The 144,179-nt window shown below is 27.6% G+C and overlaps 5 protein-coding genes across 5 annotated transcripts in view; 2 read left to right on the top strand and 3 right to left on the bottom strand.

Moving 5' to 3' along the window:
- The window catches only part of LOC136072060 (engulfment and cell motility protein 1-like), a 109,616-nt gene extending 104,260 nt beyond the window's left edge, over nucleotides 1–5,356 (bottom strand). Inside the window, exons 1-2 of the mRNA XM_065820159.1 lie at nucleotides 5,277–5,356; nucleotides 4,367–4,460 (exon numbers count right to left, since the gene is read on the bottom strand). Coding sequence (XP_065676231.1) covers nucleotides 4,367–4,444 — 78 coding nt within the window. The 5' untranslated portion in view covers nucleotides 4,445–4,460; nucleotides 5,277–5,356. The remainder of the gene's footprint in view (nucleotides 1–4,366; nucleotides 4,461–5,276) is intronic.
- Nucleotides 5,357–29,543: 24,187 nt separating this feature from the next.
- LOC136072020 (nuclear receptor coactivator 5-like) lies at nucleotides 29,544–48,549 on the top strand. The gene is made up of 6 exons (XM_065819902.1): nucleotides 29,544–29,957; nucleotides 39,634–39,883; nucleotides 40,002–40,235; nucleotides 44,337–44,536; nucleotides 44,714–45,001; nucleotides 48,164–48,549. Exons 1-6 carry the CDS (start codon nucleotides 29,654–29,656, stop codon nucleotides 48,391–48,393), a joined length of 1,506 nt encoding a protein of 501 aa, XP_065675974.1. The 5' UTR covers nucleotides 29,544–29,653; the 3' UTR covers nucleotides 48,394–48,549.
- A 15,727-nt stretch (nucleotides 48,550–64,276) lies between these two features.
- Nucleotides 64,277–67,299, bottom strand: LOC136091672 (uncharacterized). Its single transcript, XM_065819380.1, has 4 exons — nucleotides 66,580–67,299; nucleotides 65,843–66,538; nucleotides 65,637–65,774; nucleotides 64,277–64,501 (listed from the first exon to the last, which is right to left on the bottom strand). The coding sequence occupies exons 1-4, from the start codon at nucleotides 67,297–67,299 to the stop codon at nucleotides 64,337–64,339; spliced, it is 1,719 nt and encodes a 572-aa protein (XP_065675452.1). The 3' UTR covers nucleotides 64,277–64,336.
- A 10,966-nt stretch (nucleotides 67,300–78,265) lies between these two features.
- Nucleotides 78,266–112,613, bottom strand: LOC136092341 (RNA-binding protein 3-like). Its single transcript, XM_065820348.1, has 5 exons — nucleotides 112,478–112,613; nucleotides 111,631–111,751; nucleotides 95,281–95,399; nucleotides 79,405–79,930; nucleotides 78,266–78,628 (listed from the first exon to the last, which is right to left on the bottom strand). The coding sequence occupies exons 2-5, from the start codon at nucleotides 111,728–111,730 to the stop codon at nucleotides 78,612–78,614; spliced, it is 762 nt and encodes a 253-aa protein (XP_065676420.1). The 5' UTR covers nucleotides 111,731–111,751; nucleotides 112,478–112,613; the 3' UTR covers nucleotides 78,266–78,611.
- Nucleotides 112,614–125,642: 13,029 nt separating this feature from the next.
- Nucleotides 125,643–142,560, top strand: LOC136071999 (U3 small nucleolar RNA-associated protein 4 homolog). The gene is made up of 2 exons (XM_065819143.1): nucleotides 125,643–126,452; nucleotides 141,306–142,560. The coding sequence occupies exons 1-2, from the start codon at nucleotides 125,682–125,684 to the stop codon at nucleotides 142,503–142,505; spliced, it is 1,971 nt and encodes a 656-aa protein (XP_065675215.1). The 5' UTR covers nucleotides 125,643–125,681; the 3' UTR covers nucleotides 142,506–142,560.
- Nucleotides 142,561–144,179: the final 1,619 nt, after the last annotated feature.

The following is a 144,179-nucleotide window of genomic DNA, read 5'->3' as shown; positions in this document are numbered from 1 at the left end:
CCTAGCCGTTGCCTAAAAAGGCATATCTTACAAGGCAGCAGGTCATGAAGCAGATTGTACTGGGTTACATGTTACCAGTAGCAGGATAACCTGACCAGACAAAAGACAAAATTGCTTAGCAGCCACATATTTTATTAATCTTAACAAATATAAATGGAAAAAAATAAAACTGGAAAAAGTAATAAAATTATTGGATTCCTCCCATAATTATCACATTGAGTCATTTATACTACAAATGTAATGGTACTATGGATTTTTTATTTGGTTGATAGTGACACCTGAAATGCCTGGCAATGGTTCATTTTGCATAATTACTAGCTTAAGCAACTTTTCTAAAAGCATCAATGTTATAAACTAGACTAATATTAATGTGGCAGTCTGGTTAAAAATTATTTTATGCATTTATAAATTCTAACACATTCCCAATTACTAATTTTCAGTATTTTTATGCAGTTTCAGGGCTTTATTTTATATTTCATGAAACTACTACATAATTTATATAAAAAGGCGCCTAAAGCTTAAACCTTTTTGTGTATATAGTAATATAAAGATTTGGATTTAAAATCATTTTTCGAACCAACACTAATATATTCTGATAATTTTAAAACAAATTTAGCTTCTTTTTCTTGACCATCTTGGCGCAAAGTACAACTTAATGCAAACAGTAGTTCTTAAGATGAATATGATGCAACTAATGGCATCAATTTTCTTTTCTTTGTTTTACTACTTAAAGTATCAAAATTCACCTGGGACCTGCCTGATACTACAGTTGGATAAGACCAGAGTTTTCTTTATTAATGGAAACAGTTAGTAGAACTTTTTTATTATTAATTACAAATTGAACTGATATTGGTTCATTTTGTAACCATTGCTTGTTATTCTTTTCAAAACAAAACAAAATTTTAGAATTTCTGCATTTATACTTTTGTCAAAGATGCTTTATGAAATTAGACAGGTTATTATTTGATTAGTTAAGTTTATGCCATTTACAACTGTATCCAAAATATTAAGACTACCTAACTTCAAGTTTTCTTGTATTAATTATGAATAAATATCAATATTTTTCATGTCTTAACAGTATAAAAATTTCATTTACAAAATCTTATAAATAAGTGTTTTAAGATGTATTAATAATAAAACAAGTTTGTAACACTAATCTAGTCAAGCTGAGACCCAATTATTGCATAACCATTTAGAATAAAATTCATATAATGTTTTCGCCACATACATCAGTTAACTTGTAAAAATCATTATTAGAAACCAGGCGGACATCCACGGACTATAAACCAAACTTATATTGATAATATACATAATGAACTATGTATTTCAAGTCTCAAATTACTGGACCGCTTTAGGACTGTAAAAGTATTACTACATAAGTGAAATTTTAATTAAAAAAACTACTTCAAATACATCGTCATTTGAAATCATTTTATTTGTCATAACTTTTGTGCTAAATTGTGTTGTAATATCTTATTTGAAAGGTCATACTTGATTTTATTAAATTATGCAATAAAAAGAAAAGTTTTAAAATTAAAATCTATTCTATGCTTATTAGTAACACAAAAAATATTTTCAAATTAAAAAAAAATTGGAAAAATTTTTTTTTTAAAAAAAAACAAGCTTTTCATTCTACTGCTTAGAAGCATACGTCATGATAATTATACAAAAATATATACACTTTATAAAAACTAAATGTTTAAGCTATAAAATGGTATATAATAATGTAAATTTTAAAAAAATGTATTCTTTTTACTTTTGTTTACCACAAAAAAAATTAAACATATTTAAAATAATTTTGTTGTAAACTTATTTTGCATATTTTGCATTGAGAATTTTTCTTTTTTTCTTTTTTTTAAATCCTAGGATGGAAGGCTGAGAAGGAGGGGGGGGGGGGGTTTTAAATAAATCCCACTGTCCACCTTTTTATACCAATGACTATATTAGTCTTAAACTACTAAACAATACTATAAAGGTATTGATTGTTAAAATATTTTAAAAAACATTTCAATATCTTTGGTTTTAAAATTTATGATTTTTAAAATCGTAAAAAGATCTCAATTTTGAGAGCTTACTTTGAAATAAGATGTATTTATTGATTTGATATAATGAAAATAAATTGTTTCTCAAACTTAAACTAAAAAAAAATGTTTTTAAATTGAATTTTAATAATTATTAATTCATTTTATGTATTTAAAAAAAAACCTCCAGGAAGTTAGGGGGGTGGGAGCAGATTTGGTCAGAGCCCCCCTGGCCCTCTCTTAGCCCATGACTATAAATGTCCTAAACTAGTCAATAAGTAACACTATTTAATGTTTTGTTCAAATTAATGTTTTAAAATCAATTTGATTGCTTTTGTTACAAAATTTAAATTTTTCTAAAAAGACACAATTTTTAAACACAAATTTTGAACAAGTATTAGAGAGACAATTGATAAATCTAATTTTTTTCAGTAGACCTAAGATGAAATATTGATATACAATTAAACTTTTTACTCTGAACTTTGGGCCACAGTCTTCATTTTACCATCAAAATTCATGAATTTTGGAGTCCATAATTTTGAACAAAATTGGATAAACAAGGCATTTCCTGAGACAATCGAGCCTTGAGGGGGCTATTTTTGGATTCCTCCAGTAAAAATCTATTGAGGTATCAAATTTTAGAAAATTTCCCCAAGCCGTTATGAAGATACTATATGTCAAAGTTGAGTCAGCATTATTCAACTGACGATATCTCTTGAACCCATGTATATTTGTAACTAAAATTTTTGCAGTTATTATTTTTCTAATATGGACTGCAAGTGAGGTAAAATTGAACAAATTCTGAGATGTAAGGGTGTCAAAAATGTTTTTTTTCCGATGATTTCATATGGAATTTCCCAACTTAAATATATGAGATTCATTAAAAAGTTTAATAAAACAATTGTTTTCGTTGCTGTTTATAAAATTAATTGCACAAATTGTTTTAAAAACATTTACATTCATTGTAAAAAATACACTTTTTAACAATATGATATCTTTTGATAATTTAAATATGTAATTTAATGTATACAATCTTTAAAAGCAATTTCTCACTTTATTACCTTAGACCTTTGCATATTTTTAAAATATTTTCAAAAATCTTAAAAGCCGTTGTTAGGTTGTTGAATAAACTAAATAAACGCGTGGTTAGGAATAGAGTGTGATCACACGCCTTTCCTGTCCATGATATATATATATATATATATATATATATATATATATATATATATATATATATATATATATATATATATATATATATATATATATAAATGGTTGCATTTGGGAGTACAGAAGGTAAAAAATGATTCTTTTGCCAACAAATAGGTCACTTTTAATTACTTTTGACTTTCGCCCAATATTTCCGTGTTGTCAGAAAGTTAAAACCATTAATTTAATCACAAATCAATCGTTTTTTAAAAAAACCGCAAAAACGCAAATTTAATTGACCAGAATGTTTTTAAAAACGTTCTGAATGTTTTAAAAACATTCTGAATGTTTTTAATAATATAAACAACGTTTTTATTTTTATTTATTTTAATAAAATGTTTTTATTTTTTTACTGTAAATCATGCACGGAGTGTTGCTATATCGACTATCTTATAGCCTGACTCGCAAGGGTGTGCTGCTACATTGACTGACAAATAGTCTGACTCGCAATGGAGTGCTGCTACATCAACTGACAATTAGCCTGACTTGCAACAGAGTGCTGCTACATCGACTATCTTATAGCCTGACTCGTAAGGAGTGCTGCTACATCAACTGAGGGTTTGGTTGGGACAGGCAGTCCATCAATTAGAAAGAAAAAAAATTCCGGTCTTGCATTTTAATTTTTTTTTGTGTCAACAAAATACGGAAAAACTTTCTGACAACCAGTTAGGAGTTATATATATGTACATAAATTTTTATATAATTTTGCTACTTTTAAGATCCATTATGACATATTTTTGAAAAAACTTCTTTTTTCAAAATAATGGGGACCTCTTAAAAAGTAAAGTTAATTGAGCTGTCCCTAAAACACAATATTTAAGTTTGCAATTTTAAACTAATTTTTCTGACCACAAACCACATCAAATCAAAGGGTAGCCCAAACAAAGTTCAAAAATTATTTTTTTTATATACAATTTTGAAATGGTCTAATATACACACACAATTCTTAATATTATGTCATAAAAAGCATTAATTAATGACATTATGGAAACCTGTCCAAACCACACAAATATAAAACCATAGGTATTAAACTTTAAAATATATTATTATGAAAAAATACAAAAAAATAAATAATTAAAATAAGACTAACAACAATAACAAAATTGTGAGTACAAACCAATAAACTTATTACTTACAGGGTTTAAATGATACAAAATAGGAAAGTATCCTTCTTTCTTGATAGCGATTCTTTTAATATCTGCTGAAGGAGCCATTAAAAAAATTATTTACCTAAAAAACAAAAGCAAAATAATTATATAAAATAAAGTATGTTTGTTAAAATATTGTTAAAATATCCTTTTATTTATTATACTATTCTAATATTTTGGATATTTTGTTCTGAAGATTTACTTAAAAGTTTTACATTACATATATTCATTCAACTTTAAACAATCATTATAAACAATCTGGATTAAACTTTGCATTGCAAAATTTGAAATCAGTAAAATACATGAGAACTGTGCAGCCCTAAATAAACAGTAGCAGTTAACTATGAATGCGTATTTAGATAACATATCTGGCGTCAAACTGAAATAGCCTGCTGCCAGAGGCTTCAGTACATACATCTATTTTATAGCTTGCTGTCACAAAGAGTGCTGCTACATTGAGTGAGGTTTTGGATTAGGGCAGCAACATTTTCTTTCATCATTGTTTGTTTTTTGTTACTTTTTCTGAAAATTCAGTATGCTGTAAAGATAAGTAAAGCAAATTATTATCTATTTACACTATAGTGTTATACTTTAGTTAGTTTTATATCCTGATCATGGTGTTAAACAGATCCCATATTCGGACAGATAAGAATTGTTAGCTATGAAGGTGACATTAAGCATAGAAAAGGGAAAAGTCTAATTGAACTGTGACAGATCCCTCAAATAATTTATGTATAAGATGAAGAGGAGCTTGCAAACTTTGGATAATATTCTGTTGTATACATACTTATGTTGGCTTAACAATAGGTTAACAACAGAGAGGATATCAAGTTATAAAATACTATCTTAACTATTCATTATCATATTTACATAAGAAATAGGTATTTTAGACACCCACCTAAACTAGATACTTGTGGATTCATGGACATTAAGCATAAATGTTTAGTTCACGGTTCCAAATATTGTTATATTAAAAAAAGGCTGTTTTGGTTAAAACAATAAGTTTATTGAAACATACATAACAAAGATTGTAAAATTGGGCACAAATTTTGATGTCAGTAATAAATATTATATCCTGATTCCCTTAAATAGCATTGAAAAACCATTGTTATGCCACTCGATACACCTTTTCTCAATTATCTACTTTTGTTTTTTAAGACTAAATCTTGTTCTGATTCTCAATCATATAAAAAGATAGTTAAAAAAATCAAAGGAAAGTATTCTAAAACTTGATAATGATGTTCAAAAACCATAACGAAACCTAATTGTCATCCTTCTAACATTCTATAAAGAATAAATTCATATAAAACAAACTTTATAAAAAAAATGTATAAACAAATTTCCGGGTAGCTGATGATTATGGCTGATTAAATAAAAAAAATTTTAAGGTTTTGTTTTGAACCAGCTTATTACGATATATTTGTTTTCGTTCTATTTTTTTAATGGTGACTAAGAATCCGCAAAAGTGAATGCCCCGCAAAATTGAATGCCTCCGCAAAATTGAATGCTCTTTTCCGTTTCCGCGACCAAAATTCGAGTCGTAAAAAATTTCTGGTCTAATTTTTTTAAGTTGGACGCAGGGCCGGTGTAGGAGGTACGAAGTACTTAACCGGTACGGATCACTGTACAGTAATTCCTACCTAACGGTACCGATTACTTGACAAGTGACTCCTACCTAGGTGCCGGACACTGTACTTGGGTACCGAACACTTAACATTTTACTTTGCCGTGTAAATGTTTTATAAATATGTAAAAAACGTGGAAAATGATACTAGCATTAGCAAAAAAAAATTAAAATCAAACGTCTTAAATTTAGTATTTATCAAATTTTTTATTTTATGTAGTAATGTTTTTATATCAAATTACGATTATAATGTAGTATATTTTATAGCCGTTTTGAAATGATTTAATAGATATTTATATGACTTTAATAAAGTGTGTGTGTATGTGTATGAAGTGTGTGTGTGTATAAAGTGTGTGTATGTGTATATATTTATATATGTTGTGTTTGTATGTATATATGTGTGTATATAAAAGTGTATATGTGTGTATATAAAAGTGTGTGTGTATGTGTATGAAGTGTGTGTGTATAAAGTGTGTGTGTATGTGTATATATTTATATATGTTGTGTTTGTATGTATATATATATTTATATATATTTATACGTGTGTGTCTTTGTGTGTATGTGTTTGAGAGCCAATGAATTTATAAATGTAGGTTTATATAGTATTAGTTACTCTCCTGAGCGACCACTTCTATGTTCTTATTGTTATCGTTTTATTTTCATCTTTATAATTAACATTGTTATTCTTCTTATTGTTACTGTTGTTAGTTATTACTGTTAGTACTTATATACTTATTTTAAATGTTTGGCTACTATTATTATTTTTATAATTAACATTGTTATTTTTATTATTTTTACTTTTGTTAGCCATTGCTGTTAATTATTATTACAGTATTATTATTATTAATTACTTTTTTCTTTTTCTATTAATTTGCTGTTTGGTTTATATATTGTTTCAAATTTATGGTGAATATTTGTAGGTCGTCGCGTTTTTGTCAGTTACATAACTGTTTGTGACTGATCCTAACTTTATATTTTTTATAAAGTGAAATAAAATGATTGATTGATTGTAAGTATTTTATGAATATGCTATGAACACCTCTTTTATGTATTTTAGTATAAAATGGCAGAAAAAAATTCAACAGAGATTGGTGAGTCAAGATCATTTGAAAAAATAATTAAAGAACCAAACTTTTATGATATTGAGAATTATTTATCATCAGGAATTTTTCCTGAACATTTACAAGGAAGAGAAAACATAGGTATTAAAACAAACTTTAAAAAACAAAGTGACAGATTTGTAATTGTTAATGGTATGTTACATTACAAATATAAAAAAATCTTACAAGTTACTTCTGGTCCAGAAACCTTATGTGTTGTCAAAGATCAAATGTTGCGTGATCAGTACAAAAAAGCAGCACATGATGGATTAGGCACATCAACTGAATCGAAGGCTTTAGGTGGACATGTTGGGAGAGATAAAACAATATGGAAATTGATTGATTCCGGCTATTGGTGGCCTAATATGAATAAAGATATTCGAAACTATGTTGCCACTTGTGTATCTTGTCAAAAATCAAATTCAAAAATGAAAAAAGTTTCTCCAGAGTTGCATTCAATACCAGTTCCAACAAAAGTATGGCATCAAGTTGGTGTTGATCTCTGTAGTCTTCCTAAAAATCCAGAAGGTTATGTTGGTATTTGTGTAGTCGTTGATTACTTTTCAAAATGGGTTGAAGCAAAGCCTATTTATAATAAAAGTGCTGAAGAGGTATCCAGATTTCTTTATGAACTTATATGTCGTCATGGTTGTACATCAATTCAAATTAATGATCAAGGTCGAGAATTTTGTAATAAAGTTTCTGAAAATTTGTTTGATCTCACTGGAACCTGTCAACGTATTACTTCAGCTTACCATCCTCAAGCAAATGGTCTAGTTGAAAGAGCTAATAGAACTATACAGGGCTCTATGCTTAAAGTTCTAAATGGAGAGCAAGAAAAATGGCCTCTTTCATTAGATGGCATATTGTTTGCATTTCGAACAACTCGCCACAAGTCAACTGGAGTTACTCCCTTTCAAATTATGTATGCCAGGGAGCCAGTCTTACCCTTACATTGCATCAATAATGAGCAAAGCTTAATTCTTGATGTACCTGTTGATTTAGACAAAGAAGAAGGTATTTTTTTAAATAAATGAATAAAATTAATTTATTAAATTTTACTTATTTCATTTAGTTTTTATTTTAAGGTATTTTGGAACTGGTTGATTTGCATGAAAACTTGAAACAAATTAAAAATATCCAGTGTATAATTCATGAAGAAGTAGAAAAAAATATAAAGAAATCTCAATTGAGACAAAAGAAGGACTATGAAAAACGTCACAAAAACCAAATTCAATTCAATATAGGTGATGAAGTTTTTGTTTACAATCTTAGACGAGCTGATAGAAAGGGGGATAAAGGAAAATCTGTTTGGGATGGCCCGTATGAAGTTATAGAAATATTTATTGATAAAGGACTTTATCAGTTGAAACAAAAGAATGGGGAAATACTTCGTACCAATCACCATGGTTCAAATATGAAACTTTTCGAGAAAAGATCTGAGATTGAAACACCTAAAAAAAGATGCGATGAGGTGTCTGATATTAAATCTAAACCTTTAAAAATTGTTGAAGTTCTTGTTAGCAAATCAAACTCTTTTACACCCACCAATAGTAAATGGAGAACAAGAAAATGCTCTTTGTTGAAGATTGAAGATGAAATACCTTATAAGAAAGGCTTTGCTATACGAAAAAAAAAGTTACAATTGGGCAAACCGATCAAGGTTGATAAAATGGAAGGTGATGGAAATTGCTTATTTCGAGCCTTGAGTCAGGAAGTTTGTCTAAGCCAAGAATTTTATAAAATACTGCGTCAACTAGCAATCAATACTCTTTTGAAAGCAGAATATAGAAACGCTTTTGATGCTTATATATCAAAATCGGTTATAAAATACATCAGTGATTCAAAAATGGACACTGACCATATATGGGGCACTGATGTTGAAATATATGCATTAGCAACTGCCCTGGATACTCCAATTGCTGTGTATTGTAAGCCTCCTGAAGCTTTAGTATTTTCGTGGTATTTTTACAAACCTCTTCTTAAAGATGCCAATAATTTTAAACTGATGGAAATTAAAGAAAACGACCAAATAGTTTATCTTCAAAATACTGGTGTACATTATGATAGAGTTGTAACTGTTGGTTGATTTTTGTTTCCATTAAGTTATGTTTTTATTGACTATTTATTGACTATTGTTCTGTATATTTATATTTCTTATTGACTTTATTTTAAGATTGTTTTGACTATTCTTGTAAATCCAGGATATTAATCCTTTGACGTAGTGAAGAAATAAGACAACTTTATATATCGATAAAGGGCATCGCAAATTTTAAAAGATAATCTTAGGGGAGAAGTGGAACAGCCCAAAAATTATAATTCAGAGAGGCGCCTAATCACTTATCTAATGTGAACAATTAGATTTCCTCACTATTCATCAGAATTTGCTTTGTTTCCCTACGTGCGCTAGTAATCCTAATTTTGAAATGTATCTTAAAAAAGTGTTTATATAAGGGTGAGGTGGAAAAAAATATATATATTTATGCACCGCTGATTAAATGCATAATTCGATTGGTGAAATCTTTTTAACATTTTCATGTCGACTAGGCGATTTTATATCAAGTTATTTGAAGTGTTAAAATCTTGCTTTAAACTTATTTGTCCCACTTCTACTCCCACTTATCCCACTTCACCCTAAAAGCACGGTTTCACTAAAACTAAAAATGTATATACTTAGTTATAATTTCCTGGATTAAAAGGGGATTGAATCGATGCCCAAAAATAAGGTTTTATGTTAAAAACTGGTTTCGCTCAGTTCAAACTTCAAATAAAAAAGATATTGCAATTGCCCAAAACAAAAAACTCCTTTTGCAAATTAGAAATATTTTTTAGCCTAAATCGTGTTATAAAATAATAAAATCTAATTTTCAGTTTATGAGAAATAAATAATTTTATACAAAAAATATTGATATTTTCTTCAAACACGTTTTCTTTGCCGTTAGTACATGTTACCTAAGTTAAGTGTTTGGTGCCTGGCCGGTAGGAATTACTGTACAGTGATTTTCACCTAGGCAGTGAGTACTGTACAGTGTTTGTTACCTTTCGGTACGGCTAACTGTACAGTTTACGCTACCGTTAAGTCAATCCTGCCTACTACACCGGTTTAACCGCTTGGCGAACTAGGCGGCCGCCTAGGGCGGCAAGTTTTCTAGGGCGGCACTAAAACTAGCTGCATAAAAAATAAATATATATTAAAAGCATTGCCAAAATCTTTTTTAAGTCTTTTTTGAATTAAATTGATTTGAAAGAGTAAAACAAAATCGTCAAATAAAACAAAAGAATACATACTTTTGATACTTTTGTTTTATTTGACGTAATTTTTTAAAATACTTTTTATGCAGAATCAAATTTTGTAGAAATTAATACAGTGCAAAGTTTTCCTTACTCATTTAAAGAAAGTTTTAGCACGTTTAACTTTATTGTGAAAATTGTTTTTACTGGCGTGTTAATTTAGAAATAGTAAGAATTTAAATAAATAGCAATTACGAAGTAGTATAGTAACAAATTAACTGATTTATATTGTGTTTTTATACTAATAGAGTGTTATTATTTATATTTATGGAGCTTTAAAAGTTTTGAAATGTAACTTTAAAACATTTATAAAGAAGTTAAAATAATATTTTAATTTAAAGATATTAAAGATGCACGAGGTGATCATTTTCATCATATTTAGCAGTTTCCTTCGATATTTCAATCCACGATGGCAGAAAGAAAAAAATTGCCAGGTGCGCAATTTCGCAAACTACGGGCTGCGAACGAAGCGTTTGTAACAAAACAGGTTGTTTCGCTGTTAAAGTATCTATGTTCGCCGCAGAGAAATGAAAATGGCACAGACGAGTTAAACAATCAAATTGAAGCAGCCAAGGAAGTCGATGAGATGAAAGTATCAGAAGAGTTTGAGTTACATAATGTAATACACGAAACACACAAAGAATCTGAAGCGCATAAAATCGATAAATTCTCTGGTCTATATGCTAACTATTGTGATACAGCTACTTGAATCATATTTGATGATGAAATGCGCCAACTTTTGATCAAACATAGACCAAAACAAGTCGATCAGTTTGACTTTCCTAAGAACAGTATGCAAACAAAATTTTCAAAAAACTATTACAACCGCCGGCTTGTCAATTGAGATGAAGTTCGCAGACATTGGCTGCAGTATTCTGTAAGTAATGACTATGTGTATTGCTTCTGCTGCAAACTGTTAACCAATTGCACAACAGGTGCGTCATCTCTTTCTTCCAATGGTTTACATGATTGAAAAAACATGTCCGCAATTCTGTCAGGGAATGAGAAAAGCAGTGAACATCTAGCACATTTTCAGTCATGGAAAGAGTTCGAACTGCGACTGCGAAACAATAAAACAGTTGATGCCGAACACTTGCGTCTTGTTAAAAAAGAAAGACAGTATTGGCAGCAAATCTTGAAGCGGTGGATAGCTTTAGTTAGAGTTCTTGGTATACAAAATCTTGCTTTTCGTGGAACACATGAGAAACTGAATATTGCTGGTAATGGAAACTTTCTGAAATTTGTGGAATTTTTAGATTTATTTGACCCACTTATGGACCCACTTGGACCCACGTATAACTGAAACTATCATTAAGCAATTTATAGCAAACGCTATTTCTAGTTTTAAATAGGTAGAAAAATTCAAAGTTAACTTTAACTTTGCTATTCTTGACACGGCAATACAATTGGTTGAAGAAAAATTTACTCTTATGTAAACAATAAGTTTGTTGTTTGGTTTTGTCTGTGATGTTCACTGTTTACAGAGTGTAACTAACAAAGATGTTATGGAACATTGCTTGAATCTTGAGAAAGCTTTGCAATATGGAGACTCCAAAGATATCCATGCAGTTGATCTATGTAGTGAACTGAAATCAATTGCGACTGTATTTACTAATTTTTGTATAAAAAAATAATCTAACAGATTGTGTCCCCAACACTGTTATAGCTTTATAAATCCTCTTGACACTTCTAGTTCCGTGGCAAGCGGTGAGAAAAGATTCTCAAAACTCAAGCTGACAAAAACATATTTGAGAACGTCTATGCAGCAAGAAAGACTTGCTGGATTAGCTACTCTGTCAAGTGAACATGATATTGCTGGAAACATTGAACTGACGGAACTTGTTTCTACATTTGCAAAAACAAAATCACAAAAAGTGTAGTTTTGAAATTATTTATTAATACATTATAAAGTTACACGAATATACGTTTATTTATGATTATGCATTTATTCATCTGGATGTAAACACAAATGTGAAAGTAAGTTGAAGGAGGGTGGTGGAGGGGGTGGGGGCGCAGTATGTCAGATTCGCCCAGGGCGCCAAAAACTCTGGCGCCGGCCCTAGTTGGATGCAGTTAATTCTGAAAAAGTTATCCAAAGTTGGTTGCAGTTAATAATGATAATAAAAATTTCTTTCTTTATTTTTTATTTAAATATATTAATATTTAAATAAAAAATAAAGAAAGAAATTTTTATGTTTGGTTCAGTCTACACTTAAATATGCAGTTAAGTAACGAAGGTCCGTGGCCTAATTGGTTAAAAGGAATTGGTTAAAAACTGAATGTTTTAATGTGTTAATATGTTGAAATAGGAGTTATTTTTTGTTCATGCAAGAAAATATGTATTTTTACACATTTTTCGTATTATTTTAATCATAATAAATAAGTCTACATAAAGATGCTTGATAAACCAAATGTTACCTCTTCTATACACACAGTTTTACATTTGAAATTGATACTTACATTAATATCTTTCTTTTTAGCTAAAGATTTTGAAAGTTGATAAATATATCTTGAGATATCTTCTTTTTTTTTTGTAACAATTGACATTTTTGATTTTCAAAAAGTCTTAAAACCTAAAATAAGGAATTAACTTTAAAATCTCTAACTAAGTATGGACCTAACACACTAAGGACCATTTGCGAATTTTTTTATAAATGAAGTAAAAGATAAGTATGAGTTTATCTCTGATGTTTCTATGTGACTTTTTAACTAATTTTCAAAAAATTGGCAGCCATTTTTAAAAAATATTTTTTTATTTGATTAAAAAAAAAAAACTATTTTTAAGGCTTTATCTTGAATGTTAAAATGTAAATGTTATACAATTTTTTATTTATTTGTCACTAGACATTTAAAAAAATTTTTTTTTAATTTTATAGTTGATAAAATATATTTCATAAAAATAATATTTATTAGTTAAGTATAAATAGTATATATATAAAACAGTATGAAAAAATGTTTATATCTTAACTTGCAACATGTGACTGGTTACACATCAGTACTGTCCGTGTTTAACCAAGAAAGTAATCAGATCATTTTATGAAGTAAGTTTATATTTATTCTACATTATTGTGTTATTAGGGTAATTTAACACACTAAATATTACTTTTTATTTTATTTGGCTGAGGTAAACAGGCTTTGTGAGAAAAATGCTTGAAAGTTTTTGAAGTTCCAAGTTTTATCTTTTTATTATTAGATCTTCATAATTGTTTATATTAAATATTATTTTTACTTTTATATTTTTCTTTTGTTTTCTGTTTTATTTCGTATTCATGAATTTCAAAGTTAGGTTCATTAAATTTTAAAATTGTCTGGATTTTATTCTGCAATTTTTTTTGTATACTTGTATTGTAACTTCATTAAATATTTTTATGAAGGATAAATTTTTTACTTGGTCACATGTTATTAACTTATTATTAAGTTATTATTAAATTGATAAACATTTTGATTATCGAAGTTTATTATTAATTACAACAGTTTTCTTATTGAAAGACCTCCAGGAACGTAAAGACTGGTACTACTGTGAATAAAAAGTATAAACAACTACAAAAAATTGTTTTAAGAATTATAATTAGTATATTCAAACGACTATTTGAATATGTTACATTATATAAGTAAAGAACTGAAGCATTCACAAATTTTCTATTTTTACAGATTTAAATGTTTTATGTTAATATTTTTTCATACAAATGTTGGTGTATATCTTAAAAAACTGTGTTTCTCTCATTTATATTCATTAAAATCCATTTATATGTTGCATGTTCAAAAACAAAAACAATTTGCAGTTTGTTTTTCAAAGTTGATAAACATCTGATACAAGGTATCAGATATACTTTGTATGAGGTTATAGTAATCTGATACAAGGTATCAGATTATTAAAAACCTTGATGTTTGTGTTAAGGTTATCTAAGTAAAGCCATGATCCAAGCAGGGATGTGGAGTCCCAAAAGGACTCCGGATTTGTATGTCACAAAAAGATTACTTCAAGTATTGTGAATTTCAAAATAGGTATCACAGATGTAATGACTTGCAAGGCTGCTCAGTTTTATGGCTGTTTATAAAAAAATTTGTGCTGGCAAACATCAAAAAGAATGTTCAAGCAACAAATTTTTTGGTTTCAATTTATTTCTGAAAATCTATTTGCATTTTGCTTATATCTTGATTTCAGAAATTATATTTGTTCAAACTAATTAATATGTTTTTTTTAGATTTGGATTTTCTTTATATCATTTCAAGATATTTTCATATAACCTATAAAAAGATAAGATATTCAAAATATGAAAACATTTTATTTCTATTAGTTTTCATAAATATTGCCTGTTATAAAAACATCAATAAGTAAATTAAGGTGTAGATGTATATAGTAGTTCTATTGGTTTAAGGTTAAGTTATTATATTGGTTTAAGAATAAATTATTCTATTGGATTAAGATTAAGTTAAGGTTAGCTATTTAATCCACAACATATCTAAAGCTAGGCTGTTCAACAAGCTATGCAAATTACAGTGTGTGTAGATTTATGAAATAGAGTTTACAAATTGAATGAAAGTAGAACATGTATGATAAATTGATAGGACAGAAATTTTTTATTTTTGTTTTTAGGTATTGGCAGGCTGTATTTGATGACTTACTTTCCTGCTACGAAATCAAAAGAACCTTTAGCTATAAATCAATTTAAAATAACTTTCATAGCAGCATTTTTTAAGAAGAATTTTCCAATTATTTTATTTACTAATTAGATTACTTATATTTAATAATTTCTATAAATCATATTTAAAGATTGTTTAATTTTGGCGTTTTACAAAATTTTAAGTTTAAATAATTATTTTACATATACATTTATTTTACATTTTTAGTTTTTTAATAATTAATTCTTATTCAGAAATGCAATTATAATTGTAGTGTCCATCTTTTTATTATTTTTTCTGCAAATATCAAGTAGATATTATGTTATTGTGTTAAAGTATAATCTCAAGATATAGTTTAAAAAGAATTTTTTTAACTATATCTTGATTTCTTATAAATCAAATTTAAGTTTAGCGCAAAATGTCTTTACCGATAGAAACCACTCGCAAAAACTTTTGATATTGATTGGTCTATTAAAATTTAACTGTTATTTTCACATGGTTTCCACTTACTATGTGACTGAAAACACGCGCAAACTGGCAATCGGGAGATTTTTAAACAAAAATTAACCCCGTGCAAGCATCAAAAGGATCCCTAGATCCTTTCACGGGAAAATTTGACTTAATCTGACTAATTTTATTAGCAAAACAAATCGAAAGAATGAAAATTTGATTTAATTGAATTGGAATTTAGTTGTTTTTTATTGAAAATTCAAATAGTTTATTAAGTTTTTTTTTATTTAGGTGCCCCAAGAATACATAACGGTCTTGTATGCATTTAACTAGGAAGTTCGCGCCTCCTTCCTTACCGTGACGCAAATATATGTCCAGCGTTCGTTTCGAACCTGGATCTCCTGCTTCTAAAGCAAGCCCTCTAACCACTGTCCCACGGCCGTCCAGAACATTTTAAAGCAGATTTTCAGTGGACCTATATAAGCATTTTGTTCGGTCCACTGTTATTTTTCTCACCGGTTACTTAGTGGTTTATAACTGACAGCCACTAAAAGGGGCTAGCCAATGACTAGCCACTATATCACATGTTGGTAAGTTACTAGCTGGCCACTTTTAGCGAATGCTACTGATAGTCCACTAAGTAACCGACAAGCAAAACTCCAATAAACCATTCAAAATACTAATATAGGTCCACTACAATAATGTTTGCCGGAAGTTAGTGCGTTTTAAACTTCAAAATTTTTCAAAGAATTTGATATACCAGGTAAGCAAAATATTTTTTGTTCTTTAATTCTTTGGTCTTTTTTTTAACTGATTTGGAAAAAAGTTTCGTCATTAACATTATATTATGTCCTTTTTGAGGACACCGCAAAATAATATCAAAGAGTGAATGTAAAGGAGAAAATTTTTTGGGTTTGGTTTCTATGCAAGCTAAATTTGACCCAATTTTGCGAGAGGTTACACTTTTGCCTGCCCGCTCCACAAGCTCAGTCTTAAAACTTAAAATAAGTTCATTTTTGACATGTTAAAAGCAGTCGAAAGTCATTTAATCACAAAAATGGAGAATTGTCCGTTCTTTGCAAAAGATAGGCGAGTTGATCACGTTTTCATAAGTCAGGGTTAGGGTTACTCCATAGTCATATGTTTGATATATTTGAATTCTAAAAACTGCAACATAAAAATCATTCCTTGGATTTCTCGATGCAACAGATACAACTGTTGTAAGATTAACAGAACCGGTGAGTGATTGGTTGACTAAGCAAGAAGAAGAAGCAAGTCCAATGCTATCTGAAGAAGAAGCAAGTCTAATGCTTTGATGAAGCTAGAGTAATGAGCGGTTAAAAAGGTTGGATTAAAAAACTATTTAGAGATTTAATGACTACTGCCCCTGTATATGCATTGCTCATCTCATAACCTAAACATGGTTATTAATTAGTCCATAAGTTATATTCTGGAATATTGGAAAACAAAGAATCATATTTTAAAACTTAATGGATGAAGATATACCAAAAAAAATCTAAATTAGATTTCAGACTAATGGCATAAACTATTAGTTTTATAAAGCTATATATATATATATTATTATACACTTTGTTTGTTTTTTTTACCTATAATTTGGGAGATGAAGAGAATAAATAAATAAACATAAAGATCACATAGTTACATAAACATAAACAACTACATATTTACAAAAACTTTATAAACTTACATAAACATATTTACATAAACTTACATTACATAAACTAAACAAATAATTACGCAAACATAAACCTCAAGTTTTCTCCAAAAATTTACCTAGTAGTATTTATATTAATATTATTTATATTAATAATATCAATTTATGTTAATAATATTTATAGGCTGTAGTATCCTACTATTTTTACTTTCCAGAATATTCCTTTTACTTAAAGATAAGAACTTTTTTTGGATAGTGGTTATCAAGCTAAAAGAGTACAAAAGACATACGTCCAAAGCTGCGGAGTATGCAAAAAAATACAAAAAGCATGCAGTTACAAGAACATAAGTAACTTGAGTAATATTTGAGATTTAAGCTTATAAGTTTAAAATTCAAGCATAAATTAAAAAAACTTAAAATTAAAAGCTAAATGGTTGAGGTCCCCTAGTAAAAATAAAATAGCAGATATAGACCTGTTACAGTCATAAATAATAGTCTACGGGGTAAAAATGTTGAACTTTGATCACAATGAAAAAAGATTTTTTATTTATTCTTCTACTCGGTGTAGGTAAGCCAATTTACAAATTATTCGAATTCTTTTATTTGAAATTAGCTTGATTTTATCAGCGTATTATGCCCAAATAAGAGCTTTAGATGTTATAACTTCTTTTTTGTTTCAGGTTTTTTTTATATTTTTATATTAATTTTCAAAACCTTTTTACTACCCTTAATAACGAAATTAAAGAACACCATTTTGGGTTCTTTAGATCAATTTCGCATCGGCGTTACATGAACATGAACTTAGTTATAATCTTTTGAAAAAGTGCCAAAACCCACTATAGATCAGGGTTCTAATCGGTTCTTTCGTATATTAACTACATATAGTTGTCAAGATACAATATTTCTATTAATTTTCACAAAAACTTCTAGAATTCCGAACAAGAAAGAGTTTATAATTAAGAATAATTGCCAATAAACAATTAGAACAGATCATATTAATAAACTATGATGTTCATTTCACCTAAACTACGTATTTATTTATAATCTTATTCAAATTTTCACAAACAATTGTGATTTTAAGATGATTTTTTTTAAAAAAAAAAAGAGTCTTCCGTCTGGTTTTTTTTTCGCTATAAACATTAATAATTTGATACCGCAAAATTTATCATTTAAATTTTTTTCGTCTTTTTAAAATTCCCAGGCTTGATCATTTAACGGAAGTATGCCGTAGTCAACACAACATCATACAGACGCTATAATATTTTAAAATTGCCTTAACTACACCGAGGACCTGCTTTTTCTACAATATTAATGAATAAACTATTAAATTTTAAATAAAAAAATAGTTTCTGAGATATTCATGTTCTTGACTTGAATTTGAAGGGGACGATAGCACTTTTGGACTCAAAAGTTCATTAACACTGTTGGTGGCGTGTGGCTTTTTTAACAGAATTTTTACAACCATTTTTGGAATAAAATTATGAATATCCGATTATGAACAAGGTAATGCAGCTATTATTCTAAAATTAAAAATTACTATTAATAAAACCCTGACTACTTGGTTGGTCGTAGAGTTATTAGATGCCAATTAATTTGGTACTTTATTGAATTTTTTATTTTTTGTTTAAACTGGTAAATAGGCTGCCATTTTTTATAGAGGGTCGTTTGCCCCTTTGTCCGCGTGCCTTGGTAAAATCAGGGCCTTCAAGAGAGGGAGCAAAGGGGGCAAATTCACTTTTGGTTGTTTTTTTTTTCACAATGTAATGATTGAACCCATGAACCCATAACCCATTTTCGTTTTACCAGCTCTACTGGTATAGATCCAGAGCTTCAGAAGCGAATCAATTCTGAGACAGTTAAATAGAGGGCATTTCTTCGTGGATCTTTGGATGTACTCTTTTCTTAGCTTCTAGGAATTTAGCTTTTCTAGGTAATTTATTATAAGGCTCTCTCAATATCAATTTTAATTATTTATATAATTATCGTAATAATTTAATTATAATTATTATATACAATTATGTTTGCAGGTGAAACAATACAATATGATCTGAATTTGACTAGTGTGCTTGCAGTTGAATCAGCCATTGAGATCAAATTATTTTATACAGACTTTTTAGTGCAAATTGTGTCCGATGGAAGATCCTCACTGAAGTGATAGGAGTTTTACTGCATAGACTTTCTATGACGAGATGAAGCTCTCGTACCGACGCAGTCAAACTACTTGCCAAAAGAGAGAAATATTGTCAGCTTTTAAAATTGCCATGGAAAACTTGGATCTGACCAGTGATCAACTAAGCCAAGCAAGAGCCTTACAAAAATGGTTATCATCAAGCAAGCAGTATGGTTGACATTATTTTTTATTCATCTGGTTGAATAATGATGATCTTTCCATTCAAAATAAAGCTTGAGAACTCGCACAATTTTATCTGAGAGATGTGAACAAAGAGGATCTTATTAAACCACCAGTGCCGTCCTCCTTAAGAATTTAATTTTCAGGGTTTTTTGTTTAAGACATAAACAAAAATAACCGGATGGCTGGAAATATAATCCTTTTCATCAGTTGAATTGAAAAGTTCTCTGTTTCTAAGTTTTTAAAGCTTTTTTTCATTTCTTATTTGCGGTTTTCTTAGCTATCTTTGCACAAGCAAATTTTTCTTCAATTCTTCAATTTCTACTTTTTCAGGGGTATCAGTTAGGATACAAGAGCGCCCCCGTTTTCTACCTCGAGAAGATTGGAAACAAGGATTCGCTTTGGGATAGGGCATAATATCTTCAGGAGAAAAATTTTTCACAGATATTATATCCGATGTTTAAGTGGAGCGTTTCATGGAACCATACAACATTGGTTCCATAGATACTGATTTACTAGTAATAGGTGTTAACCACATTGGATCACAAACAGATTATTGAATCAAAGCTGGGTCTAGACAATCCGTGACAGCGCTGGTCATAAAATTGTCGTCAGAAAATACGCTTGGATTTATCGGCCATATTCCAGATGCTTTGAACCCACTAATGATGTTTGTAGGAGCCATGGCTTGACGGAACGCATCTCCGAGCAGTTCAGCAAGTTCAGAGTCGTTTAGTTTAACGCTTCTTCCAGGGAATTTGATCATGAAATTGGAAGCTGCTTGGGAGAAGTAAGTCTTCAGTGGACCAAAAACAGCGTGGTTCAAAGGCTGCCGCTTATGAAAAGTGTGCGGCAGATTTGTAAAAAAATTGATGCCGTTGTCTCTTGCATAATTTACAGCCTCCACTGAGCAGTGGCTCTCGTGGTTGTCCATAATAATTAAATGCTTTCTTTCTAAGCTCAGTTAAGCAAAAAGGACAAAGTTTATCAAAAAGTTTAGAAAACTAGAGCAGGTCATCCATCCATTGAGATATGTTGTTTCATTGCTGCCAGGAGTTACATGGCCTAGAAACCGATCCTGCCGGTTTTTTCTAGGAAATATCATAAAAAGAGGCATGTGACCAGCGGCAGAATTTATGCGAGCACACACAGTAATCAGTTCGCCTTGTTCTGCAGATGTAACTTTGCCTACCTGCATCAACCCTGTCACAGCAACTCTCGTACAGTATAAGGCTTGTGTACTGTAGTACGGCCAGTTTCGTCAATATTTCATTTACATTCGGGAAGAAACTTGTACCACGTATAAACATTTTATAATTTAGTAAAAAATTCACCAACTGTGTGACAATTGAAAGCTGTGTTTTGTGCCAAGCTTTTGGCTTCTGGTGTTCTCAATGCCAGTTAGGGTTTCTATCAAGAAACCTCTGTACCAGTCGCGGATAGCTTGCTTGGTTTTATCCCATGTGTGGGGATATGGTGTCTTGTTTGCTGCAGCATAAGAGTATGCTAATTTGCGCAGTTGTACCACAGTTAGATCGTAATACGTTGTAGACATTTCTTCCAAAAAGATACCAAGTTCTTTTTCCTGATAAGTTGAAAAAACTCGCCGTACCTTGAACCCTGGGAGAGGTGTTATGTTTTTTCTGCATAACCTCTTCAATGTCATGAAATTTATTCCAAACTGCTAAGAGTACGCTTTGAAGCTTCCACCATTTTTTACAGCTTTTTTAATTTTTTCTTCACCGGGTGGAACTCTCTTCATTGCTTTAAATTTAGCTGAGTACTTACGCTGAAATCTGAAAGAATAAATATAAATAAAATAAATACATTAAAAACGATTTTTTGAGAAACACTAAGTCACTTTGTGTTTTTAAAAACAAATCTTTACAGAAAATACAAAAGAAGACTTTAAATAACTAAACTTTCTTTAAAAATAATTTTTAACGTTTTTAAAAAGACATTTTAAAAACTTTTTGACTTTAAACAAATTTTTTCTAATTTCTTTGTTTTTAATTGTGAAGCTTGGTTTTTATCTTTTACCTTTGCTGTTTAAAATGCTACGAGTACATTTTTTTTAATACTTTAGATTAAAATATTTAATATTATACTTTTTTTGTTCCCAAGCTCCAATCGTCGCAATTTTTTTGCAAAGTATCCTTATTTGACATTAGTATATATATATATTAATGTTTTGGAGTTTGCTCCATGTCTGGAAGTTAGCTATCTCAAAGACAAAAAATGCTGGCGCTGCCCTGCGTAGATCCTACTAAGGCAACCAGAATCAGAATTTGAATGCAAAAAACAAAAATTTTTGTTTGGGGGGGACATAAGGCTATCCCCCCCCCCCCCACACACACACACACACTGTTTCTACGTGTGTGTATATATATATATATATATATATATATATATATATATATATATATATATATATATATATATATATATATATATATATATATATATATATGTATATATATATATATATATATATATATATATATATATATGTTATATTGTCTATAAATAAAGACATATTTAAAAACATCAACAGAATTAGTTTGTATATAAATTATGTTGATCTGCATTAAGGTACGTGAGACGTTTTACGCTTAACTTATAAAGTAGTTTTTAATATAAAACAACACGCTATTTTGGCGAAAATGGTGACTAAAATTGATTTAAAGTTAATTTAATTCAAAGTCAAAGATTGAAAAACGAAACGATGGAACGAACAACAATTTTGCTGTTGCAACAAGAAGACGTGCTGAGCTGAGGTCAATTGAAGATCAAACATAATCAGTTTGCTATAAGTGTAAACTTCCCAATCATTTTGCAAGAGATTGTCATCTACGAAAAAATTATAATCGAAACAAGTCAGGTCGAAGACGGGAGACAAGCGATATTTTGCGTTACTCGTGTTAATTGTCTTCAAATCACTTGGTTATTGTTTCTTGATGGGTATAAATGGAATTATAGCTTTTGGTGGAGTATAATATAAAAACTTTTGGTGGAGTATTAATATCTGCAACTTGCAATGTTTGTTTTATAAGAACAAACGAATCATGTTTACTTGGACTAAGAAGTAATATGCCAATAGATATCAGTACCATGAATATAATAGTTCGGGATTTCACAGCTTCGTTTGAGAAACAAAATTGAGAATCATTAATTGCGTGGAAACGGAATAATAATTCTCAACTTGAAACTCTAGTATAAGATTGTTGAATACACTGCTGGCGTAAAACACAATTACGAAAAAGAAATTGAAGGGAGTATTTGATCATTTGGAAATGTATGGGCTACATTGTAAGCCGTTGGTCCGCGTATCCGAAGGAATAAGAGTTGTTGGTTCGCAGGTCGGAATGAAAAATAAATAGTTGTGTTGGAGATGAAATAATGATTTTGGTGAAATTCCGAATTCACTAACAAGAAGTAACATCTTCTCTTTATGCGGAAAAATGACAGAAAATCTTCCAGTTTGTGGTTGGTTGCGTGTAGATTAGTCGTGTGTTAAAAGAACAACAAACGCTCTGACAAAAACATGAGATGAAAAAATAAAGTGCAATTACCTGGAAACAATGCTGAATGATAAAGTTAAAAAAACACGTAATGACAAACTACGCAACAATTTGGGTAGATATTAGATTGTCAAGATTGATCGACAATCACGCAATATAATCAAAGACGCTTGTTGGTTAAGAAAAGATGATACAACACATATAAACATGTGAAGAAAACATTGTACTTCGTTCGTAAAATTGACCTGTCAGTAAGCATGGAAGAAGTAAAACAAATGGTTGAGAAATAAATACCTTGTCAATCAATTGATCCAAGTCCAATAAAATGTGCAGCATACTGGAGGCAATTTATTGGTACAATAAACATCTAAGCTAGTATTTAAAATATCCACAAGCTTTTTTGCAAGCAGTACATTTTTTTTACATCAATTATACAAGATTGTTGCAAATTTCGTTTTGAACTCTTCTCTAATGGTATTTAATTCTTGCTTTAGGCTATTTATCGATCGTATTTGCACCATAACTAGTTCTTTGTCCATCCAAGCCCAAATAGGTTCGATTGAGTTCAATTCTGGTGATCGAGCTGGCCAGGACATTAAATTTTCTTTATTTTTTTTTTCATTTATGCTTTTATTTTACGAGCTGTGCAGGCAGGCGCCAAGTCTTGTTGAAATTGCCACCATTCGATTCGAACAATCAGCATGCCCACTGATGGAACCATGCAGTTCTCTAGCGTCTCTATATATGTATGCTGATTGATTCAACCTGTATAGATATTACACACTCCTACTTCGTTAAAATTTTCTGATTTAAATCTTTTTACGAGAACTTTGCTTTTTCTATTTATTACTTTAAAGTTACTTTCATTACTAAAAATAACTTGCTTTCACTTCTCCAAAGATAACCCAATTTTCTCCCTACACCACCTAAATCTTGTGAGCAGATCTCTGGCCGTCAACATAGATTTTCTAACATTTGCATAAACACCAATTTTTTTTTTTTTCAGTAAAATGTTATTAACTGTATTTGACAACTTAACATCGCATTGGCTTTAACTTGACGAAATATATAAGACTATTTTTGCGTTCAGTAGTTTTTTTAACCCTCCTGATCCTGCATGGTGTTGGATGACACCTGTTGTTTTAAATGCCCTCAGTGTATATCTGACACAATTCTCTGAAATTTTCAATTTTTTTTTCTATTTCTCTATTGCAGATCACAGAGCCATCCTTCATATCTATTATTTACCACTATGTTGCTTCGCTTACTGCTTTTTGACCTATTTCTATGTATATTTACTTTTAGGTTTTATCAAGTTATTAAAAAGGCTTTAAATGTGACTAAACTGGTCATCATATGTGTGTGTGTATATATATATATATATATATATATATATATATATATATATATATATATATATATATATATATATATATATATATATATATATATATATATATAGGCCCACCGCAATTTTTTATGATGCCTGGGGTCATAATTTAACCAGCGTTCCATATTTAGTTTATCCAGAAAAGTTTGATTACCAATCCAAACCGTAAAAGAATTGAACTTTGTTTTACTGAATTCACCTCCCCAAGGCCGAAGGGATCTATTTTACTTGGAGGCTGCTATTTTTTATTAAAAACTGAGCAAAATTAAATCAAGTTTTTTTTTTTTGAGAAACTGAACAAAAATTAAACTAAGATGCTCAATAGAGTCATCTTAAGCTTCATCTCATCATCTAAGGAAATATTTTTTGATTAAAGCAAAACACTGACAGTTTATTGCTTAAAGAGATTTGAACCAAATGGTTGTCATAATGATGAATTCAAACAAACGATGTAAACATACTAAATTCAATTTTCTAGAGATTTTACTTCATTTAATACTTTGAGAAAACTTTTATTAACTACACATCTTTTATCAACATCATAGTAGACAAATCGGTGAACTAAAGTGATTTGCTCAGTTAACGAGAATGGAGTAGTAAATGGCCATATGAGCTCTTAAATGATGTCACCGTGGACAATTCCTCCGCTCTTTTTGATAAATTCATTTCAAGAACTCTAACATAAATAATAGGCATTACTTATCTTAAATTTTCTTTCTTGTTAAGAAAAGATTGCTCTGCAAACACTTCTTCGAAATGTAAATAAAAGCCTTTGTTTTTGTTTTTTTGCCTTCAGAGCCAGAATATCTTTTTCTTGAAACTCAATATTTGTTGTTTTGTACGTAGTCAAGAAACTTTGATCAATCATTTTTATTTGATAATTATTATTAATAAAAAAAATAATAATTTTTATAAAAAAAAAGAGAAAAAAAAAAAGAGAATATTGTTGCACAAGTTTATAAAATTGTACATTTTATAATATTATATAATAATAGTCTTTACTTACTTTGTTTGATTAATTCAAAAAGAAAAATATAAGTATTGACTCGAATGTAACAAATTTATATAGTTATTATGATATTTAGCAAATCTAAAAAAAATCTTTAAACTCCAAGCATGAAATGTATTTTAACCACATTGAATACTATTTGAATATACACATTACATAAACAAAACAAACAAATAAAAAAATTAATGTAACATAAACAAATGACATTACGCGATGTTCTCAAATAGCTGACGCACCCTGTATATATATTTTTACTACCGTACATAAATATTCATACTTTTCGATATAAGATATCAAAGTTTTACTTACTATTAGGAAAAAACTGAAAACAAAATCTATCTGAATTATGTGTTTTCTTCCTTTTTATTAGGTTTACAAAAAAAAAATTAAAGGTCTAATTAGATTAGTTTATAATTTACTTGCCTTTTAATCACCCTTACCAGCAATAACCACCATACATATACATAGCTTTCTACTTATCGACTTATCCAATTTTTCAAAGTCAATTTTATGCCACTAACTAATAAGCTTTTTCCACATTTTATACATCATTAGGTATACATACATCATTAGGTATACATACATCATTAGGTATACATACATCATTAGGTATACATACATCATTAGGTATACATACATCATTAGGTATACATACATCATTAGGTATACATACATCATTAGGTATACATACATCATTAGGTATACATACATCATTAGGCATACATACATCATTAGGTATACATACATCATTAGGTATTAGTTTTTGACATACTTTTAATTCCTCTCATAAAGATCCGATAGAGTAGAGATCTTGTGATTGGGGAAACTAAGTTGTTCTATTCAATATTTGATCATTCTCGAACTCAGTCATATAATTTATACAATGTTCTGAAGAATATGTTTTACATATAAGCTTTAAGTCATTTTCTTCTAAAAATAACAATAGCTTCCCATTAACCCAATTTTCTAAAGGTTTTTTTTAAATTTTCATGAAATTTTCAAAATAAAATTTTCATGACTTTTTAAATGTCAAAGTAAACTACTTTTTTATTATTTCGTTTTTACAATGTCATCTGCAGCATTCCGATCACCCCCAATTCCGAACAGCCCCACATCTTAACACCACATCCACCATGTTTTACAGTCGATAATACCACTATTTTATCATATACTTAACAATTTTTTTTCAGACAAACAATCTTCTCTTGAAATCAAAGATTTTAAACTTCAATACGTCGGTCAACATTTACAGTCATTGATGGTCCATTTTTATAAAGTTTTGCTCACTTTAGCATTTTTAAAACTCTTATGATATTTATCAAAATATTTCAATCAAAATACTTTTATGTTTTTTAAATTATTTAATAGTTCAAAATAAACATTAAAATAGTTAAATAAAAAATAGCATTTTTAAAAAAAAGTTAAAGTCATTCGAATAATTATGAATGGTAGTGAATACAATATATTCATTTATTATATATATATATATATATATATATATATATATATATATATATATATATATATATATATATATATATATATATATATATATATATATATATATATATATATATATATATATATATATATATATATACACACATATGTGTGTGCATGTGTGTGTTTTAATGATCTATTTTTGGCATATAAACTACTGGCATTTAGTTAAAAGAAGGCTAATCGGGTAACCAAGTTACTTTACTATAATAACGTGATATAAGAAGCTAAACAAACAAAATCATTAATGCCTTACCAATCTATTTTAATAACGTAAAAACAAAATTCTGTCATTGTGCACTCCTTTTAATCCTGCGCCAGGATATAAAGTACCCAGTGACCTCCCCACTCCCATCCCATCGCGGCGGTTTTGTATATAGATAATGATCGCCAATAAGTGTTCCCTTTATCGTTTTGACGCTTTCTCGTGGCGCCCTTAAAAAAATAATAAAAAGCCTGCTTTCGTGTTAAAATTTTTAATTACGCATGCTCTATTCAGAAAAAGTGTAACTCGCTATCAAAATGGCCGTTTTTACCTGTTTAAACAAAAAAATATTCTACTAACTTGCATTTTACTCGAATATTTTAATAAATCTTATAGTCATTGTTTAACTCAAATTTATGTATAAATATGGTAAAATATATAATATTGTAGTATTGCTTAAAGATGTTTTTTATGTGTAATTTTAATAACTATCTGTGCGCAGGTCTGATTTATTTAAACCGATTCTTCAAAAATTAAAAAATAAACTAAATAGCTATATTGCAAATTACTTATTATGCTTGATAGCCGTGGAGTTTTTTTTTAAAGTTAGCCTAGGTTCCACCTAAATCCCTTAACCTTCGGCTCCAGGCTTTTTAGTCATAATTTTTGTCGTAATTGTATCGACGTGAGTCTAACAAGTATTTTTATTAAAATAGTAGTACCTTTTTTTCACCATCGCTTTGAAGATTGAATTTTATTTATAAAAAGATTTACACTTAAGATTATGTCATTGTTTATCATGATCTAAAGTTAAAGCAATTTTAATTTTTAAATATCATTAATGAACAGTTCCTTAAAAATTTTCATTTTCAAATTCAAAATAATACAATAACGGATATATATATATATATATATATATATATATATATATATATATATATATATATATATATATATATATATATATATATATATTAATATTTAACTCTAATATTATTAATTAAACATGAAATGATTTTTTGAGTTGCAGTATATTATATAGTATATAGAAGTTTTAATATTTATAGTAAAAAACATAGCTCTAATATATGTTACTTAACAATAAAATATAAGTAGCAGTAAATAGAAAACTTTCAGCTTGTTGCTCAATATTTGATCTCAAAATGTGTTTAAATTTTTCATTCTTTTTTCTAGTTTTATATTATAATTTAGTTCTATATTATATTTTAGACTCATATTACATTTATATGTTAATATGAATATAGTTATTTATATATTGTAACTCAAAAAATCATCTCATGTTTAATTAATATCAGAGTTTAATAATAAAATTTATATATATATATATATATATATATATATATATATATATATATATATATATATATATATATATATATATATATATATATATATATATATATATATATATATATATATATATTATTATATTATATACATGAAATTTCTGAACCTTAATGAAAAATTAATATCAATCAAATATATATTTTGTAAAAAGATATTTCAAGGATATTTACAAATGATAATGCTACAAATTTAATTAAAGTTAAAGTAAATATTTAAAGCAGATCTAATTATGTATAATTATTATCAATAATAATAATAATTAAAATTTTTTTTAAAAAATGTCAAAAAAAAACAAAAATACTTCAATAACAAATCTCAAATTAAACAAAAATACTAAAATAAAAAAAGCTGACACCAGACACAAATTTACCATACTTGGCAAACAAAAAAACATTAATTCAACTTCAGCACAACAGAAAGTACAACTAAACAAAGTAACAAACAATGCAAAAACAATCTTTTTTAACTTTTTTTTTCTTTACATTTAATACTTAACAGTTTATTTATTATTATTACTTTTTTATTTTCTTTTTTCAAAATGGCCAAACTTTTTAAAAATTTAGTAATTAACTTCAAAAAACTTATTTAGCCAGAGCCATTATTTTTCAAGTATACGCATATTAGTAACAGTATCAAAAGAACTTTTATACATTATATGTTTAAATTCTATTATGTTATAGTCTGTGACCTATGTGACCATCTTATATGTTATATATCCGTAATTGTTACACTATTATATTTATGTTACATTATGACCTTTTTATTACCCAAAATTGAATCCATTTAAATGTTTCATGTTTTTATCATATTTTATATACATAAATACAGCTTTTCATTATCATTTTTAAATATCCTTGAAATATCTTTTTACAAAATATATACTTGATTGATATTAATTTGTCATAAAGGTTTAACAGAAATTATATGTATATATAAAACATATATTTATTTTTATTTTATTGTTAAATTCTTAACACTGATTTTTTTAAAGTTTAATAGTAGAATAGTATCTTTTTATGAAACTTTATTACCTCTCTTTCTAATTCATAGTTTTGTCTTATTTCATTTAATAAGTTGTTTTTAAAATATTAGGCATAAAAATAGTCTTTAAAATTACAAGTAATATCCAATGTTTAAAATTTAAAAGTAATACTCAATAAACAATAAAAATGTCAGAATCAGATAGCAAGAATCGAGATCGATCACGCAGTCCTTTAAACAGAGGTGTTAGGAGTTTAGGTAGAGATACTAACAGCAATGACACCAATGCAGTACGCAGGCGTGTATTTGTTGGGAATCTTGCTGTTGATAAGGCTTCTAAAAGGGAAGTTGAAGAAGTATTTATAAAATTTGGTGCAATTGAAAGTATTTCTCTGCACAACAATTATGGTTTTATACAGTTTTGTGATGAAGCTGCTGCAGATGAAGCTGTTCTAAATATGCATGGGAAAGAAATGTTTGGAAAAAGAATTGGTAAGTTTTTATAAATTTTTTATTATTATATAAAAAGGCTAATTTAAATATTTTGTTAATTTTTTTTTTTCAGGAGATAGATAAGTTCTTTCTATACCAATATATCTATATATATATATATATTTATATATATATATTATAGATCAACTCAATAGTAATATAAAATAAAAGTAGTACAATTTTAGCAGACCATTTGCATAAAATATATTTAAGTATGCTATTGCCTGAGCTTACACACACAGGACGCGACAAATAGTTGAACGTGGGAGCATTTGTTATAAAAAAAGACAGAAAAACAAACGTCACGTTTCTTTACTTTTACTTAAGCAAATGTTGGCATTTAAAAATGTTAGAATATAATATATTCTATATTATAGTTCTATATTATAGCGCTGTTATGTTTATTATAGTTTCCATTTTTTATTTTAACAACACGTTTAAGAACACCAATAATATTTTTATTATTAAGTACTTAATATTATAAGTATAATAGTATCATATTAAGTATTTAATAATAGCTTAATATAATAACTTGTTAAATAATTAATATTAAATATATATAATAATATTACTTTTAAAGGTTTAAAAAAAAATATTTTAAAACAACTTGTTTTATTTTTAGTTCTCTTTTATTTAAATTTCTTCAAGTTTATACGTTTTTTTATAAATAAATAAATATAACAAACTTATTTGAGAAAAATTCACTATTTATTTTGTATTAAGGGATAACAGTTGTCATAAGGTTATTGCATGTTAGTTATCATTAATTTAATCGCACTTTGCAAATGCGTGAAAAATTGTTTTGAATTTAATAAAAAAAATAAAAATAAGCATCTATGATATATCTAATAACTTATTAACTAGAATAAAAGTTATTTGTAAATAAAACTCATTTATAATTTAATAAAAAATTATTGAAATCAAAAAAAATTAAAAACTGAAAGAATTAAAAATAAAACTGGCTTATTTGACATATACCTCTCAAATTTGATGTTTGTCAATAAATAAACATCAACATCAACATTTATAAAAAAACGAACATCAACATTTATAAAAAAAAACGATTTGTCACGCCCTGATATAGGTATATTTTATAAATGCCTTTGCAGTAATGACAGGCGATTGCCTGCGCCAGTCTCAACACACATGTAAGAAAATTTACAGTAGCGAAATAAAGTTTGTTCAAATATACAATTAATATTTTATTTAAACAGCAATGTTTAATGTTTTTTAGGTTCAGTTGTGTTTTACTTACATAAACAAAAATAGTAAAAAACATCTAGCGTATTTAAAATTAAATATTGCTTTAAAAAGTATTATGTAATTACACAATTAAAAAAAGCAAAAAAATGTTTATTCATTATTACGTTTTTGTAACCGTCTGGGTTAGGGTTAGAGTGAAAAAAAAAGTGAAAAATTGAAGACTTTTTTTAATGTTTGACATAATTATTTTTGAATAAACTCAAGTTCAAATGACCATTATAAAAATTTCCTTATAAAACATATTTTAAACAACTGTAAAAAAACAACAAAGACAAAGAACTAAAGAGCTTTAAATTTTATATTTTTAATTATAAACTTTAAAAAAAATTATACTTTCTAATAAACAATGTTTTTATAGTTGCATTTCTAGACTAATCAAAGTGAAAATAATAGAAACATGCATATTTAAAACTTAAGTCTTTTTAAATAAATAATAAAAGTTTGTTTGAATTTAAATTACGTGACACAAAAACAATTTTTAATGAATCCAACTCATTCACTCAAGTTTTAATTACAAAAGTCTTTACTTATAAATACTTGCTTTTTTACTTAATGATCCTCTTGTACTTTTTTAAATAGCTGATATGACTTTTTAATTGAAGACTGTCAATAAAAACACTATATATTGTATGGAAAGTTTTTAAATGTTCAAGTTTTTAAATACTTAAGTATTTCAAAACTTTTAGTTTTAAAATACTTATAAAAAAATTTTAAACTTTTTTACATAAATATATTATATTTCTGTTTATCAAATTTTATATTACAATTTTTATCATTAATTTTTTTTTATGTGTAAATTCTAAATAAATATAAATTGATTAAAAAAAGGACTAAATATGATATTTATGGTTTTATAATGTCGTCAGAAATAAGTAATTAAACTTATTTAAATCATTAGCTCAATAATTTTATATAAGGAACTTGCTTGGCTTGCCAATGTCTGTCAAATAGAATGTTCATTAAAAGAACTTTTATTGCAATATGTTATTTTAAAATTAATTTAAATAAGCAACAAAGGCATTTATAGGGCAGCGTGAGATTTGTTCACCACATGAGCGCAACAAGTAAATTTAAGCGGCAAATTTACACATAAATTCTAAAAATTTATGTAAATTTAATCATCTTTTTTATGTTTTAAGCAAATATAGTATAATTTTACGGTTTTTATCATTTCATTTTTAATTTTAATTGTTGTTCTTGTTTTCTGTTTACCAGCAAATTAAAATGGTCTTTAAATTTTTAGTTTTTTAAAAACTGTCAACTCTTTTTTATTATTAAGCTTAATATTTGTTATTTATTAAAAAATATTTATAATAATCTTGAATTATGATATAAAATTTCATTATAAATCATATTATTACTATTATTGCTATTCTGGAAAATATTTAAAAATTAATCACTTTCTTGAGATTTTTACATGATATTAAGTTTATAGTATTACTATTAATTAAATTTGACCTTACTTCCTTACATTTTACAATCACTTCCCATTGGAAAGTCAAAAAAAATTTAAACTATCTTTTTTTTTAATTTATTGTATTTAATAAGATTTCTTTCTTACGAATAGTTAATTATATCATAGTCAATAGAACTTATCCCTGGTCAAGAAATAAAATATTTTTTATGTTTCTATGTTATATGGTAATATTTTCTAATATTAATATGTTTCTATGTTATATGTTAATATTTTCTAATATTTTCTATATATATATATATATATATATATATATATATATATATATATATATATATATATATATATATATATATATATATATATATATATATATATATATATATATTTATATATATATATTTATATATATATATTTATATATATATATATTTATATATATATATATATATTTATATATATATTTATATATATATATTTATATATATATATATATTTATATATATATATAAATATATATATAAATATATATATAAACACGGTTTTGTCAAATCTAAATCGTGCATCACCAATCTTCTTGAAGTACTGGATATCATTACCGAAGCCTTAAGTGACAACTGTGCTGCATTGCTCATCTTGTTAGATTTTACCAAAGCTTTCGATCGTGTGTCACATTCTCTGCTTTATCACAAACTGGCTGGCTATGGTTTTGGCAAAAATATTCTTGCCTGGCTCAAGGACTTTCTTGAAAATAGGAAGCAGCGTGTCGTTCTGGGAAATTTCGCATCTGAATGGATGGATGTCCAGAGTGGTGTTCCTCAAGGATCGGTCATAGGACCTCTTCTATTTTTGCTTTTTATTAATGACATGCCAGAATTAGTCAAAAACAGTTGCAAACTATTTGCTGATGATAGCCAGTTGGTTGTCAAAATAAAAACAGTTACAGACTTGGGGTTTGTTCAAAAAGACATTGATATTTTATGTGATTGGTCAAGACTTTGGTGCATGGAATTTAGCATAAATAAATGCAAGGTTCTAAAGTTTCATGGTGGTTCCACAGACATTGATATCCCCTTTACAATGGTGAATAATAATGGCAGTCAAATTCCTCTTGAAGATGTATCCGTTGAGAGAACATTGGGCGTTTTAATAAACAATAAACTCAAATGGTTAGAACAAATTAGTCATGCCATTCTTAAAGCTAACTCTGTACTTGGCCTACTCAGAAGAACTTTTAAAAAATGGAATCCTAGTATGTTTGTGAAGCTCTATACAGCATATGTAAGACCGATATTGGAATACTGTGCACCAATTTGGTGCCCTTTTTCTTCTAAAAGACATTAAAAAATTAGAATTAGTCCAACGTAGAGCTACTAAACTTGTTCCACAATTGCGCAACTTGAAATACGAGAAACGATTAGCAAATCTGGGTCTCAGCACATTAGCTGAACGTAGAACAAGAGGAGATGTAATCCAATTTTTTAAAATTTATAAAAAACTAAATGTTGTTAACTGGCAACAGAAGACAAACCAAGCAAGTGCTCTATTATGTGATGGACCTGCAGGTCATCTTCGTGGTGCCAAGCATAAAATTGAACGAGAATTAACGAAAAACACTCAAAGACATAATTTCTTTATAAACCGAGTGGTGTCATCATGGAACACTTTGCCTGCTTCGGTAGTTGCTTCAAATTCAGTTAACGAGTTCAAAAACAATTACGACAAATGGAACCGTTCTCTCTCACGTCGGTCTACTATAGTCGGGTCACGTTAGTTACTCGACTCATAGAAGTCTAACTTCTATTGTAGAATTTTTACTATAATAATAATACTATAATAATATATATATATATATATATGTATATATATATATATATATATATATATATATATATATATATATATATAGACACACATGACTCGAATTATCGAATTAAGTGATCGTCAATCACGATATCTTAAAATGCTTCTGGTCTTTAAATTTTTAGTTTTTTAAAAACTGTCAACTCTTTTTTATTATTAAGCTTAATATTTGTTATTTATTAAAAAATATTTATAATAATCTTGAATTATGATATAAAATTTCATTATAAATCATATTATTACTATTATTGCTATTCCGGAAAATATTTAAAAATTAATCACTTTCTTGAGATTTTTACATGATATTAAGTTTATAGTATTACTATTAATTAAATTTGACCTTACTTCCTTACATTTTACAATCACTTCCCATTGGAAAGTCAAAAAAAATTTAAACTATCTTTTTTTTTAATTTATTGTATTTAATAAGATTTCTTTCTTACGAATAGTTAATTATATCATAGTCAATAGAACTTATCCCTGGTCAAGAAATAAAATATTTTGACAAAATAGTCTTATTGTTTAAAGATATAATCACATGATCAAAGTAAGTGCAAAAAAAAAATTCTGATTGAAGCATAGTCAATAGAAGTTATCTTTTAGCTAACAGAAGTTACCCCTTAGAAGTTATCCTGGGATAACTTCTATTGACTATGGTTTAACTAAGGTTTCACTATTTTATTCTAATAAATTATAGAAAGTGAGATCGCAGTTCATTTGGCGTCTGAAGTATATTTATTTTGAATTTGATTTAAAAAGAGAAGATGTTTTAAAAAAAAAGATTTTTATTTTCAAAATACCAGCCTTTGTTTATATCATAATTTTTTACATTAAAATAAGAACTCTTAAAAATTAAATAAATATTAAAATTTTATTTAATTATATAATTAAAATTTTTTTTTAACTCATCAGCGGTAATAAATATATTTATTTTTTAAAATGAACAATAAACCATTTTAGCTTTAAGTGCGCTAAGAGTTCAATTATAAATATAATAGATACTTATCTTTTCGTATCGTCTTAGAAAAGATAAGTATCTATTTTACTTATAATCAAGCCAGCTCATTTAACAAATAGTAATTCTTAATTTTACATTAAAACTTTTTTTATCTTTGAAAATTAATAAACTGGGATAGGTCATAATAAGCTCCGGGTGGTCGGAAATTGATAAAATAGATAAGAATTAAATAGATTTTTTTAATGACTTACCAATGGAAAGTGATTGGAAAGTGTTGGGAAGTAAGGTCAATTTAATTACTAGTAATATTATAATTTTATTACTGTGTAAAAACACAGTTTTTACACAGTAATAAAATTAAAGTGAAATTAGAAAGTGAATAATTTTCAAATACTTTCCACTTCCTGGAAAATTGGAAACTCATTTAAAAAAATTTTATGTTTCATAAATTGTATAATTGAAACAATTTATTTTTCATTATAAAAATATGGATTATTTAAAAAACTTCCACTTTCTTTGAAGGAAAGCGAAATCGAACACTCCCACATACAATACTGTGTAATATTAAGAAAACAACTGAAAATCACAACATTCAAAAAGAATTTAGCGGTGATCAAATATTTCAAATGAAAGAAATTGCTGAATAAGATATAAAATATTTTTATATCTTATTTAAATCTTATTCAATATTTTCTTGCAAATTAAATTGTCGTAACGCTTTAGCAAATATATATATATATAAAATTCAAGACAGGAGTTTAAAAATATATAAAAATTAGTTTTAACTTTTTAATTAGTAATTATTTTTTTTTTTCCTTTTATTACTATTAATATAATGATTATTTTATTACTTTTTTTCTGATTTATAATCCTTAAATTATCTGGTGTTTAAACAAACAGTAATTTGAAAGAGTTTTGAGTGTTATTGTTTTTGCAGTAATAAAATTTTCATTTTTTTTTTGCATTAAATTTTGCAATATGATAAATTGACTGTTTTATTAAAATAGTGTTTGTGATTTTTAATAAACTGAAAAGTTGATGACCAGAAATTTTTCAACAACAACAACAAGATATTTATTTTCCTTTTTAAATCATACAATAATATAATAATAATAAATATAATAATAATAAAAAAAATTGATAACTATTGATTGTAGTAAGTAAAAATATTTGCCTAATAAAAAAATAAAAATATACATATATATATATATATATATATATATATATATATATATATATATATATATATATATATATATATATATATATATATATATATATATATATAAATGATAATAATATAAAATAATATAATAATGAGTAAATTAATTATAATTATTTATTAATAATAACTAAATGATTGATAAGGATGGTGTCACAAAATTCTGATTAAAGGAGTGACACCAGTTTTTAAATAAAATATGAATAATAATAAGCATATACACATAGAACATACATAAACAAAGTAAACATTTAAAAGTCATACTTTGATGATAATAATAAAAAATAAACAAATAAGAAGTTAATGATAATAGTTGTAGTAATCATAATTAAAAAAATAAGATTATAATATATTCCAGATATATGTATGTATATATATACATATATATGTATATATATATATATGTATATATACATACATACATACATATATATATATATATATATATATATATATATATATATATATATATATATATATATATATATATATATATATATATATATATATATATACACAGTGGTGGCCAAAAGTATGGAAACTTTTCAAAAATGCTTTTTATTTATTTATAAAAAATGCAACGTAATACAACTTTTTAATAAAATAAAACATTTTTTTTTTATTAACATATACAAAAAAAAAATTAAATTTTTAAATTAGGCCTGGTCATAAGTATGGAAACTTATGACCATTTTAAATGTTCCCTTGCAAATAATAATCTACCCATCTTATTTTTCTTAGAAATTAACGGTTTTTTGACAGCCACTCTTCCAAATAAGCCTGCATCATTTAACCTTCTACGAACTGTCCTGTCAGATAATAAAACTCCATGCTGTTCCAAGATTTCTTCTTTTATATCCTTTGATGACTTTCTAGGATCTTTTGTAGAAGTATTTTTTATAACTTTATCCAATCTTTTTGTTGTTTTTCTTGGTCTTCCAGGTTTCATTTTCACTTCCACAGTTCCCTTTTCTTTGAATTTTTTAATAATTTTTGAAACTGTACCTTTTGGAACTTGAAAATTTCGAGAAATATCAATTGGTTTATTACCGTTTTCAAAACACTCAACTATTTTATTTTTAATATCACTAGAATAATATTTTCGCGGTGCCATACTGATTAATATAAAAGTAAACTATGATGAACTAACAAAGATGTCAATTCTAACACGTTTTAATTCTAAAAGATTTGTTTATGTTTAGTGACAAGTTTGAACAAGTTTCCATACTTTTGTCCAATCGAAATTAAGAAATATTAGTATGTAATAAAATGTCTTAGAAAAAACAAGTTCAAACTTGTAGTATATATAAAGTAGACTATTGCAAGTACACTCGGGTTGAATAATTTTGGTTTTATTTAATACAAATAAAAAAAAATGTAATTTTAAAAAAGTTTCCATACTTTTGGCCACCACTGTATATATATATATATATATATATATATATATATATATATATATATATATATATATATATATATATATATATATATATATATATATATATATATATATATATATATATATATATATATATATATATATATATATATATATATATATATACATTTTTGACCAATGCTGATGGATCGGAAAAGGCTGATGAATAAATTAATAAACTAATTATTAAAATTATTGAAAACTAAAAATTATTAAAACTACAAATCTCAAATCCGTCCTTGTATGGAATGGTTCATATCTGGGGTGGTTCTTCAAATGATGCCCTTTCTCTTTTAGATAAGGTGCAAAAATGCATTGTAAACATAGTTGGACCTGGTCTTGCAGCCAACCTCCAACCATTATCACATTGTAGTAATGTTGCTTTTCTTTCTCTTTTCTATAAATACTATAATGGCCACTGCTCTAAAGAACTAACGTCTCTTGTGCCATCTACTAAAATTCATTCTTCTGTTACTCCTCATTCAATTAAGTCTCATCCTTTTACTGTGACAGTTTCTAAGTGCTCCAAAAACTCTTATTCGTCTAGTTTTTTTCCTCGAACATCAGTTCTTTGGAATTCATCTTGTTTTCCTGATTCGTACTGTTTTCATTCTTTTAAGTTGTCTGTCAATGGTTATCTTGCTCTATAAACTTCATCTTTTCTCTTCCAGTAACTTCCAACTCTAATAGTGGTTGCTTTCAGCTTTGTTGGAAGTAAAGATGTTTGAAAAAAAAAAATTTTTTTTTTTTGAATTAAAAAGCTGTTTTTTAGCAAAAGTTTTTCCATTATCATTAATTTTTTAGATTGACCATAGAATGAGCATCAATTAGAAATGATTAACTAGTTTATGAGTAGTTGACAAAGATTTTTTTAAAGTATCAAAAAATTGTAAATAGTTTTTATTTTTTTATTTTAAGCCACTAAAAAAAACTGCAAAGTAGAATGAAATTGTAAATATATGTTTAAGGGGTGAATTGCGATTGATCAAAGTTGTTTAGCGATCTTGAAAGTATATTATTTGAAACAATTTCTATATATTTCTTATATTTCTTTTATATTTCTATATTTTTTTATATTTTTAATATTTTGATATTTCTCTTTTATATTTCTCAAAGTTTTTTATATTTCTATTTTTTATTTCTGGGTCAATGTTGTGTAATGAATGTTAAAGAAATAAATAGTCAAAGTATAAGTTTTAAAAAATGAGGAAATATATATATTTTTTCAAACAACATTTAAATTTTATTAATGAATTTTTTAACAATATTGTTTAATTTAAAGATATTAAGACTTCAACTGATTTTTAACATGGTTTCAAATTAAATTTATTCAATGTGGTACTTTAAAATATGCACTTGATGTAATTTGACTTTTAATAATGTAAATATGAATATTGAATAAAGTTGTGTTACATTTTTCCGTTACCCAATAAAATCTATTATACAACAAAATGATAAATGTTAGTTTATTTCACTTGTTATAATTATGTTAATTTTTATTTTATAATTTTTGTAAAGATGTAAATCTTGCTGGATTGCGTCGTAAAACTCAAGCAAAAGATAAGTTTGAAGGTCCTCTTAAAAAAGAAGAGGTCGTTCCACCTCATATGATGAATGCAGGAGCTGGTATACGTCCTACAAGACCTCGTAGACCACAATCAAGATCTCCTGTAAGAAAGTCGCCTAACAGAGATGATGGATATGGTCGATCTTTGTCACCTATGTCACGTTATGAAGAACTCTATAGAAGGGAAGATTCTTATTCAAGGTACAAATTTTGTTAAGATCTGTTAAAGATGATTTTTAACATTTTGCAAAAGTTTAAAAACTAAAATAAAATGTTAAAATAAAGTTTTATAAGAATTTAGTTTATTGAATTTATATAGACCAGAGCCTTTCCTAAGAGCGCCATTTGATCCTTACGAAAGACCTCATTATGGAGGGCGTGATTACCCTATACCTCAAGATAGAGATGTATATCGAAGAGATTACCCTCCACCTTATGAAAGAGATTATCTTTCTCGCGATGTTTCTTATAGAAGACCTGAGTTTCGACCTCCTCCACAAAGAGTGCGTCCTGCAATTGACTGTGAAGTCATTTCTTTATCTAAAGAAGAAAGGTAGTCTTTATATTTTTATTTACACCAATTTTTTAATGGTTAACTAGAGATAATAATGAATAAATAAGAATTTTATATAACTTGTTCTATTACTTGTTCTATTACTCACTATTCTATTACTGACTATTCTATTACTGACTGTCTATAGACTTTTTTCTCGACTGTAGACTATATGAAACAGTAAAATATTGCAGACTTGAAAAGGTAAATTTTAGGTGATTTTTTATAAATTGTCTGTGCCATGGTGAAACATAATGTTTTCTACATTTAAATAAATGTAAAAATAATAAATACATTATTGTAAAAAAAAACAGCTATTATCCTCACCAGATTGTATTTTGCCTTATATTCATAAATTTCTTCTATACTTATTGTAATTTCTTTTGAATTCCTATAAAATAGTTTTAAAAATGCTATAATATAATAATATAATACTATATGTATAACAACAGCAATTAAAGTAATAGATAAAGTTACAATACAGAGTGTCCTTACATTATTTATATTAACATGATTCTCCCACTAAATAATATAGCTATTCAAATCAACTATCATTCCTGATACCAGCACTTACAATCACTATCAGATCAGCATTGTTGATTAAGAAACTCACCAATACAAGCGCTGACAATAATTTTGAATAATGTTGCCGAGCTGAAATAAGCTTGTTATGAGATTTCATTGCATAACGACAATGTTTTGTGCGGTACCGGTTGTGAAATTTCCAATGTAAAATGGTTTCACAGTACTTCTTAAAGAAATAACTATTTCCTTTTTATTTGCAAACTAATTCATTACATTAAAACATTATTTTGCGTAAGTCTCCATGATAAATTTTAAATCTGTAAATACAGAGATAAAACTTTTTTTTATTTTTATTTTTTGTTTTAAGAAATAAGAAGTATTTTAAGTAATTTTTTTTTGCTTATGGAATCAAAACTTTTTGTTTTTAATTCAAAATCAATTTAAGTTTGGCACATTTATTTATGAACACAAGTTGTGTTTACAAATATCTTTTGGTAACTTATAGAATATATCTATAAACTGTTTACAATTTTTATTAAAAATAGTTCATTAAATATTTAAAAAAACAATAAAAAAACTAAATTGTAATAAAACAAACAAAAGATGTTATCTATAAAATAATTTTAGGAAGAAAAAATATGATAAAAGATAATCTTTTACAAAAAACAAATTTAGATTTCTTTTTAAAGTTTTTGTTGAAGTTATTGTTTAAAAGATTTTAACGTGATTTAAAATTAAATTTAGTTACATCACGGAGCTTTAAAATACACTAACAACACAATTTAACTTCAATTTAAACTTAATTTAATCATTACTTAAATTCATGTATATACTTATATATAAAATATAAGTAAGCAACATTGATAAAGTTCACCACTATTGTTATAGCTATAAAATGTTATGTTTGTTTAACAAAAATGACATTTCAAATAAACACAAAAAAAATAAATTTCTTTTTGTGTTTATTTGCTTTTATTTAATGTTAGACTTAATGTTAAAATTTATAACTTATGGAATTTTTAGTTAGAGTGCCCGTACTGGTCAAACAATATGGGATTACATCTGGGTACAGTACTGTGTATATTAATGTAACTCAGCTCAGCTTATATATTTATATAGTTAAAAGTTAAATTGCATCATTAGTGTCTTTTTAAGTATCGCATTATATTTAAATTTATTTTTAATCTGCATTAAAAATCATTAAAACAATGTTTTTATAATATTTAACTAAAACAAAAGTTGCAAATAAAATCTAAATTTGTATTTTGAAAAGGTTTTTTTTTTCTTAAAACAATCTTATACGTAACATAATAATTTTTTGTTTGCTTTATTACAATTTAGTTTTTCGTTATTTTATGCGAGGAGGTTAATTTCTTAACTGATGATTAATTTTATATCAACTATTTTAATGAACTATTTTTAATAAAGATTATAATTAATTTAAAAATAGGTTATTAATAAGCTGTTTATAATTATTATTTATTTATAAATAATTTTTTTATAAATAGGTTTTATCAGTTATTAATAAGCTACTTGTGATCGTAATTTATGTTTGTGAAATAAACTTATGTCATAAAACCTTTTTATTTCATTGAATTTATAGAATTGAATTGGCAATGAATTAAAAAAAGGATAAAAAAATAAATACCTTCATAATAAGTTATTTACATCACAATGAGTCTTTTTTTTTTAGATTTTTATAATTTTTATCTGCTAACATATTATTTGCAACGCTATATGTTCTCTCGACTTCCTTCTTTTGATATATGCATAAGAGAAACTAGTAGTTATGTTTCGGAACTCGTTTGTTTTATGTTTAAAAATCACCTTCCATAAACTTCGTATCGGATGAGACTCATACTCATTTGCAACAAAAAGTTTTAGTTTTTAATCATACTTGTACAGTATAAATGGTATTTTTCAAAGGTTTTTAGTCTTTTAATTTACTATACAGTGAATTGGATCAATAAAATTCATGCTTTTATAATTAAAGAATTAACAAGATTTATATGATTATTATTTTTATATAATCTATAATTATTTTTATATAATATTACTTCTTCTGAGACCTAATGTGACATACTTTTAAAGAATTTTTTTGTTGATAATATTAGGGACCTGTCTGATCTGTTTTAAAGTCTTAGGGTACCCCTAAAAATATTTTTTTTTCGAATATTTTTTAAGACTAGTATTGTTTTATTATAGAGCACATTTGAGAGGGGGGGGGGTAGTAAGAGGAGGTATTTTCAAAAAAAGTTTGTTTTTTGTGACACTCTAATAGTATTGTTATATTTATGTAAGTTTTTTTGGCTGTTCTAAGTTCTGGCCTGCAATTATGCTGGAGTTAATAAAAGGTTTATGGCTGGTCTTCTTGCAACTAAACCAAAGTCATAACACAACCTTAACCTGAACCTCTAACTAATAGTAATACTTTTGAACTTCAAATTAATAGTAATAACTCTGAACCTCAAACTAATAGTAATACCCCTTTCCATAGCAAGTTATGATAATCTTGCAGATGTTGTGTGGGACTCGCTATTACTAATATTCTTAAAAAATCCTTGTGATGTACTCACAGGTTTTCTACCATAATTTTTTACTATAGATTTGTCAAGTCTTGCATACATAAAGCATTTTACACTTACTTTGAATATACTTTTAATTGTTTTGCTATACTACTTTGAGAATAACCCTCTGAAAATAGTTAATTTATTTTACCTTTAAAAAAGTTATAATTATCACGCTTTCTACCTATAATATCATACCTATGGCAACCTAATGGTGTAAAATAAAAAAAATATCTTCAAAAAAAAACACTTTTAGTTTCATTTTTATTATTCAAAGCTGTTTTTATTTACATTTTAATGATATATTTTACTTGAGATGAGAAAGTTTAGCAAAATACATGATAGAGATAATAGCTATGACTAAGCATTTATTAGCAAAATGTATGATTAAAGGCTAAGCATTTATTAAACAAAGACTTGTAAATCTTTTTTTTAATAAAACTTTTCTTACATTAAAATATTTTAAATAAGTTTTTTTTTTTTTTTTTTTTAAATCAATTAAAGTGATAAAATATTACACAAAGAAAACCCAAAACAAGCTCTGCAATAAAGCATTCGTAAACATTTTGATTTCTCATAAAATATACTTCAGTTAAAATTAAAGCTTTTTTAAAAATTTTATTGCTATTGTTGTAATATTGATAAACAGGCTTTAAGAATTACCAATTCTATGGAAAGATGAATAGCCTTAAAAAAATTATCACTGATTTAACAATATGCTAAGAACATCTAATGAGTTAATTTCTATAAGATTCGATTTTTTTTTATTCAGGAAACTTAATTCTGAGAAATTAATACTTTTATAAGACTTGATATTAAATCCATTTGAAAAACTTCTTTTTCTTTTATTTTTTTTTTCAAATTTATTTTTAATTTGCTTTAAATCTATAAAATCTGTATGACCTTCTTCGTATCTATTTAAATTTAGTAAAAAACTATTGTAAATTGATTAATCTGTGAATACATAAAATAATGTCTATGGATTCATAGATTATTTTGTTTTTACTAGTCGATATGCTGAAGAAGTTGAAAGTCGTTTAAGAAGCATAGGACTTGTTTGTAACATTGGATATCCACCTCCTGATGTTACACCTGCTGATGCAGTTGATAGAGTTGCAAGACTTGGAACTCTTTATGCTGTAGTTGTTGCACCTCAAAATGCTATTCATCGTTCCTGTACTCTTAATATTTTACATGGAACTAGACAGGGTAAGAAGTTTCCAAACAATTATGTGTGATTGCAGTGTGGTTTTTTAGGCTGCTTTTTATTATCAAGGTTAAGATTTTTTATATATATGCGTTATTTTTAGTTTTTGGGAGGCTTTTTTAAAGAATTTTTACTTTTTTGTATCATCACTATTACACAGCTGGATTTTTTTTTGATAGAACACCGAAACATGCCTCTTGATGATTGTCTCTCATTAGTAGCACGAAATTTTGATATGTACTTAAGTTTTTTACGGGAGCCCTATCGAGGCCCTCCACCTCCAGCTTATGGGGCACGTGATGATCCTCGAGCTTATGCCCCTCATTCAGCTTATGATCCTCCTGCTTATGCCCCTCCTCCACATAATCATGTGGGTGTAGGAATTCCTACAAAAGAAATGAGTACTCAAGAGATAGAAGAAATGATAGAAAAACTAAGACGAGAGAAAGAGCAACGTGAATCTCAGGGTACGACCATTATGTTTTTTTTGTTTTGTTTTTTTCTTTAGTTAATTTAATAGCAACATTTGTTAAACATTTAGTTAATTTAATAGCAACATTTGTTAATGTTGTATTTCTTTTTTTCTTTTCAATAAAATATTCCAACAAAAGGCTATACTATAGGCAACAGCAATAGTTTTTAAAGTTTTAAGATTTCAATTAATTTTAGTTTTATGTTGATTTAACTTTATTAGAATACTAGCTAAAAAAAAAGTTTCATCATTTTATGAATAACTTTATTTTTTTTTCTCTCATTAAATGAAATTTAATAATTAATCTGAAATAAATCGAGGTCTAAGATGTTATTATCACGAGATCTAAGCTGTTATTATCACGAGGTCTAAGATGTTATTATCACGAGGTCTAAGATGTTATTATCACGAGGTCTAAGATGTTATTATCACGAGGTCTAAGATGTTATTATCACGAGGTCTAAGATGTTATTATCACGAGGTCTAACATGTTATTATCACGAGGTCTAAGATGTTATTATCACGAGGTCTAAGATGTTATTATCACGAGGTCTAAGATGTTATTATCACGAGGTCTAAGATGTTATTATCACGAGGTCTAAGATGTTATTATCGCGAGGTATCATGAGATGTTATTATTTTAGTTAAAAATAAAAGGATTGTATCTGTTTACTTTAAACATTAAAATATTCCATAAAAAATTATCTTTAACATTTAATAATAATAGTTATATAAAAGTTAATATTTTTTAAGCAATCATTAAAAAAAAATTTTTTAAGTGAATAATTTTTGTAAATAAGAATAAATCTATAACACTTACAGACAGCTATTAGTTTGTACTAAATGACAAGCAGCACCAATAGTTTTTAAACCATTTTCTATGAATTCAAATAAAACTTGCACATTTAGATGTTCTAATATATAAATAATTGGTTTTTGTGTTGTTATTTTTGTGTTCATATTGATTAAGTAAAAACAGGAGTTTCTTGTGAAAAATATTCTTTTCATCTTGGGAATTGTGTTGTCCTTTTTTTTAAAGGACAACACAATTCCAAGATAACACAATTCCAAGGATTTCAGATGCTGAGCATCTAGACAAAAACAGGTCTAGAGCATGCGATGATGTTTATTCAATCCACTTTTGCTAAGAAATCCAAACATTGGCTTTTTTGATTTTTCCAGACTCACACAAATGTAAGTGTGTCTGATGGCTATGACTCTGATCAGTGTTGACATACTAGGTGCAGATAATGCAGAATAATAGCTTTTTTGATTTTGATGATGTATTCTGGTTTTTAGAGGCCAAGATTTATCAGGGTGTTTATGCTTCCTTTGTTCATCATTTGCATTTCTCTCAGTTCCCACCAGCTGTTTCACTGCTGACTGTTTTTTCTTTCCAAATGCACTGATTAGATGACTATTCACCTACCTTGTATTTACACTTACACATACTCGTGTTTACACAACTAACAGTTGTAGGTATTGCAATTGACATGTATTCACTTACTTTGCATGTATTGCACATGTATTCTATCCTTGGTAAATAAATCAGGCCTCACAGTTAGGCCTAACTTTTTTTTTTTCTTTCTGCACAGGCTGCTTTTTTTTTGTTTTAGTCTCTTTCCCTCTGCCTCAGGTTTCCTTTATAAATTCAAATGATGTTAATGCTATTTGTTTTAGTCTCTTTCCCTCTGCCTCAGGTTTCCTTTGTAAATTCAAATGCTGTTAATGTTATTTATGTTTAGAACATAAGTATATAAGCAACCAACAATGTGTATATAATTAATAAACTACCAATAATATATATAATTTTCAGATATTTGTAAATTGCATCAACAACAAAAATATTCAAAAGTTGTATGTTAGATAATTCAAAAAGTTAAACAAAGCAATAAAAGCACTTCATGATCAGACAAAATTCTTTGGTTTTTATATGTAAAAAAAATAAATTCTTGTTAATAACAATAATAAATAGTGATTTGCAAATTCTAATTAATCCCTACAAATCTGTTTCAAGTAGATGATAGATTTCAGTATGCAAAATTTAAAAATGGAGTAAACCTAAAAAGTTTATTTTTATACTTATTTTTTCACTCCTCATTTGCAAATTTTTTTGCACTTTAAGTTTGCTCTTGTTTTTTTTTAACACATAAAATAACTTAAGTTTATTTAAAGCTAAAATTAAATTTCATTCAATTTTTTTTTGATATTTTAATTTTTGTTTAAAATGTTTTGAATATTATTTTTAATTTAAAATATTATTTACTCTATATTTAAATCTAATTTAAGATTCTTCGACTGTTTAATTTAAAAATAAGCTTCAATATTATCATTACATCAAGTTTTTGTTATATTTCTATCAAATAAACAAAACAAAATACAAAGTTAAATCAAGTAAGGAACTTGTTTAGTTTTGTACTCATATTGCAGCCTGTCAGTTACACTATATAATGGTAGCTTGCCTCTCCTATCCTTAACCCTTGCCTAGCCTTAACTTAATATTTTCCCATCAATGACAAATTGTGCTTAGTCTGAAATTATACTTAAATTTTTGTTTTTCAAAATTTATCTTTTAATGAGCACCATTTTAGATTGTTTTTTGTTTGTTTATGCGACACAATGGTCGCAAAAAGTGACCAACGGAGCCGTCCAGTTATGCCACTTGTCAGGGGCCTGAAATTATACTTAAATTTTTGTTTTTCAAAATTTATCTTTTAATGAGCACCATTTTAGATTGTTTTTTCCAAACAAAAAAAAAGAATAAAAAAAAATTTCAAAATCTCTGTATATATACCTCTTTTTCAAACGTAAACCCACTCAATGTATTTAATTGTAGGTTGAGATCTTTTAACATTTTTGGGATTTTTTAGCAAAAAACTTTTTAAAAATAAAAAAGGAATATTAAAGACCAAAGTTTAATTATTATATTTTAAACCAAAATTTTTATTGTTATTTTTGTCTTTAAAAATCCATGTTGTCTACCCGAACCCAGTCGAGGTACTTAATCTCTCATCTGAGGTTAGGTTTAGTTCTAACCATAACATAACATTTAAGGGTTTGGGTTTGAGCAGGCAATGTGTATATTTTTATACAAAAACAATGACAATAAAAAATTTTTTAAAGAAAATATTTTAATAAATATTTATACATATTTTAGCATCTAAAGACACGGAACCTCAACGAAGAGCTGAGTTAGATGGTCAGTTGCGAAATTCAAGACAAGATACAAATGGTAAACCTGGATATATCAATGATAACCAGGGATATGCAAACAGCCAAGGGTATGGTCATTCCTCTAATGAATATTCAAATTATCATCATGCAACTCAAGGAAATGCTGGAAATTATTACTCCCAACAATCATACAATCAATCTGGTTATCAATGAAATTTCTTCACGTAACTGGTTATATATTCTGAATTAAATGAGAACTTTTTATGGTTTCCAGTTTTAGGATATTAAAGAAAACAGCCATCTTTCATTTTCTAAGCTTTTTGTACAATAAAAATTGTTTATCTAAGAAATTATAACTTTAAAATAAAAGTTTTGAACTTAGAAAAAGTTTAGAAAAAAAATCTTTTTTGAGTTAAGTGGTCTTTTTTATTTTAAACAATTTTTGGTTTTTGAATTTTACGCGTTTTTAAAAAGTGCTTTTTTAATGCTTTTTACCAAAAGTTTATCATTTTAAAATTTTTCCATTTGATTTTTTAAGCATGTTAATGGGCATGCTTTTTTCTCTACTGTTTTTATCTATGCGCTTTTTCTGTTCTGTTTTTTGCGCTTTTTCTGTGTAATATGGATTATGATTAGGCAAGTTTCAATAAACAAAGTGACATGAAGCCGGGTTTTCTTTTTAATTTTTTATTTCTAGTAATTTATGAAAACATCAAGATTTGTTTTTATTTTTTATCAATTAAATTTCCATATTAATTATTTTGGTTTAAGTTTTTGATCAAGGATCGGAATAATCATGATGAATAATTTAATAGTATTAAGATATTTGAATATAGTTTTTGTTATGTCTAGATTTAGGAAAAACAAGATCAAGTTTTTGAATTTTACAGTGGATGTTGAAGGGAGTTAATTATCTCATCTGAAAAGATATGTTTGACACTGTGACACAAAGTTGCGAATGACACTGTGACACAAACTGTCACCAATGCTATTATTCTTCAAAGTAATTTTATTTTTACGAAATTTATTTTATTATTTTTAATAATTTTGAAACATTAACTGGGAATTTAGAGTTAATGATCATTTTTATTTTGTCATATAAATGTTATTTTATGTGTCTGTGTGTTCTTTATATCAAATGAATTTCAACTCAAAAGCAAATCAATTTAATAAAGCTGCAGGCAGCTCTAGGGAATTTTTTGGCAATTAGTAATTACTAAAAAATAGTTTTTTCTCATTGTATTGAGTTTTGGTTTATGAAATAAGTGATGGTAGCTCACATAAATACGACCATAGTACATAGTATTTGTAGCAAAGAGAAAGAGATGCAACCTTACAATGATAAGACATATGCTCAAGCTTAGCACCTAATTACAATGTGTTTTTGAACCTTCTATAAATTAGAGAGGGCCTTATTAAAAGAACCAGCCCAAATATGACAACAGTATTCCATGCAAAGACAAATAATTTGTAAAGTTATTGAAAAGTAGTAGTGAGGATCAAAATCTGTGTTGATTGTCATAGTGTAATTTGTTAGACTCAAGATAAGATATTAGAGATTTGTTAATTTTCAAAGATTTTGCTAATAGTAGTAAGAAAACTGATTGGGCAGTTAAAAAGAATCAGGGCGTTAATATTTTATTTAATAATTTTTAGAAACATAAAATTGTTTTAAATGGGTTTTTTAAATTGTGGATTAAAAACTTCAGCATAAATAATAGTTGTTTTTTTAATTCAGATTTACTCCCAACAAGACTGCAAATCCGAGTAAACAATTAAGTAAGACTAATGGTATTAGAGCAAACAGATAATGAGCATTTAAGTCACCAATAACAACATTATTGAGTAAAGGATAAAAGGAAAGGGCTCGGTCAATTTAGAGTCAATTTAGAGATTTTTTAATTTTCAAGAAAAATTGTTTAAGGTTGTTTTATCAGTTTCAAAAAAGTTCTTGAAAACTTTTTTTTTTTTTCATTTGTTATTCAATAGTGTATTTTCACATTTTCTGTATTGAATGTTCACTTAATTGACAACCAATTAATGATTGATTTACACCAAATTTAAGACCCAATTTTTTTTGACTGGGCCCTTTTCAGTTGTTGACAAGTTTTTTTAGCTTGGCATACTTTTTCTCTTGTCCGGGATGTTAAATGACCAGAACGCTTTTTATCAGAAAATGAATGACCAGTTTAGTAGTCTTTTAAGTTATCATAAATTGTATTCTGTATTTTGTACTATTCCTTTTCTTTTGAAATGATTTATGATTTCACTTCTTTTTTTTATGTTATGATTTTTCTTAACAGAAATTTTTTTTACTAAAAACCAATCTTCAAAAAACACGTTTTTGAAAGATTTGTTTTGTTTGGTGACTGGAGATCTATATCAAGTTTTGTTTGGTGACTAGAGAACTATCTGTCAAGTTTTGTTTGGTGACTAGGGAACTATTTTTCTAGTTTTATTTGGTGACTAGAGAACTATTTGTCCAGTTTTGACAAAAAGTCTTAGTTTTTGTCAAGACTCGAGTTGCATTGTAAATGTCGTTGGAGCCATATTTAGAATGCAACTACTTCTTTTACCCTTTTTTCAAGTCCTTTATCAATTGTTATTAGTGGTCATACTCCATTAAGATTTCAAGAGATAGAATGCTTTGATGACTTGCCAAAATGTCAAAATAACTAAAAACATCTAACCAAATTATGTGATAAAATGTATGGATAAAATATGCTTTTTTTTTGCAAATTTTGTTAAAATGGCAAAAGATGATAATATTATTATTGTATTTAGAAATGCTTTTGGAGCTGAAATAAATCCTGGTAAAAAATATGACCAATCTCAATTGAACAAAAACTAATTGTTAAGGTAATATAAAAATAAGTTATGTATATATATGTATTTTTATATGTGTGTGTGTTGTTAAGTATGTTTAAGTATTTTACAAAAAGAGTGCTCAATTTTCTTAAAGAACAGATTATTTAATTTGAGCTTATACTGTCAGTTTAATCCTAAAGTCACAATTAGACATTATTTTTAGTAAATTACATTAAAAAAAGTTTATATATTATTAAAGGTTATATATAGTTCTTAAAAGTTGTCTAAAAAGCACTGATCTGATTTATTTTCAATAGACCCAGATTAATCCATTTAGAAAAGTAATGTGGGTCTAAGTCACATTTTAATCTTTTTTTAATGAAGTACATCAACTCATATAAAAGTAAGGCTGGAGTCATTAAGTATGTATTGTATTTAAATTATTTGATCAAAATTTTAAACATAATAGTACTTCATTAGATGCTTTAAATGCAAAAGAACTTGACACATTTAAAACCCCAAATTAGAAATATAAAATATATAGTTTTATACATTTATTATCTCTGTTAGTTGTTTTCTAAAGAATTTACAGCTTTCTTGTGGTTCAATTTCCACAGTTTTTCTTACCATTTATCAAAATACATATAACAAATCACATTATACTCCTCCATATTGAATAAATGATGTTCTCCATATTGAATATATGATATTCAAATTTGAAAGTCGAAGTACTTATAAAAAGTCTTAGCATGATAAAATTTTGTTTCAGGAAGAATTTGAAGCGGAAAAAACTAACCAAACGTTTTATATATATTAGAGATTTATCATCTTACTTAAAAGATATGTTTATATAATAAAAATTCAATGTGTTATGCTTCAAAACTGCAACACTGCGTTATCTACTAAATTTATATGGAAAATATCATTTAATGATTAACATCTTTAATGATCATCTAAATAAATCCATAGCAACATGACTCTAATAAAATGAATCCAGAAGCAGTCAGATTTATTTTATTTTTAGACTTATTTATACTAATCTTTAATTATTTATACTAGTTTTTCAAACTTATTCATAGTAATTTTCATTTTATTTATTGCTGTATAAGTATTAGATTCTTAATGACACTACAATATAAATATCCTATTTTTGTTAGAGCCCGTTTTTTAAAGGTCTTTTTTTTTAAGGTTTTTGATAAAAATTTTTGTTTAATAAAGTTTGTGTAATTTTAAATCAAATGTTATACTAATGAATTTGTCTAGCTGATAATTAAAATTTAGAGAGCTGTTTAGGCTAAAACATACAGAATAAAAAAAGCTTCTGCCTAAAGCCTTTTCCTCTGAAAAACTGATTAATTTTGATTAAACCCACATTACTCCATAGACCAAGATTACCCAACCCTACATGATTCTGTTCATGCACAAGTTCGACGTTTTTCGACGTCTATTTATTTAATATTAAGTCCTTTGCTTTAATCTTTAATGGTGAACCAATTGCTGTACAAAGTGGAAATAATTCTTTGAACTTGGTTCACAAACACTTTTTTCTTCCCATGATGCTTCTGCTAAACCAGCTGATCCAAATATATCACCGAGATAACAAGATTTACCAACACACACTATCTTTTATTTATTTAATAGATAGATATCTAATTCAAATTTTAATTTGTTTCATTATTTCACATATTTTTTACTCATGTATTTAATCAAAAGTATATTTTCTACACTTAAAAATCAAAAGAGAAACTTGTATACGACTGCTCTCTTATGAACCCATTGTTTAAAAAACTCTACAAACAATAGAGTTTTCTTCAACTCTTTTCCTACACACAACCACTTTTCTGCTTGTTTATTCTTGACCATGAATAAGTTGTATTATTTATTTTAATCCTATAAAACCACAAGGCTTCAATTTCATCTTTCCAATATTAAATTCTTTTTATTAATTTTTCTGTTACATTTGTCCAGTTGTAAAAATTATTTAAAATAATAAATTATATAATACATAATATTCAAATAAGAAAATTATAGAGTAACAAGCTCTCTAGCCCAACAAGATTAAATGATTTTCTTAAGTTAAGCTCCAAGTAAGAGGAACAACACATATGATATTTATCATAATTATAAAAAAAAATTTTTATAATGGCCAGATGATGTGGTTGCATAATTTTTAAGTATATCTGAGAATTTGCAATAGTTGCACACTGACTGTTGTCATTATTCAGATATTGATATCAATATCCAAATAATGATATGGTGGTTGAAATTCTGAAGTCAAATTTTTACTTCATAATTTCAACCACCATAATGTCTGGAGTTTCAATAAATATTAATAATGACATTAGTAAATATAGTTAGAATAATAATGATAATTAGTCTTGCTTGTTAGAATGAGGGGTGAACCTTTGTATTTGAACCTCGTGTATAGAACCTTTAGGAATTAGCAATATAATGGTTAGTGAGGATATTTCCTCTAATTATAACATACGATTGGAATATTGTGAGAAAATACACTGTTTATCTACAGAGTGTTGACCAAAAATAATTAAAATTTTATAATATATAAAAATATAAACAAAATGTGAGTTCTGCAAAATAACAGTTATTTTACAGACATTTTAATCAACACTGACAGTTTGATATTTTTTGCAGCTCATATTGAAACGAAATACTGTATCAATCAAGAAATGCTTAAAGAAGTAGTTTTAATAATTTAAAAGCTTTCAATTTGCTAGACAACCGCGAGGACAGACGATACATGATTAAAAATTGTTTGATAAGTTGTCCAATAACAATGTAATTTTAATATTTATTTTATTTGAAATAAGCAAATGAAATTAGATAATTTCTCTTTTATATAATCGACAATTTAAAAGTAGTTTTGCAATATTCGCATTGATTCTTGTACGTGTTAAAGCTTATGGTTCCCACATGTAAACTCTGGCCAAAATCCGGAGGGTTTCCCAATAATGACCCAGTTGCAAATTTATATTTTCTTTCTAGAAGATTTGTTTTAAGATAAGTATTGTGTTTCTATGGTAATGAGGAAGTTTAATCAAAATATAAATTTAGTTTTAAATTTAGTTTTGCGTTGTCACGTGATATGGCGATATAAGAGCCGAATATGGGCGGCACACAACATAGCTACATAATTTGCTTGTTTTTTTTAATTATTACTCTAATATATTATACATTAATAATATATTGGATAAAACCAAATGATAATAAACTTCTTTTAGATGCTATAAAAACGGTTGTGCAACATCTAGCAGAAACAGGAGGCAGGATTACAGTCAAGCAGAAACAGGAGGCAGGGTTACGTTAAGTAAAAAATAATGAGCAAAATGCAACTAGCCGTATGCGTAACTTAGATGATATCTAAAAGGATGGTTGATTAGTGAAGCAGAAATCGCTGTTGAATGGTGTATAAATCCATTAGCGCTAGAAAGTGTACTAAATTTCGTAGTCTAACTATACAAATGGTTGTGACACTAAATGTTGCTCGTATATAAAATTGGCTTCAAAGCGTTCAGATCTATGTAAGTGAATACTGATTCTGCTGCTGACGATGATGGTGCTGATGATTATGAAAGAAGAAAATTTGTATTATAATAAATCAAGTTCATTTAACTAATAGTTTTTAATTTTTATATTTAGTTATAATTTAAAATGCTTTCATAAAGAGAATTTTATAACGATTGAAAACTTTTATTTTACTGCCTAAATCGATTATAAATTAATAAAGTCGATATTTTCACACGTAACATAACAATACGTTAATGCAATACCTTCGTTAATACTTAAACCTTTTTTTCTCTTGAAACCATTAAAAACTAATAACCAATTATATTCTGGAAAATTTTTATTATCTTTTTTTGAATAAACACTAAAAATCATTTTGATAGTTTTTGAAGTTTGATAAGTCAAGAATTGCAGGTATTTAAATTGAGAAATATTTAAGAATCTCCACAACCTAAAACTCATTTACATTGGAATTTTATAGATCTCACGACTGTACCACGGAAATTAACTTTAAAGCATCTTATATTATTTTATAATAGAAAGAAAAATTGATATTAACTAAACTTTGATTGCATGATTTTGATATCATAATTGCGTATGTCGCTTCTGAATAATCTAGGGCTGGACAAAGTGGGTTTTTTTTAAAAACCCAATGAAATAGAACTTTTGGGTTCTTTGTTTTTACAATTTAAGTTTTGAAAACTATTATTATGACATAGTCATTTTTTGCGAAAATTTTAATATCTTAAACAATTTCGTTATGGTACTCATTGAATTTTGTGGAAATCTCCATATTATAATTGTCATGCAGTCATTATTATTTGATATTTTCATTTTGATAATGATATCTAACATTTAAAAATAAAACCCAAAAACCCACTTTCTAAAATAATAAAAAGTGGGTTTTTTCCAGCTTCGGAATAATCAAGTTGTTTACAATTTATTTTTTTTACAACATATCGTAGTAAATTAAAAGGAATATATTTTCATAAAAGGAAAATATATATATTTTCCTTTTATGTGTTTATATTATAAATAAAAAATGGAAAAAAAAACATTTATTGAATAATTTTTAAATAAATTAGATTAGATTAAAATTTCACGATCACAATCTTTTTAACAATTTAAACGTTTCTCGGATAAGTTTATACAGTAGGACAAAGACGAAAGTATTTTATAGTAAATTTTTATTATGTCACGCCCTTAGTCACTCAATGACATGAATATGAAACTTTTCTCCCAAAGTATATCAAATTGTATTAAAAAAAAGTATAGTTTTCATAAACAACAATATTTTTTAAATGTAACTTATTTATAAAAGATGTAGTCTAAAAAGGGTAAATTTTAACCAAATTCATTTATGAATTTGGTTAAATTTGACACTTTTTGATTTGTGTAATTTTAACCAAATGTATTTAAAATTTACACTTCGTGTTGTGTTTTAAATTAATTAAATAAATTTATTGGCATCAAACGTCGTTGGCAATTATATTAAGGATAACTTAAAAAAGTTATTCTCAGGGCACCATTAACTCCCTCCCTTTCCCTCCAGGTTTCTAATGTTTTTTCGGTGAAGCAGTATATTAGAAAAGTTGTCGGTAAAATTAAGTTTTGTAAAATTTTGTAAAAATTATTTTTTTTTTTTTTTTTTTTTTAAGATATTCACTTCCAACAATGCTGCAAGCAACCACTATTAGATTTGGAAGTTATAAGAATGTATTGTATAATTAATTTTTATCGCTTTGTTTCATCTCCGGTATAATTTCTAATTGATGATCAACAGACTTTTGACTTTTTATGACTCGTACCTGTTTTCTATTCGAGATATAAGTTATGGTGAATACCGCTTTGTTGATGACTTTTAATTCAGTCTGAAACTTTCTCAAATTTCTATTCCAAGACAACAAGCTAGATTGAACACTAGAACTAGTTAAATTGAACGATCCTAAAAGAAGCATGGAAAATAAAAGCGCAATACCACAGTCTTATTCCAAACAAGTTGATCTCTAATCTTCTATCCGTTTATTCCCACTAAAAAAATAGAGAAAATTTGCCTTCTTTTTGATCTCTTAAAAAATCCTAGGAATTGATTTTAAGTTCCTATCAAAATTATTAATAGTGATTTTCATAAGCAGGATCTTTAAAAGTTGGTTTAGTTTGTGCATCAAGATCACTTGTATATATTTGTTGGTCATTGTGGTAAATAACCTGAAAATCTAACTGATTTTTAAGAGAGTCTTCAATGTCTTAAAGACTCCTTGATATTTTGTGACTTTTTGAACGATTTATAGGGGAACCTGTTGTATCTTCGACCACTTTTTGCCTTAGGGCGTTTTTTTCATTTGACCGAGAAGTATCTTTTTCCCGCGTTTTGAAAAAAGAAGTCAATTGGTCAACACGTACGTGTTGTACCTTTGACCAATAGACTTTTTGTTTTAAAACGCGGGAAAAATGTAAATTTTAAGTACATTGGTTCTTTTTTTTAAAACGTTGTACCTTTGACCAATGCGCGTTGTTCTTTTTACCAAAATGTTGTTATCAAAAAATCATGCAGTGTTTGAACCTCTTTAATATTTTAGCTCGTTATATGTTATATAGCAACTTTTGGCCTACCTTTAGGTCAATAAAAAAAAAAATCCAACTGTTGTGTAAGCAATCTTATTTGTCTAAAAAAATTAGAAAAATTAATCCTTACAACCTTGCAAAGACTTGTGCATCGAAGTTACGATACTCACTCGGTATTACTAGTAGTATTACTAATTTAAATAAAATCAGTTATTATAACTATTTAGATAAAGTCACGTATTTTCTTTAGTTTTTGTCGGTCAAAGGTACAACATCCTAGTCTGGTCAAAGGTTCACGAGATGGGTTTCTTTAACATTTATCGTCTTAATCCCCATTTACGGTCAGACATAATCATCCAAACTTTTCCATTACCAAAAAAATGATGTTTGGTAATGTTTATAATGTCGTAGATGAATCAAACAACAATTTTATCACATTTTTAAAACCAGAATAAGATTAACACAAATATTTACTTTTTAAGAGCCAAAACTTATAGTTTCGTGTGGATCGATACCATCTATCCCAAGTATGATGTTTTACGATAAGAAGAGTCGTCATGGACTATTATTTCAAATGGCACTTCACTTTCTTTTTTTTTAAATAATAGTAAGCCGACAGAAAAGAGTGACCGAAGGTACAACGTGGTCAAAGGTACAACAGGTTTCCCTATTGATCTCTTAATCATCGAATTATAAAGAGATATCGATTAACAGTATATTTGCTTTTATGGAATGTAAACTTGTAGTGTATATTATATTAATATTCCTATTTTAAACGTAAAGTTTAAAATGTGAGCTATAAAGTAGTCTAGCATGTACAGTATCGGACAAAACGAGTGCAACCAAATAATGCTAATTTAGTTTCTTTATATAAAAGTGCTGCATTTTTTTAATTTAGAGAAATAACTATGTAACTGTTTAGAGACAAAGTTCTTTAAGTTTTTTTCATCACAAAGTTCATTATTTGTACACGAAAATTAATAAATTAATCAAAAGTATTAAAAAAAGTTGATTTCCTTGTGGACAAAACAAGTGCAACTCGACAAAATGTTGACCAAGCTGTATGTCGCTATCAATATTTCGTGGCGAATCCTTTGTTGTTGATCACAGTCTTGCATCTTCGAGGCATAGATTCGATCAGGTGATCAATGAAACTTTGTGGAATCGCTGCCCAGGCCTTTTGGATTTGTTCAAACAGTTGATCCTTATTACGAACACCTTCACGATTAATTCTGCGGTTGACGATCTCCCACAGGTTCTCGATTAAGTTGAGATCCGGAGATTGAGGCGGCCAATCCATCACCGATAGGTGGTTGTCTTGAAACCAGTGCTTGACTACTTTTGCAGTGTGTTTCGGATCGTTGTCTTGCTGAAAAACCATTTTATTGGCATATTCCATTCAGCATAAGGTAACATAACATCTTTCAGGATATTTTTATACATGAAACGGTCCATTATTCCATCTTTTCGATGTATTGGACCTAGACCGTTAGCAGAAAAATACCCCTAGACCATTACTTTGCCTCCACCATGCTTCATGGTCTTATGGCAGTAACGTAAATCAAGGCGTTTTCCGGCCGGTCGACGTACACGGCAAATGCCATCGCTCCCAATGATGTTGAACTTCAATTCATCACTGAACAGGACAGTTCGCCATTTCTGCACATTCCAGTCGATATGAGATGTAGCAAACAGGAGTCTTTTCTTCTGGTTTTTTAGTGAGATCAGCGGTTTCTTTGCAGGGCGTCGAGAAAACAATCCGGCTTCAACAGCACGTCGTCTGATTGTTCGGTCCGATACAGGCAGCTCTAATTGCTTTTGTATCTCGACTGATGATATCCAGGGATCCTTCTTGACGGATCTGACGATCATAGAATCCTCTCTAGAAGTGGTGGAACGCGGTCTTCCACCTTTGTTATCTGCTGCCAACTTCCCCGTAGAACGATATTTGGAACATAGTCTTGATACGGTTCATGTTTTCACGCGATATTTATCACAAATACTTTTTTGTAACATTCCACTTACGTAATCGCCAATAATTTTCTTTCTTAGTTCCAATCCAAGACTGTCGGGAGCCATTTTTGCACTTGAAGTCATAAAAACAATAAAAATTAATAATCACGCTTCTCAAGGCTTACCGTGTTACATTTACCTTGTGATGATACAATAATGCTCTGTGGAACACAACGTCTTGGTTGGATGTGGACTGTATTGATGTAATGAAACACTTGTTGTATTTCACTTCTTGTATTGATGTTCTTCGATAAAACACTTGATAAAACTCACTTCGATAAACTGTCTTGATAATACTGACTGATTGACTTCCATATATACTGACTGAATTACATGTCGATTTACATGTCTCTTATATAGTAAAATGAACCTGTGTGAACCTGTTCTGGAAGATTCTAGATGCTTCTTTTCGATGCTTCACGAAGCTTCTGGATGCGTCTGGATGCTTATGAATGTTTCTGGATATTTCTGGATGCTTCCAGATCCTTCTTCTGGAAACTTCTGGAAGCTTCTGCATGCTTCTGGAAACTTCTGGATACTTCCTTTAATTATTAAAAAACTTCCGTGACGTTGACACAGACCAGACTTAAGAAAATGAAACAAACCAAAAAAGTTGCACTTGTTTTGACCGCTGGAAATGGCACTTGTCAACGAAATTCTGCCTGTGTGCTGTCACCCGCAGCTGATTGCTCATTTCATGGCATCCTATGACTCCAGACTCCTGAACTGTTTGCTGTGGTAGTATAGTTCGTTTCGTTTTTAAGATATGTAAAATTAGGAACACTTTTTAGCATTGTTCGATGTTGGTTGCAAACGTTTTGTCCAATACTGTATATCCATTCCATTATGTATAACAATTCGTCTTTAATTATACGGATTGACTAACCTAATCAGTTTTTATAAAGAGGGATAAAAATGCTTGACATTTAACAAGGCATAGACCAGGATCGGCGAATTGTTATAAGTGGAAAGTCATTTTTGCTTAATTTTCTAAAAAACTTACCAAGATGCATAGTGTAAAAAACTGAAGACCGACAACTTTTTATTTTTTGATATTTAAATGTTTTAGATACTTGTTTTTACATATTATAAAGTAAATAAATAATTAAAACATAATATTTGAATAAAAATGAGCAAACAGTTTGTGTGACTTTTATAAATTGAATCACAGAATTGTTTTACATTCGGTTCCTAAATGGAGGTTTTTAGATGTAGAAATCTTTCAATGTTAATCTAATGTTACTTTTAATGATCTGTATGTTGCTAAATTTCAGTTCACAATATTATGTTGATCCGAAAACTATCAAGAGTCTACCCGCTTAACTCTCTGGTAGACTATTCCATGTTTCAAATGTAATTTGACTTTCTTTTTGGAGAATTTGAGAGTACTTACCATTTATGAAATACTTAAAAAAGTTCTTTATTTCGTTCCAAGTTTTCTGATTCTTTACCTAGAGATCATAATTGTAAATTCGTCCTTTCAATATTTTCTTGAATTGTTAAAACAAGTTGTCATAACCGTAGCAAAATAAATTTTTTCGCAATTGGGTTAATTTTTGAAAATGGTTCGGGTATTCGAATGCTTTTAACGACGAAAAACGCTTTAATATCTATACAGTGACCAAAACATTTAAAAACACCTTCCTAGATTACCAACGGTCATTTTTATACAACAATAGACGAGAATATCTTTCATTAACTTCATCAAAAAATAAACGAAATTTGAAATTTAGTTCTTTTGACACGATTTTCATTCACTATTTTTACTTCCTAGTCATTTGCATCTTAAATTTTGAAAGAAAATGTTTGGCAAAAATACAATGTTATTTAAAATAATAGCCACGGCAGGGTTTAACATAGTAAGATAAACTTCTATTTCTAATCTAACAATCCGTTTCCACATTGATTGTATTTTATGTTTATGCATTGCACTCAAAACAGCTACAGTTTTTTGACACAATGTTGATCCATTTTATTCAAGCACTTTCGCAAAGTGTTTGAGCAATACTTTATAAATAATTGTGTACTTTATTTTAATGTAGATCTATGCAAATTTAAATTATTGTTTTGAGAAAAAATATAATTAATAAATTAGTTTCTATAAAATTAAAATATACATAAATCGGAAATGCTAAAGAGCCACACAACTGGATAAGAGCCGCGGGTTGCCGAGTCCCGGCATATAGACTAACAATAAAATACTATATTAAAAATGAAATAAGGTAAGGGGTTGAGGGGGGGGGGGGGTTGACAAATATTGAAAAAGTTTTATATTACACTACATCTGGTAAAATTTATAAAAGTTGTAATAAACATTTTTTTTTTATTTTCGTCATTTTACACATTTTGCAATGTTATCTATAAATTTAAACAAATATATATAACTACAAGCTGACTGGGGCAAGTAGAAGTCAAAATGACTTATCATCAAGCCCCTTTGTGGAATACAAAAAAATAAAATAAAATTTTATATCTTCCAATATTACATAAAAGAGTGAAATTAATAAGTTTAAAAATAAAAAAAATAAAAAAATTTGAAGGTTAAAAAAGAACTTAAAGTTAAAAAAAGAACTTAAATTTAAAAAAAGAAGAAACTTAAGATAAAGTTAAAATAAAAAATCACAAATAAAAAATTACAAATCTGTACATGTTCGTATACATATTCAAGACAATAAAAAACAAAAATTTCATTCGCTTCATATGCATATACATATTCAATACAATATCAAAATTAAATAAAGTACATAAAAAATTAAAAATACAAAATTATTTCAATTTTTTTTAAAAAAATGAGAGAATGTACGCAATGTTTAAATTTGGTAAGTGTTTTTTTTTTTAGTTCTTTTAAATGTAGCAATAGATTTTATTTTTTTCATATTTTCGTCAAGAACCGAATTCCACAAGCGTGGTCCCCGGCATATAGTCGAGAAGTCAGATTTCTTGAGTGATGTAAGTGGGATGTAGTAATTACTCATTGAATGTCTTGTTTCATATTTATGATTAATTCGAGTATGCCTGCCGGATTGTAGCAATATTCAAATTGAAAAATATATGCAATATTTTCTAAATATATATTCAATCTTTTTCAAATATATTCAATCTTTTTCAAATATATATTCAATCTTTTTTAAATATATTCAATCTTTTTCAAATATATACTCAATCTTTTTCAAGTATATTCAATCTTTTTCAAATATATTCAATCTTTTTCAAATATATTCAATATTCCTGGGATAAAGCAATTTACGCGCGTAAATAGAAGGATAATAACTACAATTAATGGCAAACAAAAAAATTAAACACAAACAAAAACAATGGCGACCGAAATCATTGAAAAAGACATGGGTGCAGATCTATATAAAAATTTAATATTTTTTCTAGATGAAGTTGAATCTTTTATTGGAAAAACCACTTGTGGTGATTATTTGCCGTTATTATTACAGCATATTGATTTAATCGATCAACTTATTCCAGTATTGAACAGATTTAATGAAGAGTTTATTGGTGGTTTAAACAACAAAGAAAGAATAGAAAGTATATTATATATATTTTTGGAGATTCGGAAAATGCTTTCCCTTAATTATCATGAAAAATCTTTAAAATACTGCAGTATCAATATTAATGTGTTATATAGTAAAACCCCTGGAAGGCCAAAGTACGAAATTCCAAAAAATGTTCTAAAAGAATTTAAGTGTTTGGGTTTTTCTTGGAATGTTGCATCGAAGGTTTTAGGTGTTTCACGTTGGACAGTTCATCGCAGAGTAAATGAACTTAATTTAAACAAAACAGGTCGTTTTAGCAACATCAATGACCACGAAATAGACAGAATTATAGCTGAATACATATCTCGTCACGGTGTAGCAACAGGGGAACCATTATTATCTGGTTATTTTAGATCAAAAGGTTACCATATACAAAGAAGAAGAATCCGCTCTAGTTTAAACAGAGTGGATCATAGGAATACTGCATTGCGATGGGGAGCATTGGTTAGAAGGCGATCTTATTATGTACCATGGCCAAATTCTTTATGGCATATAGATGGACATCACTCTCTAATTCGTTGGAAATTCGTAATACTTGGGTGCATTGATGGTAAATCAAGGAAAGTAATGTTTTTGGAAGCCAATACAAATAATTTAGCAGAAACGGTGTTAAATCTTTTTTTAAATGCGACAAGCCTTTAAGAATAAGTGTAGACTTTGAGGTAGAAAATGTTCTTATATGTGATGAAATGATTGCAAGAAGAGGTCATGGCAGAGGGAGTTTTTTAGCTGGATCTTCCACAAGAAATCAAAGAATAGAGAGGTTATGGAGAGATGTGTTTCGATGCGTCGTGTTACCTTTTTAATACACTTTTTATGCTATGGAACAGAGCGGCATTTTAGATATTGAAAATCCAATTCACATGTTCACACTGCATATAGTTTATTTAGAAAGAATAAATCTTTCCTTGAAAGAGTTTAAACTTATGTACAACGACCATCGTTTATCTACAGAAGAAAATTGGACTCCCAATCAAATATGGACTATGGGAATGATAAATATTGACAATCCTATGTCAAGAGATGAAACTGAAAATGATATAAATGATTTTAATATCTATGGAGTAGATGTTGACGGCCCTTTATCTCACGATTTAAACAATGTTGTTGTTAACTCAGTAAGTATTCCGAATAGAATTGATATTGAAGCATTCGTCAGAAATTCAATAGATATGTCTAAAGAATCCACTGAAATGGCAATCGACATTTACATAGAAGCCTTAGCACTTGTGGTGGAAAAATTTGAATCTTATTTATAATTTCAGATAAATTTAACTTCTTGTTCTATTTTATTTTGTATTAGCTGCTTGTTAATGTGTACAGAATAGTTTCTACTGAATAGAATCCTTTGTATCTATACTCTCGAGTCCAGAATACAAGTGGGGTGGGAATAAACGGCACAGTGGACATGGGGGGGGGGTTGTTTATTAAGGACTCGAGAGTACTATATTTTTTTACTTCCATGTAATTCGTTTTGAGCCTATATTCAAATCAAGCAATATATTCATTTGCTACTAAATGGAAATTATCCATAATAGGGTTACTTTTTAAATTTTTGCATTCGTTCTAGACGGTCTCTTAATATTTTTAGAGGGTAAACCAGAGACTTGGATAAAAAAAGATTAGCGTTTCTCTCGAATATTATATATTACTTGGTAAGACTTCATATATGAACATGTAAAAATATCATCAAACATATTGCAAAATCATATTGTTCCAAAAAAGTTATTAGTAAATGCCATGTCATAAACATCAAAAAGGTCGTTATTAGCTGGAAGCTTGCATAACAGCGAGCCACGCGGCAAAACTAAACAATTAGAGCAAGTATGTGCAGTTGGTATATACATATATGCTTCATGTGTCTTCTGATCCTATAAATGAACAAAAATAAAAATATTATTATAACTTGCAACACTTAAGAATGTCTAGTTTTATTATTTTTATTTAAAAAAACAATTTTTTATGAAAATAACCTTCAAATATTTTTTGAAAAATTACATCATAAATCCAAGCATGGAGTTTTTTTACACACATTTTTGCATATTTATTAAAAAAATTTCAAGATCTTGCAAATTATTCTTGTTTATGTTTTTAGCTTATTATAGAAATCACACTAATTAAAGTAAACTGGGGTGGTTTTGTCCCACTTTGCACCTAAATTATCCTAGGTACAATAGCTGGTGGCCAATTAAAAATTGGCCACAATTGGTCTACAATTAAATTGGATACAATTAAAAAAAAGCTCACTGTACCTATGGCCAATTTTTTTCAAACCCCTCTATATGGCGGAACTTTTTTATTTAAGTCAATATACTTATATCAATAGAAAGTAATTGGTATATACATTTGATCATATCAGTTTTACAATTTTTAGACAAGTGCGGAGCATTAAACTTTGACGTTGAAAATACGTGGCCCTAGGTACACGAACTTCCCCTACACTTTAAAAATTCCAGGGATTTTCCAGGATTTTTGAGAAAAAAAAAGAAAAATCCCAGGACTTTCTAGGATACTAGTCCCGGACATTGCAGGACTGTGGGAACACTGTTAATATAAACATTTTAAAACAAAATATATATTGTGAAACACAGTCATGCAGAAACATGCAGGGCCAAAGTTGCCCTTTTTTACGTTTTTTAATTTTGCAAGTTTTGTATTATGAAGAAATCTAAAAACCATAAACTATGAAGAACCATCCAAACCACTTCATAGTGACACTTAAAAACCATTATAGAAAAGTTAAAGCAACATTTTTACAATTAAATGCCCTTCCTGATGTTAACATGAATCAGGTTGTACTAGATTACATATTACCAGTAGCTGGATAACATGACTTGACAGACTATAAAAATAATATTTTAATAATATACATCTTTCAAATTATAATTTAGTTTCCGATAACAAACTAAATTTGAATGAAATAAATTATTCCGATATTTATTTTGAGTATGAGCAAAATCTTTCAGTTAAATACTACTATTTTATTAAATATAATAGATCTTTTACTTTTTCATCAGCTTCAATAGTAGGAATAAATTCAACAGACGGTTGCAATGCAAACCCAAGTAGAGGCTCTTCTGAAGCTCCAGTGACGAAAGAAAGAATATTTGCCAATGAAACACACTCTCTTCTAACACTGGCAACCTAAATAATATATTATATGTAACATCTAAAACATCACAGTGATCACTGTTTTACATTTAAAAAAAACTTATCTCTCTGACATATTTCACAAACATAGAATAAATCTCTTTTTCTTTAACTAAAGCTGTCGACCCTTCTGATGAAAATTTTGGCTTCAATAATTTTAAAAGCATTTTTGCTGTGAATTGTACTTTTGAAGGTCTTAATAATTCAGTTAATTGTGGAAACTCTTTGAAAAACCTTATCAAATTAAACTTGTTTAAACCTTTTTGTATATTAGATATACAAATATCTGCTGTATTTTCGGTGATCTTAATAATGATGCTGTCTGGTAAATATGTTGGTAGCTGCCCTCCTTGAAAGAGTGCAATACCAATTAACAAACCTACAAAGTAATATTCCTCAGCAGAGAGTTCTCTCAAACCACTATCAAATAATCTCTCTTTAATCATTCTATTGCATTCTCGTATCCACTCTCTCCTTGGACCACCATAATCCTTAGCTAGTTCTCCCATAAAGTCAACTTCAAATGTAATTAAAAAATTTTCAACGGATTCTAATTCAGCAAATGTTGACATTAAAATATTTTGTCGATCGATACAAATAAAGTTTGTCTCAGAATCTTTATCCGTGTTTTCATCAATGTTTTCTATATCTTGAACTCTGCCCTTGATCATTGTTTTTTGAAGAAACCTTAAAATTTCTATTGGATCCTGAAGATTATTTTCTTTAATTTCCTTAATTTTTTGGTTTTCAAAATCAATTTCAATATATATATATTTTTATCAACTGAACCTTTTGCTACAAATGAAGCTGATGTAAGTTCTTTTATTTCCTGTATATCAACTTCATTAACATCTTCTTGATCTATTAGTTGTGAACTTTTTGATACAAAAGAAGCTGATGGAATTTCAATAACTTCCGTTGGAATGATTATTTGATGATCATTGCATCGTTCTTTTAGCTGTAAATATAAAAGCCCTTGTCCAGCTAGTTTTTTTACAACATCATATGAGTAATCAATATTTGAGCATTTATTTAATTTTGATAATTTTTTTCGTGATACTTTAACAAAATCGAGTTCATCTGAACCCAGCAAAGGAAATTTTTCATGCAACGACTTCTTTATTTTCTCTCTTATTATTTGTTCACTATCGAATTCATTGATAATCAAAATTCCATTTGCAATTACAGAATCCCATTTTAGGAATTGTTCTTCATCATTTTCTGTAGATGAAATTAGTGCAAATTCTAATGTTTTTGTCATTTTCTTTGATTTATTTTGATTGCCTATGTGGTTGCCTATATTGCTACTGTATGGTGCTGACGACCTTAATCTATCGTTTCTATTAAGGCGCCTAAAAATACCCGATGAACCACTTTCATTGAGCATTCCTCTAGCTCTTTGTAATGTGGAGGTTATTGTGTGTTCCGATTGTGGCCTGCTGATATTTGTGCTTTGATTTGTGCGAAGAAGAATAGAAGCTTCCTCTAACAAAGATGCAACTTTGCTAAAACTATCCATATCGGTATAAGTATAACTGCTTTTTATAACTACACGCTTTTTCTATAAATAATATTATTAAAGTATTTTTAAATGTTGACAATGCACAGTGGGCCAGTAGGTGGACAAAATGGGAAAAATTTTAGTTGTCTAATCTTGAAAACCTATTTAATTTTAGTATCTACATATATTAGGAGAAATCTATTGATAATTTATTTATATTAAATCCCTTAGTTACCAGGACTCTAAGCATTTGAATATTGAGATAAAATAAAAAAAAATAAAAAATTATAAATAAGTAATTAACGGTGACATCAAAGTTGTGTTATATTTCAATTACATCTACGTTTTTGAAACAAAAAATTAGTACATGTTATTCTAGAGTATTTAGAGATAAGAAAAACCAATGTGTGAAATAAATTTGTCATAGCATGTTATCTCAGTTATACTTTGAAAATCACAGATTAAAAAAAAAAATTTCTTAAGAAACTTATTTTTTGCCGCACAATAACTAATAATTACCACAATTTGCCATGTGTTGTTTTATATTTATTTGAGCTATATGATGCTTCAATCGAGTTTTAATTGATTGCTCGTCCCCTTAAATCCCCGTTCAGATTTTATGTATGTTTTAACTTGGTTGCTATGGTACTAAATTTTGCATAGCAACAACTCATTTTTACATTAACGTTGTTTTAACAGTATTTTACTTGCGCTAAATACACAATATTGGGGGTATGTATTAAAATGAGATTCAGAATTCTTACAAGGTTAACTTTTTTTGGTTACTATGGATACCTTACTTTGCATAACATAGCAACAACATATTTTCGGTAGTTGTTAGTAATTTAATTACTCTGACAGTAATTTAACTACTTTTAATTTTAATTACTAACACTTGTAGTAACTTAATTACTAACAAGTATTAGTAGTCCAGGCGGCATATATATTATAACATTTTACTTTTAAATACAAAATACTTGTTACAATAATTATTTAGATATGGTTTTGTTAAACTTAAACATTCATAATTTTCTCCAAAAAAACAATCTTAGTATTTCAAAACAAAATATTACTGAAGATATATTAAAATTTATTCAGCCAAAATTTGCTGATTTTAAAGACGTTGATTTTAGACATGCTGTTCAACGATTTGTTTACTTGTATAAAAAAAAGTGGAAATCTGCAAACTATACTGTGAAAAATTTTGAAAAGAAGTTTGTGAACTGGCTTAATGAATATTTAATTGTCAGAAAAAAAGACAATGAACCAACTGCAAGTAGACGTGGTCGAAAACCAGTTGCATTTGATAATAGTTCTAATAAAACTAAAAAACGGCGTGTATCTTGTTTAATTGAATCTCATTCATCCAATGAATTATTTTTTGCTGCTAATAAAAAATTTAGAGATGAATCTGTTGTTATTGCTGTCAAGAATGTTTTAAATATATCAAATACAGATAAAGCAACTAAATATTCAGCAAACGAAGCACTGGCTTTAATAATTGATGCAAGTCTGACAAAAGCTTCCTATCAATTGATTAGAAGCGGAGCCTTGGAGAAAGAATATAACATCTACCCCGCTTACAATGATGTCAGAGATGCAAAATTGAAATGTTATCCTGCAAACATAACAGTGGAGGACTATTCAGCTTCAGTTCCTTTAAAAGATTTAATGACTCATACTTTGCAAAGAATCTGTGCAGTTTAGGAACCTGTGCTAAGGCACTTGATATTGAACGACAAAGCAATAAAAACAATGACACTAACGTGTAAGGCTGGTTTTGATGGTGCTACTGGCCAAAGCATTTATAAACAAGTTTTATCAGAACCCGACATTAACAGAGATTTAAAGCGTGAAGAATCATTATTTATTACTTGTCTTGTCCCATTGGATTTGACTGGATTTAACAACAGCAACGAAAAGGTGCCTATTTGGAGAAATCAAAAGTCGTCCTCCACAGCCTATTGTAGACCCATAAGATTTGCATACAAAATGGAATCCAAGGAATCTGTGATTGAAGAAGATCAGTACATTAAAAGTGAGATAGAAAGCTTGGGTATGATTTTATTAGAGGTTTGCGGATCTTCTATTGAAGTGAATTGTATTATTGAACTTACAATGATTGATGGGAAGGTTCAAACAATATTATCTGAAAAAAATAACTCATACCAATGCTGTTCAGTGTGTGGTGTCTCTCCAAAAAATATGAATAGTCTTGATATCCTTAATATAGATTATACTAACAGAGAGTTCAAATATGGTCTTTCCAGTCTTCATGCATGGATTCGATTTTTTGAGATGTTATTGCACATTGCATATAAAAAAGAAACAAGAAAGTGGCAAGCAAGATCTAAAGAACACAAAGAAAAAGCATCTGTAGCTAAACAAAAGATTCAGACTGATTTTATGAACAAAATGGGACTTGTTGTTGATTTCCCTAAAAGTGGTGGTTCTGGAACAAGTAATGATGGCAATACCTCAAGGCGTGCTTTTGCAGCATATGAACAAACAGCTGAAATTCTGGGTATTGACCAAAACCTTATATTCAGATTTTACATTATCTTGGTAACGCTCTCTTCAGGATATGAAATAGACTGCTTAAAGTTCAAGGATTATTGTTTTGACACTTTTAGACTATATGTGTCCCTTTATCCATGGTATTACATGGCTCAATCAGTTCACAAAGTATTGATACATGGACATGACATAATTAAAAGCCTTACATTACCCATCGGACTTATGTCAGAGGAAGATCAAGAGGCTAGAAATAAAGACTTTAAATCTTATCGCGAAAATTTCAGCCAAAAAACATCCAGAAAAGCAACAAATACTGATCTTATCAATAGACTCCTAGTTTCCAATGATCCTGTTATTTCATCATTGCGTAAATCAACATCACACCAAACAAATCATAAAGCATTTCCTTCAGATGTTTTACAATTACTTAAACAATCTTCAAACGATATTATTGTTTTATAATTTTATGATGTAATTTAAAATTGATAACGTTTTCTTGCACTATTTTTTGCTTTTATTATTCCTAAAACATTATTTACCTAAATACTCAATTTTTATTCAATATAGGTGGGTCAAAAATCCGATAAGATATTCAAACATCAATTTACCACTTTGTAACTAAGGAAAGTATCCGGTAACTAAGCAATATAAGTATCCATAACAACTAAATTTAAAAAATTATCACTTTTGTAAGAAGTGTGATCTCATATTGGTACTCATGCCAAATTTAGTGAATATAGCACTTATAAAATATCTGCAGATAACAAAAGTAGGTTGTTGCTAAGCAAAATAAAGGTATCTATAGCAACGAAATAAAAAAATATTACCTTCATAAAAAGCGCAGACATCATATTAGTACTCATACTAATTTTAGTGAATATAGCTGTAATATTAAATTAGTTATAAATTTTGTCCTGTAAAAGTGCATTCTGGCCCACTGTTCAATGTTTTGTTCAACCAAAAGCCGATTGGCCGCGTTCTCCCCAGGAATATTGAATATATATTTGAAAAAGATTGAATATATTTGAAAAAGATTGAATATATTTGAAAAAGATTGAGTATATTTGAAAAAGTTTGAATATATTTGAAAAAGATTGAATATATATTTGAAAATGATTGAATATATATTTAGAAAAGATTACATATATTTTTCAATTTGAATATTGCTACAATCCGGCAGGCATATTCGAGTGAAACTTTTAAAAAAATATTTTGGAATCATTTCATTTTGAAGTTTAAACATTAAACTTCAAAATGAAATGATTCCAAAATATTTTTTTAAAAGTTTCACTCGAAATCATATAAACAAATATAAACAAGTTATGGTATATATTTAGTTTGTATACATTTAGAGCATTTAATTCCTTTATTAACGGCTCGGCACTTTCGTATCTATCTGCGCCCAAAACTAATCGACTTGCTTTCTTTTGTTTTGTATAAATAATTTTTAGGAAAGATAAATGATTGTTTGCCCAGGCAATATTATAATAGTTAATATGACTATGTATAAATGAAAAGTATAAATTTTTTAAACATAAATTATTTAAAAGATGTTTTGTCTTGTACATAATCCCCAGAGTCTTTGAAACTTTGTTCTCGACTAGCTTTATTTGGCTTTTCCAATTTAAATGCTCATCGAAAATTATTCCTAGTATTTTCATTGAAAAAACTCTTTTTATTTTAATATTGTTAATTGTTAGTTCAGGTAATTTGAGTGGAAGGTTCTCGGATTTAGATGGTTTAGCAAACAAAATATATTTCGTTTTTTCAATATTTAATGAAAGTTTATTTGCTTCAAACCACTGATTAAGATATATTAGTTCTGTGTTTACAATATAAAAAATATTTTTTAAATTTGAGTCAGAAAAGAAAACATTTGTGTCATCAGCAAAAAAAATATAATTAAGTATTTTTGAAGACAAATAAATATCATTAATATAAATTAAAAACAGCTGGGGTCCAAGTATTGATCCTTGGGGAACTCCGCAATTTATTGATTCAAATGGGGAACAAGTCATATGGTACTTCTTGTTTACGATTTTATTAATAACATTGCAGCCACTTTAAGTTGGAGTGAACTACTCCATAATTGCGTAGTTTATAAATAAGAATCTTGTGCTTGACAGTATCAAATGCTTTTGATAGATCTAGAAAAATTCCGAGTGTGTAACTGTCGTTATCAAAACCATTTAAAATTTGGTTGACAAGATCAATGCATGCATGTTCCGTGGAATGGTTGTTGCGAAGACCAAACTGTTTATGATAAAGAATGTTATTTTTTTCAAGATAACTGTACAGTCTGTTGTGCATAATACGCTCTAGTATTTTGGAAAAACAAGAAAGTATGGAAATTGGTTTGTAGTTAGATTTTATTGAGTCATCGCCGCCTTTGTATATCGGAATTATTTTTGCTAATTTTAGTTGGTCAGGAAAAATGCCGTTTTTAGGGAAAGATTAAAAATTTTAAAAAGAGGTTTCTATATAATATCTGAGACCGCTTTTACAACATCAGGATTAACTTCATCCAGACCCGAACTTTTATTTGTTTTCAGCATACTAATTGCTAGTCGAAGTTCATCAATTAAAAGCTCCAACTCCTCCATGAAGGATTCAGATTTTTAAAAAAAAGATTTAAATGATTTTTTTTCCTCAGGAATTGCACTGGCAAGCTTTTTTCCTATATTTATAAAAAAGCTATTAAATGTTTCAGCAGTTTCTTTATTAACAAAAGCATCTCCTCTATTATCATCTCTTTGCAATCTTTTTGGAAGATTATCACTTTTCACAATTCCCACTCCTGTTATTTCTTTAATTCCATTCCATGTTTTCCTTGCATTTCCAAATGTTTTATTAAGTAACGAAGAGTAGTAATGTTTTTTGGATTGCTTTTTTAACTTTTCAAAAGAATTTTTATATTTTTTGTATTTTATTTCATTTTTGTAGTTCTTTTTTTTTTAAAATTTTTGGTAAAGTTTTTGTTTCCTTTTTTGACGACTTAATGAGTCCTCTCGTCACGGACTTAGCAAATTTTTAGAATTAACAATTTCTTTTTTTTTGGAAAGGCCTTTTCTTATTGTCTTGTAAACAAGCGAATAAAAAAGTGGTAGCCATCATTAACGTCATTGCAATCAGTCAATAGTTCCCAGTTTACTTCATGTAAATTGATTCATTATTTATTTTCCTTACGTATACCGTTTTTGTTTTTATTTTATTCTCAAGAGTTGCAGAATTTATTATCAGTAAAACTGGAAAGTGATCAGTTAAATCTGTTTTAATAATACCACTTTGGATTTTATTCCTTGTGTAATTATTAGTAATAATATTATCGATAATAGATGCAGTTGTTTTAGTCACACGTGTTGGGTTATTAATCATGGGGAAAACGCTGCATTGCAAAAGTGTATTTATAAAATGCACGACTTGGTTATTAGCTTTATTATTCAATAAATTCAAATTAAAATTACCTAATAAGTAAATATTTTTTAAAATAAGCTTTAGTAGCAAATAGTTTAAGTGGTTTTCAAATTAGTTGTAATTACCGTTTGGCGGTCTATATATTGCAGTTATAAATGTATTTTTATTTGTTTTCTTAACTATTTCAATGGTTAATGACTCACAATCAGCGTCATTTACTTTGAGGTTTTCAACATCAAACATTAATTTATTGGACTTGTATTAAGTACATCATGTATCAATTATGTAATAAGTGCAATATTTTTAGCATTTGGCTCATTATTTAGATTATTTCCATTGCCAAGCCTTCCAAATTATGGCAGCTTCAACAGGAGGATTTTTTACTTAGAAACGGCAACTTTTTTATATATCTTGTGATCTCACACAACGCGGACGAATGTCCTTGAAAAGATGGGCCAGTTATGAATGATAATTTATAAAGATCGGAAAATTAACTTAACTCTTCATGCCTCGATTCACGTCTACTCTATTACGTCATGTCTATTAACTTCTACCTTTAAAGGCTACTTTCCACTCACTACGGGAAAAGAAAAATTAGTCACGCGAGCATGCGTAATTTGTTTAGGTTTATACTACAAATGGTCACGTGAATATTTTCTCCCGTTTCCGTTAAAAAAAGAGAGAGGAAACTAACCTTATAAAAGTACAATATTAAGCAATCATATTGGTAAAAGATTACTACATCTGTGGAGTATTCCAAGATCATCTGTACGCCTTTGTCCAAGATCATCTGTATTTTTCCTTTACTCCAATAACATCTGTCCAATATCATATGAAAATTCAACGACCCCTAACAATATCCTTAGAAAGATGTAACTACATCGGGTAATTTTTCTCCAATTCCAATAACATCTGGAAGTATTTTCTCGAGATGTAGTTACATCTGAAAAAATTTCTATATGTAATAACATTTGGTTACAATAACACATTATTAGTTAATAATTTTTTCCAGATGTAGTTACATCTGAAAAAAATCCTATATGTAACTACATCTCGTCCCCTCAGTATTATCTTGTTCTATGTCGCTAAACTATGGTTTTGAAAAAAAGGCATTTGAATTTTCAAAAGCCCTAAAAATGTTCAAAATAAACTTTGCACCAAATTTTGTTATTATAAAATTGTCAAGGTCAATATATAATACCCTTATAAACCATTTTTAGAAAATTATTGTGTATTTAGTGTTTAAAAAAATGATTTTTGACTTTTGAGAGAACAAATTACTGACAAACTTTACAAAATACAAAAATTGTATAATGTTCTATGTCAATTTCTTTGGGTTTTTTTAATTATAGTTTGTCCAAACATGCACAAATGTCTTATTTGGTGAATGTTTTGAATGTATTTTTAACCAAGGACGGAACAAAGATGGGAGTATCCCCCCCCCCCCCCATCTTAAGAATTATCAATCTTCAAAATATTATTGATAGAAGCTAAAAAAAAATAAAAATACAAAATATTATTTTGCAACATTTGAATTTTTGGCAAAAAAAAGTTAGTTATATACACATTTAATATATTTATTAGTAAACTAATTTATAAGCATTTTTTACGCTCTTCGCGTGCATCTTATTTTTGTTCAATATGACTTAGATACTGAGCCCGTTCACAATCATTTAAAATACCTTCAGCACTTTTGATTTTAAAAAATTTACACTAATTACACCTATCTTTTTTTCTTTGCCGGAAAGAATTATTGAACTTAGTTAGAAAAATGATCAAATGAAACAGTGGTTTTAGCTGAAAAAATCATTTTTTTTTGTCATATAACCCCCTCCCCCCTAGGACAATGACCTGGATCCACCCCTGTTTTAGACATTATTTGGTTGTGTTCAAGTAAAACTTTTTTTTTTCATGAAACAATTATATTAAGACATAAAAATAATTAAGAAAAGTACATGGGAGATGCACATGAATTACTAAACACAAAGAGTTGCCAAATAATTTCTATCAATCTCAGGCATGTAGAGCATAATTTTTTTAATATCTTCATTCTTTTCTTTTGAAAGTAAGTGGCTTTTTTTGGTCTGAATTGACAGTTTTGGTGCAGTTATGGGATATGCTGTAGATTTCTTTTTTCTTAATGATTGGGCACATGCAAAAACTGAGGTGAAGCCGTCTGCATGTTTTGTTTTAAATGAAACAGTAAAAGGATGATTGGAATAGTATTTTAATTGCTTTACTTGAGTAAAGGGCACTTTGGTAAAGTTATAGCTTTTAGCTCCAGCTTGAATATTTAAAAAATCAACATCTTTCATCTGCAGGATATTGAAAGGTTTCTGTCGCCTAACAGACTTTAGTATTCTGATCAGACCCAGTGGACTGTATACCTCAGTTTTTTTTAATTTTTGGTCAATGCTGCTATGAACCGCATCAACCTCTTGAACACAGCCATGTCCGCTTGCAGAAAACTTTTGAGTGATAGATTCAACATCAGGATGAGCATTTAAAAAATGCTTTAATGCCGTGCTCATAATACTGTTTCTATTTTGCGGAACGCAAGAATCTGACCATAAAATGAGGTTCTTAAGTTGTGGATGGGTGGTAAGCACAGATTCTAAAATTCGTAGGATTGCAGATGCCAAATCATTTCCGGCTCTGCCAGATTGGCTTTCAGACCAGATACAACAATAAACATCTTTATCTAAAGAAAGATGTGCTGTCATGTTATAAACAGACAGCTTCCTAAGATAAAAGAAGTTGGATATCTCAGCCTTGGGAACTGTTAAAACATTTTGTAAATCAAAACAGAGAACAGGATGTCCTGACTGTCTGTATTTTTTGCGCTCTTCGCGTGCATCTTCTTTTTGTTCAATATGACTAAGATGCTGAGCCCGTTCACAATCACTTAAAATACCTTCAGCACTTTTGATTTTAAAAATTTCACACTTATCACACCTATCTTTTATTCTTTGCTGGAAAGAAATATTGAACTCAGTTAAAAAAATTTCAGAGTATAAGTGCTTTTTTGCCGGTTGAAATTGTTTTTGCTGACAAAAGTCTTGGTAAAGCTCATACAGTCGACTAATAGACAATTCAGACTCAAAGTATTTTCTATTTGTATTAGCACGGCAATAGTGCGAGTCTATAACCGGAATACTATATATGTGTTTCCTAACACCATCTCTGACCGCGTCAGGAATTTTCTTTTTTGTATGTTTACCTTGTTTTCTTGGGGTAGGCGTGTTTGTATCTGTTTGGAAATGTTAATAAAAATATGAAATTCTTTGTTGGCTTATGTCAAGAGTGTTTAAAAAGGAAAGGTTTGCAAACTCTGATGGGAATCCCTGCCAGGTGAAAAAAGTAGGCAAATGAGTATTGCCGCCTCGATGAAATTGCAAGTGTTCGTTTAGTTTTTTTCACAATACGTGTTGTATTTTCACTATAAAAGTGTGCTTTGAGGTCATCATTGAGTCCCCAAAATTTGTTAAATAGTAACTCCCGTTGCTCTTGCGGAAAATAAATGTGGCATTTAAATTTACAGTTAGTACAGTCTTCTCATTATTGATCTCTCTCTTTCTTCTTATCACTTTATTCCTGCTTTTATACTCCTGGCCAGCTCGATGCCTTTTTTTATTGACATTGCATTTCCAGCTATCTGGATTTCTGGTTCTTTTACGTCCAACTTTTTTTTTAGTCGAGAGTTGCTCTATTGGCACAACTATTTCTAAATCCGTATGTAGTAGCTTATTGTGGAAACTTGAATCGACACTGTAGAAATAAAAAGTATAAACTTTAGCTACATTTAAAAACAACATAATATTAAAAAAAAATCAAAAATTAATGACAATTGGAATTTCATAAGCATCGTAATTAGCAGGGTAATATAAGTTATTTTTTTACAGTTAGGAAATAAATAATATAAAGAATTTAGTCTTACTGAAAGACTTTGCACAATATATATATAGTTATTTAAAGGCACAATATATATAGTTATACATATAGTTATATATATATAGTTATACATATAGATTTATAGTTAGTTAACTACTAGTACTGTGTATGAGAGCTAGTCTTAAGTTATTTTAACCCTATAATGCACGATATTTATATAATAGTTGATAATGCACGATATAATAGTTGACTATTTTATCGTTAAAAGAACATAAAATGGAATCCAATTATCGGAAAAATAAAATTTTCCTTTTTATTTTAAAATTACCATAGTAATAGAAACTACTTACGAGTCGGTATTAAGTAATTCAAAGTCAACTGTTTCTTTTGTAACTAAACCAATAAACTTACTTGACGACATTTTGAAAATATCAAAATAAAAAGTCACGTGACTTGCGCTACAACATTGATTTGCAGATTTGGGCATTAGAACATTATAATACTAAAATGTTTTAAAAAAGTGAAATAGAATAAGATAAAACTAACAAAATACGTAAAATTGTAATTAGAACAAAGTCAAATTGAATCAATCTTGACGAAGCAGAGAAGGTAATAATTTATTGATAAGTGGAAATAATACATTATACTTTTTTAAACAATAAAAATTGGTTTTTGCAAAAAAAAAAAAAAAAAATTTGTAGATAGAATAAGATAATACTGAGGGGACGATCTGGTTAAAATAATGCATTATTAGTTAATTCATCTTAAAATCGACATATGTTATTACACTTACATCTGTAGATTTTAAGATAAAGTTATTTTTAAGATTAACTACATCTGTGAAACCCAAAGATGTAATTGCACAGATGTTATTACACTTTGATAAATTAAAAGATGCAACTACATCTGTAATGTTCATTTAATTATTGCACAGATGTTATTAGACATCAATGAAATTTCAGATGTTGCTGAACAGATGTTATTAGACATCAATGAAATTTCATGTTGTTGGACAGGTGTTATTATACCTCATTATATTTACAGATGTTGTTAAACAAATGTTATTTGACATGGCAAAAATTGATGTTGTTACCCTGACCTATTATATTTACCGAGTTTTTTACACAGTGCAAGGAAATCAACCAAAAAAATTACCCCAAAAATTCTTCAATGAAAAATATTTATATTATTGGGGTTTTAGTAAACCCAGACAGTTTGCAATACGATCAATACAATACAAAACTATCACTATTTAAATTGTAACAGCACAGTTTAAAATCTATTCATGGTTCATATAACATTAGTATCACGAAGACAAAAACAATATCTCTATTCTTCAGTGATCGATACATTAATTTTAAATTAGTGCTGACCGTAATAACAACTTTTTCCTCAAACGTTTGTTGAAAAGTTATCGAGAAATCGCGAAGTAGTCCTTTTTGTCTGACAAATCCAAATACTTAAGCAGACGCCAGAATTTTATGTTTAAAAAAGAATTTTAATTTGATTCATTGCCAGCTTTGACCTAAAATTTGAAAATAAATATATTGCTTAAAACAATTAAAAACGTTTATTTTTAAACAGCAATCAATGAAAACACACGACTAAAAAATATTTCTGAACCTGAAAGCAACATATTTAGAATGAAAGCCGATATAAGATTCCGAACTCCACCCGCAATCAAGTTGGGGAACTTATCACTAGTATAGCGGTAGATCATAAAAATGCTCAGTCCTGATCTGCTAAACAAATGGCATCCGGTTGTAAAAAAGTTGATTCAACTTTTAGCTCACATTTCATAAATATCCATCTCTTTAACTCACACGCGCGCACACACACCCAGAGTTAAATCCATGTAACAAAGTAAAACAATTGGTTTTTGCTTTTTGCTCTAAAAAGCTATCTATATCTCGAATAACAAAAGCTCGAGTTAACAAGTGTTTAAGGACATTTAGAGGACGATTAAACGCCTAAACCGGTATCAAAATTGGGATATTTGAGTTGGATACTCAAACTTTCAGGTTTTCAAAATATTTTTTAAAATTAACATATAAACCCATTAACATATACATTTTTATAAAATATGCACACGCATTATAATTAAAAAGGTTATTTAATTTAAAATGCATTCTTAAAAAATTTACAAACGATGAATAAGTTTTATATGCTACAACCTAATTAATTAACCTTAATTTTAAACTTTTTTAAACCAATTTTAAACATAAAGAATTATACAATGTAAAAGTAATAAATTAATTCATAATATTAGATTTATTTTTAGTATTCAGAAAAATTACTTACCAGAAAGTGACTGTTGTGTATAAGAATTTACAGGGTAAGTTCCATTAGAAACAGATTCTTCATAATCTGTCACACCCCCATACGACGATTGAGATGAATAGTTTGCAGTGCTTCTTTGACCATAACTTGCACTTTGATCGTAGCCTGTTAAAACAACGACAGGTGAAGTTGTTACATAACTCTTGTGTTGGGTATAACCAGAGTTTTCATTTTCTGGAGAATATCCAGTTTGCTTAGCAGCCTGAACCGGTGATTGCATGTAAGAACCTTGTTGGTAATAGTCAGAGCCATCAACACCAGATGAAGAGCTGTAAGCAGGTTGCATGTAACCTCCTCCATAAACTCCATCATACTGTTGATAGTTAACTTGCTGATATCCTCCATAGCCACCACCATAATTGGCATAACCCCCTCTACTAACTCGACCTCGAAAATTTCCACGACCACGGCTCATTCCACCTGCAGCACCGCCACCATTTGTAGGTTTTGTTGCATAGTTAACAGTTATTTTACGTCCAGCAAGAGTCTAAGATAAATAAAAGATCAAAAGAGACGAAGAACCAAGTAAAAAAATTCTTTATAAGAATTGTACATGAAAGTACATCAAAATATTAACTTAAAATTTTTTGTATAGGGGTAATTCCATCTTGACCCAGGCCATATCACTATACACCTCAGATTTTGCTGATTTTTATACAGTTGAGAGTACTTAGTAAAATAAGATTTCCTTAAAAATTTTAACCTCTAGCTCTAAGAAGATCCAGAAATATAAGCATTTTACTTTTAGCAATTATTGGCCAGGTCACTCTTGTCCCCTCAGAATTGCAACGTTTATTTCAAGGTCTTAAGTCACATAACTTTAAAGATAAAGGTGATCCAAAATATGTATTCAAAACTTGTACCTGGCTATTTTCAGGACTGACGAATCCAATAAAATAATCAATTATTAAAAAATTATTAAGTAACTGTAATTATCAATTTAAATAAATGTAGGCAATTTTTGTATACCCATTTTTAATGCCCAAGAAACTCATGTGGCCTTGATGCTATCAAAAATTAAATTTTACACACCATTTTATATTTATTGATCTTTTAGAAAACATAAACATTTTCATCTGCAAATATATGAATTTCTGGGCGACTGAATAAATGCGAATTTCATAACTGCGAATCAGCATAAGTGCGAACTGGCACAAACGCGAACCGGCTTAAGTGCGCCGAAAGAATTTGCAAATATTGGCATAAGTGCGAATTGGCATAAGTGTGAATTGGCATAAGTGTGAATTGGCATAAGTGCGAACTTGCCAATTCGCCACTTATGCCAATGTTTGCAAATTCTTTCTGCGCATTTATGCTAATTCGCGCTTGTGCCAGTTCGCACTTATGCCAGTTTTTGCAATTGGTTCGCACTTATGCCAGTTCGCACTTATGCCAATGTTTGCAAATTCTTTCGGCGCACTTATGCAGATTCGCAGTTATGAAACTCGCACTTATTCAGCCTCCTCGAATTTCTATATATCGTGGCGTTAGAATAATAGGGTTCTATCTCCATTTTTTAACGTTGTGAGAATTTAACTTTCGATTTTTAATCATTTAAATGTTTTACAGTTTTTATTGTTTGTATCGTTAAAATATGTTTTTTATGTTACTTATGTTTTATAATCAAATCTTACATTATTAATTTCATAATTTTAAAAATTGCTTGTTTACAAATTATTTGTTAATTCCAACTTTATTAAATAAGGTTGAAATTGACAATCAAAAAAGAAAAACTAACAATTTTTAAAGTTATATAAATAATAAAATTAATATATTAAAATTATATAATTTGGAACACAAAACAAATATTATAACTAAAAACAGAAAATTAAATTTTTTTAGTATGAAAGTTTGGATAGAAACCTTATAATCTCCTTACCTTAAAAACCTTATATCTCACCTACTGATATGCTATTTTGTCTTATACCAATTTATATTACTTAATAAATGTGTATTATAAGCAATCATTTAAAAAATTTGATATTTTGATCTTTTAGTTCAACGAATTTAACAAACTTTTACTTTTAATTTGAAAAATTTAAGAGAGTATAACAAATTTTGTTAAATTCTCTCAACAGTACTAAAGGTAGATAGAACCCTATTAATTATTCTAACGTCACGATATGGGGAATGGGGCATTAATCCCACTTTTTTGTAGCGAAATGTTGTGATTAATTTTTCTCTACTAACTAGTTTTTTCTACCAATCTAGACAAGATGGAACTTTGAAACTTTTGGCATTTTAGAAGCGCTGATAGGCATGCATATTGAAATTGTTTCCAGGGCCAAGACACTAGAGGGAGTTGGGTCATGTGTCCCACTTTTTTGTAGTGGAATTTTACAATAGATTTTTTCACTACTTTCCAGAAAAACTGGAGCTCTGAAAATTTTGGCATTTGGGTAGTCCTGATGAACATGTGTTAAAATTGTTTTCAGGGCAGACTAACAGAGGGTACACGGGGCCAGGGCACCAGGGGCCATGCCCCCCTTAAAAAAAATGTTTTTTTCGACTTAAACAAAGTAAAAATAACTTTGAAAAAACTGTCTTTAAAAATTTTTTTGTTCTGTTTTATTTAATTATTTGCAAAAAAATAATGTGTCAGTTAATGTTACAGATACTATAAAATTTGGTTAAATCCAATGTTTTTTATAACAATTTTTCTAGAAAACACGATGCTTAAATAAATATCAGAAAAACAACCATTGCTGACGATTGTTTTTCTGATGTAGTTATATGATAAATTAAATTAATATGATTAAACAAATAATGTTTTAAATAAATATGTTTTAAATATTGTTTAAAATTTTAATACTAAAGAATGTTTTTACATAAGGAGGAATTCAATTAAAAATTCTTTATCGCATAGAAAACTTATTTGAATAAAGATTTAATATGTAGTATGTATATTTATGTAGTTAGAAATATGTATTTTAATTAAGAAGAAACAAAACTTTAATGTAATTGTAATTAGTATAATGAACTGGTACAAATGGTGTTGATAATTAAAACCTAACACTCATCTGCTTTAGGTGGCCAAAAAAGTTTGTTAAAAGGGTCGTGCAGGTTCATAAACAATACCATAATACTTTAACAGATGAAAAATTTGAACTTTTTTTTTTTTTGTCATTATCACGAAAAGATGATGGATTAATACAGTAAATTTAATTTATCATATCAATCCAATGAAATGCATCAACACAGTATTTACACAGAATAATCTTACCAAATTTCAATGCGTCAATGTTAGTTTGCTGATTAGTTTGAGAACTTTATATACCATAAAAAGAAATAATGCCTGTTATATTAACATCTTTGCTTGTTCGTTTAAAATTTTAAAACTGAAAGTTAAATTGGTGATAGCTCCTAATTACAGGAATTGTTCTACTTTTGATGATGGCATCAAAAGTAGAACAATTCCTGTAACTAGGAGCTAATCTTTGCTGATGGCAGATTGTTAAAATTTTGAAAATTATCACCTTTAAAAATAATAATTTTAAAAGGTGATAATTCTCTTTTTTATTGAGTTAATTTCATGGCAGGATATATTTTTTTTACTGTTGTATTTTAGTTAATTAAACAACTTGCTGCTAACATTTTAGCATTAAAAAGTATCAACTTTTATCAATTCAAAAAGTTTTTATTTAAATTTTATGCAAAATTCTGCTAAAATTATTATTTTAGACGGATGATTGTTTTTAATCTGTATACTTGCAAAATAGAAATCAAAAAAATTTTGAAGATAAAAAAAGACGGAAAAATAACTTTTTAAAAAAAGAGTGAGGCATGGCCCGTGGTGCTCATGGACCATCTGGTTGTCTGACCTGGAAACAATTTTAATACAAATTTATCAAGACACAAATGCTAAAATTTTCAGAGCTTCAGTTTGTCTGGAAAGTTTTTGAAAATTTATTGCAAGATTCCATTACAAAAAGTAGAACACATGACACAACCACACGCTCTGGTGTCTTGGGCCCTAGAAACAAATTTAACATGGATATTCATAGGCACTACAGAAATGCCAAAAGTTTCAAAGCTTCAGCTAGTCTGAAAGGTAGTGAAAAATCAATTGCAATATACCGCTACTAAAGTGGGGACCATGCCCCATTCTCTATTTATAGAAATCCACAAACTTTCAGATCAAAATCTTTATGTTTTCTGAAAGATCAATAAATATAGAATGTGTAAAAAAAATTTTTTATATATCATCATGGCCACATGGGTTTCTTGAGCATCAAAATCACGTATATATAAAATTGCTTAAATTTTTTTAAATTGATAAATACAGGTACTAAGTAATCATTTCATTGGATTTGTCATCTCTAAAAATAACCAAGTACAAATTTTTAGAAATGATCAAATATTTTTAAAGTTATGTAACTTGAAACCTCTAAATAAACATTGCAATTCTGAGAGGACAAAATGGGCCTGGCTAATATCTGCTAATTGTAAAATGGTTATATTTCTGGATCTTTTTTGAGCCAGAGGCTAAATTTTTTAAGGAATTTTTATTTTGCTAAGTTCACTCAACTGTATAAAAATTAGCAAAGTCTGAAATATAGGGTGACATTTTAAAAAAAATTCTAGCTCATTTGACATGTAATTACATGTAGGTGTTTCGAAAACCATTTTTTTTAAAAAATACCTTAACGAAAGATATTTTCTTCTCCTTAAAGAAAGTTTTGATACTCTTTAACCCCCCCCCCCAACATTCCCCACAAAAAAAATTACTTATATATATTATTATTACTATATATTATTACTATAAATTACTACCCTATTAAACAAATCTTATTAATAAATTGCTATAGCTCTAACTAGGGTATAAATCCTATAAAAATTAATTATTGTCACAAAATATTGAAATATGAATAATAAAAACAATAACGAATAAATCTAAATGAATCAAAATAAATTCAAATTTAATTTTACTATTAACCAATCAGATCTACTTAATTTAATACTACTGAATTTTTTGGGGAAGGTAGGGCTCTTCGGCTTTGGTGAAAGAAACTTGTCTAAGAGAAAAAAATCTGATAAAACTCTTCAAGTTAATTAAGGATTTGGAGGAAGGGTTAGGAGGAGCTTATAAATCTTGGATGGTAACCATTCTAGCTATAGTATCAACAAAAATAATCAGTTCTTATCTATTTTGAAAATTCAGAGGAATTCACTTTAAGAATTTGTATGCTTATACCAACAATCTTTTAGATGCAAGATCATTAAACCAATTAAAACGATTAAACCAATTGAATGCATAATGATGATTCATTAAACAATTCAAATAGAAGCGATATTTTTACTTTGCAGATGTATATATTTCACTCTCTTTGCAGGGTATAGTTTTTTTATTAAAACACATTTCAAGCTATCTCAATACAGCCTTCGCAATGCGGCCAGCGTTCAGCAACCTTAGCTTTACGTTGTTATAGTAAAAAAAATTTATGTTGTTGTTGAATAAAAAGATCTGCACATATTTTTTCAGTGAGATATGTGCTACAATTAATATGGCTAGTGACCATCAACTGATAATAAGTTGCCAACAGCAACTAAAGTTCAAAATTTAAATGCCTAAAAACTGGGCATTCACTTAAACCAAGCGCAAGCAAATACCAAAGCTTATTCAACAGTCTCAGAATTTTAATATTTTAAAAACTAGCTTGGAAAGTGCAAAAAATAAGAAAAAGGTCAACCTGATCCTATAAAAGATATATGCAAAAGTTGAAAAGTAAGAAAAAGATACCTGGTCAACCTGATCATATAAAAGATATTAAAGAAAAACTGAAAGATTATTAAGACATCTGTACCTTTAATTCCAGGAATGTTAAAATATGGTAAATATCTCTTTATTTTTACTGAAGTAAAAATAAAGAGATATTTAAAGTTCTATATTAAATATTTATACAGGATGTTTAAGTTTCTGAACATTACACCATATCTGAAAGATATGATGTAATGTAAGATAAAAAGCAAGATTATCTCAAAGAGGTTAAGTGTCAAGAAATGTCAATCCAATTTATTAATTTAATGCAAACTTTCACTTATAAAGTGAAAGTTTGTGTTAATAACACAGGTTTTTTAATAAATAGAGTAGTGGTGTTGTGTAATAGTTTTAATAAATGCAGTAGTGGTGTAATGGTAGAGCACTTGCTTCATAAATCAGAAGTTCTGAGTTTGTTTCCTACTATGTCCCTGGTATCACCGCACTTAACTTGATTCTCCATGTATTGGCCTTGTTCGCCAAGGCTCATATTTCAAAGTTGAAAAAGAGTTGTAACCACAATTTAAGCAGCTTCCTTAACTATAGTGGCTTTCTTGGCTTTAAGGAGGTGAATTAATATTAAAAAAAAATAAAAATGCAAGGTTGCTATTGCTGGTTTTGTTATGTTGGTTATCGCACAGTTAGAAGGCATCATAATAAAAAAGGTAATGGATTCATGTTGCTGCAAGAAAATCACTTTTAAAGGTGACAAATAAGATTAAAAGATATAAGTGGGGTAAAAAAAAACTTCACTGGTCGGTAGAAGAGTACAAGGTGGTGGCAACTCGATTGGTATATGTAGATGCATTTCTAGGGAAAGGATTTCAAAATTTATACAGAGGGAATACCTAGTAGAAATAAAAAAAGACTTTAAAAAAAAGAAGCTTTCACATATTGCTAAATCATTTTTAGGAAGATTTAAAAACTTTCCAACAGGATGGTGCAATGGCCAGAATGATCACCAGATCTAAACCCCATTGAAAATATTTGGTCATGGATGGAAAAGAAATTATTAAGAGAGAATGTGGAAAGCATTGCTCAATTGAAACTTGCACTGATTTTGATTGATTAATTTTGGTGCCAAAAAGTTCCAAAGGAATTATGTATGCATCTAATTGAATCTATGCCTAAATGTATTCGAACCTACCTGTCTAAAAGCATGTGGTGGTCATGCAAAATACTGAATTAAAGTTTAACCTTATATTTTTTGACACATTTTTTTAATTATAGTTTTTTGGTCTGATTTTCTTATTTAATTGATTTTGGTACCAAAATGAAATATTATTTTAAATTTTTTATTTATTTTTGTTATATTATGTATTCAAAATAAAATTAGAAAAAAATCTTTTTTTATTTCTTTAAAAAGCTTGAAAATAATTTAACTAATAACTAAAAAATCTAAAAACTATTTACCTTAAATTTTTGTAGGCCACAGTGCTAGACAGAAATAGCAATAGCGAAAAAATCAAAAATGAAACTTGTAATGAAACGTATCATTTATGTTATATTTGCATAAAACATAAAAAGAAATTAACATAAACTTTTATTTATTTTATTTACAAACGCAAAAGTTGAATTTACAAAAACAATATATATAAATACAATAATTAACATTATTTTTTTTAAATTTACAATAATAATACAAATTCAAGTAAATTTTGTATTTGTAAATTAAAAAAAAAATTATTTTTATATTTAAATACATTTTTTTAAATTTAAACACCTAGTATACTAGATGATTAAATTTACTTGCTGCCCTTGTGTGGTAAACAATTTCACTCTGCCTCTTAAATGCCATTGTTGCTTATTACAATTAATTCTAAAATAGCATATTGCAACAAAAGTTCTTTTAACTAACATTTTATGTTTGTTAAAAGAACTTTTGACTAATTGGACCGAAATTGGAGAGCCAAGAAAGTTTCTTGTTTAAAAGCTATTGAGCTATCAAAAACCTAATCATTTAAAAGCTATCGACTTTGATAAGTTTTTTTACGTATTGCTGACAACATTTCAAAGACTTAAACATCATATTTAATGCAATTTTAAATCACTATAAATTTATCTAAAATTTACACATAAAAAATTTATTTAATGATAAAAATATAAAACTAGATGAACAAAAATACGAATATCTATGAAAAAATTTCTAAATTATTTTAATATTTTAAAACCTTTAGTTTTAAAATATTATAGTACTTAAAAACTTAAATATTCAAAAACTTTTCATACAATATATAGTGCTTTTATCGAAAGTCATTATTTAAAACATTATTTCAGCTATTTAAAAACAAGAGGATTGTGGAATCCGTCAAAATATTTTGTTAAAAATTTAATAATATTAAGCATTTTTTTATATATTTATAATTTAAGAATAAACATAACTTTAAAAGAAGACAAAATATGTAAATAATTGTTAAAACTTTTTAAAACTATTTAAAAACGACGTACACAATTAAATAGATCAAAGTATTAAATTCATTCAAATTTTAATTGGAAGCAATTATTTTTCGTTCTAGTTTAATCTCTACAATTTCACACAAAAAAGAAAAGTAATTTAAGTATTAAAAAACTTAAGAAGGTTGTTCAGAATGAAACAAGTTGAGAAATTATATAACTATAATTTAACATTTATAAAATATATATACAGCTGTCAGAATTAATAAAAATGAGGTCGGCAATTTTTTGCTGACTTTAAACTATTAAAGGTTGGCATAAGGTCGGTAAAAAAAATTTCACATTAAAGTTTTACTGTTAAACATAGAAACAAGGTTGACACATTTTTGCTGACCTCAAATATTTTTAGGCCCACAGTTAGGTTGGCATTGTCGAATGATGACTCTAATTTAGAGGACTGTATATGCATATGTGTATATATATATGGGCAATTCCATTTTTAACCTACGTTACATGCGCAACAACTTTATCAAATACTTGCCTATTTAAACCGTAAATTAAACTTTTAGATATTTTGAATGAAAGCTGTTAATCAAAAAATAAAATAAGCTAAAAAGTTTTGAGTCTGGCCAAAAGAGGGCGAACTTGCTACTATATTAAAATCGCTTCAAATTTAGGTTTGATTTCTTTGATTCAGTAAAGTGGTTTGTAACGGGTGACAACTAAAAAACGAGACTGGATTTAAAGACACATATCTCTTTAAAGAAGTAAGATAAAACAAAGAGGAAAAATGTTCTAGAAAGTATTTTTATTCTAGTTTTTAAATATATAATCAGTTGTTCTTAATTAAACCATTTCTTCTAACTTTATCAACTAGGCCTGGTATAGACTGAGCTAGGCTCCGTATAAGCTCAATATCAACTTTATTAGGGCAATACTTGATTCTAGAACGTAATTTATAAAGATTTTCTGCATGCCAATTATTCTTGTAGACAAGACCTTTCAAAATACTCCCAAAATTTATTGATAGGACGACATTTCACGTTTTCCTTGTTTAGGTACATGATTACTGTTTTTGCATAGTGAGATGATGCTAAATCTGGCCAGAATACATATGCATCATCTGAATGATACTTATTGATGAATGGAATAAGTCTCTTCTTAATACATTTGTTTAAATAGATTTTTTGATTTACAGCCAGTCCACTTGGTACAAAATAAGGTTGAGAAATTCCATTTTTAGAAAAAGCAATCCATAGAAGTAATTTCTTTTAAAACTTTTGTTTTGTTTGGTATTTAACTGTAGATGGAGTAGATTTTACATCACTAGTATAAAATATATCATTTCCATTGATACTGGAGTGATTTAATGTGAAATAAGACTCATCGTCAATGATTGGTTTACAATTTTTGAATTTCTGACACAACCGACTGCACTTAGTTCTAGCTACTGCTTTTTGCTGGTCAGAGCATTTTGGAATCGTCATTTTTTTTCTTAATTTAATATTTGTTCTTTTTTTAATGTTTTACTAATGTGTTGCTGAGTACAGTTTAACTTTTTAGCTGCCTGTTGTTGAGAAACTCCGTCTTTATGGTTAAACTGAGTTTGAGCCTTTCGATGTTTGTCCTGGTCATTTTTTAAACTTTTACTCCACTTCCTTGAACTCTTTGGTACCCAGATTCACTTTCAGCACATTTAATTATCTTGTAGATAGTACTTTTAGGTATATTCTCAACTTTAAAGTGGTCATAAGTAAACTTTTTACCAGCATTTTTGTAATTTAAATAAAATTCATAAACACATTTTCTAATCTCTTCTTGTTTTAAATTTACTTTTTTATTCATTTTTCTATAAAAAATAAAAAGACAAAATATTTAAAAACTAGAATAAAAATATCTTCTGAAACAGTTTTCCTATTTTTAAAATCTTATTCCTTTAAAGAGAATATGTGTCTTTAAATCCAGTCTCGTTTTTTAGTTGTCACCTGTTATTAGAAACTTTCACAAGATATTAAGAATTCTATACTAATTAAAAAAATATATAAAAGTTTATCAGGGGTGACAGGCTAAGAAATTTAAACTTGTTTTTTTGATACTATGTATTTAACTTACATTACATCACTTACACTACCGAGCAATTTTTATCGTGGATTTTTATGTCTATAATTAAGAGTTCAAGTTACATAACAAAAGAATTGCAAAAGTATTGAACTCACTTATTAAAAATTGCATTATATAGAAATATTTATATAGAAGCAAAAAGAAAATTTTAAAAAACTAGTGGCACTCTTCCTGAGTGATTTTTCATAACATTTATGCAAGTTGTCACCTCGAAAATAGTTTTTCCGCAAGACCAAAAGCAACATTAAAAAATAATTTTACTATTACAACTTTGTTAATACTTATCATTTAAATAAGAAAATCTTTAGTTTGTCGAAGTTTTTATTTACACTTCTTAGGTTTATGCGCATTCCTATATTTTCATTAGGTTGAATTTTTAAAATGCTGCAAAGTATTTACATTTAAACATTTTAAAATTTATTTGAGTTAAAAATGCTATCACAATTTAGGAGTGAGAGGGGGTTCAGGTATATGTGATTGTTTGTAACTGATTGAGTAAATGCATCTAATTAACTTTGGTTACAGATGTTTAAAATTAAAGTGTGCTTTAGCTAAGCGTCATTATTCAAAACTTTAAATGCAAAAATGTAACATTTAATATTCTTTCACATATATTAAAAAAACTTCAGTTTTTAAACTAAATTTTAGAAAAAACAAAGCTTTATCATTTTTTTTGTTAACTTACGTTACATGAAAATTACAATAGCTATTTCATTATTTTCTTGAAATATACTTTAGAAAGTATAAAATCTGACCAACAACAATTTGAACATGTTCGTTCCATTTTCACGCTAAATTAATTCTGATTATACAAATAAACTCATTAAAAAAGGTTTTAAGGTTAAAATAACCTTTTACAATGATTTGCAAACATTTTACCTTTTACTTTTTTTATCATGCGAGAATGAGAAAAGCCGTAACTTTTGGAAGCATAAAAATGAATTAAATAAATCAATTTATACTTATTGTATATTTTAAATAAACGTTTGTCTACATCAACATTCAATTGCTAAAAGTTGACGAAAAAAAGAACAAAATTTGACTACTTTTTCATTTTCCGCCGTGGAATTGCCTATATATATATGTATGTATGTATGTATGTATGTATGTATGTATATATGTATGTATGTATGTATGCATGTATGTATGTATGTATGTATGTATATATGTATGTATGTATGTAGGTATATATATATATATATATATATATATATATATATATATATATATATATATATATATATATATATATATATATATATATATATATATATATATATATATATATATATATATATATATACATACACACACACACACACACACCTACACTCACACACATATATATACATATACACACGGAGGTGTACACTGGATTTTTAGATGTTTGAATTTTGACACATTCTAGCATTGTGCAAATTACAAACTTTTGTATGTACATGTCAAATGAGAATATTTTTCAAAAACTATGACCATATAAAGTTTTAAACCCCTCAATTTGAGGAGGCTGTAAACTTTGCAGGGTCATAAAAACTAAGAGATTATTGCATGAAATTTGAAATTTGTTAATGAATATAAATTTAAATAAAAATAGTTGAAAAAATAATGTATCAACTTGTTGCTCCCATATCAAGGGCTGGGTGGGCCCTAAAATTAGGGTTTTTTTGTTCCGATGCTCCTCTAATCACCGCAGTTCTTTGCAAAACGTTCTTATTTGAGGTAAGCCTGAACATATAAAAGTTTAAAGTTTGTATACTACCTGTAAGTGTAAAAATAACATCTAAAAATCCAGTGTTTACCTCTGTGTGTGTGTGTATATATATACAAATATATGTATATATATACATATATATATATATATATACTCTCTCTCTATATATATATATTCTAAAATAGAAATATATATATGCCGTGAATATAACCCACAAAAAAAAATAATTCCAAAGATATTTATGTATCTAAAAAATCTCAAATTTTTTAAATGTGTAACCTTAAACCATATGCCATAATTAAAGTGAGCCATGAGTTGCCTTAAACTTTTTTAAAGTGTAAGAATCCAATGGCCTTTTTTTTGTTCCCTACACCTAATCTAATATCGCATAAAAATGCTGTATAAAGTTTTTTCCTGGCTAACACCTTGATATATCTAAATATATCTATATATATATATATCAAAAATCTTGAGACCAAAACTCTGGATACCCTTGGATTGTCTTATTTTTTATTTTTTGTGCTAAAATTTAATCAAACTTTTGACATTTCTATGTTAGGAAGCGACTGGGGTTGAAATTTACTGGATCCGGGTTTGAAAAATATAGCTGGGGCTGTGATTGCGATCGAGGCTGCATAAACATTTATACATCCTAAAGTATATTTTTAAAATTTAAAATTAAAAAAATTTATTTTAGGTCATCATTAGGCTACAGCCTTGCTTGTATATGCTGTTTCTCTAATATAAACAATCTAGAGCATTTTCTTTCATTAATTAAAGCTCGTTCATACAATATATAAGGCACTCATTAAGTTTTCTTACTTGTACCTTAACCATTTAATCCTGAAGTTGCTTCCTCCATACATGCTGATACCTAAATCACTTTAATCTTCTCTAACAAAGGTTGTTCGATACAGTGTTTTTTTTTCTAATCTGTCCTAACCAATTCCATTAACTCTTATCCATTTTCATGTTGTTTTTTTAATATACAACCTACAACTTTTTAAATCTTCAGCTAACCACTACTTAGCTTTTTAACCCTATCTTTTATTTTAAAGTAACTCATAACCTCATAACTTAATGGTGGTTGCTTGCAACCTTGTTGGAACTAAACAAGAGTTTAAAAATATATAAATATATGCCAGTATTAAATAACTAGTAAATGTAAGTATAAAATTATAATATATAAAGTAAGTATAAAATTATAATAAATAATTTTTTTTTCGAGCCCTGGCAATTAACTCCTGCTAAATCTTATAATTTTGCTGGGGCTGGGTTTGCAAAAAGTCTCATTTTTAAGCGGGACTGGGGCCCCAGTCACTTCTTAGTCTATGTTAATCTTGTTTTGTGTAAATCTCTCAATCTTGTGACACCAAAATTTACTTCCTGGGAGGTGGTAGAGTTGAGAACTCTATATACCTCTCCATATCAACACACTTCCACACTACCTCATTAAATATGTTCTTTTTTGAGGAATTATTTAGCAAAGTTTTTATTAAAACAATTGTACTCACTTTAAAAAGTAAGATTATTTCATTCTTAAGAATTTTAGTTACTTTTTTGCTTTTCAAAAAACAAGTATTAAATTCTTTTTAAAAACCAAAAAATTTTTAACAACCGAAATACTTTAACATAAAACTTATATTTTTAAAAAACTCTTTTTGGTTTGTTACTTAAAAATAAAGGTGTTTGAGTCACTAAAAAAGAAAGAAAAAAAAGATAGAAAAAAAAAAAAAAGTTGAATTTGACATCTGCTCACCTTGCAATGCACTTTGGGAATGTTGATGTTCCAAAATCAAGAAAAAAATTTTTTAAGTCTAACTAAAATCCATAAATAATCCAGTTGATTGACAATAATGCTCATTATAAAATCCAGTTCAAAGTATTTGAATTCACGTGGCAATCACTTGATGTTAAGAAATATTTGTGCACCCCAGCATCATCTGCAGCACCTGAGAAAGTATTTTTTTACAGCTGAAAATATAGTTTCAAATAGACAAACAAAATTCCAAAGCTCACAATGTTGAAAAGATTAACTACAGTATAGAAAGAAATAAACTTCTTTGACAAACTTTATACTAGATAAAAATGTAGATATGGGAAAGAAACAAGTTGGTTTGCCAAAAAAGTAATCCTGATCAACAAACTTTGAATTCTTTCCCATCTCCACTTGATCAAACACACTATCACTTGGTAAATGTCTAAATATTTTTATGATTGTTAAAGTATCTGGTTAACAAATTTTTTACTAAGAAATTTTTTGATTGCACTTTTTTAATGTTTGGTTTAAGTTATTACAGAAAAAAAATTTTAATTTCATGTCTTTTTTGATTTCATTTTTTTACATTTAGAAATTAAATAAAGCTGTTTCCTTCTAAAGAATGAATATTACTTTACAGGAATAGTACTTGTTATTTTTAAGCTCTACTAATATGTTTCTAATAATATTATATATTATTACATATGGTAATGAAAATTTCATTTAACTGTGTTATATCAACTCTGTAAAATAAATTATCATAAGGAACAATAATTTTAATTTAATTTTTCTTATCGTATTGCTTCCGTAATTTTATTTCTCATCTGGTATCATTATTTTAATTGAATCATGATGTTTTAATTCTTATTTTGTTGTTCATTTCTGTGTTCACTAATATCAACCACTTTTAATCTGGAATTATTTTCATAATAAATTTTCATAACAAATTTTTTTCATAATAAACAAATGCAAATTTTTATTTTTTTAATTGGTATCAAGAATGGAACTGTTTGTTTGGTTGACTGATATAATTGTTTTATTATTGGTATCATGTAATTTTGACATTAGTATATAAGTGATTCCACACAATTTTTCAAAAGTATTTTTTATCCTACCTAAAATAAAACATTCTTTTTGCAACTTTTATATTTTTTATTTTGTTTAGAACTTAAATAAAACAGTTAAAATAAAACTCTTTCTAAAAAAAAAGAAGTTTTTTTTTTTGCTGTTTTAGTTATATTATTTTTAAATTACAATTTAAAATTTTTTTTTTTAGAAATTATTTTTTCTCTCTCTTCTTCCTAAAATAGAAACTATTATTTGAATAAACTAAATTGTTTAATATTTATATCGTCAATAAAAAGTTGTATCAATAATTTCTTAAACTTTTGTAACAAAAACTATTTGATTTTGCTTAAGTTGTTATGGTCTTAATATAATGTCTTCTTGCCAACAAGGATTCGGAGTCCCAAAAAGGAGTCTGGATTTAAAAGTAACAAAAAGATTATTTCTTCCATGTTTTTGGTATACAAGAACTAAAAAATATAAAGTGGCATAAGGACTACTTTTAGGGAAAAAATTAAGACTTTTAAGTTAAAGGAACAATCATTTTTGAAGTGTATAATCTTATGTATAATGGAGGACTCCATGCAAAAAATACAACTAAATATCTGATATCAAACACAAATAAATATTAGGTAGTAAATATAATTCTATTTGTTACTATTTTTTTTTAAAGCAAAATACTTGATGAAATATCTTAAAACATTTTGAGACTTTTTCCCCATTAAATGAAAAAGATTCATCTGCAACTTTATCTCCTTATAATTAAGGAATATATATATATATATATATATATATATATATATATATATATATATATATATATATATATATATATATATATATATATATATATATATATTATATCATAAAAAGTGAAAAATTTTATGTTAAGACATATTTTAAATGTATTTGTTTAATGGTATATATATATATATATATATATATATATATATATATATATATATATATATATATATATAAAATAATTTGAAAATGTTTAAATATACAATAAAATAAAAAACAACTAACACTGGAATCCATAGCTTTAATAGCTTCTTCTGCTGCTGTTGCATCTTCAAAACTTATAAAACCATATCCCTTTGATTTTTTCAAACCATTTTCATCTTCTCTTTCTCTCACAATAAAAACTAACAAAAATGTAAAAATATAAACAAATGAAACTACGAAACAAGCATATCTGTTAATTTAATGTAGTTTCATTTGTGCAGAAAATTACAACATAAAATATACCACATAAAATAGTAAACAGATCTAATTCAAAAAAGTTAAAAAAATATTCAAGTTAAAGTTTCAAGTGCATATAGGAAAAAAATAGTTTATTTAGAAAAAAACTCTTCAGGAAATATAACATGGATAATGCTGAATTAATTTAATTTTTCAGTTTCAAATTATTTTTTTGTTTAATTCTTTTATTCTTACATTTCCTTTTATCTTTAATAGTTGTCTTTTTTCTTTTGACCAATAGTACAAAATGGTGTCAAATGAGATTATTAAAAGTTTAAATTTCTTTTTACAGGAAAATGTTTTTTTAATTTTTTCAAACTCTTTAAAGGGATCCCAAATCTCTGAGACAATAAAATAAAGATGTTTAAAAGATTGATTATGTAAACAAACAAAAAAAATCAATGACTTCATATACTAAAACTCATAGGAATAAAACTTTAATAAATTATCAAGCCTGTAGATTGTGGCGTATATTACGAAGACTTTTTGTCCTACAACAAAACAGAGAAGACGAGCTTCAACTACAACAAAAAAGTTTGTTTTTGAGATCCAAAAACATGTTTTGAAGTTTTTGGATCTCTTTAAGAAAGTTTATTTAATTGATTAAAAAAAAAATGAACTCATTTTCTTAATAAGCTCACCATAGCCAATTATCAACCCGTCTTCTCTGTTTAGCCAACACTTTTGCGTTCAAGACTTTTTTGCACTTGCCAAAAAAAAAACATTTTTTAAAAACTGCAACAAATCTTTTTTGTTATTTCAAATATAATACATTTAAGAAAAATTGAAAAAATGAATTTATCTGAATTATCTTATTGAGAATTTAAATAAAACATTTTGCTGTTCTTAAAGTATTATTTTGTTTAGAATTTAATCAAAACCATCTTTTTGCAAGTTTTTTTTATTTATTTCATTTAGAATTTAATTAAAACGGTTTGTTTTTCTGTTTTCATGTTTTATTTTTTGCTGTTTTTATAATAATAATTGTATTTAGAATTTGAATAAAATGCTATTTCATCTAGTATTTGTTTAAAGCATTCTTTTTGCTGTTTATTTAATTTAAACAGCAAAAAAAGATGGATTTTTTAAATCAGGCATGCCAACCTAAAAATGACAGCACTTTTTAATGTGCTGGTATTAAATTTCAAATGGAGAAGACTGACCAACTAATGAATACATATTGCACAATCTATATTATGATTTAATTTGAACCAAACATTGTTATTAAATTGCTCAAATGTTATTCATAAAGCTATCCAGATTAAGCAAAACATTAAACAAACATTCCAACAACTCAAAAATCCCTTAAAAAAATATTTATTAAACTCTGAAATATATAAGATAAATGTTAGCAATTACCACCCAAAACTACAATAGTTTAATACTTCAAAACTTTTTTCCAGCTTTTAAAAGTATTTAAGAGCTGGAAAAAAGTTTCTCTGTGGCGAAGACTTGCTTGTCAAGATTATTGAAGAAAAATAAACTTACTAGTTTCTATAACTATACAGTCTAAAACACTGCTATAACTATACAGTTTAAAAGACTGCTACCCAAATACAGAAGTATTTGGGTAGCAGTCTTTTTGTACTCATCCGCATGCACACAAGTAATTTGGAGAGTACTTAAAAAATTTAACTAAAAAAATACTGTGATAAAAAATTGCGATAACACTTTAATGTATAAATTACTTTAATTCAAACTTAAAGAAAACATTTGTTTTTGCTTTTTTATTTAGGATTTAAATTAAACTTTAATTTTTTTTGTTGTTGTTTTATAGAATTTCTAAATGAAATAAAGTAATTATTTCATTTAGAATTTTTTTAAAGCATTTTTTTCAGAGCTTTTTTGTGCACTGGCACTAAATTTTAAATGGAGAAAACTGACTATAATAACCCTCTTGGGCCTTTGGGAAGTAAATAAATGTTAAAAAAAACCCACACTGACAGGATGCAATCCATAGCAGTTTTTGCTAAAAAAATATGTAATTTGTAACGATTAATTAAAAAAAATTTGTAATGAAAACACAAGGTTGCAATTTATTCTGTACTGCAAACAGTATAGAATGAACTAAATATTTTAAAACAACTGAAAATTATAAAATAAAGCTGCTCTAACATTGGAACAATTCTATTAAAAAATTTTTAACATGCTTAACAGTTAGAACTCTTATGCATTATACTTCACAGGAGCATATAACTCAGTATGAAAATACCTTGAAATTACCTCTTTGTTAAACTTAGTAGTTGATCACCAAAAAAATTTCAAAAAAATATTATCTTATCTAATAGAAAATTTTATTTTATTTTTTTATTCTTTAAATTTTTATTTTAGTTTTTTGAAAAAAGTTTTAATAATTTTTATATTTTTTGTGATATTTAACCTTTTAGTTAGGTGCATAAACTAATGAGTCCTTAGCAACACCTTAGTTACAATCAAGTTTTTCCTATGATAATGAGAAAAATTTTCCTATCAACTTTAAACTTTTAAAGTTATTTTTTAGTATTTTCTGTTTTTTTTTTTTTTTAAAAATCTAGAATGTAGCTGAAACGATGTTAGTTTTGTTGACTACTTTTTAACTAGAATGGAATATGCAGTTTTTTAACAATAGTATATTTTTAAAATGGTTTTTATGAACTCTTAGAATGTTCCTTCTTTTTTCTTCACTTCAAACATTATAACTAAACCAAACACCATCAATTTACTTGAAAATTTAAAGAAATTTTCCTAATAGTATTCTCTAGAGGATGAGCCGGTTTTTTTATCTTGTACTTTTTCATGTTTTATGCATAAAAAAAGAACAACTTTAAACAAAATGTTAACAAAAATTATTCAAAAACTTGTTTTTTCTTCATTAATTTAATTTTTTTTCCTGCTCATTCTCTAGTACAGTATGCGTAGAGAACATTTGTTAAATTTTATTAAATATAAACTTGAGTTTTCTTGAGATATTAAGTTTAAGGTTTGCTAGGATTTTTATCAAAATTTTTGCTAATTATTCTAATAAAATTTTAAAAATTTTTCAATTTTCTAAATTTATTTAATGTAAATAATAGATAAACAATCTATTATTTACATAAATAAATATTAAAAAACCGCCAACTAAATCAACAAAATTTTTTTCTTGAATTTATTTTGTGATAACTTGTTTCTCCATGCAGCGGCCTTGTTTGTCGAGGTTCGAGTTTCAGAGTTATAAATCGAGGTTCGAGTTTCAGAGAGAGGGTTATAAACACAATTAAGTAGCCTCCTTGTCTATAGTGGCCTTCTTGGCCTTGGGGAGGTAAATTAAAAAAAAAAAAAAAAAAAAAAAAAACCTGTTTGTTATTTTCCACTACCAAAACAAAATTCCATTACATTACATTTTTCCACTACCAAAATTGATACAAGTCGAGGAAAAAAGTAGATAAGAATATAATAAAGATAAAAATATTTTTTGATATGAAATTTTTTGGCAACTTTTTTCAGTCAGTATATTAAAGAAATACTTTATAATTTGCGCTAGAAACATGGACAATTTTTAAACTTGTTTTTTTAAATGTTTTAGCTAAACTTTACTGTTTTTATCAATGCACAGGAAAGGGAGAAAACTAATTGCAATTTGTATGTAAAAAAAAAAAAAAAAAATTTTTCAAACAAGTTTTTCATGTAAAAAAATAAAGCCATTAATACTAATATTTAAATATAAAATATTTGGTTGTTTTCAATACCCCTATTGAAATAATCTGCGTATTGTTGGATTCTCCAAATTGTGCATTTAAACCCGATTTATTTACTGATGAACTATTGTTATTGATAATGCTCCAAAAGTTTGTGGGATAGTACATTGTTAATTTAATGAACTTTTTTTTACGAAATTTTTAGGAGTCTATTTATAACTTTTTTTTAAACAGAGCAATCGTTGTGTTCTTTAGTAATTCATATAAACATTGGAAATTGGGAAATATAGAAACTAGAAATATAAAAAATCTAGCGTATATAGCAAATTAGTTTCTTAATTATATGGACTGATAAAAATCATAAAGAAATTGCATATCAAAACTTTCAATTGTTGTTAAATCGTTATAAAAGATAATGTTTTTTTCAACATTAACTCTAAAAAAAGAATACAAAAGTTGTATAAAATTTTTTTTCGTTTACTTTTTTTAATTATTAAATTTTCTAGTTTATTTAATTAAACTTGATGTTTCGTTATAATTTTGTTTCCTTTTTTTAGGATTGTATCTCTTTTCATAGTAGATAAGTTTAGCCTTTTGCTGTGAATTATTGAAACGCTTTATAAGTTAAAAGATGCGAACTGCCATGGTCAGTTTGTCTAAAAATTACTTTAAATGTGGATGAACAAGGCGTACAACCGCACGGGCTTCCAAGGAAGGCTTGATATAAGTTTAAAAAACTATATAAGTAAATTTTTTTCTGTGAACTGACAATAAGAAGTGGTTCTCAAACCCTTTTTCAGAACCCTCAATTGAGGAAAACGTTTATTTCATATAAAATGCTGCTATATTTTTGTTTAACACTATAACTGTTTAATCATTTAACATTAAGTTTAACAAAAACTAATAATATAAACTACTGTAATGTTGCAATATACATAGTTCACAGAGGGGACAAGATTTACTAGATTTAACCCAAGGATTCAACTAGATTTAACCCAAGGATTTAACTAGATTTAACCCAAGGAATTTAGATTTAATCCCTAGGATCTAACCTAGATTTAACCCTTAGAATTTAGGGCACAAGGAATTTAGATTTAACCCCTTTCCATTATTAACCAAAATCTTTCCTAACTTTGATTTCAATATTTATAAGTATTTTACTTGCAATAATTTAAACTATTGCTTAAAAATAAATCTTTAATCAATTTAATAATCGCAATGACATGGTTGGTCTAATACGTTAGAGGGGAATTGTAATCTAAAAATTTTTTTAAAATTTGGCTATGAGTACTTTATATTTATTGAGGTTATATTTATAGTAGTAAAATAGTATAAAATATTAGTCAAGAAAATGGCTGCTTCAGACTTATAAAGGGCTGCAAATAGCAACACTCTTAACAATGAATATCTAACTTGTTTGACATATTCACTCAAAAATCGATGGGCCGAGTCAGTTGCTGACAAGTGATGGTGCCCTATGTTGAGTGTTTTATAAAATGATAATAAAATAATAAAAGTCAACTATTTCAAAATCCTGCAACATAGTTGCATCATAGTTAAATGTCCTGCAACATAGTTGCAGATGAAGTTATGACTTTAACTAAAGCAAACTCTTAGTAGCTAAATTAAAGAGTATTCACAAGCATGTTCAAGTATTTTGGAAGTAGAAAATCTGCTACTTAACATAGCTATGAGGAAAAACTCATTACCAATATAAATACACTTTTCAACATTGCTTATAGTGAATGGGATTATTGCATCAGGATAAAAGATAAAAAGTTTCTGATAGACTTGATAGCAAGGTCAAAAGATGAATGAAAGCAAGGAATAAAAAGATGCTAATGACACAGAAGACTTAAAATAATAAAGCAGGTGTTAAAAACAGAATTTTATCATTAATGGATTACAATTCAGCCTACTCTTTGAATTAGAATTCCGACAGTGATATGTCAATTCAGACACAAAACTCTTTAACACAGAATTAGATCAAACCAAAACAAGTTAACAAGCTATAATCAGCCATGAGCGGCCTGATATTGAAGACATCGCACCTTTGAAACCTGTGCAAATGCAGTGTTTAATGTGTTTTTTGTATTAAAAGGACTAAAGAGAAAGTGAAAATTGTATATATCTTACAAAAAGGCATTACTAGGTGATAAGAGAAGACTTGCTCAAAACAAAGTTTCTACTTTCTCTAAACTCTATATAGCTGAGTTTGTTACACAATGTCAATAAATTTGTTTGACTACCTCAGTCTGCCCAAATATTTCTTGGCATTAATTGAAACTGATTAACTCCCAACAATGCTGCAAGCAGCCACTATTAAGTATGGAGTTACTGGGAAACAAAAAATAGTGTTAAAGAGGATGGAAACACTTTGTATGAATCAAAAGAACATGAAGATGTAAGAGAGTTTGTAAGCATTAAGGAAAACAGTCTGAATATTCTTGCTAAAGGGAAGCAATTTCACTATTCTTTGAGTTAGAGAATAATTTCATGTAAAGTTGGTGAGTAACGTATTGTTGTTACAATTAAACCTATAATATATAACCTTTTCCATTATTATTGTTGTTTTAAAAAAATGAGCACTTCTGATTTTGAAACATTAAGTAATATAGCATGTATAATAAAGCACATTTTTTTGTATTTAATAAATTTTTATTTACTTTTACAGAAATCCAAGTCTATGAAAGTGAGGGAGAGTGGAGTTTTTATTAAAATTGGGGATTAAGACACAGAGGGAAATTGGTGAATTTTTAGGATGGAGTCAAAAGGCAGTCTACACAATAAAGCAGAGGCTAGAATTAAGAGGGTAGTCTAACCTCATACCCACAAGGTTCCACATCAGGAAGAACGCTATCATCATCACTCCACACGCTAAAAGAATTCTAATGTACAAATGTAGGTAGAACCGACAATTACCAGCAAACAGCTGCAGGATGTGATGGAACAACATTTTAAGAAAGTTTCTGTAAGCTGTTTTGCCACCACCTCATTTAGACTAATTTTTAATGGAGTAAAACACTTTTAAATATAATCTTTGCTTATAGAGTTTAAATTATTAAACTTAAAATGAATAGACCATTAGTACATTGTTGGCAATCAATTAAGATGGAAATGGCCATTATACTAGCTGTCTTCCCTTTTCCTTTTGGGTTAAATTCATGACTTTTATCTCCTTATTTATGTTTGTTTTTTTAGATGGTCTTTAGTGATGAGTCACTTCAAGTCCTTGATAACAAGTCCCAGTATGTTTGACATTGTTCTGATTAGAAATACTTTCCTGACTGCCTGGTGAAAACTGTTAAGCATCCAAAATCAGTGATGGTGTGGTCTATAATCTCAGCCTATGGTGTTGAAAGACAGTTTAGAGGGCACAATAAGACAGCAACTAATATCAAGTTATTGCAAAAGGAAAAAAAAAAAAAAAATGCTACTAGAGCTGTTAAATAGTTTTCCAACAGGGAGAGCAATATTTCAACAAATGCATTTGCCACACAACCCATTTTGTCAAGCAGTATCTACAGCAAAACAATGTCACAGTGTTTGATTGACAGGCCTTAGTAAGAGACTGGGGTAGATATTTGACTAGGGCCGGGTTTGATATAATATAGCCGGAGCAGGGCCAGGTTTGTGACCGGGGATGCATAAACATTTACGCATCCTAAAGTATATTTTTTTAATTCAAAATTCATGTTATATTTTGTATATAGATGTATATAAACATCATTATGATCAACGTAATCATTTTAATCATCATTACTGTTATTATCATCTGATTATCTTCTCTTTCAGCAAATACTACACCATAAAAATACTAAAGTTTATATAAATATGAAAGGATATTGTATGCCAGCATCTAAATAAATAGCAAACATATACGTTAATATCCATAATATGTATGCATAAAGCGCATCTTGGAAGCTTTGATTCCTCATAGAATAAAACTTTGGAAGCTTATATTCCTTCTCTTCAATTATAAGTCAAGCCTCATTCTACTCCACATTTTTCACCATCTTTAGCAGTTGCTTAATTAAACATTAATCATTTCTTTTATCTTTTTTACAAAATCATCTCTCTAAAAAACAGTCTTTTTATAGTTACAAGAAGCCAGTGTAAAAAGGTCTTGTCTGACATTAAGCTCTGTTTACTAAATCTTTTATCTTAGCTCAGATGTTAGACTCTAGAGACTTTTAGTTAGTCTTCAACAGTGTCATTAATCAAAGTAAGTCTAACATTTAATCTCTGATTCATGGGTCTAATTTTTTAATTCTCCCCAAAATAAAGCAGAGTTATTTGCAAACAAATCTAACACTAATTTGACTCTTGAATCTAATGGTCATACTCTTCCTGCCAGTTAAACACAGATTAACCCATTGTTAAACATCCAAATCACTTTGGCTTCCAATGCTCAAGTTAATTCTTAATTAAACACTTCTACAATTTGTGCTCTAGACACGATATCCACCAGTCTTAAAAAAGTGTTCTCCAGAACTCTCTTCAATTTCTGCTGAATTTTTAAAAAATTCTAAATAAGTGCTTCCAATTTCTAAAAACTCTAGCAAACATTTTGACCTCTATAACTATCCTACGATTATTCTTTACTCTGTATTAGTTTCTTTATATAAAGGTTTTGAGGTTACTAAATTATTTCCTTCTAACTGCAGTTGTAAAGTTATTCCTGAAGGCCTACCATCTTCTTTATTTCAAGTAGCTTTAAGGGTACCACAACATTCTATACTTGCTCCTATATTGTTTCTTATCTACAATAACAATCTTCATAAAATCTAAATTGGCTCTATTTGTTGACGACTCAACTTTATACTCTTGTCTTGACAAAAAATCCTAACTTTTTCATTGCTTAGAACAAGCAGCTGATTTTAAATCAAATATCTTTTCTGTGACAACCTAAAGCTAGCAGTGGCTTATGGATTTAAATTCTGGACTTAAAATCCACAATTTTTGTTAGACAATAAAACTGATTTACTTACTGCAAAAAAAAAATTTGCAATGTTAGGATTCCTAAATTGATGAATAACAACCCTATTATTCTCAGACAAAGTCTATAAGTACATTGTAAATGTAATTACACATGCTTTAACTGCCAAGCTTAAGCCACTCTCCCATTGTTGTAAGGTTGCATTTCTTTCTTTTTTCTACAAATACTATTATGGTCAATGCTCAAACAAGCTATGATCTCGCTTAGGGTTCGTCCATAAAGTACGTACGCCAAAAATTTTGAAATTTGACCCCCCCTCTCCCTGTTGGCATGCGTACTTTTATGTCCCCACCCCCCCTTAAAAGTACGTACGTTTCACAAATATCCCCCCCCCATCCCTCCTTTTTTTTTTTTTCTTAATTAAAAAGTTTAATTAAAAAAAAAAAAGACGGAGGGTACCTTAGATACTTTATACTACCCCAAAGCTCTTCGCTTACGCATTTTAAAAACGTCTTTAAGTATAAATGCAAATAACAATTTATATAAATTTAAAACTTACTAATGTAAGTGTGTATTTGGGCGAAAGGGTTATGCGGCGGCAATAGTCGACGGAGATCCAGGTTCGATTCTCGGTGAAATCTAGGAAGACTTTTTTTGTTTTTTTAACGAATCAAATGTAAATAAACTATACTTAAGGTGGACGTTTTTTTCAGGCACCCCTCTTTAGTAAGTAAAAAACGAGTCTAAGGTGAGATCAGTAATATTGAAAACAAAGGGTAAAACCCAGTGGGAGGGAGCAACAGCAAATTTTGTGCCCTTTTGCTATTTTAAGAAGCTTTTTATTTTAGCAAAACCTAGTGGTCTTTGAGACGCCATTGACACGTTTTTTTTGGGGTGACTCCGTCCCATCAACCACGGCCCTCAGGTCTTACTCAGGGCCAGTATATAAGGGCGGGCATGTGTGCATGGGCCCCCTCAGAATTTTTTGATGTTTTGATTTTTGATGATAGAACACTTTCTCACAACGTGCAAACTTAAGTTTGTTAATATGCCAAATGAGGTGGCCTTGCAAAAAATTTGGATGGCGCAGGCCATCCAAATTTTTTTCCAAATCCAAAAGTTATAACCATGCAAAATTACCATCCAAATCCAAAAGTTATAACCATGCAAAAACCCCTCTCATTTTGGGGGTCGGGAGGGTAAGCGTTTTAAGGCTTTTTGTTCACAGGCCTCCGCCATCCCGATATTTTGCAAGGCCTCCTCATTTGGCATAGGTATAAACAAACTTAAGTTATGAGTTTGCACGATGTGTGAAAGTGTCCTATCTGGAACATCAAAAAATTCTGAGGGCGCCCATACATGGGTGTGCATAGAGGAAAACTATACCCTCTACTTCATATACCATACATCTTTTTATGTTGGCAAACTAGAATCTTTAGTCAGAATGTAACTTTTCTATTGATTAGCTGGTTAATTGTGATAAATTAGAAAATCGAAGTACGTACTTTTAAATTGAACCCTCCCCCCCCCTCCCATACGCTTTCGTACGCTTTTTGAAGACCCCCCCTCCCCCTATGAGCGTACGTACTTTATGGACGACCCCTTAAAATAAACCAAAACTCATTCTTGCTTGGCTTCTTATTCAACAAGTTGCATCCTTTTACTGTATCTGTCCCTTCATGCTATAAAAACTTCTATTAATCCAATTTTTTTCTTTGCATATCAAAAAAACCTTTTCCATCCCCATGTTTTCCTTTTTTATACAACCTACAACTTTTTAAGTCACCAGTTACCCATTTCCTAGTACTTTAACTTATTCTCTATTTTAAAGCAACTCATAACTTAATAGTGGTTGTTTGCAATCTTATTGAAAGTATATTAAAGTTTAAAAAAGTATAAATATATGCCATTCTTTAATAAATAGTAAATGTAAGCATAAAATTATAATATATAAAGTATTCTAAATTTTTTTCTAGTCACGGCTATCAACTCCTGCTTTTTAGTTGGGGACAGGCCCGTGGCCCCGGTCATTTATTAGCTGGCCTCATCACATGACATAAATCCTATTAAAATTTGTGGATTAGTAGACACAGAATTTCAGCCAAAAAGCCAACAACAAGAGTGGCACTGACCAATACACTAACAGATGTCTAGGTACATAATCCAGAGATACAGGAAATGTGCCAAAGATTGATATCTGAAATCGCCAAAAGGATTGACATACTCGTTAAAGCAAAAGGGGGTTCTACTAAGTACTTGGATTTATTTCTAACATTTTAAATAACGCAGTGACTTGTTTCTAATATTCTAAACTAAAATGTGAGTGAATTTTTTTGTTCGATTTTAATACTTTTTACACCACTGTTCATATATATATATATATATATATATATATATATATATATATATATATATATATATATATATATATATATATATATATATATATATATATATATATATAGTCGTATGACAATTTATTATGGCCACCCAATAAATTTTAACATACCTTGCTTATCTTTTGTTTTCTTGGCATTATAGTTCAAAATTATATAATTTAATTTATTTGGATGCATACAATATAGTTATACGTTGACAAAATTATTTAAAATTTTATGCTGGTGTAAACACTGTCATTTTTGACAGCCATTTTGTGTGACGCCATCTTGAGACCGCTATTTTTACAGTGCACATGGTGAATACTATCTGTTAGTTTTGGTATATTTTTCAAAGTTATCATTAAAGTAAGTACTCAAATCGACTAATATTACTCTAAGAATATTACATTACATAAATTAACATAAAAATATTTTTATTTCACTCAGTATTTTGTGATTAAAATTATTTTAAGTAATAATAGAAATTTTCGTACTAAAATTGGTTATTTTTTTAGAAATGGGCAAAAAAAAGGACTTATCTCTAGAAAAAAAAAGTGAAATCCAAGCACTTCTTACAAATACTGGTTTTTCCCAAAGAGGAATCGCCAGAATATGTAATGTTTCTAGAGTGTCAGTGCAGAATATCCAAAAAAAAAATTGTCAACATGGAAAACCTGACTCCAAAAAGGACTGGGAACTGTGGTAAAAAAAGAATTCTTACTCCACGAGGTGAAAGAACTCTTACCAAAATAGTATTGGAAGATAGGCTAGCATCAAATGATGATATCACTGAGAAGTTGGAGAGCTCTGGTATTAAGATGTCCAAGAGAACGGTTCAGCGTCGTCTACACGATCTTGGCTACAGCTCAAGACGTCCGGCTAAAAAGCCAAAATTAACGCCAAAAATGATGAGGAAGCGATTAGAATGGGCAAAAAAATATAGAAATTGGACTGAAGACGACTGGAAAACGGTATAACAGATTATTTTATTAAATAATACTTTAAATTTTTTAGATAATCTATGCATTGTGGTCAATGAACCATCGTATAATATTTTTAGGTTTGCTTTAGTGATGAGAGCAAGTCTTATCAAAAAAAGCATAATACGTGAAAAGGAAGGTTGGAGAGAAATATTTAAGTAGCTGTATTATTCAAACCGTCAAACATCCAACCTCGGTGATGATTTGGTTGGTCATTTGTGGGAAAAGAATGGGAAGGCTGTACATTGTTCAAGGGATAATGAACCAGGTGCAGTATAAATATGTCCTGGAACAAAGATTGTTACCCCAATTGACGGAATGGTTTGGTCCAGAGGAAAACAAAACATTCATGCAAGATGGAGCACCATGCCATACGGCTAAGTCTATCAAAATCTTTTTGAAAGATAAAAATATTCCTTTGTTGGACTGGCCGGGAAATTCGCCGGATCTCAATCCTATAGAGAATGTTTGGGAGCTATTAAAAAGGAGGTGGCCAAGGAAAATATTACAAACAAGGTGGTTCTAATAGAAAGTATTATAAAACATTGGAACCACAATGCAAGATTGCAGGAAATGGCAGAAAACTGCATATGAATATTTTTTATTAAAGTGTATTTATTCTTGGTAATTTTTTATTAACACACAACCTGATTTTTTATTAGAATACGTCTTTGGTAGATAAAATTGTAAAAACTGATGGAAAATCACAATTTTTCTAGAGTTTCTAGAAAAAATGTAGGTGGCCATAATAAGTTGTCATACGACTGTATATACATATATATATATATATATATATATATATATACATATATATATATATACATATATATATATATATATATATACATATATATATATATATATATATATATATATATATATATATATATATATATATATATATATATATATATATATATATATATATATATATATATATATATATATATACATATATATATATATGTATGTATATATCTACTGTAGCATATTTATGTAAGCATTTGCTAACTTTTTTGCTTATCTGAATCAATACAGCTTTTTTAGAAAAAGAAGGCTATTTCAGTGTGACATCACACTGCTCACCTAAATCAGCAGTATAAGATATATATATATATATATATATATATATATATATATATATATATATATATATATATATATATATATATATATATATATATATATAGAGGTGAATTAACATAAAATAAAATAAAAAGGTATTTGTGGGGGTTTCAGTAAATACATCGACTATCTTATAGCCTGCTCCATAAAGGAGCACTGCTATATTGACTAAGGGTTTGACAGCATCTTTTCTTTTATTAGTCTTCGTTTTTTTTATTATTTTTATTAAAAACTATTTTAGAATAAGACCGCAAAAATGATATTCGGAAAATACATCCTTTCGTATTTATTATTCATGATATATGTGTGTGTCTGTGTGTGTGTGTATATATATATATATATATATATATATATATATATATATATATATATATATATATATATATATATATATATATATATTAAATATATATATCAGGCCTTGTTACAAGATTTCGCTGCGTAATGAAAACGCATAATGTATTTCAAAGTAACTTAACTCACCAAATATATTTTGTATTGTTAGAAGTTATATTGTGTCACTAGCGTCTTTTTAAGTACCGCATTGTAATTAAAGTTATTTTATTAATGTGTTAAAAATCATAAATTTTTTTTTCTCACTATAACAAAAGTTACAAAAAAATTTAAGTTCCTATTTGAAAAATCATTTTTATCATTTTTTTTCAAATAAAAACTATTTTAAAAATATTTTTTTCAAAATTTTATTTTGAAAAAAATATTTTTTTTCATAAAACGTAACATAATATTTGTTTATTTTCTTTTAATTTTACAGTTGATTTTTGGTTATTTTATTAACTGTTAATAAATTTTTTATTTATTTTGTGAACTTTTTTTAATGTTTTTAAAATAATAAAGGAGTTTTATCAGTTACTGATAACATATTCGTGATCATAATTTATTTCATAAATTAAACGAACATCATTAAAACTTTACGTTATTGAATTGACAATAAACAAAATATCTTATTAATAAAATATTTACATCAAAATCGTGCATTTTTTAAACTATTATGACAAAAAATAACTTATATATTTAAAAGGAATTTATATATTTAATTCCTTTAGATAAAACCTAAAACACTTTATTTTCTTTAACTAATTTTTAAGAACAACAAAAAAATTATTAAACAAACAGTTTCTTTAACAAAAAATCTATTAGTTTACCATTGTGATTAAATGCTTTTACTTACGACTTTATTTCTTCTGAATAAATGGCACATAAACAATATCAAAAGATAATTTAAATATTCTAAAAGATAAAAGTTTTTGCATAACGCAAAACTGCTGAGCGCGTAGGCCTATCACCTTTTCACAGGTAAAATGCGAGCTGCGTAACGCTTCTTAACAAGGCCTGATATACATATTATATATATATATATATATTTATTTATTTATATATTAGGGTGATTCAAAAAACGACATGTTTAAAAAATATCTGCAGCTCACACATTATTGTGTTTTATATGATAAAATAACACTGGATTTAAATTTTTGAATAAAAAATATTTTTAGGGATGCCTAAAGACCCTTTAACATTCAATTAGTCCCTATTATTAATAAAAAAAAAGTTTTTGAAAACTATGTCTTGTTAGGTCTCAAAAGAAGCAAAATTATAATAAAATTTCAAAAATAATCATCATTTTATGAAAAAAATTATTTAGATTTTACTGTCTAGAAAATAGAACTTTTTAACTAAAACTGAAAAATGTATTTTTAAAAGGTTTTTTCGTTATAATTATTCTTTTTAATGATTTTTTTATAAAATGATGATTATTTTTGAAATTTTTATATAATTTCACTTCTTTTGAGACCCAACAAGACACACTTTTGAAAAACCTTATTTTTATTAATATTAAGGACTAATTAAATGTTCGAGGGTTTAAGGCACCCCTAAAAATATTTTTTATTCAAAAAACTTTTAAATCCAGTGTTATTTTATCATATAGAATACAATGAGCGAGCTGCAGATATTTTTCAAACATGTTGTTTTTTGAACCACCCTAATATATAAATAAATATATATATATACATACATATGTACATACATACATACATACATATATATATATATATATATATATATATATATATATATATATATATATATATATATATATATATATATATATATATATATATATATAGATTGTTGCATTTGGGAGTACAGAAGGAAAAAATGATTCATTTGCCAACAAATAGGTCACTCTTAATTAATTTTGACTTTCGCCCAACATTTGCGTGTTGTCAGAAAGTTAAAACCATTACTTTAATTACAAATTAATTATTTTTTAAAAAAATCGCAAAAACGCAAATTTAATTGACCAGAATGTTTTTAAAAATACTCTGAATGTTTTTAAAACATTCCGAATGTTTTTAATAATATAAACAATGTTTTTATTTTAATTTTTTTAAATTAAATGTTTTTATTTTTATTGTTTAATAAAATCTTTTTATTTTTATTTTTTTTACTGTAAATCATGCACAGAGTGTTGCTACATTGACTATCTTATAGCCTAACTCGCAAGGGAGTGCTGCTACATTAACTGAGGGTTTGGTTGGGGCAGGCAGTCTATCAAGTAAGAAAAAAAAATTCTGGTCTTGCATTTTAATTTTTACTTTTTGTCAACAAAATACGGAAAAACTTTCTGACAACCAGTTAGGATATATATATATATATATATATACATATATATATATATATATATATATATATATATATATATATATATATATATATATATATATATATATATATATATATATATATATATATATATACATATATATGTGTGTGTGTGTGTGTGTGTGTGTAAATTATGTTAGTGTATTTTACAAATAGAGTACTCAATGTTCTTAAGGAACAGAGCAATAATAAATTATTATATAACTAATTTATTTATTTATTTATTTATTTATTTATTTATATATATATATATATATATATATATATATATATATATATATATATATATATATATATCTATATATATATATATATGTAGTATAAAAAGGAAAGATAGTTTCAACTGTTAATTAATATTCAAAATAAAAAACTACTATCTGTAACAGTTCCAAATTTTCCAAATTCCACTCTTAACTGCTCCTCGTCCATACTGTATGGCATTCCACCGACAAAGATTTTTCCAAGAACAGACATTGTTACTGTAATATTATTTTGCTATAATAATTTTACGTATTACTGTTATAGAGATATTAAACATAATTAATATAGATTTTAAAATCTCTATAACATTTAATATTTTATTTCAGGATAATAATTAGAAACAATGTTTAAACCATATATTTATTAGAGATAAATTTTTTTTTTTTTTGAATTCCCTAACAAAAACCAACAGGACCCTATTATTTTTTGTCCAGGAATTCAACAAAGTAAAAAGTAAAAAATATATTCTTAAATAAGGACAAGTACAACTCTTATTGTACTTGTCCTTAGTATGACAATCTTTTTAATGTCAAAGAAATTCGCTATTAAAATAAAATTAAAGAAAAAACAATTAAATTCAAAAATTACAAAAAAATGATTTTAGCAAACATTTTTATATTAAAAAATTTACAAAGCTGGAAAAATTACTAATCAAACTTACTTATTCTAAACAAATATACTTCCCTTAGTATATTTGTATAATGTATAGTTTACTATATAATAAAAGTATGTATGAATTGTGGAAATTTTTTTGAAAAAAATTAGTTCAGTAGCAAGTATAAATTAACTTTTACTGATAAGCTTTTTTTTAGCTTGGACACCTTTGATTTTTTGTTTTATTTTTCTTATTTGCTTCTTTAAATAGGCTACAGATTTTTGAAATTATTAGAGATTTTGTGCGACATTTCTGTATATAAAATAAAGAAACATCGCAACGAAAATGGCAATTAATAAACTCACCTGTTAGTATAAATATTAGTTTGGGGAAATAATTTATACGATCGAATTATCTATTGGGTCGAGTTTTCAGAGAAGACGTATTCGTACTATGCTAAACAATTTATCGCACGTTGAACATTTAAAGGGTCGCTTAAAAGACGGTCTTTGTTTTAAAAGTTGTGCGCCGTGTGAATAGCCGTCGAAAAGTGATAAAAAAAATCAAAGAGTCATTAATTCCAGATTTTATAAATTTGGTATAAAATTTTTTTATTATACAAAGCTGTTGCAAATAGCCATATTACTATATTTTGAAAGCACTTTTTTTAGAGCACCTGACGCTTTCCCTCAGCTGTTCAATGTTGTCACTTTTAAAAAAATCTTTTAGTAAATGAGCGATAATTTTTAACTTTTATCCTACTTCTCAAACCACAGCAGTGAATCTCCAGCTATAACATATCAATCGAAAGAATTTTAATCAGGCTTTCAAAACATAATGTAAATATTTTGTAAAATACGTTTCTTGCTGTAAAAATGAGAAAGAAAACTTTAAAGACTACGAAATATTAGATTACTTGAATGTGATTTATGTATAATTCTGTAAGAATTTGAATACGTAGGGCTACTAAATGTGTAACTCCCTCAAATTGAGGGCAGTCAAACTTTATAAGGTCATCATTTTTGAACGTTGAGAGATAATACGATAAAACTTAAAATTTATCGATGAATATAAGTCTATTTGATATCAGTAAAAAATATTTTATCAACTTGTTGCTCTCACGCTTGGGGCAGGGACAAAAATTTTATACCAATATATTTTTTTTAGCAATCAATGTTTATTTTTAGATCAAAAGCAAAACATAAAATTCAAATTAGGATAACGTTTGTTATGTGAGCATAAACATTGCATCTTTGCGTCATTTTTAAAGACACTCCACTATGTGTTTTGGGGTGGCCAAAATACAAAAAAAGGTTGTCTCAGATTTTTGAAAACTAAATTTCTACGTCTTTAAAAATACTCAGATTAAGGAAAACACAAAATATTTTTACTCTGGTGATAGTAATCCCAGAGATAGTGACCAACAAAGTCAAAAATGGTTGCCAAATTTAAGTTTTCCCAAAAAAAATTATATGTTTTTGTTTTTCTTGCAGTGTTTCGTGAATAATTTTCTTCTTCTGCTAATTTGTTTATTATTAAAGAGTATCAAATTATATACGTCTTAAGATGCTCAAAAAAAAAAAAAAATTTACTTTTTCAATTTTCATGATGTTTTAAACCGAAAAAAAGTTTAAATCATAACTTCCAACTTCCGTGAACTCGCAAAAAATTAAGTATCAAAAGGTATCGACCAAATTATTATTAAATAACGTGGAATTGAGTCTGCTTTTAAGAAATTAAAACATTAGCTGCGATTTTTTGCGACTATGCGAGAAATTTCTCTTTGAAGTTTGCGCTACCTGGATTATAGCCAATTTTCAATTTTTTGTTTTCCCAAGTGTTAATTGATCAAAAATCTACATAAGACTTTTTATTCAATAATCAATTGAAAATGTTAGTTTATTATTGATAATTGACATTTAATTAGGTAATTATTTGCATATGTGTTATTATCCTATCCGTAAAACTAACATTCCATGCTTGAAATTAGCATATTTAAAAAAAAAAATTAAAAAGAACAAAACGTTATATATTCAACTAAAATTAAAAGCAATAGATTTTACAACAAAAGATATTATTAGCTGTTTCAAATATTCAACAAAAGAAAAAAATTTAAACAATGCTTTACTTTTCATAACCTCAAGAGTTTGTATGAGTGATGGTAAAAAAGAAAACATGGTACAAAAGTTAAATGGAGTTGAATCGAATTACCAAAGATTTCGGAGAGATTCATCAAGAAACACAGTTTTTTTTAAAAGAAACACGAAAAATGGTTTTCAATCAAAAGTTTGAAATAGACTTTTTGTCATTGGAATTGGCACAAAATATAAAAGGCCGACCAAAAAAAGATTTTGATGATATGAGTAAGAGAAGTAAACGTCGGATAATTGCAGGAGAGCATACAAGTTCAAATTTTGATTCAGTTGAAAAATCATTGGTTATAGCTCGTAGAAAAGTCTACAATCAAAAAGATTTTTCTTTATTCAATGTGTTAAAACATGTCATCAAAATCTTTAAGATTCACATCATATGTTTGTTCAGTTGACAAATGACAACGATAAAATGACAGCTGAAGAAGCGGCTGCAATAATAATTGACGTAGATCTTAGCGTATCTGGCTATAAACGAATCTAACAGGCATCTAATATAAGATATCCATCCTATTTAACAGTTGAAAAAGCACTTGTGTGGTCCAAAGGATAATCACTTGGAAGTCAGTGATTTAAGAGTCAAAGTAGATTTACAAGCACTTATGAATCATACCGCTGAAAGAATTGTAAAAATGAGGCAAAAAGAAATAATGGATTATTTGGATATCAGTAACAAACTAAGTGAAAATATGTTGCTTTTAAACAGTTGGGGTATGGATGGATCTACTGGGCAGGTATTGTATAACCAAGCGTTTTCCGATTCTGTTGACAGTCAAGATTCAAGCATGTTTGCAGTTGTAACAACACCTTTGAGGCTTAGTTTGTCAAATTCAAAAAATAACTTTTTATGGACCAACTTAATGCCTCTTAGTCTAAGATTTTGTAGGCCAATTGAACTTCATTTCATAAAAGAAACTACCAAAGTCATTTTAGGAAAAAAACGTCAAATAGAAAATGAAACTTCGGATTTGCATTAAGTGATTATTGAATTGGTTAATGGAAAGTTTGTTATTATTGATTTCAATTCTATTTTGAGCATGATTGATGGAAAGGTTTTAGCAATTATAACAAACACATCGTCAACGCAGTGCTGTTGTATTTGCGGAGCTACACCAACTGCAATCACTTGTTTGAAGAACTTTCTAAGTGGATTTACAGCAAAAAAATGTACACTTATTTATGGGATATCTCCGTAACATGCTTGGATAAGATTTCTAGGGTGTCTTTTACATATTTTATACCGACTCGAATTCAAAAAATGGAGAGTTACCAAAGAACTCAAGACAGTATACGATAACAAAAAGAAATTCATCCAGCAATTAATGTTCAAAAGGAAGCATCTCCGAGTTGATTTTCTCGCAGTTAGTGGAGCAGGAATATCTACTACCGGAAATGTTTGCAGAAAAGCGTTCTCTGACCCAAAAGAACTAAGCGAAATATTAGGGATTGATAAAACAATTATTAAAATGTTCAAAAATATCTTAATTGCAATAAATTGTCAGCAAACATTGAATCCAGAGTTATTTGAGCTATACTGTAAAACAGTATACCGTCGATATTTAGATCTGTATGATTGGTATAAAATGCCGTCAACAGTTCACAAAGTTCTTGCACATGGAGCAGAAATAATGATAAACTCGCCAGTTCCCTTGGGAGTTTTAGCCGAGGAAGCATCTGAATGCCGAAACAAATATTATAGACGACATCGTGAACTACATGCTCGTAAATGTTCAAGACAAGCAAGTTTCAAAGACGTCTTTAACCGTACAATGAGATCATTTGATCCTCTTATTAGTTCTATCTTCTTGGAATCTAGACTGAAGAAAGTTGTGCCCAAACTTCCATAAAAAGTAGAGTTTTTTAATTTTAGAAGTATACAATAGGGAATCAATAAAACTGACAGAACTAGAATCCTCAGACTTAGAATTATCGGAACCAACAAAAATTATTAATTTAGAAGATGAAATAATGAAAAACTTTTCTTATGATTAAACTTTAAAAATTTCATTTTTTTGTTTGAATTTTAAATGAATTTAAGGACTTCACAATAATATTAAATTCTTTTTGACAGTCGTTCCATAATTTATGTCCTCGATGAGAGGACATAAATTATAGAATGAGATGAGAGTTTATTACATTTCCGAGAAAATTTATAGTTGTTAATTTTATTTTTTCTTAGATTACTTTACATTTAGATTTAAGGTTGTATCTATACATAAAAATTAGATGTTGATAGATATTCATTTCGAATATATCCATCATTTTCATATTTTTCATAAGAGGTTTTTCATATTCCTGTTTATCTTTAAAGTATATGATACGGCAAGCGCGTTTTTGTAGCTTATAAATTTTTTGATAAATTAATGAAACAGTTGATTAGCTCAAAATACATTAGTTTAAGACTTAACATACTGACGTATGGTCAAACTCAATACATTACGCCGATTGTTTTGGTAATTTTTGACTGTATATAGTTTATATGGGAAAGCCAAGAAAAATTTTCATCGACAAGAATTCCTGAGAAAATTATACTATCTATCTTATTAGAAATTTGAACTTTATTTGTTAACATGTTTGTTACTTGTTAACGTATTTTTTACTTGTGACATCCAGATGATAAATTTATTGATGTTGATGAAGAGAAATCTATATTTTAAAAAAGTATTTCCATTCGAACGAGAGCATTTCTACTCTCCTCAGATATAAAAGGTTTATTAAGGGTTATCTAACTAATAATATCTTATATCTGTTGATAATTTAAAGAGTTAAAGTGAATATGAAAATCTTTAAGTTTGTTTCTTGTAAAATGTTGAAGCGTCTATAAATCATATATAAAACAAATTTTAAATACACTTGGGAAGTTTTATATATACTAGTAAAGTTCTTTTAAAGATACAAAGTGTAATTCTAAAACTGATGCAGAATATTGTTGTAAAGACGTTGTTGCATCTTTATACCAACTTGTTGATTATAAAGAGTAAAGTGGTAAAACAACGAACTCTTAACAATTTTTTTTTAACTTAAATTTTTAGTTCTAAGAACAAACCAATATTAATTTTTACTAAACTAGGAGCCTAGCGGAGACAATTTGTTTAGATTTCAACAAAAGTTTCAAAATTTCATTTCATCTAGTAAAAGATAAAAATTAATTATTTAGCCAATTGTCTACGATTTATGTTGTTATTATTTTCTAAGACAACACATAAAAAAAATATATTGCCTCAAATTTCAATTGTGTCGACTCATTTTGAGTTGACCTTATATCAATCTATTTTGAGCTAACAAAAAACCCACATAATGTGACAACTGACTCGCCACATAATATGACAATTGACTCTCCATATGATGTGACACTTGACAATTGTCACATAATGTGACAATTGACAATTGCTATATAATGTGACAATTGGCTCTCCACAATTTGCAATACCAGTTTATACAAATGTTGGCATGAGACTGATTAAAAGTATACATGGCTTAATGTTAAAACCACAAATAAAAGGCAGTCAAACGTTTTCTCAAAGTCGATAGATTTAAGGACGATTCTCTACAAACGTGCACGCTTGTAAAAATGAAAAAACTATGTTAAAAAAATCACGTGATTTTTTTAAAAACCGCAAACAAATTATGCAGCTTTTCATTCTTAAACATTCATTAAATTCAATAAAGATTAATAACAGTAAACAGTTAAATCAAAGTTTTGCTTTAATTTTATTAAATTCTTTGAAATTTGATATTAAATCAAAAACGTTGAGTAATTGAGTTAATTTTTAACTGAATTTAAAATTGAGTTAATTATTAGCATAAATTTATAATTTTTAAGTTGATAATTTTGCATTTGAAAAATTACTTTAATTCAGTCCATTTTATAAAGTTCCGTCTAAAAAGTTAACTTTGACTTATTGGATTTAATGGTAATCTTTTTCTAACTTGGTTTCTTCAATCTACAATACAGAAAAGTCAGGTCAATCTTAATAAGCTAGCCACTGTGTCTAATAAGCTACCCATGGTTGTCAGTCGTAAAGAATCCAGAAAAGTTTCTAAAATTTGTTTTAGCAGAGAGAGAGAAAGGAGCGTAGCAATCATTTGTTGCATAAGCACTACTAGGATTTACCTGCAATCATTTCTGATTTTAGCCTGTAAAACAAATGCTTCCTAAACTTGAAGAAAGAGCCCCAGAATAGTAGGCTGCTGTTGTGATAACGGCTGGAGCAATGAAGGTACTTTTTTAAAGTACTTTTAAATCACAGAACTCACATAACTTTATAGACATAAATTGAGAGAAGAAACATTAAAACTTAATGAAAAGCAGAAAAAACAGAAACTTCAAAAGACAAAAAAAAAAAAAAAGGAAAAAAGAAGCTCGTAAAGCTAAAAAAGAAGTAAAAAATTAAAATTAAGTTTTTAATGGTTTAAGTCTAAAAAATTCAGGCCAAACAGTTCAGTGACACCAACTTAAAAAAAAAAAAAAAAAAGACGGTGTTAGAAGATGTCCTGCTTGTAAAGAGGAATATTGTGACCCTCAAACAGAATAATGTGTCCAGTGTTGTAAATGCTAAAAACCGTGGAATGAGAAATGTTTCAATTATGAAAATAACATTTTTGCGACTATTTTTAGCTGCACAACTAAACACTTCAACATTACGTTACAATGCATTTTGCATAGATTGTTACTTCGTTAGATATAAAAAACACAGTTATAGTTTGTTAAACCGTGTAACATATTCAAAAGATAAAATATATTCATGCTCCAAAACCAAAGTCCGAATTGTCATTTCACCCTGGTTGATTTACTCAAAATCACCTCAGTCTATTTTATTCTTAAGTAGTTAATTACAGAAACATTTTTAAAACAACGTTCTCACTAAAGAAGTAAATATATAACAAAAAGAAACTACAAAATCGCACGCTTTAAAAACAAAAAGCCGTAGCGATAAACGCAAGCTTTAAACAAGAAGAAATTACAGTACTTGGTTGCATTAATAGATAATGCAACACACTGGGTGACGACGCATTATTAAGGTTGTAAAAAAAAAAATTTTTTTTTAATTTGAAAAACTAAATAGTTATATTAAATGCCACAAAAAACTACTCTAACAATTTATTTATAAACGAAATCTCTTCTACGCTCTCGTAAATAATAAGTAATCCTGGGCGAATTCGGTTTCGGACTGGGTGTCGGTTTCCAGCGGTATTTCTCAAAGATTGGTATTAAGACCAAACCTCTTCGTTAACTTTATAAATGATCCATCGTATACATTTGCATACGGTAAAAAATTTGCCGACAACATTAAATTGTTTCTCTCTTCCCCTCCCCTTCATTCGACTTGGTGAAGAATGTGCCCTACTGGGAACAGACGTCTTACGGACGTCTTAACTAGTTCGCGACGTCTTAAATCAAATTAGGACGTCCTAAAGACGTCCGGTAAAAACGTCTTTGTTAGGACGCCCTTGTGACGTTTGCATTAAGACGTTATCAGGACTTCCTTATTTAGACGTCCTATAGACGTCCTTAAGACCTACTTTAGACGTCCTAATTACCTTAGAAATAAGTTGTCTCCAAGACGTTTAAAGGACGCCTTCAGTTGATAAATTTTTAATTTATATATAAATTTATCTATTGTTTATATGTATAATAATTGTTTATATATATATATATATATATATATATATATATATATATATATATATATATATATATATATATATATATATATATATATATATATATATATATATATATATATATTTATATAAAATGAAGATATTAAAAATATTTGCAGAGTAGGCTTTTTGTAATCCTACTATAGTAGCAATTAGTTAATTATTTGTTGTGTTATGAAATATCATATTTTTTCTTAAATTTGTAAACTGTTTTTAATGTTACTAACTTATTTAGTGAATTGTTCCAATAAGGCATTATCTTTGGGTGGTTCTTCTCTGATATTTGAAAATAGACCTTTTAGAGTTGAAGAAAAAGTTTTTGAGTTTGAATGCTACGAACACCAGTTTACTTTGCTTAAATTAGTTTTTATTATAAAATGTTGGATGAGGTCCCCTATAATTCATCTGGTTTAGAGACTTTCTAACCCTAAGCTTGATAAATGTCTTCATATTAATTGTGATTTAAACATGGTACAAGCTTTGTACCTTTTTGGTGAACTCTTTTAAGTTTTTTTGTTTCATTTTTCAAAAGTGGATTCCAAACTGGTGCACAAAGTTCTAATTCAGGTTAACATAGTTTAGTAAACGAGTCAGTTAAACAGAATTTAAATTTTCGCTTTAGTGTACTTAGTTTTGAGTAAGTTTTTTTTAGATATTGTTGTGATTAGGTCTCTCCCTTTCACGTTAGACTAAAACCTTACGATTTTCTTGCATTTTATCTTTTTTTAAGGTTAAGCATGAAACTTGAGATTTTTGCATTATTTAGTCTAAATCTACCTCTTTCCAACCATATATAGATATTACTATTTACTATTTACTACTTTATGTACTATTTATATGGCTTCATTTATATATTTTACTTATAAAAGTTTCAGAGAAAAGTTATGTTCCAACTTGCTGAAATAGATAAAACTGCGCAGTTGTCTAATGATCCAGAAGAAAATTTTTATATAACGTAAAAGTTCAGATGAACTTAATGCTTTGAAAAGAAAAATTGCAAATTTAGATATCCAATGCATCACTTTTGGATGCATGAATTCAATCTTTATAATTTATATGTTATATATTATTACAATATTTTTTTAAAATTGTCATGAACATTTTTAATGTTTCTTTTGCATTGTTTCTTTTTAGGTAAAGCAGTTATCATTAATTGGCGGTAAAAATCCAGCTGATACAATTAAAAATATTTTGCTCACATAAGTAGCATAAGTTTGAATTTTAACATTTATGTTTGACAGTATGACGTTTTTCATCTTTTTTATATATGTAGACTGACAACAGACACGATTTTGTCAGAATACGGCATGAATGGTCGAAAGAAGAAAAATAAGTTTAAAGAGTTGCGAGTCTATGTATTGCTATCACTGGTATTTTTATTAGCTTATTATTGTGTTTGATTAAGTTTTAAAACTAAAACCAATGTTTTGATAAAAAAAAATTTTCTTAAATTTCTTCGGCTATGGAACATGACATGTAGATACATGTCAACAAGTATATTTTATTTTATGATCTTATTGAACTATGTGTTGTTGTTTTTATTAGATACCGCTTTAAAGTCAAATAAAAACTTAACCAAAATGGATCCCATGCAATTTATTGGGAGAGTAATTGGGCATTCTTTTGACCGATTAAATAGAACATCCATTAATATCAATATCAATCAATGATGACTTAATTAAGTATAATTAACTGACTAATTTATTTTAACTAATTTATTTTTTATTTATTTTGCACTTTTCAGTAATTTTTATTTATTTATAATATACTATTAATTATACTCTACAGAATATATTAGTTTTTAATTTGGAAGGTGTAACTTTGTTTGAGAAATTATTTTTATTTTTTGTAAAATTAATAATTTATCTTAAATATATCAGATTACACTTTTTTTACTTTGATTTCTCTTATACCTTCCCTTGCCTAGATTAAATCAAATCTAAGGTGTGCGTTGTAAATCATTGCATTTTTATATAACTTTTAAAAGAATGTCTCGGTAAAATCAGGACGTCTGAATAAGACGTCCTTAAGTCTTTCACATGAGACCAGCCAGAAAAGTCCATAGGACGGCTGAAAAGACGTCTCAAGAATGTCTGCAAAAAACGTCTCTAAGACGTATTAAAAAGACGTCTTTAGGATGTCTGGAACAGACGTCCTTAAGTCTTTCATTTGAGACCAACTAAGGACGTCTTATGGACAAGAAATAAGACATCTTATGGACGTCCTAAGGACGTCAAAATCCCCGCTGGGATGTTATATATAAATACATATTTGTGTGTGTGCGTGTATAGGTGTGTATGTGTGTCAATCTATCTATTATTTTAATAAATATCGTTATTTTAATAACAAGAGTATGCATATGTGCCTAAATATCTCTAAATGCAAAATTCTTCACATTGGTTGCCTGAATGCTCTTTATGTTCTAAATTCAGGTATGTCTCTAAGGTCAATAAAATGTAACAATGTAGTACTATGGAAAAAATTATACATAATGTACGTCAGTCATAATCTTGAATTCTCTGCTTAAAGTTGAAACCCACATACAATTAAAGATTTAAATATCTTAACAATAATTTAAATATCTTACAATTAAGGATTTAAATGTCTTAAAAAAAGACGTCACCGCGGAGACATCTTTTTTTTTAAGAGAAAAAAACTGTTAATTGGCACCACACTCCGATCCATTCTGCGCCTCGTCTTTGCCATAGAAGTTAACTGGTCAAAGAGTTAGTTCAATCTAGTAACAATAAAAGTAACTTCTTTACAAATCAAGTTGCAGAGAGCTGAATTCGCTAACCACAAGATCCAGTTCCAACTAAACTGCCACGGTGCAGCTAAGGCGCTTCATGCAACATTATAAGGTTGCATGCGGTCATCTTACTAATCACGCTCACGTACGTATATGGAATACCAAACATATTACCGGTAATATATTTGTAATTTACCGTTGACTTTTCGGTAATTTACTGGCAAATTATCGTTTAATCACTGGTTATATGATTATCGAATAATTACCGGTAATTAATTACATTACCGGTGGTAATACATTTTAAACTCGGTAATACATTTTAAATTCAGTTCGGTTTTTCGTTTGCCTTTTTTGCGATATTAAAAAACCCGAGTCTTCGTAAAATCTGATCGCATGGCCATTTTTAAATTCTGTTTTAATAAATGTGCTTTTTTGAAGTACCATTGCACAGCGAGCGATATCTCTTTTAATCTATCTAAAAATTTATATTACGTATATATACCATTAATGATTCTAAACATCTGTTATCTGTTCATATAAGTTGTTTTTATAAAACTTAGATAAAATAATATAAATTATTTGTATTTATGTAAACTTAAATATTTTGTCAACAGTATATTGTTAAATAAAATTTGTCAATAGGCCGTGAAATAACATTTTATAATAAGCGAATAAATAGATAAATTTACAATATACTAAATTGTTCATTTCTAATAACTTAATGGATATGTTGGTGTTTATAACAAACACTTAATATCTAGTGTGCCTATAGTCAAATAACTGATATGATTAAATAGTAAAATAAGAATCCTAAAAAAATACATAAAATTAGAACTATATTAAGTGCAACATTTGTTACTTTTGCCATTACTATCCTATCGTATTTCTTTATTCTTGAATTAAAGTTGTTGAATAGGGACTTGGTTTCAATCATTTTTGATAAAAACTACTTGAGTATACTTTTTAAAGATATGAAATAAAATGAATGTCTGTATAAAAATTGGTTTTTAAAAAAAGGAGGTTGGGGTTTTTTTACAGAACATAAGTAAAACAATTTAATTCTAGTGTGGTTCATGATCAAATGCGTATTTTTTTACAGCTACTTCATAATTTTAATTGGATTTAATGTGCTTAATAAGTTTTATACTATGCTAAGAATTAAACTGATTACATTGATAGTTGCAATCTGTTTAATTCTTGCAATTAATGATGAAGCCTTGTTAGGTAATGTTTTTTAACATTAAGAAGTCAATTTATTTGATGGTGTTTAATCAAAAAATTGCTGGTTGCGAACAGCAACTTATTGTCAACTTTAAACACCTCCACTATATTATGATACTAATTGTTGATGCTTTTGTATTGGTTTGGTCGCTTAATATATCAAACTCAAACTATATTATAAGAAACAATTTATCAAATAGTTTAAATATATACAAAGAAATAAAAAATTTTAAACTATGTTACCATTGCCCTTTTATACATTTGCATATATTCTGATTATTAATTATAAAAAAAACTATTAAGTAATGCTACTTCAAGTAGTTAAATTCAATGTTAGTGAGTTTGATTGTTCTGTCCTGTAGATTTTAATGTTGAGTTTTTCTTCTTATACTTGTGCAATATACAATCTACAAGAAGTGTTCAATATAATCAATACTGTTATAATGAAGGTGCAATATAAACAATACCTTTCAATACTGCTATAATTTGGTGTTAAAATTTTGTGTATAAGAAATATTAAAGCGTTCATTTTTTTTAGAAATAAAGTTTACAACTTTTCATAAAGGTATGTTTAGCGTGCACTTTGTTTCAATAATTTACATAGGAGAGTGCATCACAAAAAACAGAGTTAATAATTTTAATGTGTTTTCCTACCTAAAAACCAAAACAATGGTCATCCTAATAACATTTGATCAGAGGTTGCATTTGTCAAAATGAATGATGCAATGTAAGCAATTAACCTGATTACGATGGTGTGTTGTAAATAGTTCCTTTTTTATTTGCATGTATCTATGAACTTTTTATCTACTATATATATATATATATATATATATATATATATATATATATATATATATATATATATATATATATATATATGTATATATATATATATATATATATATATATATATATATATATATATCAACTTGTTTCTTCTTTCTCTAGAGGTTATAACCACAAATAGCCTCCTCATCTGTAGTGGCTTTCTCGGCATTAGGGAGGTGATTTGTAAAAAAAAAAAAAAATCTATATATATTTTTTGTGTGTGTTAATTTACCTCCCCAAGGCCGAGAAGGCCACTACAGAAGAGGAGGCTACTTTATTGTGCTTATAACCCTCTCTCAACTCTATAACTCCGAAACACAAATTTTGGCGAACAAGATCGCTGCTCGCAGAAACAAACTGAGCGTGGTACTACCAGGGACATGGTGGGGATCGAACTTGGAACCTCTCGTTTATGAAGCAAGCACTCTACCACTACACCACTTCTGCTCTACTACTACATCACTACGGCATATATATATATATACATATACATACATATATATATATATATATATATACATATATATATACATACATATATATATATATATATATATATATATATATATATATATATATATATATATATATATATATATGTATATGTATATATGTATATATATATATACATATATACATATATATATATATATATATAATATATATATATATATATATATATATATATATATATATATACATACATACATATATTATGCTTATTTGTGTTTATTTTTAAAAGAAAGTTACTATATTTAATATAATACAGTTATTTGGCATAAATAAAAATATATAAAATAATTGTGTTTATTTTATTTAAGTATTTTTTATTGATTGGTTCATTATGTTATAGATTTTGTCAATACTTTAATTTTATCCCACCTGATTTTTTGCTTAGTTTTGTATTTGATTGTTTTAATGTATGTTTGTTTTCATTAATGTAAATTAATTTTAAGGATGTCAAATTACAAAGTTCACAGAGTAAGATTTGTTGATTATAAACCTAGATCAATCAATTGTGCAGCTTTTGATAATGACAGCAAATTTCCTAAAGTAGCATTTTCAAGAGAAGATGGTTCAATTGAAATCAGAGACCCTGTTTGTAATTGGACACTGATTAATACTATACCGGGTCAAGAGGGTCGCACTGTTGAACATTTGGCATGGTGTGATGGTAGGCTATTTTCTGGCGGAATGAATAGTGAAATTATTGAATGGAATCTTGAATTATTAAAACCACTTTATCAACAAGATTCATATGGCGGATCTGTATGGAGTTTGAAGTTTAGTTATTCAAAGAAAATTATTGCTGCAGGGTGTGAAGATGGAAGCATTCGTTTATTTGATGTTTTACGAAATGGTATAATGTATGATAGATGCTTAAACAAACAAGAACATCGCATTTTATCGCTATCATGGAGTCATGATGATCTATTGATTGCTGCTGGTGGTTTTGACAGCAAGATAAGAGTGTACAATGTTAAAAGTGGGCGTGTATCTGTGACAATGACAACTGACAACCTTAAATCAAATAGAACAATGGTGTGGTCTGTTAATTTTTTGAAAGATTCTACTATAATAACAGGTGACTCATTGGGGAACACACAGTTTTGGGATGGAATAACTGGGACATTGCTACAATCTTTTAAATCTCATCTTGCTGATGTATTGGCTGTTGCAATATCTAATGATGAGAAGATGGTTTTTACAACTGGAATTGATAGCAAGGTATTTAAATTTAATTTTTAAATTTTACTTCATGATTGATAGTGATTATTTATTTCATAACGATCTGGTCATGATATTTAACTGATCCTATATTAGGGCAGGCTAGGCTTAACTAACCTTTGAGATAAAAAACTCTGATAAAACTTCTAGTTTGATTGTGGGTAAGGGTAGGAGAATTATCGACCTTACAAGATAATCCTTTTAGTGGTAATAGCATAATAAAAATACTCACTTAGACCTGCTAATCAGGTTAATATCAGAAAAAGTATTTGGTTGTAAAAATTTGCTTCAAATTTTTAGTGGTTTTATATTTAAATAAGAAAATAGTATAAACTGCACCTCTATCTGATATTGCATGCCTATGTATATTATTTTTTATATTAATTTATAACTAATAATATTTTTATTAATAGTTTTTTTACTTCTTTTGCTGGGATTTCTTTTATTTCTAACAGGTTTTAAAGCTTAAGGGGCTGTCATTAATTACATCAACAAAAATAGAAAAGAGAAGCTGATTTTTTTTGACAAATGTTGAAAAGAGGGAGGGGGTCAAGACAAGTTGGCATTAACAATATTAATTTTCTAATAAAATTATTTATTTAAATAAAGGAAAATTAAGCAGCGTTTGTAATCCTGTGTTAGAAAAAAACTTGACAAATAAGAATTTTTTGAGAACTTAGGAATAGTTACTAAAAATGGATGACACTTAATGGAATGACGAGTAGCATAAGAACAAATTTTAGTTGATAGCACAAGAGGCACTAGCTCTTTAGAGCAGGGTCTATTATAGTATTCATAGAAAATAGAAAGAGAAGCAACATTACGACAATGTGGCAATGATTGAAGGTTGGTCACAATTGCAGGTCCAATTATGTTTATAATGCATTTTTGCACCTTGTTTAAAGAGGAAGAGCATCATTTGAAGATCTGCTCCAGGTATAGTAACAGTATTACATACTGTTATGGCTCCTCCATCACAAAAGGTTGCCGAACCCTTGTTTATACAATTGGTTTAACACATATTTTGTTATACTAAACTCTATTAGAAACAATTGGCATTCACTGTGAAATACTATTTTGATATTAGTTTTAGTAATCATTTTTACAACATGATACTTGAAAATTTCTTAGTTTTAGAAAACTATTTAATACCCTCGCTCATACTGACAATAAAACACGTTTTATTTTAAAAGTGATAAATTGTTATTGTAAAGCAGCAGTGAAACTATACTGAGAAGTTGTTTTGTCAACATAAAGAGCTTGTGTAAATATAAAACAACTTTCTGGTCATGCTGGCATGCTGGTCTTCTCCATAAGCTTGTTTCATATGGTGTATCTGGGAAAGTTTTTTAGATTATCAAATCGTTTCTTTCTAACTGTTTTATTAAAGTCATCCTCAAAGGCCAACACTCTTTTTTATTTCCAGTAACTTCTGGGGTACCTCAAGGTTCTATCTTTGGTCCTGTTTTGTTTCTTATGTACAATAATGATCTTCCCGACAACCTTACATCTAAAGTAGCTCTTTTTGCTGATGACTCAACTTTATAGTCCTGTCTTGACAAAATAGTCTTCTTTTTTCAATCACTTAGAACAGACAGCTGATCTTGAATCTGATCTCACTTCTGTAACAGATTGGGGCTCACAGTGGCTTGTAAATTTTAACTTTAACAAAACTCAATTATTTACTGCAAGCAACAATTGTAGTACTGTCGACATTCCTATATTAATGAATAGCAACCCACTCACTGAATCCTCTTCTTTATGTCTTCTTGGATTATCACTTACTACTGACCTTTCATGGAAACCATATATACAATCGATTGCTAATTTAGCATCTGCTAAGGTTGCTTCTCTTTATTGTGCTTGCCATTTTTTCTCTCCTGATTCCATTCTCTATCTCTACAAATCTATTATTTGTCCCTGTATGGAATATTGTTGTCATATTTGGGCTGGTTCTTCTAATGATGCTTTTCTCTTCTAGACAAAGTTTAAAAACGCATTGTAAATGTAATTGAACTCGGTCTATCTGCTAAGCTTGAGCTTCTTTCCCACTGTCGTAAAGTTGTATCTCTTTCTCTTTTCTACAAATACTACCATGGTTGCTGCTTAAAGGAGCTATCATCTCTAGTTTTATCAACTAAAACTCATCCTTGCTTGACTCGTCATTCATCAAAGTCTCATTTTTTTACTGTGTCTGTCTCTGCATGCTCCAAAAACTTTTATTCATCTAGTTTTTTTTCCCGCACCTCAACACTATGAAAATTTCTCTCATCTTCATGTTTTCCATGCAAAAGTTATGTTGCTTGTTGAATTGTCAGCCTTTTTTTTTATTTACTATTTTCTTCAGGATATATTTTTTGCCACGTTGACAGATTACAAATTTATTATTAGTGATTTAAATTAATTTAGGTACAAACTTGTTATTATTAATTATAGGTGCATCTACATAATCTCATACAATTGATTTATTTGCTTTAAATTTTCTTTAGTGTTATGTTATTTATATTATTTAATTCTTGTTTGTTAAATGACATTTTAGAAATATATATTATCAATACAGTTATTTATTTAGAAAAAAATTTATGCGCATTTGATACTTATGAATATCAATAATTAGTACTTAGTTACTTGGTTAATTAAATTTTTTTGGTTCAAAAGAATTCATTTTGATATAAACTTTGAGTTTTTATAGATTTTTCAAAAAGTAAATTCTTATATTGGTAATATTTTGTGATTCTAAAAATAACATTTAATTGCAAATGTTTTGGTATATAGAGATGTTAAATTTTAACATTTCTATCCATTAGCAAACAAATTTTCAAAATAAATTTCAAAATGTCGTTTAGCAAAAGTGTTTGTTTTGCTAATACTACATCTGAAAGCCCTAATTTGGTTTGTAGTAAAAAAGAATTATTTTGAAATTTTATTTTGCAAAATGCTATATTTTAGTTTTGAATGTTTTGTTTGAAATTTCGGTATGAAAAAAGTTAATTTCTCGTTATATATATCTTTTTTTTTTTTTTTTTTATCTATATCCTAACGTCTCTTTTATGTAATTTTAGATATTTTAAAATAAAAAAGTTTCAAAACTCTTAAAGTGAAAATGCTTAATTTAAAACTACTGAACGCAAAATACAAGCTGCGTAACCCTTTTTAACAAGGCCTATCAAAGTTTTTTTTTTTTTTGACAAATTTAGTTTTATTACTTTATCTCTAAACCCTTCAATAAAATTTGTAAAAAAATAAAAATGAAATCAAGCTTTGCTGGGAAGTGCGTGCGGTCGCTCACCTTGTTTTTCCACATTTAAAGTAATTTTTTAGACAATTTGACCATGTTTTTATATAGTAAGCATTTTAAGAATTTGCAGCAAAATTAACATATAAAAAGCTACAGAGAATAAAACAGCAATACTTGAAGAAAGAAAATGAATACTATACAAATTGGAATATATAAAAAAAAAACTAATATTTTACTGTTTTTGTTTTCTTTTTTTTTAAGTACATTTGTTATTTTTCACTGCAAAAATTAATACAAAAGAATATAAAGAAAACAAAAACATTTTTTGATATACAATTTATTCACGACTTTTTCAGTATATTAATCAAATACTTTGTTATTTACGCTACAAATAAGGACAATTTTAAAATTTGTTTTTCAAATGTTTTTGCTAAATTTTACTGTTTTTGTCAATGCACAGGAAAGAGAGAAACCTAATTGCTATTTATTTGGAATATATATATATTTTAATTTTTTAACAAGCTTTTAATGTAAAGTAATAAAAAGTCATTAATACTAAAGGTGTACCGGATATTTTTGCCGGATATACTGGATAATCAACTTTTCTCAAGTTCTATAAATGTTTATGAAGTAAAAACAAGTTTCGCCATTCCACATTAAATAGTGTTTAAAAAAATAAAATCAATAAAAAACTGGTATAACACAGGTATATGCGTTAATAATGTATAAAGATAAATCATTTTTATAACCAAATTTTTGTTTTATTTAATTACTATTTTCTATACTTCGTCAGCACATATACCATGTTATACGGTTTTTCACTGATTTTTTAAGTAAGTAAGATCTTGAATACTATTTATTGTTGACTGGCAAAACTTATTTTTTCTTCATAAACACTTATAGAACTTTAGAAAAGTTCACTATCCAACAAAAATATCCGGTACACCTCTAATTAATACTAATGTTCAAATATAAAATGGTTTTTTGTTTTTACTACCCCACATTGAAATAGTCTGCACTTTAGTTGTATTATCTAAATTGTGCATTTAAACCCGATAGTTTATTTCATGATGAACTATTGTTATTGATGTTGCCCCAAAAGATTGTGGGCCAGTGCTTTATAATTTACTGAACTTTTTAAACGAAACTTTTAGGAGCCTATATAAAACATTTTTTTTAAGTTTTTAAATACATTTTTTCAAGCAGAGCAATTGTTATGTTCATTATCTTTAGTAATTTGTCTAAACGTTAAAAATTGGGCAATGTAAAAGAAACAATATCAGACAGGCATCAAGTATTGTAAATATATTTAAAAAGTAACCATGGTATTCTTTTATTTAATTTCTGTCATTACAAAATTTATTAATTAAATAATATGTTTTACAAATAAATAGCAATTTATTTTTTGATTTTCCTATTATGTAAGTATTGAGAAAAAACATCTAATATAGCAAAAACATTTTCAAAAACTAAAAAACATGAAAACGTATAAACGTAAGAAAAAAAATAAACAAAGTTTCTCATAGTTCTAGAGTACATAGCAAGTTAGTTTCATAAAAATCGTGATTAAATTGCATATCAAAACTTTCAATTGTTGTTATAAAATTATAAATTTGTTTTTATAAAATTTAATGTTTTTTTCCTCGAATTGTATTAAGTTCTGTTGCTAAAAATAACAACCATCCTTTAAAAAAATACTAAAGTTGTATAAAAATTTTATAAAAAAATTTTTCTTTTAAAATTTTACTTTTTTTAATTATTAAATTTTTCTAGTTTATTTAATTAAAATTTGATATTTCGTTACAATCTTTTTTCCTTTCTTTAGTATTGGTTTTTTTTTTCTCAGTAGATAAGCTTAGCTTTTTGCCGGAAATTATTGAAACGCTTTAAAAGTTAAAAAAGCAAACTGCCCTGGTCAGTGTTTAAAAAATTGTCTTAAATGCAGAAGACATGCGATTGCACTTGCTTCCCGGAAGGCTTGTAAAGTAGTTTTTGTTAGATGCAACGTTGCTTTTGTTTTGTTTTAGTAAAAACTTTGAATTTCGTCTTATACAACTCTGAATTTATTTTTCAAATTTTTGTTTTTTTTTTCACTTTGGTTTTCAGAAAAATCACAGAGCATAATAAACTCAAAGCTACATAACTCATTTTTTAATTTAATTAAAAAAGCTGCTTGACTTTTTGCAATGTAAGAATGAAGAGTAATTATTTATCTGTCTGAGTTTTAATGAAACTTCTTGTGGTTATAGTTTCGCTTACTAGTTCAGATTTGTCTGTTTACTTCCATTGTTTGTAATCTATACATAAATAGTCATCAATAACATTTAGAGATTATAACTTATTTTCAAAATAATGTCTTATACCGCATTATATAATGATATAACTTTGGATGGATACACCATCCATCTAAAGTGTTATATAATGCAACTCTTGTTAGCTCTACTACAAACAGCATATCAATAGGTTCATGAAAATCCTTTGATAGTTTAATTGCATTAATCATTAACTTAATATTTTGATGGTAGATGCACATACACACTGTAAGTGTACCTGATGCTCTAACTGTAATGCATTATTTTGGACGATATCATCAAAAGTTAGAAAATCAAGTTTTTACATCTGGATAACTATTTTTAAACTTAACATAGTAATCAAATGCTTTTGCATGTAAGATCTTTTTTTTCCAATCATTTGTCTGCTATTTTCATCGTTACAATAAAATTCTAAAATTCTTAAATTTTTTTACAAAGTAAAGGGTCAGCTTATTATACAAACAAAAGACTTTGTGGAAAGCCATCTCTGATTTTCCTGATTTTTTCATATTATGTGCATTATGTAGAAAAATCAAATTTGAACTATAATGAATGTCTCTAAATAGTAACTTTTTCTTTATTTGTGCCCCTATCTACTAAATATTTTTCTTTTTGTTTAGAAATAACTAATAATTGGTTGCACCCTTCACATTTTTTTTTTTTTTTTTTTTAGATTATTCACCTCCCCAAGGTCCGAGGGGGGCCACTACAGTCGAAGAGGCTACTCATTTTTTTGTGTTTTTATTTTTTAGTTGTTATTTGTGGTGCAACCCTCTCTCAACTCTTTAACTCCGAAACACGAACCTTGCCGAGCAAGGCCGCTGCGCGGAGAAACTAAGTTGATATATGTCAGCAGGCAGGTAAGTTGACATGTCAGCAGGCAGGTTAAAGAGGCATCGGTTTTCAATAACACACTGTTGATAATTGAAAAATAGTTTTATTTAAAAATGCTGGCATTTTTGGTTTAAACATAACAAATTTATGTTTGCATTTTTAGATACTTGAATCTAATCGTCTTATGTGCTGTTAATCTTAGATCAAAATAAAATGTTAGAAAATTTACAAGCATCTAAAAATGGCTAAAAATTGGACTTTTCGGGTGAATGGACAATATGCTCTTATTTCAGTTCTAAACTGCAACAAGCAGCTTATATTTTGCCCATTTATTACAGGCAGTAGTAGCTAATTTGAAAACTTATCTGTAAAGACTTGTTGATGAATAGAAAAATGCTGCAGTTAACTTCATTTTGGCATATTTTAACAATTTTCAGATTTTTTCTAAAGATGAGGTTATAATTTTTCTCTGATTAAAATTAATAAAAAAATCTTTTTTTAAGAGAGAACATAGTTTTAGAAAAAATAAGACACTTGTTTTAGGTGAGAAAATTTTTTTTAGGCCCTAAAGTAGTTGTTTGACTATCTGTAAGTCAAGGGGGCCACTGTGTTTATAAGGCTTTAATTTCTAAACCATTGTACTTGAATGTCCAAAGCTTCAAATTTAACCTATCTACATAATGCCTATAATAATATGTAAAAATCAAGAAAATCAGAGATGGTGTCCTACAAAGTTTTCTTTAAATTGGTTAAAATATAATTAACTGACCCTAGATAAATCGCCATTTATTTGCAGCAATTTGCTTTACATCTGCTCCATATAAAATTCAATTACTAGACCAAGAAGTTTCAACTTTCTTGTTAGACCAAGAAGTTTCAACATTCTTGTTAGACCAAGAAGTTTCAACTTTCTTGTTAGACCAAGAAGTTGAAACCAATGTTTGTAGTTGAATTTTTTAATTGCGATCAGAACTTAACATTTTTTGATTAGAGCTTAAAATTTGATTTTTCTTATAAGTATATCTTTGTTATTTCCTTTATTTAACTTCTTTACATAATTTATTGAGAGAATCTTCTTGACTTAACCTAACAGGATCTATATCTAAAGTTCTTGGAATTCTTAATTTTACCATTTGTTGAACTTGTAATTGTTTTTTTTTACCAAGAGCAACTCTTGAGTGACTAGTCACAGCATGCATTTAAAAGGGCTTATACTCATAGAAGTCAAAGAATTAAGATTTCTTTTGAAAACACGTTTATATTAAGTTCATTATCATCATCTTCATAAGTCTGGCGGGAAATTAGTTCTCTTGGTCTATCTTTAAATGGCATTACTTTTCTTATTATCTTACATGAAGGGATAACATTAAAACTAATGTTTTTCAATTTTTCAGCCAGTTAAAGATTAATTTCATTATATCCTTTTAAAAACACGAATGATAATGAAAACTTTAAATATCAAGCATATATGCTTCAGTGTTAATATTTTACAAATATATCTCTCTACTTATAATTTCAAAGCTATAGTTTTTCAATCAATTTTGTAAATTGATAATCTTTAGCAATTGAACATAAACTTTGTATAAAATTAAGTATAAGATTTTTAAAATTTTCTTTGTATAAAATCTTTAAATTGAAATGCAAGTTTATATACAAGAACCTGGGAAACCTGAACATTGCACATCTTTAAAAAAAAAAAAATTTAATTACTTAATAGCAACTTTTTGTTAATTTTTATGTTTATTTTTATAAAACTTTCAATGCAAATAATTCAGATTTAAAAAAGAAAACCTTTGCAGTTTTTTTATCATGGAGTTTATTACATAACCATAGGACCATATACAGCGTAGTTAAGGAGAGATCCGAACAAATTGCATTTTTCTAAAAATAAAAATTTACGTTTTTAAACTTCAATATTTTGTGTTTTCTGCTTATTTTCGACTATTAGTGTTATATTTTTTATATAATTTATTATTTTTTTATAAATCTTTTTTGAACCTAAGTATCAAACAAAACAAAACTACCACTAAAGTACATAAAACGCATCGGAGCTCGATAAAGAGATGCAACCTTAGCAGATGCTAATTTTGCAACAGATTTGATATATGGTTTCCAAGAAAGATCAAAAGTAAGAGTTAATCCTAGAAGATAAAGGGTAGATGACTCATCGAGTACATTACCGCTCATAAATATAGGATGATCTAGATTATTGCAATAATGATTGGCTGAGAAAAATTAGGTTTTATCTGAAGTTAAGTTCACCAGCCACTGTGAGCCTCATGCTGTAGCAGAAGTGAGATCCTTTTCAAGTCCTAATGCCCTCTCCAAGCAATCAGAGAGTGTTGGCTTCTTATCGAGACAACAATAAATGGTAGTATCATTAGCGAACAATGCCATCTTAGATGTAAGAATATCTGAGAGAGTATAGGGCCAAGAATGGAACCTTGAGGAACCCCTGAAGTTGCAGAATATGAAGGAGAGTGCTGTCCATTTAGGACAACTTTTATACTACGATTAATAAGGAAGGATTCAATAATCTTAAAGATCCGATACACCATAAGAAGAAATACCATAATCATATCGTTACCCGATACACCATAAGAAGAAAGCTTATGAAGAAGACCAGCATGCCAAATTTTATCAAATGCTTTAGAAATGTCAAGAGCGATAGCCTTAAGCTCTCCACATATATCTAATGCACAATAAAACCTATTGGTCATTACTGTTAGCAAATCAGCTGTAGAACGAGAAGATCGAAATCTATATTAATGATCAAAAAGTAAGTTATTAAATTCAAGATGAGAGATTAAGTGTTTGTTAAAGATTCAAAAATCTTGCTTAGGATAGGAAGAAGACTAATGGAACGGTAGTTAAACAAGTCAGTTTGCTCTCCAAAGTTTTTGAAAATAGGGATAACAGATGCGGCTTTCCAGCACGCTGGAAAACAAGACTCTGGTAAGCACTTGTTAAATAGTTTTGAAAGGATAGATGACAGCTCTGGAGGAGAACACTTCTGCAAGACTGTGAGATGTGGAAAAACAAATTTGCTCATCTTATAAAAAATATATATATATATCTATATATATATATCTATATATATATATCTATATATATATATATATATATATATATCTATATATATATAATATATATATATATATATATATATATATATATATATATATATATATATATATATATATATATATATATATATATATATATATATATATATATATATATATATATATATAGATATAGATATAGATATAGATATAGATATAGATATAGATATAGATATAGATATAGATATAGATATAGATATAGATATAGATATATATATATATATATATATCTATATATATATATATATATATATATATATATATATATATATATATATATATATATATATATATATATATATATATGTATTACTATTATATAAAAGACCACAGTTATAAAACAAAAACTAGTTTGTCGCAACACTATTTTTCAAAGTCGATAGAGTTAGTTTTAATTTTGAAGCTCTTGACATTTTTAGAATTAACGATGTCAGACGGTATGTTATTCCAAATATTAACAACCCTGAGCAAGAAAGAGTATTTACGAACATCAAGTTTACACTTTAGTTTGGATAGTTTGAATTTGTGACCTGGAGTGTTAATATAGTTGTTTATTAAAAAAAAACTTGATTTATTTAGTCAAACTAAATTGGTCAGAATTTTTTAACATCTTGACTTGCTTAAGACAACGAATTTCTAGTAGTTCCAAACCAAGAATTATAAATCTATTAAAGTATGAAAAGTTATTTAGGTCAGCTATTCTCTTGGTAAAATGTCTTTGCACTGCTTTGTTCATTTCATTGCGGTTTGCAACCTAACCAAAAAGCAATATTCTAAAATCGGTCTTATGTAGGTAGTGTAGGCTTTTACAATAACACATGGATCACGACTTTTAAAAAACTTAAGGATTAAATATCCTCAAATGTTTGATGCACAGACGACATTTGAAATATGATTATTGTAATTTAAGTAAGAATCCATTGTCACACCAAGATCTTTTGGGTTTGTAGACCAATTTAATTTATGATCTCCTAATTGATAATTGTAATTTATATCTTTAAATGAACTAGGTGGCATTCCTTTACAAAAGGAAGTAGGATATATATATATATATATATATATATATATATATATATATATATATATATATATATATATATATATATGTCTCAGCAGGAATGGCAAGCCATTGCATCTAACACACCCGTTTAAGTCAGTTTACACAGGCAAAAATAAAGCCCGTGCAAAATACAATTTTATTTTAAATACCAAAATTTAAATTTTTTGGTTGGGTATTTTACTTTACGTAAACAAAAATAATAAAAGTGCATTTAAAATAAAAAGTTGCTTAAATAAGTATTACATTCGCAAAAAAAAAAAAAAGTTTATTTGTTAATACATATTTGTGAGTGTCTCAAAGGTAAAAGAGTCATTATTAAAAATTCTTTTTTAATGTTTTGACAAAAAATGTTTTGACAAATGTTTTTGACAAAAAATGTTTTGACAAAAAATTTTGAAAAATTCTTTTTTAATGTTTTGACAAAAAAAAAAATTCTAAATAAACTTGAAAAGTTTCAAATATGCACTATAAGAATTCAATTTAAAAAAATATTAAAAAATATTGTAAAAATAAAGCAGCAAAAAAAAAGAGCTTTGATAGTAAAAAGCTTGATTTGAATTTTTAGTTTTATATTTTTAATTAAAATTTTTTAAAAATAAGACATAAAATTTAACCTACTATTTATTCTAAAAATAAAAGAACTTTTTAATATGCAATTTTTTTATAGTTGCGTATTTTCATACTCAGTTATATGCAAAATAACGTATGTACATATAAATTTAGTATGTAAAATATGACTTAATTAAAGTGAAAATAATAGATACAACATATTTTTAATAACTTAAATAAAATCTTATTTCATCAAAAGTTAAATTTCAAAACAAGTTTTAAAAGTTTTAAAAATTTCAAAACAAGTTTAAAATTAAACTACATAACACCAAAACAATTTTATCGAATTCACTCATTTAAGTTTTAATTACAAAATTTTTTTCTTATAATTACTCCCTCTCTAGCTTGGAGGTATTACAAATACTTATTTTCTCACCTGAAGCTATTTCAGTGCAATTTTTAAAACTTTTCAAATTAAAAGAAAAAAAATCACAAAGAAGAAAAGTGACAAATGAACTTTTATATATAAAAAAAAAGGAAGAAACACAAAACAAAAAATTATTTATATAATCAATACTTTAAAAAAAAAATCTAAATATTTACTAAAATAGAGTTTAAAAAAATTGTTCAAATGCAAAAAATGTTCTTTTTTTTACGATACTTAAATAAGTAAATATCAAAAAATCTTGCTGACAATTATTTCTCTAACTTATTTATGATATGATGCAAAACAGTGTAACTAAAAAAACTAAAGCATCAATCGCATTAGCAATAAATTTGTAAAAATTTTAATAAAAATCACAATATTTTTTATTCTTGACATTGTAGTCTTACTACATTTTCAAAAGATTTAATTTACAATTAAAACTCTGGTAAATAAATTTAAAAACTGAAGACAATACAGAGAAAAATTAACAGACAATTAAACTTGTTACAAACCAATTAAAAATTGTATTACAAATTATGACAAAATAAACTTCCTAATATTAAAATATTAATAATAATAATAATAATAATAATAATATAGTAAGTTAGATAGATAAATTTATAATATAATGAGATGTTTGTTTATTTAAAGAAGGATTTTCCCATTTAATATGAAGTGCTTCTTTTATTTTTAATTTGTTAATGGTAGAGGCAGTATCTAAAATCTGAAAGCAATCATAATTAGTTAGTGTTTTACAATTAATGGATAAATTTAAATGTTTAAAAATATGCGATTGCTTGTCACTTGTAAGTTGCTCATTTATCCGACAACGTTAGATTTAAGCATCTTAGGAAGTGGATCTTTTATGCAAAAATTGTTTTTTAGTTTATCAGTTGTGAATATAAATTTGATTATTACATTTTTACAATACTTTTTAATAATTTTATCAATTTTAGTTTTAGTGAAATTTGAGTAAAATCCAATAAATGGAAGCTTAAAATATCTTATATTAGTATTATCAACAGTATTTATAACAGGTGGATTAATTTTCTTTTCAACATATAATTTAATTTCAGTGTCATTAACTTTTTGCGGAAATTAGTTATTTTTTAAAACTATAGGAAGATTTTTTATATCCTTATCAAATCCAAACCACGTGTTGTTAATTTTATATGTTCGATCAATCAAGCAACGTATAAGACCAGTTTTGTAACATGAAGGGACAAAACTAAAGAAATTTTGTAAAAGACCTGTGTATGTTTTTTTGTGATAAACAGATGTAGAGAGTGAATTAGACTTATTAATAAGAACATCCAAAAATGGAATTTAGTTGTCTTTTTCTTTTTCCATAGTAAATCTTAAGTTTTTGTGTTGTCTATTGAGATGTTAAAAGAATTCTTGTGCTTCAAACTCTGAATTAAAAATTGCTATTATGTCATCCGCATAACATTTATAAAAAATCGGTATGGAGGATGAGCAATTATTAACCCAGGTTTGTTCATGAAAACCGATAAACATATTAGCTAAAATTGGTGTCAAAGGAGAACCCATTGCAACGCCATCTAATTGATCATAAAATTTTCCGTTAAATAATAAATCAGAACCTGACGTTGAAATTTGAAGTAATTTTTTGAAATAAGTTTTAGAAAAATATTTTGAGCGAGTTTCATCTTTAAAAATCAATTGTGTTGCTATATTTATAGTTTCATTAAGTGGAATGTTAGTAAATAAGTTTTCAACATCATAAAAAACTATAAATTTAAGTTACGTCAACTTGTTTTAAATCTTCAACGAATGAAAATGAGTCAAAAGTGGTATAATGTTTTGGTAAATATGGAGATAATAAATCTGAAAGATGTTTAGCAAGTTTATAATTATATGTGCCAATTGTTAAAATAATTGGTCGAAAAGATGGTAGAGAAGAATCTTTACTAAGTTTGTGCATCTTAGGTAGAGCACAAATTCTTGCTGTTTGTGAACCAACAGAATAAATTTTATTGTAAATGTCTTTTTCAAAACATTTAAGTTTTTTAAGTTTTCTAAGAAACCCTTGTAAAGATACTTCTCTTTTTATAGTTGGATCATCTTTTAATTCTTTAAATTTAGTTTTATCACTTATAATATTATTAAGAGAATTTATATAGTCAACTTTATTTAGAACAATTATACCATTCCCTTTGTCTGGTCTTGTTACTACGATGTTTTCATTCTTCCTGAGTCTTTTTATTATTTTGTGTTTTCTCAGACAACCTTCAGACAGTGTATATTTGTAAACATAATTATTTGCTAAATGTGAAAGTTCACTTTTAACTTGAGGTTCCGAATCCTTGTTTCTAAGTTGGGTGTTGAGAAATTGTGCAACGCTATCAAATTGAGCAAAAACGTCTGTCTTTTTTTTAAATGCTGGTGGTAAAGCAAAGTTAAGACCATTATTCAATAAATCCAGTTCATGGTGTTGTAAAGTGTATGAAGACATGTTTTGTACGAAGTTTTTATTTTTATAAAGAATGCTAGTAAATTTAGTGAGTGAACATAATTTTTTCTCGTGGGTTTTTATAATTGATTGTTCTTTTTTCATTACATTATTTTTAATAACCTTTATTAAAAAATACCATTGTAAGGTTGAACAATTATTTCTTACTTAGCACTTTATTTCATTTAATTCTTTTTGCAATAATTTTTGTTCGTTTGATCTTTTATGTAACGCACTTTTGAGTAACCTTCTTTTTATCGACATTATATCATTGTGGTTTGCATGAGGTATGTTAAATCCTAAATACTTTAGGTATACTTTAAATAGCTTGCAGTTTTTAAGAAAGTTTATGTCCAAACGGGCTTTGTTACTTTTGTCAAGAATAAAAAATATTTTGATTTTTATTAAAATTGTTACAAATATATATATATATATATATATATATATATATATATATATATATATATATATATATATATATATATATATATATATATATATATATATATCCATGTGTGTGTCTATATACTAGAATTAGTTTTGTTAAAAAGGATTATTGATATATTTATATGTCCAAACAAAAATAATCATAAGTAAATGGTTATTTAGAATATTATGTAAAAAGTTGATTTTCACTTCAATGAAAACAAAAAAGTTTGTAAATTTTGTGAATGTAAAATATAACTAATAAAGTAATAACCAATTAAAAATATTTATAAGTTTATTTATAAGTTTTATATAAATAGCAAATAATTTTCAAGATTTTTAGATTCAATTATTAAAATATATTTTTAAGTTTTTAAGTATTTACCAAAAAATTTTTTCTTTTTAATAGATTGTTCAATTTGTTTTATTACAAAATGAACATAAGTCATCCTGGATTCAAACGAAACATGTTCGTGCAACTCAACATGATACAAGGAGTCTTGCCATTTGTTCAGAGCCTTATAATTGTCTCGTTTCTGGAGGAATTGATCCAAGATTTGTTGTTCATTCTCTTAATGATTTTTTGTTAGAAAAATGTGTTTTTTATCCATGTTTACCTCAATCTAGTGTGTGTCAGTTGGCACCTAATGGAAATCTTTTGTTGTTTCGTGAACAACAAAAGTTGAATATTTGGAAAATGAATCATATCAACAATAATGATCGTGTTATGCCAAAAAAGTTGTTTGAGATAAGGGCAAATGGTCATGACCATTTAATTTGTTCTGCGATATCACACAATGGATCTTATGTTGCTTACTCCAGTTTAGAAAAATCACAGCTGTTTATGTTAAATGTTGAATCATCAGAAGGACCTTCTGTTCAGAAAATTAAACTAAGATTATGTCCTGCAATAGTTATGTGTTTCTCTAATAGCGAAAAATTACTCATAACTGTCAATAAGTCAATCAATATTACCCATATTAATTCATTTAAAACTGAGTTAATAGAACTAGATAAAGGTATAGACCTTCCCTTCAGGCACATTGTTATAAGCAAAAATGATGAATATGTTTGCATTGTTGATTCAAAATCTAAATGTCTAATATTTTCTTTGCAAGAGAGAAAATATATTACATCTTTACCAACTCTTTCTGGTCATGTTACTTGTTTGAATTTTCACCCTAAAACAAATAATTTGTTTGTATGTACAAGTGATATGTTCTTGTATGAATTTAATATTCAAGAAGATATGTTTATGCCATGGTTATTTGATTTCAATAAAACTAAGTTACTTACTGCAAGGAAAAAAAATGAAGAAATACAAACTATAACTTTTCCTCCAAAAAATTACGACCAGATTATTCTTCAATTAAGGAACTACATTGTAAAAATTAACTATGGTACAAAAATACTTTTTCCAGATGATGAGGCAGCATCACAACCAAAAAAAAGTAGACAGAAAGGTGTATATAAAACTATACGTGGTTTTAAAGATATAATGTTTTTTGAATTCAATTCACTCAATGAGTTGGTTATTGTTGAACGGCCATTCAAAACCATTTTAAAGTCTTTACCTGATCCACTGAACATTAAGAAGTTTGGCACTTAAAAGTTCTTTAAATTGTATAATATTAAAATTAAAAATAATGTCTAACAATTTGTTATTTTTGAATTATTTGTTCTAACTTTTAGTGTATCCATAGAAGGTGCAAAACTTATTAGTGTTCAAAATAATTACCATTCAGACATCCTAACTTTTTCTATGTTTGTCAATGAAGGGTGTCAATTAAGGGTGTCTTGCAAAAAATCAAGTTAATCAAATATAACCCTAGCTTTTACTTGCACCTCAGCACCTTTTTATTTGCACTATAAAATTATCTTATTAATATTATTTTAAACCAAATTTGTTCATTCAGAAAAATGAGAAAGTATTTTTTCTTAAAGTTTTATTTGTTTATTCAAAAAAAACTTCATAATGGTTAAAAAATAAAAATTTGTTAAAAAGCTTTTTGCAGTTCTCAGCTACATTCAGTGGTTCAATATTGTAGCATGATTTAGTTAACAAGAAACATTACCAATGATTTCGTTAAAAAGAAACATTACCAATGATTTCATTAAAAAGAAACATTACCAATGATTTCGTTAAAAAGAAACATTACCCAGTTGTTGTACAAACAGCTTTAACACAGCGTTATAAAATGGGTTCTAACCTTGACTTTCTGACCCGAGAAAACCCTTTTGTGGAATGATAGCCCACACTATGGGGATCACTTGGATATAAGTATTAAAATCAGATTACAATGTCCTGGCAAGTTATTGACAGGGCTGTACCGAACGACAAAGACGTGGGGGGGGGGGGGTGAAAATGAAAAAAACAAATTTTACCGACAAGATTTTTTTTTTTTTAGAAGCCAAATTTCAGTTTTAACCAACATAAACCATAATTTTCGAGTTTTTTGTCAAAAACCGACAGAATATAGTACAAAATATAGGTTATTCCAATAAATATGAACTAGGGAAACAAAAAGACATATTCTGAGAGTTTATCGTGTATCTAAAATGAAAATTATGCTTTAAAATAAATATTCTAATACTAGAAAAAATCATTCTAAAATGGCTCTTTTCACAAGCAATGTTTACTATTAAAGTCCACAAGGTAGCATTGCAACTTTTTACTGTATTCAGGATGATGGTTAGGTCGTTTGTACCTTTGCCAATGCACTTGAAAGTTGCGATGCATTGCCCCTGTTGCTTGTTCTGAGTAAAGTCTGAGAGCTTGGCCGTGTTTGTCAATGAAATCTTTCACATGAAAAAATACAGCATGAATCTTGGGTGTCACAGAAACATTTTGCAGTGCCACATAAGCCACTCTGAAAGCTTCAATTTTTTGTACATAACTTGGATCAAGAATGCATCCAAAACAGGCAGACACTACTGCATTGAATTTTCGAAATACATCAACTAATGGTATTGCAGCATAGCATGTGTGTTTCTCGACAATAGATTGAAGAAGATCAATATTTTTTAGCAGCTTCCTGCACTCATTTCCTGCAAAATGCCCTCCATGATAAGGCTGTTGTTTAATGTGCAGTTAATCAGTCCAAAGAGTTCCATGAGGGAAAATTTTTAGTAGGGCAGCAAAGAGATGATTGAAAACACCAATAAGGAGATGCAACTCCATTGGCGGTATGAAGTCCACAACTAATGTGCCACCAGCAAGATCAAATACAGGAGAATGAACAACATTCATGTAATCACGAGCTCTTTTGATGTTTGATCCTGC

The sequence above is a fragment of the Hydra vulgaris genome, chromosome 15 (genome assembly GCF_038396675.1).
Source record: "Hydra vulgaris chromosome 15, alternate assembly HydraT2T_AEP".
NCBI lineage: Eukaryota > Metazoa > Cnidaria > Hydrozoa > Anthoathecata > Hydridae > Hydra > Hydra vulgaris.
Note: the sequence above shows the minus strand (reverse complement) of the source record. Positions and strands in the feature narration are given on the sequence as shown.

Coding starts and splice junctions, on each gene's coding strand:
- LOC136071999 (XM_065819143.1), top strand. CDS start 125,682: ATGTCAAATTACAAAGTTCACAGAGTAAGATTTGTTGATTATAAACCT. Junction 126,453..141,305: donor CAACTGGAATTGATAGCAAG/GTATTTAAATTT, acceptor TCTTTTTAATAG/ATTGTTCAATTTGTTTTATT.
- LOC136092341 (XM_065820348.1), bottom strand. CDS start 111,730: ATGTCTGTTCTTGGAAAAATCTTTGTCGGTGGAATGCCATACAGTATG. Junction 95,400..111,630: donor ATTTGGAACTGTTACAGATA/GTAGTTTTTTAT, acceptor CATTTTTGTTAG/TTTTTATTGTGAGAGAAAGA. Junction 79,931..95,280: donor TTAAAGCTATGGATTCCAGT/GTTAGTTGTTTT, acceptor TATTTATCTTAG/ACTCTTGCTGGACGTAAAAT.
- LOC136091672 (XM_065819380.1), bottom strand. CDS start 67,299: ATGGATAGTTTTAGCAAAGTTGCATCTTTGTTAGAGGAAGCTTCTATT. Junction 66,539..66,579: donor AACTTACATCAGCTTCATTT/GTAGCAAAAGGT, acceptor ATATATATTGAA/ATTGATTTTGAAAACCAAAA. Junction 64,502..65,636: donor CTATTGAAGCTGATGAAAAA/GTAAAAGATCTA, acceptor GTTCATTTATAG/GATCAGAAGACACATGAAGC.
- LOC136072020 (XM_065819902.1), top strand. CDS start 29,654: ATGTCAGAATCAGATAGCAAGAATCGAGATCGATCACGCAGTCCTTTA. Junction 29,958..39,633: donor AATGTTTGGAAAAAGAATTG/GTAAGTTTTTAT, acceptor ATTTTTGTAAAG/ATGTAAATCTTGCTGGATTG. Junction 45,002..48,163: donor AGAGCAACGTGAATCTCAGG/GTACGACCATTA, acceptor TACATATTTTAG/CATCTAAAGACACGGAACCT.